Genomic DNA, 137,889 nt, shown 5'->3' with positions numbered 1-137,889 from the left:
TAGGACCTCTTAAAATGCAACTACTTGTGTACAGTTTGGCCCTTGCAGCTTGATGCATGCTACACATACCAAAAACCAGACTGTGAAATTCAGATGTGAAATTCAAACTGGCCATAGCATCTAAAAGACAAACACCAACAAAAATACAAAAAATATGGTTACCAATAAAACCTTATAACCTATTAAAACTCAAGGTAATGTTACCCTCAGCTGTTCTTGAAGGTAGATACCAAAAAATTCCAATCGAGATCTGGCTATGCCCCTGTGGATCCGGCTATGTAGAGACTGTGTCACACGTACTCTTGTCCTGCCCCCTATATAAAGACCTGGGAGATGAGACCACCACGCCACTCCTATCTGCCATCCCTGGCCGCTCTTGTGAAGCCAAATTGTTTTCACTTCTAGCCGACCAGAACAGCTCGATAACAGAGAAGGTTGCCAGATTTATCGAGAGAGCAATGAGATTGAGAGCTGCTATCCAGACTGTTCAAAATCCTGAAGTCTCCATGTTTTCTTGGCCCCTTCCAGGTGGAAGGCTTAAATCTTCAGGTGAGTGAGAGTGTTGAAGGTTAAAAAAAACCCTGTTCTTCCTGGATCTTGCCAATTAGACACAGGAGCCAGAGGAGAGAGAGAGAGTCCAGCAATTTTATTACTTTGCGCAAAGTAAGATTCAGTGGGATATTTCGCAAAAACTGAACCCCTAAGTGTTGTCCACTTGGACTTCTTATAGGGTTTTGTTTGTTGTTGTTCAGTCATTCAGTCGTGTCCAACTCTTTGTGACCCCATGGACCAGAGCACGCCAGGCACCCCTACACACACACACACACACACACACACACACAAAATACCTATAAAATCCAATCAGAAGCCCCCAGACATCTGCAGAGGGTAGCTGGCAAAAAACAAACCATTGGATACAACTTTCTGCAATGTTCACGTCTGCACCTGGATGTGTTAGCTTTTCAAAGGCCTCTTGCTTTTTACTAAAAAATGCCTGCATGGATAAAGTTCTGAAGCCTACATACTAAGGGCGAGTTGTCCTTGGTTTGGGCTGGCACGGCCAGTTTTACTCCCAAAAGTTTACTCTCAGAAGTTCACTCCCAAATGCCTCCACCAAGTGTCTCCAGCAACTACTGTAAGCAGGAACTGGACTATGTGTCTTTTATGAACAAAAGGGAGTATTTGTGAGCCAAGGTTTTTTAACAAAACCCCAGTGCCTCATTCAAAAGGAGCTCTTACAGACCCCCAGATCTCCAGTCCCCCTAGTGCCTCAAGAGGACCTTTAAAAAAAAAAATCAGAATTCTTAAGAAGACACTGCCTGCAGCTTGCAAACTTCAGACTAACTGGAACTGGCTGCAAATCATAACATAGACATTGGAGATTTGTGGGGTCAGGGTGGGATCCTGCCATCCTCCACTCTCCTCTCCCAGTTGCCCTCTGTCTCCAGGGCTTGCTCCTGTGAAAACACCAGGGCTACAGGAATAAGATACTGTGTTTGTGGGTTCTTGGGTGTTTTGAAAGCAAGTGTTCTGTTGCTATCCTCCTGCCACAAATACTACAAACTGCTGGCCTCTGTTTTTAAAACCAAGCATATTCACAGGACAACCTCTGCTTACTTCTCTGTTCTCTGTGTGGTTGGAACAACAGTGACTCCTTGTGGAAATGCTCAGCAGTTAATAGGATTTTTAGATTTTTCTGCATGCATATTGTGCTGACTTTCAAGTACAGTGGAACCACGGTTGTCGAACGCTTCGGAGGCCGAACAATTCGGAACCTGAACGCTGACAACCTGAAAGCAAATGCTTCCATTTTCGAATGATTTTTGGAAACCAAACGGCTCCCGGGGTGCATTTTTCGTCCCCCCCCCATGGACTTTGCAGCCAGCCCATTGATCCTCGGTTTTTGAACTTTTCGATAGCCGAACGGTCTTCCGGAATGGATTAAGCTTGAAAACTGAGGTTCCACTGTATTAACGGGAGCCGAACTAAAACGTAAGCATTGTAAACACACTGGGCTTTTGCTCCACTGCAGGTGGATTGTTGCAGAAGTGAATGTGTGTTGAGCTTTAGTCCATTACATTGTATTTTCATTCTTTTATGTTAGACAGAATCATAGAACTGTGAAGTTGGATGGGACCACAAGGGTCATCTAGTAGTCCAACCCCATGTAATGCAGGAATCTTTTGCCCACAGATGGAGAGCACTGAGCATTTGTTAGGCAGCCTATGTGCTCTGTTTGAGTGTTTAAGGAATTCCTATGCATTCCAACAACACCAGAGCTGCCTTCTAGTTTTTATGTTATGAGTAGGGCAGATTTATGCACAAAAACCTATTTCTAGTCATCGTGGATCATTTTTAATTTTTTTTGAAAATTATTTTTTATTGGTTTTACAAAGTAAAAATAACCACAAATGAGTACAAACGTACCTATATAAATAGATCCTCTGAATCTCGAGACTTCCCCCCATTCCCTCCATGGGGTCTCATTTTTAGAATCTACAACTGCATATTCATACGTACTCCAATTTTTATATCAAACCATATTATCCATAATAATTTTTATACTACAAGTGAGTCAAAATCCTGCTCTTGTTTGCACCTGCTTACAATGGTCTCCTAGGTAACTTATAAATTTTTCCCATTCTTTTGTAAAGTTTTTTATCCTCTTGGTTTCTGAGTTTTCCAGTCAGCTCTGCCATCTCGGCATATTACATCAGCTTTGTCTTATTTCCAACTCTGGGTTAGTAGCATCTGGGCGGCTGTTGTTCCATACATAAAGAGTCTTTTCTGCTCCTTTGGTATGTCGTTACCTGTAATTCCTAATAGAAAAGCTTCTGGTTTCTTAACAAATGTTACTTTAAACATTTTTTTTTCAATTCATTATATATCATCTCCCAGAAAGCTGTTATTACCTTACAGGTCCACCACATATGATCGTGGATCATTCTTGGGCCAATTTGCTTTTGCTGTATTTACCTTGCAGCATCTATTGCATGTTACGCTAGAAGTAAGCTACCATAAAAATTTTTTTAAAACCACTGACAGATTTTCGCTCATTTCTACCCAGCTACCAGCAGCAGACTTAACAGTTGACTTTCAGCTATCGTCATAACCCACCCTTTAACTTTGAATAATTGAATGTAAAATAATTCCTGGCACCATGCTCACATTGGAAGCAAGAACAATATCCATGTCTTTCTATAGATTTTATGTCCAGGGATAACTGCATCGTACTAAACATAATTTGTTGCTTCTGTGACCTTCTTTGTATATTTTAATTCAGGAATTGCCATTGTGGTGTAGTGGTATAGTGGTTAAGAGCGGTAGACTCGTTATCTGGGGAACCGGGTTCGTGTCTCCGCTCCTCCACATGCAGCTGCTGGGTCACCTTGGGCTAGTCACACTTCTTTGAAGTCTCTCAGCCCCACTCACCTCACAGAGTGTTTGTTGTGGGGGAGGAAGGGAAAGGAGAATGTTAGCCGCTTTGAGACTCCTTCGGGTAGTGAAAAGCAGGATATCAAATCCAAACTCTTTTTCTTGTTGTTTCATTTAACTTTTTCTTTTAGCCTAGGCTTGGCTCAAACTAGCTTGGTTAATAACAAAGGTGATCCGCAATCAATTTGTGTGCTCCTCCAGATTGGTGTTCTGTCGTAGGTAGTGTATGCTGAATCATGTCCCAGACACAATAATAGTGAATTAGTGGGGGATGTAATCTGTTTTATTAACTGTTCTGCAATGCTTCCCAAATGCTGGCACATTATTGCTCCCCAGAGGGACTGTAGTGCAAGAAAAGTGGAACAACCCACCCGCTCTTGAACCTTGTGGTATGAAAAGCAATGGGATTTCAGCGGGAAGTTGCAGAATATGCACTGATTGGAACGACCGCTCTCCACATCAAACAAAGGGTGCCCTTTGAGTGCAGCACCCCCGATCCTACATGACTCCCGGCAGAGCGCTCCTGGACCACCTCCCCAAGTCGTGAACCTTGAGGTTCCTGCCAAACCTCAGTTCAAATAACCAATTGCGACTGAGGAGGCGGAGCCAGGGGAGCAGACCAGGGTAGGGTAGGGTCCTCTCCTTAAAAATAAAAAGGGGAGGAGCCTACCTGGGAGTTCTCAGTTGGCTCCAGAACTTCACCTGCCCTAACCTCCCTTCATTTAGGCCTTTTATTACAAGTTAACTTCTTTACAGGTATGCGGGCGCTGATGCGGTCTTACGATGATTGCTGTTAAGGGACCGGGAAGGAATTTTCCCTGCATTGGTAGGTTTCGCCTTCCCTGTAGCAAAACGTCACAACTTTGGCGGTTTTAGGCCTTGGGTGGAATCCTTTAGTTTATCTTCCCTAAATTGGGGGGGGGCGTGAAGCAGTGACACACGCCTGTTAGGGTGCCGACAAGTTGGCATGCTGAAGAGCAGCAGTCAGAGTCAGAGAAAGCCGAGGTCAAACAGTCCGGGTCAGAAGCCAGCCGAAGTCAGGCAGTCGCACAGGGGTCAGGAGTAGCCAAAGTCGGTTCAAGCCAGAAGTCAGGAAGCCGAGGTCACGAACACAAGAACCAGGAACAGGACAACCAAGAACAACCATGCGCTCTAGCACAGCAGTTGCAGGTGCTGGTGAAGGGAGCAGCCGGCCTTCCTTAAGTAGCCGGCCCGTAATCTGCCTCTAATTGTTCCCTACGTCTTTCAGCTCTACGCTCTACAGCTGAGAAGGGAGGAGGGGAGGGCCCCCGCCGGTTTCTCTCCTCACAAGGGCCTGATTCTGGCTTGACTTCCTCCTCCTGTTCTGGTCTTTCCCCCTCTCCATCTGATTCTTCCTCTTCTGAAGGTGCCACCACCAGTCTTCTCCAGGTATGAACTCCTCCATTTCCCCAGATTCTTCCGTGGGTGCAGCCTCACCGGGGGGGCCTTGCCACCACTCCTCCTCCTCGTTTGGCACAACCCTGACAACGCCCCCCCCCTGTGGCGGCGACCCCAGGGTTCCCCATTAAAGGGGTTGTGTTGAAGGGAGTCACTGACCATACGCTGAAAGGTTGTCAGTGCATTCCCCTGTGTTGCTGTGAAATGGGGGCGGGGGTGGGCTCTCTGCTTAAACATACATCTTCCAAGGCCAGGCCAATCCCCAGACAGATTGGTTAACCCTGATGTGCCCTGGATCCCTGACCGGGGACTGGGAGGGATAAACGCCTAATAATGCTTAAGCCAAGTTATTCCTTCATCTGACAGTTTAATAAAGTTGTGGCCAATTTTAATCCCATAACACGTTGTCACTAGTCATTATTCCACCTGGGTGTCGCCTGGGGCCAGGGGGATCTCTGCCTGGGCACACAAATGGATCACCCTAAAACTTTTGCAGGCCTAAGTATAGTCATACCTCTAGATACGATCGCTATGTGTTGCGTTCGTCATGGGATACGAACACGCCGAACCCGGAAGTACCGGAACGGGTTACTTCCAGGTTGGGCGGTTTGCGCATGCGCAAAAGTGTCGCATCGCACCGCGCACATGCACGGGTGTGGCGCTTCAGGTTGCGCGCTGCTCACGTTGCGAATGGGGCTCCGGAACGGATCCCGTTCGCAACCAGAGGTATGACTGTAGTATTGAAAGCAGGATTATATGGGGCTGTGCTTATGGCACGAATGAGCACAAATCATCACGAAAGTGCCATAAAAAGGACATTTGGAGAGGGGGATTATCAGAGCCTTGTGGCACTCTTAAGGATGAACAAACTTGAGAAAAGGTGATGCAGCTCTCTTATCCTTTGGCAAGATCCCAGAACTTTAAATGGATTACCCCGACGCATGCAATCGTAAAAAGCGTTTTTGTCAGTCCTGTTTCTGTGAGCAATCGCCTCACACCATCCACGTAACCTGCCACTTGCCATGTATTGCTTTAACATGTTTATAAGCAATGATGTTATATCTGGAGCGTTTCCTAAAACCTGACATTTAAAAACTGCCTACAAGTTGTAGAATGAGATATGCCTGCCAAGACAAGAGTCACTTGGGTCACCTCTTGGAGCTGTTTGCTCAAATGTTAGTCATCCCAAGGCTATTTGTAATACACATCCGTAGAGAATGGTGTGATCTTCCCAGTTTGGCTCCTGTACACCCACTTACTCTCCAAACTGGAGAGTGTCCCAGTGTCTGGGCACAACACTGGAAGGACAAACTGTTTTTAACCCCCACCCCTTTCTTATTCTGATTCAAACTTCACCAAATCTGGTGCAAACACTGTACCAAATCCTGAAACCTAAGATAATGCAGCTATAGAAGAATTAATTTACAGCCATTCTTCTGCTTAAACAGTTGGGTGTGCAGAAAGTAAATCTAGGCCAAAGAACTCCACCCTTTTACAAAACAGAAGAATGAGCTGTGAGTTAAATATTTTAACGAAACATAAAAATGCTCCACAGATGTGGAATCAGTGGGCGGAGCTTGAAACTTTATAATGTATTGTTGATTAGGCACAACTCTCCTCATTTGATAAAACGCGACGATGACAAATAAAATTTGAAATGTTCGAAAACCAAAGCGCAGCTTCTGAATGGTACAGGGGCCCCGGAAACAGTAGCCGACAGCTGCATCAGACGTTCGGCTTCCGAAAAACGTTCGAAAACCGGAACACTTACTTCCGGGTTTTTGGCATTTATGAAGCAAGGCGTTTGAGTACCAAGGCATTTGAGAACCAAAGTACCACTGTAACAGCAAAACCTTAGTTAGCATCTGATACAATCCTTTATGTATAAGGGCCCAAGGCTTGACAAGGCTTTAAAACAGGGATGAAGAATTGATGGATATGATCTGACTCCAATTCACATCTGCCCAGCCAGCATAACCAATAGCCAGAGATTCTGAGAGCACCATCTGGATGGCTCTCTATCCCTGATTTAAAGTCTTAAATATGTTGTTCCTGTCAGGTATTTTAAGTAGAGACGCATGTGCTTGAATTGCTCAACAACAGGGGTTGTTTTCATTGAACAATCTCAAAATGTCACCTGAAGTGAGACTTTAATGCTAACTTAATTGGCTCAAATGAAGCCTCGTTAGCTGATGAAAAGAAATTTATCCGTTTAATATTCCCACTTCATCGTTCTGGAGAGCAGGCGACGCTTCGCTTTCTTCGAACATCATAAAACCTAATTGGAAACATGCATTCTGCGAGAAATCTTTTAAATGTGCTTCAAATAATGTGTACGGCTTTGATTTGAGAATGGTCTTGGCAGCAACTGGCTTGCCGCAGATTGAACCACATGCTGAGGAAACGGTTCCTTCCTTGGTGGCCTTCAGTGTGTGCAGAGAAGCTGGATCTAATTATTTGATTTGCTTATTGGCTGCTCTCCCACCCAAATAGCACCACAAAAGTGGCTTGCAACAAAATAGTTGAGGCTCCAATCCTGTACCAATCCTTTACCCACTTAACCAGGGAGTAAGGAAGGGGGGAATTTAACAGTCAGGGCCAGTCCTATCACTAGGCAGAATGAGGGAGCTGCCTCAGGTGGCAGATCCTGCGGGGTAGCGGTAAAAGTGTTGGACGGCAGAACTGGATGTGTTGCATGGTCTGTCTTGGGTCTGCTAAGTTAACTTGCTGTCAGGAGGACAATATCCCATCAGCAGTGTTGGTAAGATTCCTGAGACCCCCGAGGAAGGCATTTTGTCATTTACCTCAAGCATAAATAATATACTGGGCCATCTTGGTTCACAGTCTGAGCGTCTCAACTGAGTAAACCCTATCCCATTGAACCACCATCTGCACTTCTAAGACCTTAGCGAACAGGCAAGGTCATGTGGAAGAAGGCAGTCCTTTAAATATGCTGGTCCCAAATGGCTTAGAGGTTTAAAGATAAAAAACATAATAATAAAAGAAGAGTTTGGATTTGATATCCCGCTTTATCACTACCCGAAAGAGTCTCAAAGCGGCTAACATTCTCCTTTCCGTTCCTCCCCCTCAACAAACACTCTGTGAGGTGAGTGGGGCTGAGAGACTTCAAAGAAGTGTGACTGGCCCAAGGTCACCCAGCAGCTGCTTGTGGAGGAGCGGAGAAGCGAACCCGGTTCACCAGATTACTAGTCTACCGCTCTTAACCACTACACCACACTATTATTTCTACCCCGCCCATCTGGCTGGGTTTCCCCAGCCACACTGGGCGGCTTTCAACAGAACATTAAAAACAGGAAAAAAAACACCAATGCTTAAAAACTTCACTAAACAGGGCTGCCTTCAGATGTCTTCTAGCAGTCAGGTAGTTGTTTATTTCCTTGACATCTGGAGGGAGGGCGTTCCACAGGGCGGGCGCCACCATTGAGAAGGCCCCGTGCCTGCTTCCCTGTAACCTCATTAACATAGACCTAGGAGCTGCTTCAAGACGGTTACCAGAGCCAGTGCTGAGCAGATGGGATTCATTTGTTTCTGATAATTGCCGCCTTCACAATTTTAAATAAAGCCGGGATTCCAGACATCAAAGCAAATACCACAGAATTCTGGACTGGGCTCAGACATCGCTCACAAAGGACCAGCACTATCTCTCCGTTGTTATGTCTTTTCTTTGCCTGTGTTGCTTTTGGAAATGGAGACAGAAGCTTCTGAGGGGCCTCTCCAGATGTTCATTTTATGGTGCGTTCCCGATTATTTGTGCTGATAAAAGAATTAGCGTGGTTGTACGCAATCTTGCTTTCAGTATTGTTTGCACCTGTTAACGTTTCGGGAAGGACCTACTGCTCTGTTTCCAGTCGACGCATGTCCCTGCTGAAATCCTGTAACTTCTTATACCATAAATGTTCTGGAGTTTTTTTGTCCCACTTTTGTCATACTATATAGCACAAGGGTGCCCTTCCAGATGGCAATAACGTGACAGTGTCAGAGGAGCACCACAGAACAATTAATAAAGCTGAATGATGTGTAGATGGCCGGAGGGACTTTCTGACAGACTGCCTTGGAAGGTGATGGACTCTCCTTCATTGGAGAGAAATGCAAAACAGAAAGAGAAAAGGGTGTTCACAAGAGTAGGTTGCTGGGAAAATATTATGATAGATTACAGAAGCATAGTTGCTGATAAGGAGAGGCTCCCCATCACAGACCTCCAAGTAGTTTAATACAAGCACAAATGCTCTCAAGTTTTCCCATGTACTTTTAAATTTCAGAACTCACCCTATTAATAAAAAGGAAAAAAAAAGTTATAAAAATAGCAAATCTTCAAGTATGTTTACTTGAAATCTAGGCCAGCCTTGAGTTTTTGGAGTCAAAGAGGTTGATGGTAAAACAATATTTTACAGCCCGTATTTTTAGGGTGTATTGAAGTGAAGTGGAATATTTTCCACAGTTCGCTGGGTGGAAATTGCTTTGGTGGTTGTTCAGATGGGGCTCATATACTTTGTCTCCAAATATTTTTCTTGCACAATTCTAAATGTGCTTTAGTTTGCTCCCAGAGCTGTCGTCATCGCTATGGTACAAGTTACTAGAGAGAGGGCCTTTGCCAAGTTACATAACTGACATATGTAAGCACAAATTTTCAGCAACAGATTCACGAACAGTGATTTATAAATCAATGACTTTTGGCACAACAGATTCTGTGATGTATATATAGACAGCTCATACATTTTTTTTTAAAAAAAACCATTTGCTAAAATAGATCTGGATTTTTGTGAAATCCCAATGTGTAAAGGAAAATTAAACAAATTTGACCACATTTGTGCATTATTATTATTATTATTTTGCATGCACGTTTTGTAAATTCATGACCTAGACAGTTCAAGAAGGATACTGACAAGCTGGAACGTGTCCAGAAGAGGGCAACCAAAATGGTCAAAGGCCTGGAAACGATGCCTTATGAGGAACGGCTTAGGGAGCTGGGTATGTTTAGCCTGGAGAAGAGAAGGTTAAGGGGTGATATGATAGCCATGTTCAAATATATAAAAGGATGTCATATAGAGGAGGGTGAAAGGTTGTTTTCTGCTGCTCCAGAGAAGCGGACACGGGGCAATGGATTCAAACTACAAGAAAGAAGATTCCACCTAAACATTAGGAAGAACTTCCTGACAGTGAGAGCTGTTCGGCAGTGGAATTTGCTACCAAGGAGTGTGGTGGAGTCTCCTTCTTTGGAGGTCTTTAAGCAGAGGCTTGACAGCCATCTGTCAGGAATGCTTTGATGGTGTTTCCTGCTTGGCAGGGGGTTGGACTGGATGGCCCTTGTGGTCTCTTCCAACTCTATGATTCTATGATTCTTCCTCCTTACTGGTGATCCCAATCTAAGTTACACTGACATCCAGCTGGAACCAATGGAAAATTATTTAACTGAGGGGTTGCCAGTCTGGTGCCCAGAAGCACCATGGCATTCAGTGTATCTGAAGAAGTGTGCATGCACACGAAAGCTCATACCAAGAACAAACTTAGTTGGTCTCTAAGGTGCTACTATTAGGAATTATTTATTTTATTTTGTATTGACTATGACAGACCAACACGGCTACCTACCTGTAACATGGCATCTGTGAGTGCTTTCAGTGGTGCCCTTGAACAGGTGCCTCACACTTAGCTTTCATTAAAAAATTAAAAAGTCTCTAGAAAGAAAATTATGGGGCAAAATGTACAGGTACCTTCAAAGTGATTTCTGTGAAATGAAAGTGAATGTGGTGTGGATACTTTATCCTGCAGCTTTAAGACAGCTGCAGTGGGTATTCTGTGCCACAATCAGGACCAGCCGGGCACAGCTGACTTATCAGAACAAGCATAAACTTGTTGGAGGCATCGCTCTCATTTTCATAACAGCCCTTTTGTGATGGGGGCCCCCTGAACTCTGTCAAAATATGTAAATACCGGTAGCGTCTAGGATGCTGTGAGAAAGTAAAATGGAATAGCGCAAAAATGGAAACAAGAAGAAACACCGAAAAAGGAAGAATGGACAGTGAAACTAATGGAGTATGCGGAATTGGACAAAATGACGGGAAGAATCCGAGAACAGCGGGACCAGAAATTCATCAAAGACTGGAATAAATTTACGAATTATTTGAAAGATGACGGTATTCAATTAAATACGTTAATAGGACTGCAGGAAGCTTTTTTAGATTGAGGAAGAAATATTGTTGTAAATGTGAATTATATAGTGATTAAGTTGAACATGACGGCTTAAAGCAATGATAGATTTAAGAAGTATAGATTAAAACGATAGAGGTTTGAAAACCATATGGAGGGTTTGAGGGAAGTCATGGCCTTAAAAGGCCAAAATGTTAAAAGAATGGAATTAAATGTGAATATTTTTTTCCCTATTTTGTATATGTATATAAAACTAATAAAAAATGATTATATATATATATATATAAAAGGAGAAAGTAAAATGGAAAAAGGTTGTTACCTAAATGTGAAAGCAAGCTTAGTGGGTTTAAATCAGGGTTTTCAACCTTTTCGGGTCCACGGCTCCATTGACCAACTATATTCTTTCCGCAGCACCCCTGTGGGGCCCAGGAGCCCAGTAATGGCACCCCTTGCCTGCAGAGCCAGCAATCTCACGCCCTTTTTCAAACACCCTCCCTTGTGGGGTGTTCCCTCAGCCTCCTCTCCTCTCCCCGGGAGTCCCCTGGTCTCTGAGCTGCCCCCCTCTGCCCCGAAGAGAGGTGCCTCCTCACACTGCCCCACAGGGGCCTGGGAAGCACCCCCTGGCCAGCCCCAGAGGCACCATTTGCCTGGGGAGCTTGTAGCCAGGGCTGCTGCAACAAACAGCCACACAAGCCTTTGGGAGGCAGTGTAAGGACGTTCAGTGGTTGCTCATGAGTAAAGCGCCAGACGCAGAACTTCTCAAAACTAAGTTCTTTATTGTGCACAGCTATATACAGTGGAGCAAAAGATCAAACGTCCATCTCATCCCTCTGCAGAGTCCAGGAATGACCCCTTCCTGTTCTTTGTCCAGCAAAAGAGGCGCGGGATTCTGAACCCCCGCCTCCCCCTGCCGCGTCCTTCCTGCCTGCGCCCTCGGAGCGTGGGAACCTGACCCCGTTCCCAGCCATCCCCTCGGTGCTGAGGCTCTGCGATCCTCTCAGAGCCCCTGCAGAGCCTTCCTGCCTCTGACTCCCCCTCCCCACTGGAGGAATGGTTGCTTCCGGTTGGGGAGGGGGAGGACGAGCTAGTAAACAGCTTAGGGGGTTCCCTATATTGCAGACGCTCCTGCGACTCTCCCAACCGTGGGGAGGGGGGTTTCCTGACAGGCAGAGACTCAAGAGGGGATCGGAGGGAGGGAAGTTTTTAATGATTAATGCTTTATTATGTTTTTCTGTGTGTTGGAAGCCACCTCGAGTGGCTGGGGCAGGGTACAAATATACTACTACTGTACTACTAATACCTTTTGAAATTCCTTCCTTATATTTTCAGCCAATTGTGCCCAGAAAGAAGTTACTGTAGCTTAGAGAGAGAAAGAGACAGAGAGAGCACACTTTGCCCCATCAACATATGCAAGATGTTTTTTTTTTAAAATAAAAAAATTTATCTTTATTTTTCTGCACAACAGAGTGAAAGCTCTCGATAGCACCTCCCCACCCCCTTCCTCTTTACACCAGCATTGTCCAGTATTATAACTTGGGCTGAGACAACTCTACTGAACTCTTATTTCAGGGGAACAAAAGGTGTGCAGTGGATTTATTTGGGTTCATTTGGCCATAAGGAGCTATAACGTTTAACGAAAGTCAGCTGTGCTAAAGCACTTTCGGTTTGGCACCCCTCCCCCAAAAGATGATAATAAGGACAATTCTGCAAAAGCTGCTGGTTTAATTTGGTGCAATCAGCAGGAAGGGAAAAGGGTCGGCAGGAAGAGTACATGCAACGAACAACTAATGAGTCTTAAGGATCGTATTATTTTGGCAAAGTTGAAATGCTGCTCGACTAATGAAGTCGCCCTATTAGGCTTCGGATGTAAAAATACAGATATCTATAACTCATGCCTCAGCGAGAAAAACATAGCTGCTACTGAGCGGAATGTAGGTTTTAGCCAATTTAAATGCGGCACAGATGTAATTCGTTCTGCCAAGCCAAGTGTTTATCTGCCAAGAGTATATGAGGGTATGTATGAGTTGCATATTTCTTTGCAGCTCTGTTCCCGGGGCCAAGTGGAACGCCTCGACCTCCTCTTCCACAGCAGGAGTCCCACCGTTAAACTATCATGAACTGGCACACATATGGCAGCTTATCTCTGCACCTCTTGTCAAACCACTTGCCGGTGGCAACCCCCGACAACGTGGCACAGTTTTCCAGTTTCCCACCGTCGGGCTGAGTGGTGATCTCCGTTTCCCAGTTCTTGAAGCCAATGCCAGTACTTGTCATGTCCACCCATCTCCCTTCGGCGGCCATATCGTTGATGCCGAGCCAGATTTCCGACAGAGCCCCGATGCTCTTTCTCATGTAGTCGTACAGGGCGTCGTTTTCATCTCCCGTCTGAGGAGTGCTGAGGGTGCCGCCTTGAGAGATGCAGTCTTCGCTGGCTTCGTGATAGGTCTTGGCGTTGGGGAAAGCCAGGAAACACTTCAGGTTGACCTTGGTGCCTTTCAGACAAACTAGGGAGAGACAAAAAGGGGAGGAGATGGTGCGGGGAGACAGTGCAGTCAGAAAAGGAACCATGTGCTTTGGTGTACAATACAGTGGTGACTTTGGACGCGGGTGGCGCTGTGGGTTAAACCACAGAGCCTAGGGCTTGCTGATCAGAAGGTCGGTGGTTCGAATCCCCGCGACGGGACGAGCTCCCGTTGCTCGGTCCCTGCTCCTGCCCACCTAATAGTTCGAAAGCACGTCAAAGTGCAAGTAGATAAATAGGTACCGCTCTGGCGGGAAGGTAAACGGCATTTCCGTGCGTTGCTCTGGTTCGCCAGAAGCGGCTTTGTCATGCTGGCCACATGACCCGGAAGCTGTACGCTGGCTTCCTTGGCCATTAACGCGAGATGAGCGCCGCAACCCCAGAGTCGGACACGACTGGACCTAATGGTCAGGGGTCCCTTTACCTTTACAGTGGTACCTTGGTTCCTGAACGGCTTAGATCCCGGACAAATCAGCTCCCCAAAATTGCAAACCTGGAAGTAAGCGTTCCAGTTTGCAAACTTTTTTGGAAGCTGAACGTCTGTTTTGGCTGTCGGCATTGTTTCTGGGGCCAATAAACCAACCAGAAGCCACGCCTTGGTTTGCAAACGTTTTTGGAAGTCGAATGGACTTCCAGAATGGATTGAGTTTGGGAACCAAGGTACCACTGTACTATCTCTGTTCAATGTATCTGCAAGGAATGCATTTATTGCCCTTTGCATTAGAGCAGGGTTTCCCAAACTTGGGTCTCCAGCTGTTTTTGAACTACAATTCCCATCATCCCAGTCTTGCTTGCTAGGGTTGATGGTGGTTGTAGTCCAAAAACAACCAAATTTGAGAAACACTGCATTAGACTTAAAAAAGGATGCTGTTATATAGTCTTGGTGGCCACTCCCAGTCACCAGTCTAGCTCCACATTCTGGATTAGTTGCAGTTTCTGAGTCACCTTCAAAGGTAGCCCCACGTAGAGCGCATTGCAGTAGTCCAAGCGGGAGATAACTAGAGCATGCACCACTTTGGCAAGACAGTCTGCGGGCAGGTAGGGTCTCAGCCTGTGTACCAGATGGAGCTAGTGGACAATGTGGAACATTTGAGCCTGCTCCCTGGTCAACAAAGAATGGAGGACACAGCATATCACAGATGTTTAGAGCACTGATTGAGAGGAAATGCAATGCAAGCTGCAAAACTGTCTTCAGCTGTTTGCATATGTTGCTTCGAACAATGCTGTTCACTTTGCTCCTAGAGCGAGGAGAATAACATTAAGCATTTGTCTACAAAAGCTCTTGTGGTTTTTCCCACGCTTGCAAGCTGGTTTCGGAGCTTGGGTGCCTGACCGGCAGAGGCTGACATTAGGGAAGGGGACAGGCAGAGTCTTTTAAAATGCTGGAGTGATTTTGTTTTCTAACCACTCTCCCTTTTCATCTCTGCAACCAGGCCGGGGTGTGAGGATGCAGCAACAACAGAACAAATCAGTACCTCTGAGCTTTAGCATAATGGGAAACTAGATAGTGCAAACTATGGTGGTTTGTATCATAGTTTAAAATCCGGATTTATTGATCCCAAACAAAGTATGGTTACTGAACAGTTCATGTTAATGTACTGGAAATACAAAAAAGCCACATTTTAGCTAACACACCACGGCTTAATGTTATGTCATAAATAGCCTTATTTCACAAAGTGAGGGTGTGGCGGAATAATGCCTGCTGATGGTTCAGGTTCATCAGGGGTTAACCTATCACTCCCATGTTAGGTAGGTGTTCCCTGGGAGGCGGAGCTAGTTGGCATTCTAAAAGGAGGGGGAACAACTGTTGAAAGGCAGTTGCGGGTTTGGCAGTTGGGGGTGGAGGGTTAGAGAGAGAAAAGGAGAGGTTAGGCTTTGGGCAATGGGAGGAAAGGTCATTACCATTGCTAAAGGGATGCAGGAAATATTATAACAAAGCTGAATTACATGAGAAGAAGATTTGTACCAGTAATAACCCGAGACATCCATGTTTTCTAGTTACCTAATAAAGTTAAATGTGCTTAAACGTTGACTGTGGCAGCGTATCAGTACCTTAAGAGGTGTGACTAAGAGGAGAGCACAAAGCTTTCCTGTGGAAGAGGAAACTGTTTGCTTATTCTCCTGTCATACAGAGGGCCGGACAGTGAAGCCAAGTGTGCCACTTATTTGCCTAAAGGGAAGGCAAACTGCAGTAGTTGGGAACCCTGGTAGGGAGATCCCATAGGTGGCAAAAAGGTTTTCAACCGTAGGGCCCTGAGGTACCCCAGAGACAATTCCCTATGAACACTGAAGGATTCATCCTAGTTATCAGTGAAACCTAGGGAGAGTCTCTGTTTGGGGAAGTATTGAAGGGGAGGGAATAGGATCAGAGGGCATTTTGTGGCGCATAAAGAATTATGGCCATTGGGTTTTGTACCTGTTTGAAGTGCTTGCTTTTCTTTTAGCAGAGTCACCTCCTGGGAGATATTCTCTAACTGCTCCTTCAGGTCTTCAAACATTTTGAGGCTTACAGCATCTGCAGAGCAAACGAAGAGATTGATGATCATGTCTGCCTACACGGAATGAATGCAATCACATCTATGAATGGAACCAGAACTTCCTCCCTCACTGGCAAAATAACAAAGAGTACACTCAACAAAGAAGAAAGAAGCGTATTATGCAGCGTTTGTTATAAAGACAGAGTTTGCAATAGATGGAATCGGCAATTCATAACGGGCCCATGGAGTAAAATGTCCCACCTCTTTGCTGTGTAACACTTCAATGGAAGTTGGTTAGAAATTGGTATTCCTAGCAACTTTTCAACATTCCCTACTCCTTCTTTCCTTTCCTACTACTTTATACGCTTTCCCTCTTTTATATCAATATGTTTTATATTTGTAGCACAATGCCCTCATCTCAATATGCTGTTTCAATAATCCGGGTGGCGCTGTGGTCTAAACCAGTGAGCCTCTTGGGCTTGAGGATCAGAAGGTTGGCGGTTTGAATCCCCGCGTTGGGGTGAGCTCCCGTTGCTCTGTCCCAGCTCCTGCCAACCTAGCAGTTCGAAAGCACACCAGTGCAAGTAGATAAATAGGTAACGCTGCGGCGGAAAGGGAAACGGCATTTCCGTGCGCTCTGGCTTCCGCCACGATGTTCTGTTGTGCCAGAAGCAATTTAGTCATACTGGCCACAGGACCCGGAAAGCTGTCTGTGGACAAACGCCGGCTCCCTCGGCCTGAAAGTGAGATGAGCGCCGCAACCCCATAGTCACCTTTGACTGGACTTAACTGTCCAGGGGTCCTTTACCTTTTGTTTTTAACCTTCAATAATGCTACATTATGTTGGGTTTTTTTGTTGGCATCCGCCTGTGCCTCCAGGGGTGAAGTCAAAGTGCTGGAAAATTACAGCACCTGCTTCAGAGGCAGAGACCAGAAATTTGTAACTGCTGCGTCCTGCGTAGTTTTTACTGCGTTATCAGCACTGAAGTGACCTCCCTGGGGCGCAAGCCTGGGCAGTGTGTTTGGAGATCCTGGGCTGTCCGATAATCAGACCTCTTGGACTCACTGATGTGGACCAAAGGAAAGCAGAGTGATACGTTTTGGCGCCAGCTTGGCTGCAGGAGTTGTCAAAGGGAGGCATAGAAGATGCCATCCAACTGTCTTAGAGACTCCACTGCAGATTTGTGTAGGGTTTACTCCTTAGCATTTTCTTCTCCGGGTATGTTTTGTTCAATTAAGGCAGCGGGTATGTTTTGTTCAATTAAGTACAGTGGTACCTCGGCTTTCGAACGTAATCCATCCTGGAAGTCCGTTCAAGTTCCAAAAACTGAAAGCGGAAGCCTCAAAACGGAAACTGAGATTCCTGCAATGTAGGGGTTTGGACTAGATGACCCTCGGGGAGCCCTTCAGACTCTACCATTCTATGATTCCATGAATGCGACTTGATCCTCTTCTTTCTTGTGGTTCTTCACTTTTAACCTGGACTTGGACCAGAAAGCTTTTCAAAACAGAAGACTACCCTCTGCATAGCAGGTCACGTGCCCCCTCTATTTAGCAATGCGATTTGCACAAATTGTGCACAAGCTTGTTTAAACACGCACTGGTTGTGATCTGAGGGCTCTGCCACAAAACCAGAAAAAAAAATCTGCCTAGATCTCTTCCAATCTGCCATGCAATATTGCAAAATCCAATTTAGATGACTGTCATATACAGTTTCCTGCCCACCTAGCAGTTCGAAAGCACGTCAAAGTGCAAGTAGATAAATAGGGACCGCTCCAGCGGGAAGGTAAACGGTGTTTCCGTGTGCTGCTCTGGTTAGCCAGAAGCGGCTTAGTCATGCTGGCCACATGACCCGGAAGCTGTCTGCGGACAAACGCCGGCTCCCTCGGCCTATAGAGCGAGATGAGCGCCGCAACCCCAGAGTCGGACACGACTGGACCTGATGGTCAGGGGTCCCTTTACCTTTACCTTTACCATATACAGTTATACCTGGAAGCAGCCCAGAGTGGCTGGGGCAACCCAGTTAGATGGGCAGGGTACAAATATTATCATTATCATTATTAAGTATTATTATTATTATTATTATTATTATTATTATTATTATTATTATTATTATTATTTAAAAAATAAAATATTCTTTCCAGTAGCACCTTAGAGACCAACTAAGTTTGTTCTTGGTATGAGCTTTCGTGTGCATGCACACTTCTTCAGATATTATTATAATATCAGTGGTTCCCAACTAGTGGTCCCGAGGACCCCAGGGGGTCTACATAACCCACCCGGGGGGGGGGTGTCCGTGGCACCATTTACATAACAAAAAGTACCATAGATATATTGAAATTTTCAAAAGTAGGGGGCCCATGGCTTGGCTTTTGAAAAACAGGGGGTCTGTCCAAAAAAAGGTTATTTATGTATGCCACTACTGCAGCCCGTGTTTTGCTAGCCCCAAAATGGAAAACGAGCCCCAACTAAATAAGAATGGCAACTTAAACTGATGGAATACGCTACAGCTTGCAGATTTAACATATAGAATATGAGAACAAAGAAGATTGGATAATGTTTACTGAATATATGTGTACATTTGAAAACGCTGGTAGCGTTAAGATAAATTCAACAGTGTAAATAAGTTTTGATGGATGTAACAATGGATTGCCAAATGGTTTAGTTCATGTAAAACATGCAGGGATGTATGGTATGCAAATAAACCGCGGAAAGAGAAGAAGGGAAGTCATTGATTTAAGGTTGTTTGAATGAATATTTTGAAATGTGAGTTAGATATATTTAATAAAAATTATAGTAAAAAAGAAAAAGAAAAACAGGGGGCCTGCTAATTGGAAACCACTGGGCTAGATAGCGTGGGTTAAGGGGAAAGGGGTGATAATAAGTGTTACTGTTTCTTGACCTTTTAATAAACCCTGTTCGGAGAGTCATTTCAACACAGGAAAGGATGAAGTTAGATAGCAGGGCACAATGACACCCATTTACACGTGCAGCTTTTGCTAAACTGTAAACTCATAGCCCATCTAAACTGTAAACTCATAGCCCAGATGGTACTCATGGTCCCAACACCTCCTGGCAAATAGAAGGGGAAGAAATGGAGGCAGTGAGAGATTTCACTTTCTTGGGTTCCACGATCACTGCAGATGCTGACAGCAGTCATGAAATTAGAAGACGCCTGCTTCTTGGGAGAAAAGCAATGACAAACCTAGACAGCATCTTAAAAAGCAAAGACATCACCTTGCCGACAAAGGTCCGTATAGTTAAAGCTATGGTTTTCCCAGTAGTAATGTACGGAAGTGAGAGCTGGACCATCAAGAAGGCTGATCGCCGAAGAATTGATGCTTTTGAATTATGGTGCTGGAGGAGACTCTTGAGAGTCCCATGGACTGCAAGAAGATCAAACCTATCCATTCTTAAAGAAATCAGCCCTGAGTGCTCACTAGAAGGACAGATCCTGAAGTTGAGACTCCAGTACTTTGGTCACCTCATGAGAAGAGAAGACTCCCTGGAAAAGACCCTGATGTTGGGAAAGATGGAGGGCACAAGGAGAAGGGGACGACAGAGGATGAGATGGTTGGACAGTGTTCTCGAAGCGACTAGCATGAGTTTGGCCAAACTGCGAGAGGCAGTGAAGGATAGGCGTGCCTGGTGTGCTCTGGTCCATGGGGTCTCGAAGAGTCGGACACGACTGAACGACTGAACAACAACAACAACAACAAACTCATAGCAGGAGAAACACTGTTGAATGCCTGTGTGTGTGTGTGTGTGTGTGTGTATCTATCTATCTATCTGGGGAGCTCTTTGGAAATTCCTCCTTCTGGTTCTCTTACCTTTCTCTGGCTTTTTCTTGGGTCTGATGTTCTGCTGAGTTGTCAATTGTACCACAGAAAAGAGGCACATCAGAAGGCAAACTCCTCGGAGCTCCATCGTTCTCCGGCTGCTGTTCTCAAAGGGAGCGGAGGAGCTGAAGTGAATTTGAGCTGCCCTGAGTCAAGCTTCTTAACATGGGCTTTAACCAAAAATGTCTGGCCAAGAAATAAGTTCCAGATTATTCGGTAAGCAACGCAGTGACTGGAGCTTATTTTACAGATTGTTGGGAGAGATCCAGTATCCTCAGAGCTTTCGGACTCTCCCATAAACAGAGAGGGGAGTAGAATAGGATGGGTTTTTTGTTTTGTTTTTTAGGTCTTGTACAAATTTGCAGATGAAATAACTTAATAATGAAAATGTTCATTTCCAATGGATTTATTCGGGCTCCGAAAGTGCGCAGCCAACTTTTTTTCCTGAACGAATCTGTGCCTAACAGACAAGGTTGCCAACTTTTCAGTCTGCCATGCTGCTGGTTTTCAGTCACGAACTTGGATGACTTTCAAAGAAGATTAGACAAATTCATGGAGGGCAAAGCTATCAGTGGCTACTAGTCATGATGGCTACGCCTCGTCTCCACAGTTGGAGGCAGGAATGTTTCCAAATATTAGTTTCTGGAAACCGCAGGAGAGAGGGCTCAGGTCCATATTTTTGGCCACTATGAGAACAAAGATGCTGGACTAGATGGGACATTGGCCCAATCTAGCAAACTCTTCTTACATTCTTAGGTGCTTTTAATATCACCTGGGCTATACAGAAATTTGGAGACACATTAGCAGTGTTCAGCTTCACGTAGTGCAAAGTTTCACCTGCTGATGAAAGGCACAACAGGAAGCTGAGCCACGTTTTTTTCTGGTAAGCTGGTAAGCCTACTAATGGTTGAATTGGAAATTCAAACGGTGTAAAGTAAAAAATAAGTAAAGGACCCCTGGATGGTTAAGTCCAGTCAGAGGAGTTTGCCTTCTGGTGTGGCTTTTAGGCCAAGGGAGCTGGCATTTGTCCACAGACAGCTTTCCAGGTCTTGTGGCCAGCATGACTAAACCACTTCTGGCGCAATGGAATAGTGATGGAAGCCAGAGCACACAGAAACGCCATTTACATTCCTGCAACAGCAGTACCTATTTATCTACTTGCACTGGCGTGCTTTTGAACTGCTAGGTTGACACCCCATCACAGGGATTTGAACCGCCAACCTTCTGATTGGCAAGCCCAAGAGAGTCAGTGGTTTAGACCACAGTGCCACCCGCTGGAGGTTTTTAAATAGAGGTTGGATGGTCATCTGTCATAGATGCTGTAGTTGAGATTCCTGCACCGCAGGGGGTGGACTAGATGACCATTGGGGTCCCTTCTAGCTCTACAATTCTATAAGCAACATTTGTCACAATGCATTTTAATGGCCAATGTATTCCTACAGCAATTTATAGGAACCAATGCACTCCAATGGCCACGTAGTGGCATTCTTTTTAGCAGGTCCCGAGTTCGAACTGCTCACACTTCCGCATCCCAGGGAGCTCTGCAGATGCAGCCAGCAGGAAAGAAAGCACAGAGTTGTCCCTAACACTGCAGTGAATGGACACAGATCTCCATGTGCAAAATGGAACGGAGGGATGATGAATGGCTGGACATTTGAGGTCATGGAGAAAGACAGATATTAACACACAGCTGGAAGAAAAAACCAACAGTGACATCACTAACAATTCTGGGAATACAGTGGAACCTCGGTTTTCGAGCATCTTGGAAGCCGAATGATTTGGAACCCAAAGGGCAAAAACCCGGAAGTACCAGTAACTGAACAGCTTCCAAGGCATGGTTCTCCATTTTTTCAATGGATTTTGCTGACCGCCCCACTGACCCTCAGTTTTCGTAAGTCGAATGGTCTTCCGGAATGGATTGCGTTCAAAAACCGAGGTTCCATTGTAGTTCTAGGAAACAAGCAGGTATTGCAAAGTGGTTCAGTAGATGAGCACTAAAGGATTACTGTTGGAAGAAAGGAAAAGAAACTGCAGAAAAGAAATAGAAGCAAGTTACGAGACTGGTCTTTTCAATTCCCATTTTGGACACAGCCAGATTCCACGTCTGCAACAAATAAACACTGTAACTTTGGTTGATTAGGAATTGCAATTCTTAAGGGCTGCATTATTATGAAGTTTAAATCTTACCTTTTAAAATGGAGATTCTATCCATGCTCAATAGCTGGTTTATATATACAGGGATGATATCAAACTGAAAGCTTTAAACTTATGCTTACCTGCATTTATATGTAGGAAGTAACATGTGAACCAGAAGCAAGCACTTACCTGGTTATAAAAGATTGCCCAAATCTGAATATTAATCTCTTGGCGACCTGAAATGCTAACTCAGTTACATTTAATTAGGTACAACTTGTCTCCTGCCTCCCATGCTAGATTTGAACATGCAGGGATCTGGTGGCACTGCCGTTTGTGTAAACCAGCCTTGAATTGCGATACGTATTTCAATCAATAAAATTTATTCGACCATCTGTCAGTACACAAATATGTATTTCAAAGGTTCATAGTTCAGCTGGGAGTTATGATGGCCCTATAGGAGGAAAATTCTAAGGATTGGTTCGTGTTACCCTCCTAATGGGGGGAAATGAACTGAAAGAGCTTGGAATATGTGATTTGGGACACACTAACTAGCTACCTTGCAAAATGAGCAAAAATGAGCAAGAACAAAGATTTTGAAAGAATAAACAACCAACTGCTGCTCTTGAACAATATTTCAGGTTTTTTTTTAATGTGGTGTTGATCTGCATTTCAGCTCCCACTGTTTTGGTTTAGAAGAATGCTTCTACAGCTTACACAAAAAAAATATTTTACAATTTCTTATACTCTCTTAAGCTCCGAGGAGTTGTTGAAATCCTTGGTTTATTCCACGAGGCTTTTAGAGCAAAAGCAATCAAATGTTTCTGGGACAAACACCGAGCTCTTTGCTCCACATATGTTTCCTTTTATTGCTCCACTGGACACATGACAATGAAAACGTGGCGATAAATGCGCAGCAACACATGGAAATTTCCACCAGCCATAATGGCAACAGCTGCCATGGCAAAAGCCTGTTCCAAGAATCAGACAGGAATTCCGGTTGGGTGTGCAGGCTATTGCCTGTCTGGAGCAACGTCTTCATGTATTTTTGTGCCAGGGAGTGCATCTTGCCAACGAAGTGGGCATACTTCTCCTGGCAGTGCGGAACAGGCAGTTCACCTCGGAGCCATTTAGCTTTGAGTGCCGTTCTTTAAACCGGAGCACGGATCATTCTGGTGTCTTTTCCTGGGCCTGTGAGTCCCCTCTCCCATGCGTCATCACACCTTTGTGATTTATCAGTTATTTTGAGGCAGGAGCAAACTGGTTTTTTGCCGTTAACAAACCCACACTGGATCATTGTATTGTGGCGGTCCAATCGGCAGAGAAATGTATTAATCTAAGCAGAGGGGAACCGTTTACAATGTTTATTGACTTGAAAGAGGCTTTTGATTCCGTTTCAAGAAAGATACAGGATTAAACTAGGATAGACATCTACGGACAAAAGTTTTCTTATTCGTGACATGTACACTCAAACAACTACAGTCATACCTAAGGTTGCATTTGCTGCAGGTTGCGTTTGTCATGGGATACGAATGCGCCAAACCCGGAAGTAGTGGAAAGGGTTACTTTCGGGGTTCGGCACTGTGCGCAGGTTCAGAAGCGCCGAATCGTGCCACACACATGCGCAGATACGGCGCTTCAGGTTGTGGACCTTTCAGGTTGCGAATGGGGCTCTGGAATGGATCCCGTTCACAACCAGAGATACCACTGTATTCAAGTCCACTGAGGTCAGCAGGGACAACTGTCACATGAAGATAATCACAAAAGGGGTGTCAAACAGGAATGTATTTTAACCCCGTACTTACTGCATTTCTGAATGATTTTGTTTCATCACTGCCAATGGTAGGCCACTCTCCAAAGCTGTGATCATATGTAACGATGACTTTCTCTAAATCATGGGGAATTAGGCACTAAAGGGGAATACTTTGCAAAGGGCTAAATAATTTAAGTAGCATGAGCTCCATTTTCAATATAACCTTAAAAGGAAACTTGAACCTGTAAACTACAGTTCATCTGCAGTTGTTTGTTGCTATTGTACTCCAAGTGAGCACAGTAGCCTTCTAGTTCTCAGGGTATTTAAAAGACGTTCTAATTCTGCTCTGGAAAAAACTCAGGCACTTTTCTTGTGTCATATCCAGTGTTGAATATGCAGCCATCTGTTTGAAAGCCAGAGCATGAGTTCAGACACTAACATTTTGGTTGTGTCTTCATTGCTCTGCATCAATATCCATTTTTTATATAATATTTTTGTTTTTGTTGAAAATTTAATAAACAACAACCACAAACTAAGAAAATTATACACAACATCAAATCCATGAAAGGGGATTCTCCGAATCCCGCAACACTCCCTACCCTTCCAGTTCCTTAAATTCCCTTTTCAACTGCATGTCATTTCTACTCCAAATTATTTTTTCTACCTCAAATTTCCTAAATGAATTCTAAAATTACAAGTGTTCTTAAAATCCTGACAATGTATTAACCTGTTTACAATACTTTTGCAAATTTCCCCCATTCTTTTTAAAATTTCTTGTCATCTTGATTTCTGAGCTTTCCAGTTAGTTTCGCCATTTCAGCACAGTCCATTAACTTGGTTTGCCAATCTTCTTTGGTCAAGACTGCTTCCTCTTACCATCTTCCTCCATCAGTATCTGCATCAATATCTAGCCTGGTACATCTTATGCCACAACAACCACGACAGCACCGACTTCAGCAGGTGTAGTGAGCTAAGAACCATGCAGATAATCAGTTTCGGCATCTTGAGTGGCCCTCGATCAGAGGTGGGGAAATTCTGGCCTGAGACACCTCCCCCATTTGCCTTCTCCCCAATTTGGGCAAGCCATGCCAACCTGCCCTACACTTGTGGTCAGGTACGACGTTAACTGAGAGGCTGGTAAAGATGGAGCTGGGATCAAAGGTTTAGCCCGATTGTCAAGAGCTTGGGAAGCACTGCTGAAAAGGTTCCCCACCCCGACCAAGATGGATGGGGCAAGGCAGAGATGGAGAACCTCAGGCTTGGGGGTTAAGTTTCTATCTAGCCCACAGGACTCTCCCCAGGTCACACTCTCAATGGCCTGCTAGGTGTTTTGGCCAGGCTAGAATGGGCCCTTGAACTCTGACGTTGCTGCTTACTTCCCTGGGTGGAAGATAGCAAAAAGGACATCTAAATGCGTGAAGAAGCATTAGTTGCTCTGCCCCCTTCTCTTTCTGGTCCTTCCCGCTGTCAGCATTTGGTCCTGTGAGAAGCAAAAGCAACCCCTGGAAAAAGTTTCCTCTAGCCCCCTAGGGTAAGTGAATACAACCATTTTACAATCCATTGCTTGCTTTTACATTTCTATCAAGGCGTAGATTAAAAGGTAAAGGTAAAGGGACCCCTGACCATTAGGTCCAGTCGTGTCCGACTCTGGGCACTCATCTCACGTTACTGGCCGAGGGAGCCGGCGTACAGCTTCCAGGTCATGTGGCCAGCATGACTAAGCCGCTTCTGGTGAACCAGAGCAGCGCACGGAAACGCCGGAGTGGTACCTATTTATCTACTTGCACTCTGACATGCTTTCGAACTGCTAGGTTGGCAGGAGCTGGGACCGAGCAACGGGAACTCACCCCGTCGACCTTCTGATCTGCAAGCCCTAGGCTCAGTGGTTTAACCCACAGCGCCACCCGCGTCCCTAGGCATATATTAGGGCTGGGCAACATCTGGTTTTCAGCACCAGATAATCATTGCAATATGCCAATTTATCACAATATCCGAAATAAGGATGGAGCTATGCAGAGGCACTGACTAGCTTCACATTTCCCCCCACATTGTGATTTTTGAATTGCGCGCACGCATACACACATACACAATTCACAATATATTGCCAGGTCAAAAATTATGAAACCGGTATCACAATGTGGACTTCAAATTGGTTTTGGATGATATAGCGACATATCACTCGGCCCTAGTGTTGAGCAAATCTTTGAATTTTGCCACAAATGCCCATTGAAAAAAGAGCTGAAATGACAAGTGTGTGAGAGGAAACCACCTTTATTTAACAAATATATAGCCAACTTTGTAAAAAAGAAAAAAATCTGAACAACTAGCAAACAAACATCCCCAGTCCTTGACAGATGTTCAATGTAACAATGAGGCTCACCCCAAGAATCCAACTTTTTTCCGTGTTGGTCCGAGACTTTCTTCTTTATCCAAGGCAGATTGCAAAGAGGTGTGCAACAACTTGCCCACCCTCTTTCCAGTCTGAAATGCAAATGAAAAGACAAAAACCAATGCGTGGCAGGAGAACATAACTGTAAAAAAAGAAGAATCCACAGAGAAGCTTCTTTCTTTTGTGGAAATGTTTTTCCTAAAAAATTAATCCCTACCTCTCTGCTTTTCTCTTTGTTTTGGTGTGGGCGGGTGTAGAGATTTGGGGTTTGGAGGATCTCAGCATCACCAGTTTTTTCTACTGCGAAGTGGGTATTTTGTGGTGCCCAAGACAACTTCTCAGATTTCCAAATATGTCCCCAGACACCCCCCCAAAAAAGTTGGAGATCTCTGTCTAGCTGATGAAAAATTCCACTTGCTAACAACCCATTGGAGTTTTGAGTTATAGACTTGCACATTCCCCCTAGACCTTAGCGTCTAGCCTTTCAGACCAGAAGAAGCTCTGGTGCTAGCATTCTCTCTCTCCCCCTGCAGATTTCGACAACAGCAGTAAATCAGAAGGGTTAGCATGAAATACTCTAGCCTCCCACTGGAAGCAAAAAATGTTCTCCCTAACAGCATTTTAGCTTTCTTGATACCTGCAAAGATTATAAGGAAGATGCAGAAAATATTGCTAGAGTTCATGGAGTAAAAACAAAGCCCAACAATTATGCCAATGCTGTATGTCTTGGAATGGAAATAAAAGAATTTAACCTTTTGAATCTCTTGAATATCTTAAGAGGGAGGTAGTGTAAGCCATAGACATAAAAGTAATGGAACACGGAACAAAGACATGACTACAATAAGTATGATATAGATTTGAAAACTATAGACAAACAATGTGTACTATAAACCAACCCAACCTGGATCGTAATTTGCTCTACTTTCCCAAAGCTTTCTTGTATCTGTCGTTTTGTGGGCTGTATGGAATTATTGTCTGCCTCAAGGCTGGCAAACATAACGGAATTCATGACTCAGGGTCAATGTTAGTGCATTTAAGAATGCTAAGGGGGAGTTATGAAACTGTTACAAATCATGGTCCCCAGCATTTTTCTTCACATCTTGCTTGCACCAGCAAAAATATCCATTCCATTTCCTACAAAAAGACTCTGATCCCCATTTCAGATGAGTATGCAACACGATATATAAAAATATCTATCTAAACATCATTAACTGTAATAACTAAATGCTTTTGATTGATACAAAAAATGCTCAACAACTGTGGTCAATCCAATGGGTAGATCGCTGCCAGTTTTTTTTTTTAAATAGTGGGAGTAGATCGCAGTCTCCGGAAGTTGGACAGCCCTGATATAAACTGTATTTCAGCTGTCTTTCGAGAGCAGCTTATATTTGGAGAAGTTAGATTTTTAAAACCAAAATAGGTCGATAGCTCAACCTTTATGCTGCACAGTGGCACCTTGGTTCTCAAAGGCCTTGGTACCTGAACAACTTGGAACTCAAATGCTGTAAACCCGGGAATAAGTGATCTGGTTTGTGAACTGTTTTCGGAAGTTGAATATGCTCTGTTCTGAATGTTGCACTTCCATTTTGAGTGCCACACTTCCATGTTTTGAGTGTCACGCTGAGGTCTGTCTGTTTTTGCTATTTATTTTGTGTTCTTGTGGTGTTTTTTGTTGTTGTTGTGACACTGTGGAACCCAGTTCAACTATTGATTGATTGATTGAGTGTGTGACTGCAGTACACTGTTTATTGCTTTCATTTAATGGATCCATGGTCTCGTTAGATAGTAAAATTCATGTTAAATTGCTGTTTTAGGGGTTGTTTTTAAAAGTCTGCAACGGATTAATCCATTTTGCATTACTTTCTATGGGAAAGCGTGCCTTGGTTTTGGAATGGACTTCAGGAACACATTAAGTTTGAGAACCAAGGTACCACTGTAATTAATAACATGCTCAAAAATCCCACTATGGCTTGATTTACAACAACCTGACCACAGCTTACCTCCATCATCTCAAATATGCTTTCTGGATCAAGGCTCCCCCTTCCCACTTTCTTCATACAGGTTAGGACACCTTGACTGGTCACAGAAATGAGGAGGCTAGCCAGAGAACACGCTTCCTCCTGAAGTGTGGCATCCACTACATGCCTATAGCCAATCTGGAAAAGCAACGACAAACAAACGTAAGCTGCAATCCTATACAGTCAAACCTCGGTTCCCGAACGGCTCCGTTTTGAAACGTTTCAGCTCCCAAATGCAGAAAACCCAGAAGTAAATGCTCCAGTTTTTGAACGTTTTTCGGAAGCCGAAAAGCTTGCAGGGAGTTTTCTTTTCTCTTCTCTCCACTGACTTTGCCAACTGCCCTTTCATCCAGTCTTCTGGAACGGATTACGTTTGACAACCAAGGTTTGACTTTACAGTTCTCTGCGAGTAAGGCAGGTGAACACAGTGGGACTTACTTCCAAGTAAACATAGGGCTTGTCAGCATTATTTAGCTGTTAATCCATTCCCCACTCCCCTCATTAAAATTAGACCAGAGTAATCTACACCCTCATGTAATTGAATTTGTATATGCAGAGCAACTCTGTATTTCCTGTTCATATCTCTAGGCACTCCCTTTTGTGTTTATTCCTTCCTTCTAATCTGTTGATTCTATTACACCAATTAAGTACAAAGTGTGCAAAGAGCTGCACCTTTGAGTGTTTAAAAAAAAAAAAATCCCCACCCGAGAAGTGTGCGAAAACACAGGCAGGTGATTGCAAATTCCCTTGTGCATGTTTTTTTTGTGCAAATCCAAGGGCTAAAAAAGAAAAAAAGAAATATAAAAGGCTAAGTTCTTCACACAACCTTACTAGCACCCTGGAAAAGAAATGAAAGCAACTGAAAATTATTTGCACCAGTGCTTTTTCCCTAGAAAAATAGGTGCCGGTACTCACTATGAAGTTGTTAAGTAAGTGCAACACTTTTTAACAACAACAAAAAAGAATTGCCAGTACTGCGTAGTTTTTAGTACCCCCTGGAAAAAAACCACTGCCGAGCACAGCCTTTTCAGATTGCGGCCCAATATATCTGGTTTACAGATTTTGTATGTGGTTTGCTTGTGCAATTTTCTGGTTTTGTGCAAATCTGAGGGAGGAAAGTTAGAACAATACTGAGAAATAACATGGGGAAGGAATTCTAGAACCGCAGCATTTTAATCTAGAATTCTAATACAATTAATTCACCAAAAGACCAAGCCAAGATGAAGAGATGCCCTTGCAAGCGAATGTTTTCTGTAAACGTAACGTTTTCAAACAGCAAACCCTTTTTCCATACGTGTCAAAATAGCTTCTCTAATCACTGGTATAGAATAGTCAACCATGTTGTTAAAGGTGTTGAATGGACAGAGTTCCATTTCTAAGCAGAGAAAGTGTAGTAGTAGTAGTAGTAATAATAATAATAATAATAATAATAATAATAATAATAATACCAATACCACTACATATACACACAAACAAAATACCTAATATCTTCCATACTGGAAACTCAAGAACCCAGAAAGACATATTGAAATAATCTGATGGTTTCCATGGCAGTGTCCACAATAAAAATGGCAGGTCCACCTTTTGTATTAGAACTTTTCTATCAAAACAAGCCCATAGGAGATAAGCTCAGAATTGTCAGTGACTTACTTTGCTTAGTGTGACAATACAAGGTACATTGTCTACATTAAGTCGAATACAGTCAAAAGGATCATCAGAAAGTTCAATTTCCCGTCCACCTTCATCCTCCAAAACACGTACTTTGGGTATTCTAAAGAAAGCAGGCGATGTCAAATTAAGATGTCATTTCTGCACATATTGCCACATGGAATCACTCCAATTCCTTTTCATATGCTGATATTAATTTCCAAAGATAGATCCTATTAGCTTTCATACTCCAGAAGAGCATCTCAGCCAACACCACAAACAATTTTAGTTTGCGGAAGGGACATAGCTCAGTGATGGAGCATCTTTTAAAGAGGTACAGCTTTTTAATCTGGCAACACACCATATTTATCATTTTAAAAGGATAGCATTGTGATTGTAGTTAGTGCAGAAATGGCAATTATCTTTGTTGTCGTTGGTCAGTAAGCAGTTTAAACAATAAAAATAGGAAGAGACTCAATTCATTTTCCCAATAGGGAGGTTTTCTACAAAATGTGCGTTCTTTTCCTTATCTGAACTTTTAAAAAAATGGAATTTGTATCAGCAAATGATTTAGAGCAGCTTCCCATCTGTAAAAAAAGAAAAGGCACATTCCCAGTATAATACGGTTCATTCCATTCAAAAGCTGAGGTCATTTAAAATAAACAGCCGAAAAATGTTTTGGACTGCTTTTCAAAGCAGCTGTGCCAAAGTGTTATGTGGGTTTTATATAATACAGTGAGAAACAAAACACAAGGCAAGATGTTTTCAACTAGGCTGTTTGGCAAAGTTAGGAAGCCTGATGGAGTTACAGCAGCCCTGAGATCTTATGAAGAAGGGCAGTATATATATATATAAATCAAACAAACAAACAAACAAACACTAAAGGATGAGGAACACTGGAGAATTTTCCTCACCCCCTTCCTTTGGGCTGAGCAATTATATATTGATATACAAGTGAAACTCGAAAAATTAGAATATTGTGGAAAGGTTCATTTCTTTCAGTAATTCAACTTAAAAGGTGAAACTAGTATATGAGATAGACTCATGACATGCAAAGCGAGATCTGTCAAGCCTTTGTTCGTTATAATTGTGATGATTATGGCGTACAGCTGATGAGAACCCCAAATTAACAATTTCAACTGAATGAAACGGCATCTGTGATTGTCTCTATTTGCCACTGTCTGTACTTTCTGCATTTTATGTCCTTCTAATCTCAGTTTACACACACACACACAGACACACACACACACACCATGCATATATAAATACAACTGAGGATTACATTAGATGCGTCTGATGAAGTGGACTCTAGTCTGCAAAAGCTTATACCGTAATAAATTTGTTAACTTGTTATGGTGCCACAACACATCGTTGTGGCTGCAACAGAGACCTCTGCATTTTCCTCCGCTATGCGTGCCTTACCTGGTATTAAACAGTGCTGCCTTCACTGCAACAGAGATGGCATCAAACAAGTTTCCACCACACTCCAGTAACTGAAATGTTAAAAGAAGATGTGTGTTTTACATGAATAACCCATTCAGTTATATCAATCCTAGAACCTACAAGTGATAATCTGATTGTGGCAGATAGGCTTGTTCTTATCTTGACTTTTTAAATCAAGATACAGTCCTGAATGAGCAAAGGCTGACAATGAGGTTTAGGGTTGTGATAGCGTTTAAACTACCTCCTCTGACTTTGAGACAGAAACAATCTCATCAGAATTCAACCCGTCAACGGCCCGAGGAATTCTCTGAATATCTAGTTTCGATTAAGCTGAAGTATGTTTTACTTACCAGGACATCGACGTAAAGCACCCAGCAGTGCTCTCGGGGAGCAATGCAAAGCAACTTCAAGTCAATGCTGCTCTCGTTGTTAAAAATTCTGTAGAGGGTATTTGCTATTTCAGTGCCAAGCTCCTCTCCGCCGCGGCCCTCAAATTCAGGAGTGGCATTGGCTGAGCTGAAAGGAAGAAAATAAAAGCAGTTTTCACCTTTCAGGGATCTATGGATCAGCACAGGACATTAAATACCGCCCTTTCCCTATTAATAAGATTTAATAAACCAAAATAATAAAGGGGACAGAGAGATCTATAGATTATCTGAAACAGGCAACAACATAGCTTGGTATCTCAGCTCCAGTTCTTTAGTTACAGTCTAACTACTGTGGTTTGATGGAAGTTAAGAACAATTGCTTTCTTCCATCTTCAGGTTAAGAATAAGAAACAGAAAAGAAAGTTGCATGGCTAACAATAAACCCTGTTAAACATAACAGCGGGAGAGAACAGATGAACTAACAGGAAGACTGGCATATTTTTAATTGGCCTCTCCTGTCCTGGGTATTTCTCTACTGAAAGAGTCTCGTTGCCTTCAACAAGTGTCAGCTGTGATGGGCTCTAATCTTCTAAAAAATGCACACACAATTTCAAAAATGTAAGGCAAAAACCAGCCTAATTAGAAGCTATTCCAGCAGAAGAATCAATATTACACTGCGCAGCGTACTAGAAGCCTACAGCTTTCAAGGTTGCCCATCCTACTGTATTTCCTCCCGTCTCCTATCTGGATTTAGAAGCTCTCAGGTCCACAACAGGTAGAAGAGGTTGCAAGGACCAGCTCCACTTTTCCTCCTCTCTGTAAGGAGACAAGGCAACAGCCCCTAACCATTGCTTGGCATCAATTTGAGTCTAAGTCAGGAAGAGTTATTGGGCTATTGTTTCGTTCTTGTTTTTGTTACGTATTTTGTGTTTTTGTCTTGTGTTTTTATGCCGCAAACCACCCTGAGATCTTTAGATGAAGGGCAGTATACAAATTTAACAACAAAACAAAACAAAAGAGAGTCACAAGCCATTGCACCAGGAGAGGCGCTGCACCAACACTCTATGAAGGAGGGTTCGAGTGCCTCTGGAGAAACAATCATAGCAGTCTTCACCACTGGAGGATCTTAGTAAAAGTTTAAGCTAAACAAGGAAATGTATGCTTGCCTATCTGCAGTTAGAAAAATAAAATTAAGTACTTGTACATTGCCCTAATATTTCACGATATGCTGCCTGACTACTCATAAGAATAGTTACACACTGCCATATCATGAAATAATGGGGCAATGTACAACAAGAAAACGCACAACACAATTAAAAACGGTGATGTACAAAGTAACAATAGAGGTGACTGTTAAATCAAAACATCTTAAATAGCTACATGGGCCTAATGGAATAAAAATGTCTTGCTGATAGTGCACAACTTCACCTTGTCGAGCCTCACATCCCAAGCTACACATTTACCAGCAACATTACTGTTTCATTGTAGTTTATGCATCTCATTTTGCATGGCAGCCAGTATACCCCTTCCTAAGCATAGTCGGTTTGCACATCATGGTAAACCATAGATAATGGCTGTGTGCAGGGTTTATCTCTCCCCTACCCAGGGAGGTGAGGAGAGAGGGAGGAATGTGAGGGGAGGAGAGGGGCAATCATTCCATTTGGAAACCGGCAATGCTTGTGCTGATGGAACATTTGTAATAGCGTGATGCTGAATCCCACCCTCTGAACGTGGAGATAAGATTGTTTCAAATTTGGTCCTCCTCTTAGCAGAAGCTGGTGCAACCCCCCCACCCCCATGATCCCTGGCTTAGTGTCCAAACTGGGGACATTTTTTTGTTCAATCAAGCCGTTGTTGGTAAGCCAATGACAAACATGGTTTGTTTGGAGACAGAACCTAGGGATCATGGTCTGTTGCTCCTACTCAAGCTAGGATAGAAACTAAAGGAGGAGAAATCTTCTCATTCACAGCAAAACATTTGTTGTTGTTGTTTAGTCATGTCCGACTCTTCGTGACCCCATGGACCAGAGCACGCCAGGCACTCCTGTCTTCCACTGCCTCCCGCAGTTTGGTCAAACTCATATTAGTAGCTTCGAGAACACTGTCCAACCATCTCATCCTCTGTCGTCCCCTTCTCCTTGTGCCCTCCATCTTTCCCAACATCAGGATCTTTTCCAGGGAGTCTTCTCTTCTCATGAGGTGGCCAAAGTATTGGAGCCTCAGCTTCAGGATCTGTCCTTCCAGTGAGCACTCAGGGCTGATTTCCTTCAGAATGGATAGGTTTGATCTTCTTGCCATCCATGGGACTCTCAAGCGTCTCCTCCAGCACCATAATTCAAAAGCATCAATTCTTTGGTGATCAGCCTTCTTTATGGTCCAGCTCTCACTTCCATACATCACTACGACGTGGAAACACCAATCATAGCAAACCTTTAAGGGCAGGAGAAGCTGGTGTGATAGGGACATGGAGGCAACTTCATAACAGCAGCATCACTGCCACTGCCAGGACAATGTGGGGCAGGACTATGTGGGTACACTGGTGGATCCAATCCACTGCTCCTGTTTGCTGTGCAGCCCCTGCTTCACTACTGTACTGCTTCTATAGTAAGGAACAGCGCTCCTACTGTTGGGAGGGCAGCATATAACTCTCAGTGCTCCCATTAAAGTGGGCCCCTTAGGCATTTATCTTGTCAGCTTTCCTACAGTACACGTTAGTGTTTCTCAAATTCGGGTCTCCAGCTGTTGTCGGACTACAACTCCCATCATCTCTGGCCACTGGTCCAGCAACTGCTGGAGACCCAAGTTTGAGAAATGCTGGCATATATAGCTGAATGTCAGGTACAGGTACTATTTTTCATAATATAGAAAATAGGCAGGATCTTCGCAAAGCATTTATCTCATATGGATTCTTTATGAGTCAGGCCACAAGCAATTAGTCAGAAACGGAACATTTCTTAATGGTATACTTACAAAGGATCCTTAAAGGTTTCCTAGGGAGAAGCAGCTTATATAAAAAATTAACTACGACAATTATCTAATTTACCTGCACTATGCAATTTAGCCTCCAAGCAGACTTGATTTTTAAATTGTGGCAAAGTTTTCATAGCCAATTTATATGAATATCTAATCACACAGTCATCTCTAGCGCACTCAGGGTGAATTTTAAGTTATGTTTAATTAAAGGGCAGATTCACAGTTCTCATAGCAACACCTTGAAGTTGCCTCTTTGAACTTTGGCGTTTTAGAACTTTATTGTAGGATAACATTCCAATTAGAAAGCCAAGTAATATGCTACTCTGTGTCTGTTGCTGCTTCTGTCCATATCACCTTGTGCTAAATAGACAGAAGCGTCCCCATTATAGACTTACATTTGCCCCCCCAAACCCACAATAGAATTTGTTGTTGTTGTGTTTTTTTTAAAAAAAACTTTATAGGCACAATCCTGCTCTGTATATGCATAAAAGCAGGATGCAGAGGCTTGGTGCAAGGATGGATCAGCCTTCCTCTCCAAATCACAATGATTAAAAGCCAGATACAGTCGTATCTTGGTTTTAGAAACTGGGCATGCACATCTATCTTATGTATCAGTGCCTGGTCAAGGTTTTGTGCGTGCAGGTTTAAGAAATCCAGAAAACGATTTCATCCCACCCCGTACCCCAAGATTTAGGAAAATTATGTTAATTAGACCTAAATCAAGTTAGTATCAACCTAGCATGTGTTTGCCATGCTCTTCATAACTGGTTGCCCGCTCTCCTGGCACAGAGCCATGGCACAGATCCCCAGGGTGACTCTTAAACATGCAACCACAAGCAAGAGTGCCAACCTTGTTACTCATCTCAACAATGCGTATCAACATACACATTAAAAATTCTAGTGGAAGACTCTGCTCCCCAATTTTATCTTGTACTATCTCAGAAAGTGCAGGAGGGACCAGGGCAGCAATTCAAAATGAGTTAATGATTTGACAACCCTTTAAAATGGAGAGGAGGAATTGTCAAAATGCTCCAGGTGTTCAAAAATGTTCAGTTAGCACCATCTAGCGGCAGGCCAATAATGTGCCAGAGATTGAAACCCCACTATCTCTAATTGTGGCAGAGAAGGCTCTACAGTTGCTTTGAGCATGCAGTTTTAAAAAAATGAAGTTTTTGAGCTATTTTAAAGGAAATACGGACATTTTAACTGATTTTCGGAAATTCCACCCAGACACTATTTCCCTGGTCCTGAATGGGGTAACTGTGCCCCTGAAGGACCAAGTGCGCAGTCTGGGAGTCATTTTGGACTCACAACTGTCCATGGAGGCGCAGGTCAATTCTGTGTCCAGGGCAGCTGTTTACCAGCTCCATCTGGTACGCAGACTGTCTCGCCAGAGTGGTGCATGCTCTAGTTATCTCCTGCTTGGACTACTGCAATGCACTCTACGTGGGGCTACCATTGACAGTGACCCGGAAACTCCAACTAATCCAGAATGCAGCAGTGAGACTGTGGACTGGGAGTTGCTGCTGGACCATATAACACCGGTCCTGAAAGACCTACATTGGCTCCCAGTATGTTTCCAAGCACAATTCAAAGTGTTGGTGCTGACCTTTCAAGCCCTAAACGGCCTCGTCCCAGTATACCTGAATAACAACAACAACAACAAGCAGCTTTGCAAAGTGGTGTTACTGGGATGGGGCAAGGGTAGAGTTTGGCCAACCATTGATTCACTGGCCCAGCTTCCAGAAAGGGACCTGATATGCGAGTCATCTCCTGTGCCAGCCTAGATCTGGCATAGCAAAAAGAAAGAAAAAATATGACTCCTTTCAGGCTTGGTCTATAGGATCTGGCATGTCTGCAGAAGAAATGCTGCTCTGAATCTCACTGGCTCCTCTGCCCAGGGCTTATTAAAATGTTTTGACTGCATGTACCATCCTTGGCAGTATCTTGCTAACTACCAATGTCACCTTGAGAAATGCAAATTGCAGCAGAGAACTGAATGCAGTGTTCAGTACTCTGGCGAAGGAGGCAAGGTCATGACGGTGAAGGAAACTAATGAGGTACCACCATCACCAGCAGCAGGGGAAAGGAATTTACAAAAAGGAATAGCCTACAGAGATCTGGTGAGGACTAGAAGGTTCTGTGTGTCCATTCTGGGAAAGGGTGGGACGCTGGCCATGAGCAGAAAGAAGTAAAGAAATGAACTTCAAAATGCAAAAGATGGGGAAGAAAAAGGCAAAAAGGCAGTCAAATTAATGATTCGTTATCTGGGATTCTGAAATCCTGAAAAAAGCAAACACAGAGCATATAGTCCTGCAACTAGCATCACTTTAAGGTTGCTGGCATTTAGTCATATAGAAGACCACTCTGTGGCCCAGTTTGCACTAACCAATCAACAAAGAATTCCAAGTAGCCTTCATTTGGTCTATCCAACTTCGGTGCTCCCATTTCTGCCTTGACTCCGACCAGGATGTCTGTGTGCCCCTGTTAAAATAACAGCACTCTGCTACAGATGTTTTCCAAGTCTTATGATCTTACTAGCACACCTCCCTTTACTTTCTGTGTTGGCTAGTACTACCCAGTATTTCTCCTTAAAAAAATAAAAAGCCTTGAAAACACAATGGCAAACCTTTGAAGCACCTTAAAAGCACTGAAAGGGCCAACCAACTTAACACGACAATCTGATGGAGACTACTGTAGACACGCACTGCTAATAAACAGCATTAAGTCTGATAGACTGTGAGAATAACATTGTGAGTATTTCTTGTTCACAGTGCTTTCTTTCTAGAAAAACAGGTGCTGGCACTCATCATAAAGTTGTTATAGTAAGTGCCACACTTTTTAACAACAAAAAGTGGTGCAGCTACTGCGTACCCTTGAATACCCTGTAAAAAAGTACTGGTTGTTATAATCCAATCGCTTTTCTGATAATTTACTTATTCAGTCCTTTTTCCTGCAAATCTGTCTCCTCCACCCCCTCCCTTTTGATCCCTGCTTCTCACACCATTGCTTATTTTGTCTTCCTTCACTCACCCTTGCCTTTAGGTTTCCTGTTGCTTGGTTACAAGACATTTTGGGTCTTCCTCTCACTGAGCTTCCCACCCCCTTAGTTTCATTCTGTGTTCAACATTCAGCCAACAATTGCCACGTTTCCTCCAACACCAAACAGTCCCCAAGCCAACGTCCTTTTCTCATTCATACTAACCATTCATTTTCCATAATGCATGTCATCTTTCTATTCCTTAAACACTACTGGGTGTTTAAGAACACAATTTTGCCAACTCAGTACGAACTGGGGAGTAATGGGCCACTACAACAGAATTAATACTCTTGCAACTGGTTCTCCTTTCTATTTATGTTCTACCTGTACATATTAATGTGACACATCTCTCTCCTGCACTATAAATGAACAATACATTTCCTGTGCCACAAAAACGTATGCCACTATAAATGAGTTACTTTTTCAGGTGCCAGCAGACTGTTCTAGCTAGGGCAGGGCAGACCCAAGCTATGTTTTAGCATTGTGCAGACTGAGCTTGAATGAAAACTACGCAATATAATTAGCAATGTACAGTAGTCCCCACAAGGCGTACTTACAAGTTTTACTCTGGCAGACCCACTTGTATTAGATACTACATCTGTTTCCACTTCAGTACATCTGTAATCTTCACAACCACGGCCATCCACTCGAAGATCCTCCTGAAACAGACATTTATCACAATGTGTTACCTAATACCATTGATTGATCACACAAATAAATGTTGCTGAGAGAAGCAGACGAATGCATATTATTCATGAGCTTGTAATTATAAGTGAATGCTCTCTCTCTCTCTCTCATTGTTATTAAATTTTCCAATGTACATTTCAAAGTATTCATTTAAACAACCTTAAATCAATGACTTCCCTTCTTCTCTTTCCATAATTCATTTTGCATACCATACATCCCTGCATATTTTACATGAACTAAACCATTCAGTAATCCAATGTTACAGCCATTGAAACTTATTTACACTGTTGAATTTATCTTAATGCTACCAGCATTTTTAAATAAACACAATTTTCACCCATATATTCAGTAAACATTTTCCGATCATCTGTGAATGTACGTTCTTCTTGTTCTCTTATTCTATAAGTTAAATCTGCGAGCTGCGCGTGTTCCATCAGTTTAAGTTGCCATTCTTCTTTGGTTGGGACCTCGCTCGTTTTCCATTTTGGGGCTAACAAAACATGGGCTGCAGTAGTAGCATACATAATTATGCTACTACCCAGGGAAGTTTGCCTGGTGCCTTCACTATACACCTTTAAGCGCCAGGCAAAAAAGTTCCCTTTCAACCAGGCCTTTGCCTGACTTGATCTACGTCCCATACCCTTTTTAAAAATGCTGGCTCTTTTTTGGGGGGTGGGTGGGGGTTATTGGTTTTGTTTTGATTTTATGTATTTGATATTTTATGTGAACTGCTCTGAGACCTTCGGGTATAGGGTGGTATAGAAATTAAATAACAACAACAACAACAACAATATTTGACACCTGGGAATCTCCCTCTGAATTATCCCCAACAAAAAGGACTCTGGTGAAAGGTACTTCTAAACAATTTCCCCCCAATTCATTATACAGTGGACGCTCGGGTTGCGAACGCGTTCCGTGTGGGATGCGCGTTCGCAACCCGCAACTTCCATAACCTGCAGCGCCGTGTCTGCGCACCCGCGGGTTGTGATTCGCCACTTCTGCGCATGCACAAAGCGCAATTTAGTGCTTTTGCGCATGCGCGGACCGCCGAACCCGGAAGTAACCGATTCCGGTACTTCCGGGTTTGGTGCGTTCTTATCCCGTGACGAACGCAACCCGCAGCGAATGCAACCCGAGGTATGACTGTATATCATATAATCAAATCCACCCTGGCTGGAAGAAAAATCCACATCTGGCAACCAATGCGCAACTTTGGTTTATGATAGTACATGGGTAGAAGAGTCTAAAAAGCCCGAGACACAAATTTTCACAGCTCTCTTGTGGCCATTTACCAGAAACAATGTATTTAGCATTAACTACGAAGTGTATACTTGATTCTGATGAAACAAAGCCTCCTGGGGCAAAAGGCAGTGTGGTGCAGCAGTTAGAGCAGAGGTGCACAGCCTGTTGCCCTCCAGATGTTGTTGGACTACACCTCCCATCATCCCTGATCACTGGCTATGATGATGGGAAGTGTCAGACTAGGACCCTGGTTTGAATCCCCACTCAGCCAGGAAGCTCACTGGGTGACCTGGAGCCAGTCACTGAACCCCAGTCTAACGTAGCTCACAGTAGTAAGGTTCCAATCTTTGTTCTGGCAAAATACAGATGAGGTGGTTGAATTTTTTTTCAGCTGGTGCTGAAGCGACTTCAAAGCTATCCAATACAATCCATTGAGCCTAACAGGATGGCCCTTCTGGAATTTGTCACAAACAAACACACAAATTTGTAAATCTGTCTGTGATTTGCTACCCAGAGCTTAAATACAGGACCTTTCACGCACCCTTAGAGACATGTGTATTTGGAGAGAGAAAGGAAAAAAAAGATTTGAAATAATAGGACAAACTGCACTCCGTATTAATCAGGACGGAGCGTTTTTCATTGAAACACGGGACAATCCTGTATTATACAGGGCAGGTGGCAGCCCAGCCTCACAGGGTCGTTGTGGGGATTGAAACACCGCCCCCCCACTTGAGCCCCATGGAGAAACAGGTGGGCTATAAATGCAACACATAAAATAATAATAATTAATAATAATAATAATTAGTAACTGGGACAATTCTGTACAGGGCAGGTGGCAGCCCAGCCTCACAGGGTCCTTGTGAAGAATTGAATGAGGAGGGGGAAGAACCATCCCCCCTTGAGCCCCATGGAGAATACAGGTGGGCTATAAATGCAAATAATAATAATAATAATAATCATAATAATAATAAATAAGTAACAGGCCCCAGACAGGCCTGCAGCACCGCCTCAGTTACCTGGACGCCGTGCATGACGTACACTTTCTCCGCCTCGCTCAGCGCCACCGACGCCATGGCGAGGACACCCTCACGCGCATGCTCCGCCCTCCGAACGCCGCGCGCCCGGGAGTTACCGTCAGCAAAAAGGCGCCCACTCCCGTCCTACCCACTTCTGCGGCGTTGTATGATGACGCCCTCGCTCCCCCTCCACCTCGGTTTTCTGACCGCGCAGGCACAGGCGTACTCGCGCCTTTCCCGCCGAGCGGCTGGGCTTTCGCGCAAGCGCGTTGCGGATGCCCGGAATTTTAAAAGTGAGCGGTTGTGGTTTTTTCCGTGACAGGTCAGTTCGCTGGTGTTTACTCTCGAGTAAATGCAGGCGAGCCTGTGAATGGCCTCACAGTGGCTACAGCGCCTCGGCTGTTGTCGGACTACAACTCCCATCATCCCTCAGCGCTAATCCTGCTAGCTAGGGATGATGGGAGTTGTAGTCCCAACAATGGCTGGGGACCCAAATTTGAGAAACAACTGCGAGTTTAATGCCCGGTTTTAAGTTCTCCAGAAATCCTATGCCAGCCAAGGGAATGGATTCAGAGCAAAGACAAGAAATTTCAGCCTGCCCTTAGCAATACAGTGGTACCTTGGTTCTCAGACTTAATCCGTTCTGGAAGTTCAATCCAATACCAAACCGTTCCAAAACCAAGGTGCACTTTTCCATAGAAAGTAATGCAAAATGGATCAATCTGTTCCAGACTTTTAAAAACAACCTCTAAAACAGCAATTTAACATTAATTTTACTATCTAACGAGACCGTTGATCCATAAAATGAAAGCAACCATCAATGTACAGTACTATAAAATACATGGGACAGTATTGAAGATGATAAAAATGAAAAACTTTTTTTCCCTTACCTGTTTGGATGGGGGGCTTTTATCCATTTCTGCAGTCACATCAATCAGCAGCTGAACTGGGTTCCACACAGTCACAAAAATTAACCAAAAAAGCCGCAAAAATGCAAAATAAATAGCAAAAACAAAATCGCCAAATACAGTGGTGCCTTGGTTCTCAAACTTAATTCCTTCCCAACTTCTGAAACGTTCAAAAACCAAGCTGCGGCTTCCGATTGGTGCGGGCGCCCCGGAAACAATAGCCAACAGCTGCATCGGACCTTCAGCTTCTGAAAAATGTTCGAAAACCGGAACATTTTGTGTTGTCATTCTTTTCCTGTCCTGAACCGCCCTGGGATCCTTGGGTGATCAGTTTAAGAAATAATAATAAATGCCTCTTTTTCTCCCAGGCCTTTTAGCTGATTGGGCATTCTGTGGCCTTTTAAATGCATTTGTGCAGTTTATTATTGGTTCATTGTTATTATTATTGGTTTATTTTTCTTTTGTGTGGTTTATTATTGGATGATTGGTTTATTAATATTATTGGATTATTGTTGTTGTTGTTCAGTCGTTCAGTCGTGTCCGACTCTTCGTGACCCCATGGACCAGAGTACGCCAGGCACGCCTATCCTTCACTGCCTCTCGCAGTTTGGCCAAACTCATGTTAGTAGCTTCAAGAACACTGTCCAACCATCTCGTCCTCTGTCGTCCCCTTCTCCTTGTGCCCTCCATCTTTCCCAACATCAGGGTCTTTTCTAGGGATTCTTCTCTTCTCATGAGGTGGCCAAAGTACTGGAGCCTCAACTTCAGGATCTGTCCTTCTAGTGAGTACTCAGGGCTGATTTCTTTGAGAATGGATAGGTTTGATCTTCTTGCAGTCCACGGGACTCTCAAGAGTCTCCTCCAGCACCATAATTCAAAAGCATCAATTCTACGGCGATCAGCCTTCTTGATGGTCCAGCTCTCACTTCTGTACATTACTACTGGGAAAACCATAGCTTTAACTATACGGACTTTTGTCGGCAAGGTGATGTCTTTGCTTTTTAAGATGCTGTCTAGGTTTGTCATTGCTTTTCTCCCAAGAAGCAGGCGTCTTCTGATTTCGTGACTGCTGTCACCATCTGCAGTGATCATGGAACCCAAGAAAGTGAAATCTCTCACTGCCTCCATTTCTTCCCCTTCTATTTGCCAGGAGGTGATGGGACCAGTGGCCATGATCTTAGTTTTTTTGATGTTGAGCTTCAGACCATATTTTGCGCTCTCTTCTTTCACCCTCATTAAAAGGTTCTTCAATTCTTCCTCACTTTCTGCCATCAAGGTAGTATCATCAGCATATCTGAGGTTGTTGATATTTTTTCCGGCAATCTTAATTCCGGTTGGGGATTCATCCAGTCCAGCCTTTCGCATGATGTATTCTGCATATAAGTTAAATAAGCAGGGAGACAATATACAGCCTTGTCGTACTCCTTTCCCAATTTTGAACCAATCAGTTGTTCCATATCCAGTTCTAACTGTAGCTTCTTGTCCCACATAGAGATTTCTCAGGAGGCAAATGAGGTGATCCGGCACTCCCATTTCTTTAAGAACTTGCCATAGTTTGCTGTGGTCGACACAGTCAAATGCTTTTGCATAATCAATGAAGCAGAAGTAGATGTTTTTCTGGAACTCTCTGGCTTTCTCCATAATCCAGCGCATGTTTGCAATTTGGTCTCTGGTTCCTCTGCCCCTTCGAAATCCAGCTTGCACTTCTGGGAGTTCTCGGTCCACATACTGCTTAAGCCTGCCTTGTAGAATTTTAAGCATAACCTTGCTAGCGTGTGAAATGAGTGCAATTGTGCGGTAATTGGAGCATTCTTTGGCACTGCCCTTCTTTGGGATTGGGATGTAGACTGATCTTCTCCAATCCTCTGGCCACTGCTGAGTTTTCCAAACTTGCTGGCATATTGAGTGCAGCACCTTAACAGCATCCTCTTTTAAAATTTTAAATAGTTCAGCTGGAATATCATCACTTCCACTGGCCTTGTTGTTAGCAAGGCTTTCTAAGGCCCATTTGACTTCACTCTCCAGGATGTCTGGCTCAAGGTCAGCAACCACATTTCCTGGGGTGTATGAGACCTCCATATCTTTCTGGTATAATTCCTCTGTGTATTCTTGCCACCTCTTCTTGATGTCTTCTGCTTCTGTTAGGTCCTTTCCACTTTTGTCCTTAATTGTGGTAATCTTTGTACGAAATGTTCCTTTCATATCTCCAATTTTCTTGAATAAATCTCTGGTTTTTCCCATTCTGTTATTTTCCTCTATTTCTTTGCATTGCTCGTTTAGAAAGGCCCTCTTGTCTCTCCTTGCTATTCTTTGGAAATCTGCATTCAATTTCCTGTATCTTTCACGATCTCCTTCGCATTTTGCTTGTCTTCTCTCCCCCGCTATTTGTAAGGCCTCATTGGTCAGCCACTTTGCTTTCTTGCATTTCTTTTTCATTGGGATGGTTTTCGTTGCTGTCTCCTGTATAATGTTACGAGCCTCCATCCACAGTTCTTCAGGTACTCTATCCACCAAATCTAAATCCTTGAACCTGTTCTTCACTTCAACTGTGTATTCATAAGGAATTTGATTTAGATTGTATCTTACTGGCCCAGTGGTTTTTCCTACTTTCTTCAGTTTAAGCTGGAATTTTGCTATAAGAAGCTGATGATCTGAGCCACAGTCAGCTCCAGGTCTTGTTTTTGCTGAGTGTATAGAGCTTCTCCATCTTTGGCTGCAGAGAATATAATCAATCTGATTTCGATGTTGCCCATCTGGTGATGTCCATGTGTAGAGTCGTCTCTTGTGTTGTTGGAAAAGAGTGTTTGTGATGACCAGCTTGTTCTCTTGACAGAACTCTATTAGCCTTTGCCCTGCTTCATTTTGATCTCCAAGGCCAAACTTGCCAGTTGTTCCTTTTATCTCTTGACTTCCTACTTTAGCATTCCAATCCCCTATAATGAGAAGAACATCCTTCTTTGGTGTCATTTCTATAAGGTGTTGTAAGTCTTCATAGAATTGATCAATTTCGGTTTCTTCAGCACTGGTAGTTGGTGCATAAACTTGGATTACTGTGATGTTAAAAGGACTGCCTTGGATTCGTATCGAGATCATTCTATCATTTTTGAAGTTGCATCCCAGTACAGCTTTCGCCACTCTTTTGTTGACTATGAGGGCCACTCCATTTCTTTTACGGGATTCCTGCCCACAGTAGTAGATATGATAGTCATCCGAACTGAATTCGCCCATTCCTGTCCATTTTAGTTCACTGATGCCTAGGATGTCAATGTTTATTCTTGCCATCTCATTTTTGACCACATCCAGCTTACCAAGGTTCATGGTTCTTACATTCCAGGTTCCTATGCAATACTTTTCTTTACAGCATTGGACTTTCCTTTCGCTTCCAGGCATATCCGCAACTGAGCGTCCTTTCGGCTTTGGCCCAGCCACTTCATCAGCTCTGGATCTACTTGTACTTGTCCTCCGCTCTTCCCCAGTAGCAAGTTGGACGCCTTCCGACCTGAGGGGCTCATCTTCCAGCGTCATATCTTTTATATGCCTGTTGTCTTTGTCCATGGAGTTTTCTTGGCAGGGATACTGGAGCGGCTTGCCAGTTCCTTCTCCAGGTGGATCACGTTTGGTCCAAACTCTCCGCTATGACCTGTCCATCTTGACCTGTCCATAGCTTGCCTGAGTAATTCAAGCCCCTTCGCCACGACAAGGCAGTGATCCATGAAGGGGATTGGATTATTATTATTGGTTTATTTTTATTAGGTATTTTGTTTTGCCATTGTTATTTTTCTATGGTGAACCGCCCTGGGCTCTTCTGGCGAAGGGTGGTATACCAATTTTAACAAATAACAATGAAGCAGCAAAACGTTTCTCTGTAACCAGACCTTGGGCTAAATAATAATAATAATAATAACAATAACTTATACCCCGCACATCTGGCTGGGGCTCCCGGCCCCCAGCCACTCTGGGCGGCTTCCAACAGGATATTAAACCTCCTACGGCCTTTTCAATGTGTTTCTGGGGAGTGTGTGAGTTTCTCGCTGGTTTTTGCTCTTATTCCGTTTTTTGTGTCTTTTCCCCCCCTGCCCTGAGATCTTCGGGCGAAGGGCGGGAACTGAAAAAAAAAAAGGCGGCGCTCGGAGCAGCCCGGAACGTTTGACCAGCGCACAACGCCGGGCTGGCGAAGGCACGCCGCCTCTCTGGCAAGAGGAGGAAGCGGATGGGGGGAGGGCGTGGCCTCTTTTGGCAAGAGGAGGAATCGAATGGGGGGAGGGCGTGGCCTCTCTGGCAAGAGGAGGAAGCGGATGGGGCGAGGGCGTGGCCTCTGCGCTGCTCACTTCCTGGTTCCTTCTCCTCCCCCGCCCGCCCCCGGGAGCGTGAATGTAGCGCGCTGGGGGTGAGGAAGGTGTAGAGGCGCGCGCTTGCCGGGGCGTCGCGAGCAGCCTTCCGCCGCTGGCGGGGCGGATGGAACGTCTGGCTGGACGCTGGAAGGTTGACCCGGGAGGCGCGAGCGGCGGCGGCGGCGGCGTGTTGCTTCATCCCCAGTCCTGGTAGGTTGAAGGGAGGAGAGTCTGGAGACCCCGGTGGCGAGGGAGGGGGATTCCCGGGGCGGGGTGGGGTGGGGGGAAAATAAGAATTGGCAGGACCCGGGTGGTTGGCAGCCGTGGGCTGCTTTGCAGCAAAGCAAATGCACGCAATGTGTGGGTGCGCGTGTTGGGGAGCGCGTGCACGTGTGAATGTGGCTCAGGAAGCCGGGGGCAGTTCCTGGGATGCTGCTTCCTACAAGGTGATTCGAGTGTCACACGAAGGGACCTCGTGGGCCATGTAGCCCAACCCCTTGCAAAGGCAGGAATCATTTGGCCAATGTGGGGCTCGAACCCACGACCCTGAAAACCCCTGGGGGCTACCGTGCCAAGTATATACTGTACAAAACCACAAAATACATAATAAAAACAAAAGCAACAACCCAATAACCCCCCCCAAACCCCACATTTTAAAAGGGCAAAGGATTTTAATGTGAACCTACCTAATAGAAACTTTTTGAATCATTATGTCGTCGTCCCCCAGCCCTATGTGTAGAATAGTAGAGTTAATAATCATCACCAGTACTTTTTTCTGGGGGGCACAGGGGGATGCATACCCCTAAACATTTTGTGAATCTTGATACTTTTGTCCATTTGCTGTATTTGTTTTTCCCAATTTGAACTATAAAATTGTGTTTTTCTTGAGTCAAAATGAGAGTACCCCTAAACATTTTTTAAGAAAAAAAAAGCAGGGGCCCTAAACATTTTGTGAATCTAAGTTTGGCTTCATTGAGGGGCAGTATTTCAATATGAGTAGGAAAAGGAGAGTATACCCCTAAACATTTTTAAGAAAAAAGCACTGATAATAATAATAATAATTTATTACATACCCCGTCCATCTGGCTGGGTTTCCCCTGAAGGGGCCTGAGGGTCATCCATCTCAGCCCCCTGCAATGCAGGAGGCCTGTGCAGGGGATCAAACCCATGACCTTGGCGTTCTCAGCCACCTGAGCTAACCAGTTGGATTGTATTTGTTTTGGATGAAGTTTAAAGGAGAAAGGGTTTGGATGAGACGTTTGAACCGCAGGCTGCTGGGCTGCGTTTGCTGGACTACCTTGCTTACAATAATAATAATAATAGCAGTAAGAATAATTTTATTATTTATACCCCGCCCATCAGGCTGGGTTGCCCCAGCCACTCTGAGCAGCTTCCAACACATATAAAAGCGGAATAAAACACAAGAGTTACATTCTTAGGAAAAATACGGAACTACTCTGTTTACTTTGCTAATTTCTGTTAGCAGAAGTTCTCCTTTACCTACTTGGTGATCCTGGTGGAACTATGCTATCATACAAATCTACCTTCTATCTGTGTTGTGTAGTTGGTGAAGCACAGGAATTTGGGAAGACGTTGGGTCAAACAGGATTCGCAATTAGCAAGGCGCGTTTTGCACCTAAAGATTCTCCAATTGCGACCACCTCCAAAAGTCTGGGTGCCTTTGTGCATGGCTGACAGTCAAGGATTACTGAAATGTATGTGCTTTGAAGCCTCCAAGTTAAGGATAGACAATATGTTAAGGAGTTTAACAATAAAGAGTAGAGTGTTTTGAAAACTCAAGTACGGTACCAATATTTTTATTGTAAACACGAAATTAAACATGTATCAACAATTTCTGGAAAAAAGTGATATTAACAATGTGTCACTTATGTGAATTGCGTAGTATTTCATGCTTATTAAAATAATAAATAAAAAGTGTTGCCAATTCTTCCTGCCCCTGGTGGTGACTAGACAGTCAGTTTTGGCACCTACAACCCAGGTCCCAGAAACCATTTGGCTCCTAGCTTTTCTTTCCCGGGTTCTAACACTTGGGTCAAATATCTGCTTATCTATGAAGTTCTCTTTTTTTAATATTTTCATTTTTAAAACACTATTCTTATAAATTCACATCATTTTCAATTTCTGCACTTCTGAGATTACTTAGACCCCTCAGACTTCCTCCCCACCCCCGGTTTCCCAATTTTCCCTTATTTATTTATTTGCATCTAATTACATTTTCCCAATCCATATTATCTGCTTTTTTTGCCTTAAGTCATATTACAAGTGCTACAACAATCCAGCTAATGTTTTTAAGTATACACAGCGGTCCTTAAGATATTCTGTAAACTTTTTCCACTCTTGACTAAATTTCCTGTCCTCTTGGTGCCTGTCACCTCACGGTCATCTTTGCCATTTCGGCATAGTCCATCATCTTGGTTACCCACTTTTCTTTAATTGGGACTTTCTATCTATGAAGTTCTCTTGAGTGATGTTGGAACTGGTTGTTATCTCTCAGCCTGTCTTGCAGGGCAACTGCGGGGATGATGGGCGGACTCATATGTGCCTCCCTGAGATCCTTGTTCAAAGGGCAGAAGGAAAACATAAGAAACAATATTAGACCTTTAAATTCATCATAGGGAAGTGTAATGATCAACATTAAGTATTGCGGTGATGCTGGAACTGAAAAAAGCTAAGCCTGAACTCACTGGAAGAGGAATTACATGTATGCATACACACATGATGAATTCTGTGGGACAAAAAGGACGTTTCTATGAGACAAGAGCTCCAATCTCGACACTCCCTTATTGCGTAGAGGAGTGTTGCAACATTACTCGATCTCTGGAAAGAAGAAGCTTTCTCTTCATGTACTAAGCCTATGAAGTTGCTCTCTTATTTTTGAGGACCTGGGCAAATACTTATAATGGTCGGGTCTAATTTTACTGCTGCAGTAAATTCCAGAAGATAAAAGTTAAACACGGCATATTTTCCTGATAATCGGGTGGCAACATGTTGCTTGAAGGGTAAATTTGTTAAATATATTCTGGATGGTGAGATTTTTGTGTCCTCAAAGGTTTGCCTGGTAAATGAATGCATGGACCTGGTAAAAGATTCCTCCTGTGTAGGTTGTTGTTAAACTTTATTTTTAAACTGGTGGTGTTCGAGATGGATGGAAGCCTTCAATAACTCAAGCAATGTTTGCAGTGCTCGGCAGTGCTTTTCTTTTATAAAGCTAGGGTCAGTATTCAGATCTTGATTTGTAAACAGTTAATTGTAATCAGTAACCTAAATTCTAAGAGGAATGTAGAAGTTTGTCGCTGTAACCAGCAGTTCTTTGTTAAATGTACTCTGCCTTGAATGATTTTCCTTTAGCGTTCTTCAGTATCCCCACAAAAGGTGGGGACGCTACTCTTCAGCCTGAACAGTTAAATAGAAAGTTTCAGGAAGTTTTAGTTTCATCTCTCGTATTAATTTGCAATTTTCAAGCTACGTAAGTTAGTTTACTGCGGTGTTTTTCAAAAGGAGGCAATTGCATAAATTCGCAATAGGAGTACATTTTTAGTGGTGAAATGCTTATTTTCCCATTAAGTTTAGCGATATATATCTGTGACTTTTCTTACTTGTACAGAGCATAGCTGTCAACCCTCCCTGCTGTTTCCCAATGCTATAATAAGGGAATTTCCCGCAAAAAAGGAAAAAGTTGACAGCTCTGGTACAGAGCTACCGTATTTTATTCTTTGTTACAGCCTGTTCATGCTATCTAGACTGTGGGTAGCCTTTAGTTACAGGACTTAAAATCTCCCTTTGTGTGGGATAGTAAGTAACTTTATTCTGATCATCTGTTTGCTCTTTTACATGAATGTTATTTCTTATCTGAGGTTGCAGTCCTATGATAACACATTCTTAACCTGGGAGCAACTCTCGTTGTACTTGAATTTGCTTTTCAGGAGGCCATGCCTAGGATTGTGCTGCTAAGAAGCTACAGTATTCATTTTATACAGACGTTCTGTCATTCTCCTCTAAGGTGTATTCCTGTTTTTAGTCAATTGGTTAATGGCATGAATGCAAAGAGAGAGAAGTGATCCATAACAGCGATAGCAGAACCATTGCATCTGCATAATCTGGCTGGGTGTAACTTGGATCACACACAAATTAAAGTACAAACAAAATAGGAAATTCTTTCCAGTAGCACCTTAGAGACCAACTGAGTTTGTTCTTGGTATGAGCTTTCGTGTGCATGCACACTTCTTCAGATAGTATCTGAAGAAGTATCTGAAGAAGTGTGCATGCACACGAAAGCTCATACCAAGAACAAACTCAGTTGGTCTCTAAGGTGCTACTCGAAAGAATTTCCTATTTTGTTTCGACTATGGCAGACCAACACGGCTACCCACCTGTAACTGAAATTAAAGTACAGTAAAAGCACGTCTGCCCTGAATTGTGATACGATACCTGTATCATCTTTGCAAATTCTGCTAACTAGTAGTTCCAAAAAACGTTCAGTCGACTGGTTCCGGCAGCTCCAGCGGTAATCAGTTTCGTATCTTGATCATGGATAGATTTGAAGCATGTTTGGGCACAGAAGAGCAGCTACGCAGAATCTTAACATATTTTGAGCCATAAATTTCCCTCGATTTGCCGACTAGAAGCAAATTTTATGTCCGAGACATGTTGTCTAATGTCACATATCACTTCCCTGCAGTGCTCTTCACATCTGTTAGCCACAATAACCGTATCTGAAGGAACTTTTTATGTGCTGTAGTTAGTGGGTGAGGCCAAGCTCACTAGCCTGTCCTGCTTCACAGGGATGTTGTGAGGCTGCCTCGAATTCTCAGTGGGAAAGGTAGGATCTAGGATGCAAGTGGAACAAACAAACGTATGGGATTTAAAACAATGCAAAATAAGGTTGAGAGCTCATTTTGTTCCAGGCTTTGCGTGGTAGCGAAGTTCTAAATGCTCCCTATAGTATTGCACAAATACACTTGTACACAGATACACTGGTTTTCGTGTTGTGGCGCAGAGCTGGCCAAGGGGAAAGACCGCCGTCTTGACAGACTCTCAGGCTCCTTTGGTACTTGTTCTTAGGCTTTACAATGGCTTCACAGAGCAGTTTCACAGGATAGTTACTGTGTGAAGCCACAGCGTATGAATTAATAGATTTTAGTATCTTAAGGCTAGGGTAAGCGTTAAATGAGATGAGTACGACGAGTAAATTGCTTTTTCATTTGGCTGTACACTGTGTTTGCATAGGAGTAGCTAGGCGGTATTTTGTTATCCCCATTATCTTTAATTTCACTCCGTTAAAGCAATTTCTGCTTGCAGGAATGTGTTTACTGCCTTTTCAGCCCAGTTACGGCAATCGGATGAAATAGGACGTTGCTTATGATCCCTCGTGTAGTAAGCAATCAGTAGGTTTCTGGAGTAACACAGTGGTTCCTTCTGACGCTACAGGTGAATATAGTAGCTTTTCTGAAAGATAGTCACCAGTCCTGTATGTGGAATAACCTAATATGCAAAGAAACACACAGGGTGAGACTTCGCATAAAAAGTAGCAGTGGTAGGAATTCGCCAGGCATGTTTTGCGACTGGCGCGGGTCCAATTTCGACCACGTGGAGATCTCTGGATGCCAGGTTGCCGACTGACATCTCCTTCTGGCCGGCACCTCGCATCTTTCTTCAGCAGGTCAGCAGAAGAGCTTACTTACTGCATTTACCGTATATTCCACCTTTTTCTCCAAGGAGTACATAGTTCACTCCACTCCTCAGTTAATACCTACAAAAACCCTGCGAGGTAGGTTAAGAGACGGCGACTGGAGAAACGTCACCCTCAGCTTCACGGCTGAGTGGGGATTTGAACCCTGATCTCCCAGGTCCTAGTCCGACACTCTAACCACTACACCACACTCAGGGGCGTAGTAAGGGGGGCGGGGGGCCCCCGGTAGCGCCCTGGGTATGGGGTGACACTCGGGGCGGGGCCCCGCCTCCCGCAATCCCCGCCTCCAGCCAGCGGCGAAAAAAGCCGCTGAAAGAGGGGGCTTTCCCCTGCGGCCGCGGGAAATGGAGAGGGGCGGGCCAGCGAGTAGGGGTGTCACCCCGCTCGCCGGCCCAACCCCTCTCCATGCCCCGGGACGGCTCTGCTTAGGGAGCACAGCAGCAGAAAAACCCGCTGCGCTCCCTGAGCGGAGCCCGTGGGGAAAGGAGAGGGGCGGGCCAGCTGGCCCGGGCGGAGGCGTCGTTCCGTGCGCATGCGTCATGACGTCATGCGCATGGAGCGACGCCCCGCCCCCATGGGTGCCACTTGGCTTGCCACCCCCGGCAGCCCAGCGGCTAGCTACGCCCCTGACCACACTGGCTTCCTGCAGCACTTTTGCTATGGGGCATCTCTGTAAATTAAGTAGGTGAATAAACACGGGGAAAGCAAAATGGCACTTAGAGAAGGATCTGAAGTATTTTCCTTGAAGTTTGAGTTTCGTTTATTCTGGGCTGTTTTTAATGTGTTGTAAACCACTTTGAGTTTTTTCTTTAAAAAATAAAGCAGTATAGAAATGAAAACATCATTATTATTATTATCGTCATCGTCATCATCATCAAGGCAGCGCCTAGACATTCCGTTGTGGCACCTGGAACCTAGGTTTAAGGTACCATTTGGTGGATTAGCTTATATATCTGAATTTCTAACACTGATTAGTAAGCAAGATTCAGTAAAAGCAGCAAAGCAGTATATGATTTTTAGGTAGGGAAATTTGCAAAGAATTGGGGTAGGAGTGGGGGTGGCGGTGAGGTATGAACAAAGATAAACCGGCAGTTGATGATAAAGGAATACTCAGCAATACAATGCATTTTGTACCAATGGAAATCTACATACACCTGTACCTTGGCAGTCAAACAGAATCCGACCTGGAATTCCGTTCGACTTCCAAAATGTTTGGAAACCAAAGCGCGGCTTCTGATTGGCTGCAGGAAGCTCCTGCAACCAAATCAGAGGCCCCATTGGACGTTTGGGTTCCAAAGAAGGTTTCCAAACCGGAACACTCACTTCTGGGTTTGCAACGTTCGGGAGCCAAAACGGTCGAGTTGCAAGGCGTTCGGGATTCAAGGTACTACGACTGTGTGTGGACATGGTCTCAGAACACTTGATCGATATTTTGGACATCGCCTTAAACTCACACAGTGTTTCAAACCTTGGTCAGCAGATTCTGCAGAAGAGTTGAGAATTCAAGGAGCCAGGATAGAGGGCACCTTTGCGATTCTTCCTGCACCCTCTGATCAACCTCAGATGGACGGTGAATAGAGGGGATTTCATTACAGGAGATAACTTATCTCTGGTCTTCTCCGCAACTCTGGACAATGCAAGCTTTATTACCTCGCTTTGCTATGACTGATTAAGAGATGCACCAGTGGCTAGATGTTATACCCTGCTGCATCTGTTTCCAATTGTTTGGGGAAACGGGGTTTTCTGTTTCTGATAAATCCAGGAGCACAGGGAGAATATATCCTCCTCCTATGTTTTTAAACTGCTCATTTTGATCAATTTATTATCTCCTGCTTGGACTACTGCAGGCATGTCCAAAGTCTGTTTTGGGGGCCTAATTGGGGCCCCCAAAAGTTGAACAACTTAAATCCTAAAAAGAGTTTGGTCGGCCCTCACGCATATTCACTTCATCAAATCTGGCCCTCTTTGAAAAAATGTTTGGGCACCTCTGGACTACTGCAATGCGCTCTACGTGGGGCTACCTTTGAAACTGCAACTAATCCAGAATGTGGTAGCCAGACTGGTGACTGGGAGCAGCCGCCAAGACCATATAACACTGGTCCTGAAAGACCTACATTGACTTGTATAGCTGAAGGAGCATCACCCCCCATCGTTCATGAGGTCCATCTCCCGAGGGCCTTCTGGTGGTTCCCTCGTTGCGACAAGCGAAGTTACAGGGAACCAGGCAGAGAGCCTTCTCGGTGGTGGCACCTACCCTGTGGAACGCCCTTCCATCAGATGTCAAGGAAATAAAAAACTACCTGACTTTTAGAAGACACCTGAGGGAAGTTTTTAATGTTTGATGTTTTACTGTGTTTTTAATATTCTGTTGGCAGCCGCCCAGAGTGGCTGGGGAAACCCAGCCAGATAGGTGGGGTATGTAGGTATGTATGTAGAAATAATAATAATTCTTAATGATAGTTGAGTTTACATATATTATACTGATTCTCCAACGCCACACATGGAATACATAGCGGTCTTTCCCGCATGGCAGCTTTCCTGCCACTCTGTGTGAAGAAAAATACATAATTCCAAACCCTTTCGTTTAATACTTAACCCCAACTACAGGGTGTAGGTTATTAACCTAGGAGATAACCGTTTGCATTGGTGATCCCAAGGGCTAATATTTAATTCTACCCTCCTACTCAAGAAGTACAGCTTTCCAAACGCCTTGTGAAAAAATGGGTACGTTCTGCAACTTGCTCCTGCGAGGGATTATTCTGTCGCTGCCTTGTGTGCTTCTAGGACATGACTGAATGCATTTCAGAGGCATTACGAGTCTGTTTCCTGTTGCTTTTTGTGTTGTTGTTGCTGTGTAACTGCGTCTTTTGAAGTAATAAAACTCAAACCCTGTACTATAAAAATGCTGCACTCATGCATCTAGCTGCACAACTATCTGAATGTGCCTGAAATGCCAGAATCATTGTGGTGCAGAAGAGCTTAACATTAAGTTGTTATACAGTGCAGAAACCAATGTATTTGGGTGGCAGGTTTTTGTTTTTTTTAAAAGAAAATTGGTCCCCATCCTTATGCTGTTAATCTCTCCACTTCCTTCGAAGTTTTATTTGGTCCAAATGAGGAGAAGTAGTGCTTGTGCAGTGGAAATCAGTTTTCTACAGCTTGTCGCATCATAACCACATTTCCTCCTCCCGGTCTGCAGATTAGAAAATTAAACTTGGAGGCTAAATAGAATAAAGCTTGACTTTGAAGTCCAAAATTTTTTAAACTTTTTTTTTAAGGGTTGTTACTTTTAAATATAGTGCTTCTGTTTGCATGCTTCCTTCAGAAATACTGTATATCTATTTTATTTTTTATTTTTTACCCCAAGCTTGTTGCTACATAACGACAATCACGATGTTAAATTCTGCCTCTTTAGAGTATTGGCTTGGGAGTAGATTTACATGCTCAGATGTTGGCTCTAGGTCCATCTGATTTATGAAGATAATCAGATCTGTTCAGATAGAACAGCAGTATTCATGTGGGCGAATAGAAAAAAAATAAACGAACTGTAGCATCTTCCTTGTGTGAGTTTTCTCAGGCAACAAGTGTTCCATCAAATGCATGATTATAGAAGTAACTTTTACAGACATAAATTATGACTATTAGTTTTGTTCATTACAGGTGATGTCTTAGACTCTTTATTATTTTTAATTTTTTTATTTACCGGTAATCGGTTTTTCGATGGCAAATATCAACCGCAAAAGACACATACAACAATACAACGAAAACCATCGTAGCAATAATAACACAATTTGACAATTCAGATTTGAATACACTGATATACCCATGACTACACCTTTTTTTAAAAATAAGAATTTATTAAATTTTAACAATAAAAAACACACAAAATACAACAAACACCACAAAAAAGATTACAAAAAATAAAAAAATCCTACAAACAAACACTTATTTAACTATCCTTATCCTATTTATAAACATTATTTTGGGACCTCCTCACATCCTCTCTTCTGCATTCATTTCTAATCTTCTTTAGTAACTTTATAACATTATAAAATCTTCTTTCTCACCTAATCTTAATCATTATAAACATTAATCAACATTTAACTCTATTTTTAATCCTGGTAAAAATCAACATAACATAATTTTAACTACTTCTTATATCCTATCTTAATCTAACTTCTGGCATTACTGAAGCCTTAAATGTCCTCTGATTCCAATTTCAAATGTCTATCTGTTCACATCATTTCAAATAATTTTAAATTTCTTCCACCTCTTACACCGTTTTTTCCCTCTGGTCTCGGAGTTTCGTGGTCAGCTCTCCCCCCCCCCTTTGAATAATCTTTACCCCATACCTTTCCTAACCATTCTAACATGACTGCACCTTTTTGAACAATATTTTCCCACCTCTCTCTCCTCCCCCTACTTCCCATTAATCTGTTTTGCATTCCTTTCTATGGGGAAGCGCGCCTTGGTTTTGGAACGGACTTCCGGAACGGATTAAGTTTGAGAACCAAGGTACCAATGTACTAGTTGTTGGAGCTTGAATACAAAGGAAAGTTGTCTATCCTCTGACTGGCCACTGTGAGAAACTTGATGCTAGACTAGATGTTCAGATACAGTGGAATTGCTGTTACGCCTAAAAACACACACAGAGAGACACATTTGAGCTATTGGCACCGTTCACAAACTCTTGGTAGATCACAGAGTTTGGGGCGTTTCTTAAATGTAAACGAAGGCACCTGCCTCAACTTGAGGTATATTTATGGGGAAGTTGGCTCTGCCAGGCTCTCTCTCTCTCTCAAGTGCTTGGAATAATTAGTTGTACCAACAAATAATAAGCTGCTATTACACTTGTATCTCGTTTTATGGTGGTTTCCCATTCCGTTTTGCACAATTCGGAGGTGAAGGGAGTATCCTGGCAGCCTCACGGTTCACCTGCCAGCCGCAGGCACCTGGAAATCCCACGAAGACGAGCAGGTTGGCAAGAAGAGAGATGAATCTGTATTAGCCATGTTAGAAGCAAAGCCCTTTCCTCTGCAGCCAGCCCAGAAATGGAGCAGATTTGCAGAATATTGCTCTGTTGCTTCACCACTAATCCACTTGGTAGAAGACTTTTTCATGTTGACTGTAGAGGAGGAAGACAGGTTCCCTTTCTCCATATTCGGCATGGAAACACAGGCTGCTAACCCCTTGGTGGGCTAGAGAATTTTTTTGCAGGCTAGTTAACTTCTTTTGGCTTATTCACAAGCTTTGATTCATGCTCTGGGGATGCTCTCAGGACCTAGATCCAAGGAGGATAAAGCTTTTTACCAAAACACTTGCCCGGGAGAGTAGGGTTCAGTGTGCAATATAGGAGCAACAAAGCCAAAGACAAGCACAGAAAATTACTTTAGTTCCCAAATGTGATCGGAAGGAGGGCCCAAGACATTACGGAGAACAGCAACACCTGACAAAAGATAGACATAATATACAGTGGCGGAGGAAGCCTCTCCGCCTCCCGGGGCGGTGGAGCGGAGGCACCCCCCAGGGGCAGGGCGTCACGATGCATGTGTTGTGATGTCACGATGCACGTCGGCTGCACTACGCATTCCCGGAATTTCTGGGCATGTGTAGTGCAGCTGGGCCGGTGCTGCTGCTGCTGTGGTGAGCCGGTGAGCAAGTGGCGGGTCGTGGGGCTGCCCCGGCCGTGCTGCTTTATGGACGGGGCAGCCCCACGACCTGCCGCTTGGTCGCCACGGGAGCAGCAATGCATGCGTAGTGCATTCAGGACAGCGCTGTTGCTCCCGCGGCGACCGAGCGGCAGGTCATGGGGCTGCCCTGGCCGTCCGTAAAGAAGCACAGACAGGGTGCCGGGCGGCGGAGGAGTGGCGGGAGGGGCCGGAGAGTGTCACCCCCCCTCCCCTGGAACCTGGGGCGACCCGCCCCCTACATCCCGCCCTTCCTACGCCATTGATAATATATTACGTACAAGGACAGGGAGAAACATCATGGACAGAATAATTGCCACACACAACAACAAAGAGAGAGTTTGAATACTTCACTGCTAGGACTAGAAATCATTTAAGGTGTTAACGCAAATGGAAGTCGTTAAAATTGCAGCTGCGGTATAAGGGTTTGTGATTCTGACTGGAGTGTAATGGAAATTTGTAAGATTTTAGAACGCAGAAATAGACTAAATCACCAAACCATCAATTCTACCAGCTAAATTGGGTAGGCAACCTAAGGCCCATGGATGGTCCAGGAATCAGCGGGTTTTACTTGAGTAGAATGTGTCCTTTTATTTAAAATGCATCTCTGGGTTATTTGTGGGGCCTGCCTGGTGTTTTTTACATGATTAGAATGTGTGCTTTTATTTAAAATGCATCTCTGGGTTATTTGTGGGGCATAGGAATTCGTTCATTCCCCACCCCCCCAAAAAAATATAGTCCGGACCACCACATGGTCTGAAAAAGGTTGCTGACCCCTATATAATTTGCCTTTTGAATGATTAGCATTATTAATAGTATTATAATTTGGCATTGTTGTAATGAGGCTTTTATTGGATTCTTGTAATTGAAAACTAATAAAAAATATTTTTTTTAAAAAAACCAAAACAAAACGTGATCGAGAAACAATCTAACCTCAGTATTTCACCAAGGAGCAAAAGACTTACGTTGTTTCTAGCAACTGGAAAGTTCAAGAGGGAGGCTTAAATTTTTTTAAAATTTTTTTTTATTAAAGAAGTTCATAGAGTTCTTTCTACAGATCATTCGTGTTCGATGTGAGCCACCAATATTATAGGCAGTATAAAGTTGAGGAAGAAGAGAGGTGAGGAAGTAAACTTCCATTCTTCTACATAGCGTACAGTATATGTAAGGTTTTGTGTCAGTATTGCTTGGGTAATCAGAAGCTGTGTAAGCTGCGTTGGATATTTGGCTTCCAAAAGAACATTCGCAAACTGGAACACCCACTTCTGGGGTTTGCGGCGTTCGGGAGCCAAAAGGTCCGAGTTCCAAGGTGTTCGGGATCCAAGGTACGGCTGTACATTCTTACTGCCTAAGTCACACCTCCTGGCCCTGAAGGCATGCCAGGGATTGCTTACTCACAAGCAGACATCTTACTCATTGACCCAGATGACCCATCAAGTGGAACCTCGGCACATAAGACATGTTTTTGACATGTTTGATGTCTGGTTTGTCCTCTGAGGACTCAGCGTCTGATCCCAGGTCAAGGCGACATATGGCATCCAGTATGAATTCAAGTACAGTGGCACCTTGGTTCTCAAACGCCTTGGTACTCAAACAACTTGGAACCCAAACACTGCAAACCCAGAAGTAAGTGTTCCGGTTTGCGAACTTTTTCGGAAGCTGAACGTGCTCCGTTTTGAGTGTTACTCTTCCGTTTTGACTGCCACACTTCTGTTTTGAGTGTTACGCTGAGGTTTGTCTGTTTTTGCTATTTATTTTGCATTTTTGTTTTTGCAGCTTTTTTGTTTTGTTTTTGTAACCACGTGGAACCCAGTTCAGCTACTGATTGATGGATTGTGTGACTGCAGTACATTGTTTATTGCTTTCATTTTATGGATCAGTGGTCTCGTTAGATAGTAAAATTCATGTTAAATTCATGTTTTAGGGGTTGGTTTTAAAAGACTGGAAAGGATTGATCCGTTTTGCATTACTTTCTATGGGAAAGCGCGCCTTGGTTTTGGAACGCTTTGCTTTTGGAACGGACTTCCGGAATAGATTAAGTTTGAGAACCAAGGTACCACTGTACCATATAAGTGAGCACAGTTTATACCAAGCACCCTGTTCTGGGCTGCTACGCATTTTACAGCAAAAACGAGTCCCTATATTTATGCCATAGATTTTCTGCAATTGGTTTTGAATTTTTTTTAAGGATCTGAACAATCTTGTACGTGGGAGTCACGTTTGCTCAATGCCTCTTGAGTAAATTTTATTTTCAGAAAAATGTTCTTTAAATTTTACAGAAAAGACACGATCGTTTCATAGTGGAGGTACAGGAATCCCATCTTTTTCTGTACCATATGAAGCATTTCTTAATTCCAAGCAGATTATTATTTTATAGCTATTGTACATAAAAAATTTAAAAACTGAACGTATAAAAAGCCATTTAAAAATAAAATAAAAGACCAACTAGCACAGAGGGGGAAAACTGTGTACATGAAAATGGGGGAGCTTGTGTCTCTTAACACAGCATTGATCTCGGAGTCAGTAAAAGCAAATTTCAACTAGCCGTTCATAAAAAGCAGGTGGAAGGGTTCTTTATTTATTTATTTATTTGCATGGGCCATCCTGTGTGTGTTTGCAGCAGAAAAATAAAACAGATTTTCCTATAGACAAGCTGATGTTTACCCACTGAGTCTGTTCTAAAATGAAGCGAAGAAACAGGAGGTTGGAGTAGACACTGTTAATTAAGCTATAAATATCTAGGCTGCTTGGGGAGGACTCAAGCTACAAAGCAGTGAATGGGAAAGTAGGTGAGCATCTTTGGGAATGTGAAAAATCAAAGAGGGAGAGACTTCTGCATCTTCCGGGCTTGAGCTGGCAATGGGACTGGCCCTGATACTTTGGAGAGCTGCCACTAACTAAGAATAGGCAATATTCTTAGTTTAATCTAAGGTGCTTTTGTGCATTCATTCTTGAAGATGGAACTAAGTAGGGGTCAAGTTACCTGTCACATTACCCGCATGGTTAGTAGCCACATCAGGAGGTTTAAATTTTTTAAAACCTAGATGTGTCGATATCCCAATTTTCATTCGGCCCGCAGCACACCAGGTCCCTTCCCAGCCACGATCCCAACTAAAATCACCCCCTCCTTTCCCACTGCAGTTAATCTTTTTAAAAAATCTCTTAACAGTATAGCCGGTTGAAGACTTATTCTGTGGCACTGCATATCAGACGAAGGGTTCTGTGATTATCCTATACCTGGCGTTCTGGGAAAAGGAAGTGACTGCAATAGAAAGCAGAAACCCTAAATACACAAAACAAAAAAGAGAGCGAGATGACCCTCCGTTGGATATTAAAGGAGATATATATTTGCTATGTTAACTAATACCCTTTGCAAGCACGCGCTGCTGTTTGTGAACTTGTTATTTGCTTGGCAGGGGGTTGGACTGGATGGCCCTTGGGCCATTCCATTGTCACGGGTGGGACACATGGACCATGTTTTTTGGTATTCACACATGTGTAACAATGTAAATATACATAAAAATTAACAACCAAAATTTAAACTATGTTCTTAATAAGATACTGAACATTTCACTAATTTTTTATTATTTTTATAGATATTTTTGACAATTTTTTTAAATGTTAAAGTATTGTCACGGGTGGGACAAAAAAAGGACACGGAGCTTGAGATAAGTTTGATTTATGGAAAAACTCTGAGTTGGGAGGTGAATCAATGATAAACTCAGCATATCTGTTTAAATCAATGTTTATTGGTTACAACTATGCAATCAGAAATTACGTTTAAGAAATTTAACGATACAAAATTAAGGGGGAAATGCTGTCACGGGTGGGACAATCATCAGAAAACTTTTAACTTGAACACTTCTGTGAAGACCACTTGGGTGGACTTTTGAAAAGAAGGTCCATAAACTAAACTTTTGTCTTTAGCTTTAAAAAAATGGTTAGACTGCACGTTTGGAATCTTCCCCTTGTGGTCTCTTCCAACTCTTACGATTCTACTCTTGGCTGAATCACCCAGTTCGGCGATGCAGAGATTCTGGATCCTAGTTTAAAGCATGCAGTCGGTCTCAGAAAGCTTAAGCACGCATGCTACTGGCAAAACTGACTTATTTAAAAGCAAGTTGTCTTCACCTTCAAGCCGGCCGACTATTCTGGCACCTGTGTGCGCGCACCTATGTTATGTCAACAAAGGCACTGTTGTTGAATGCTAACAGTTGCAGGAAAGCAAATACCTTGGAGAACATTTAGATAGTTTTTGTATCTTCTCAGGAATGGCCAGCTTCTCCCCAGCCAAGATGTGGAGGATCAAAGGCTCTTTGGTGATGGTATCCTTATCAGACCCAGACGTTTGATGCCCACTTCTCCCCATCCCACAGCCAAAGGCCCTAGTTGGCCCTGTATCCTGGTTGCTAGGTAACCCTTTACATTCAGTTTTGTACTATATTTTGGAGGCTGGATGTTTGTGGTTAATTGGTAGTGGCTTTTAGCGATATTAAAATGTATTATTAATATTTTTTAAGACATGGGAGCAGGTTCCAGGCTTGCAGCCATTACCTGCTGAGCCTTGAATTAACTCGCTTTTACTCAATGTAATTGAAAAAGCAAGGTTTATACAGTAACCAGGAATGTTTGTCTTTCTTCTGGCATTCCACACAGGTGGTTGTTGTTTTTTTTAAGCTGGTGGTTTGTACAGTTGTACCTCAGCTTACGTATCCCTCCGGCTACGTTAACTTCAGGATATGTAAGCGACAAACCCGGAAGTATATTTACGGGTTTTTGCCATTTGCAGAAGCGGTCCCTCCGGTTGTGGAGGAAACCTCGGGATCCAACCAGAGCTAGATCCTGCTCCAGTAGATTTGATGGAGAGAGTCCCATAGCCATAATTCTCAGTTGCAGTGCCTTAGCCCATGGGCTTACTATGGAAAATTTTATACACTTCTCTCATAGCCTGCACTTACAGTAAGTCCAAATGTTGTAACCTTTCCTCGTAGGGGAGTTGTTCCAGCCCCGTTTGGGCTACCCTTTTCCGAAACTTTCCAGCTTTTACAACATCCATTTTGAGATGCGGCAACCAGAACTGAACGCAATATTCAGAGCACAGTCACACCATGAATATTGGCAGTTTTACTTTCAATCTAATGATCCCTAACTTGGCTGCCATTCACTTGGTCGACATCTTCATCAAGCGATCTGCCACAACTCCCAAGATACTTTCCCTGGCTACTTCATATGCCAGAAGCGTCTAGGACTCTAGGTGAAGTCATGTGTTATTTGCCCTAGTGAATATCGCTTTGCACTCTCTGATTATCATGCCTGTTCACCCAGTTTGGAGAGATCCTTTTTGGATTAAACCACCCAGAACTGTCAGCAAACCAAGCCATCCCATTCCTAACCCCATATGCCAATCATTTAAAAACAAGTTTTAAAGCCCCAGCCCCAATACAGATCCGTGGGAACCCTTACTTCCTTTGAGAGAACTGCCATTTCCCCCCCTACTCTCGGCTTCTAATTCATTAACTAGTTACTGCAGGCATCCCAAAACCAAGGCCCGGGGGCCGGATGCAGCCCAATCGCCTTCTAAATCCAGCCCGCGCACGGTCTGGGAATCAGCCTGTTTTTACATTACTAGAATATGTCCTTTTATTTAAAATGCATCTCTGGGTTATTTGTGGGGCCTGCCTGGTGTTTTTACATGATTAGAATGTGTGTTTTTATTTAAAATGCATCTCTGGGTTATTTGTGGGGCATAGGAATTCGTTCATTCCCCCCCCAAAAAAAATATAGTCTGGCCCCCCACAAGGTCTGAGGGACAGTGGACCAGCCCCCTGCTGAAAAGGTTTGCTGACCCCTGAGTTACTGCATCACCCCTATTGACACTCTCAAAGTACTCTGAAAGGACAAGACTTACCGGTAACTCTGTGTAAGCCATGCTGTTTCTTCTCCTGCAGGACATTTTCTATATGCTTGCTGATTATATCTTTAATAATGCTTTCCACCAGTTTCCCTGGAACTAACATCAATCTAATGCCTATAATAATTTCCTGGATTCCACTTCTAAAACTTGGTGTTATGCCACTGGTTTTTGGTTCTTGCCAGTCTTCATGGCGAATTACATATTTTTGTTAGAAAATGAGCCATTTCACATTTGCAAGGATGTCATCAGGAACTGTTGATTTGTTGGTTTTTAACTTGTCAGCGAGGCCTGGAATTCTGTCTCGATCGCCACTATTTCACTCATTCCTCATGAGAAAATTAGGCATGGGGATCTCACTGTCAACTTTCTCAGTCGGGGAATGATTTGTCGGATCTAAAGGGACGGTTACAGACTGTTCGTTCTTCTCCCAAGACCTCTGCTGATTTTCTTTTCTCTTCCGCTTAAAGAAGTCTTTGCTCTTTGTGAATGTAATATTTGATTATAGGCAGCTCTGCCCTTCAGCTGCATTATCTTGATGTTACTCATTCTCACAACAGCTCCGCCTAAGGTGTTACATAACTAATACTGCAGTATTATAAAAGTGGAGGAACGGGAATGAGTTCCAGTGATTTGCTCAAACCACAAAGTGCTTCTTGCTTTAAGAAATGGTGCTCCCAGAAGGCCGCCCTTGTATTTTGACACCATAATGTGAGACAGTTGATAATCCGTAACTGGATCGGAGAATGACTACGGCACTGTAAGGCTAAAAGCAGACTAGAGTTTGAAACAGTGGTTTGAAGACGCTTCTCTTACACACACCTACGGCCTTTTCCCCTGTGTTGAATCTGGTCAAACAGGTTGGGTTAGGTTTTCAGGGGGGCGGGAACCCCAGTTCCCTTCATTGGCTTTGCAATTTCCCAGATGTTCTTGAAGTGTAGCTCACAGCCAACATGGTCGGTGGTAGGGGGTTATGGGTGTTTTGGTCAAGCAACACCCGGAGAAGCCAAGGTTGGGGAAGGCTACTTTAGAGTAATCTGGATTCCCCGGAGGCTTGGTGGCTATAGCTGAGAGGATGGAGCAGGATGGATTTGATTTAAATCACTAGTTGGTAAGTCTTGATTTAAATCATTTTGGGGGGGATAAGGCGGTATATTAAATAAATTCAATAAATAACAACAACCACAACCTTTTGTTTTTAAAATGAGCCCCCTCCCACAATGAATCTCCCTTTAATAGAGTTCCCTCACGAGAATTGCACGACCTAGAGGTGATCCCCTTTGACGAAGTTCATGAGACAAAGGACCGTTGTTTATTTTTAATCTTTTTTCCCAGATCCAAGAATGGACATTATAGCCTATGATGATTACTCCAATCCACCGCTGCAGAGATATTGAGAGGAAACCGGAATACCTTCAACCGGACCAGTGCGTTCCACCTCCCAGCCGCGGTTCCTCGGGAACAATGTGGTTTATCCGTGATGGCTGCGGTATTGCCTGTGCGGTCGTCACTTGGTTCCTGGTCCTCTATGCCGACTTTGTGGTCATTCTCGTAATGCTGCTTCCCTCCAGAGACTATATTTACAGCGTGATCAACGCCATAGTTTTCAACACATTGGCATTCCTGGCTCTCGCTTCGCACATGAGAGCTATGGTAACAGATCCAGTAAGTTTCCTCTCGGAATATGTTAACCAGCTGCTAGCTAGTTCTCTTGTTCTTTTGAGGGTGATTTAGGGACTAAATCAGGCATCCCCAAACTCTGCCTTCCACGTGTTTTGGGACTACAATTCCCATCATCCCTGACCACTGTTAGCTAGGGATGATGGGAGTTGTAGTCCCAAAACATCTTGAGGGCCGAGTTTGGGGGTGCCTGGACTAAATATTCTAGAACCTGTTGAACACACACAAACACGATACAGTGGTTCTCGAACGGCTTAGTTGACAAACAAATCGGCTCCTGAACGCAGAAACCCTGGAAGTAAGTGTTCCGGTTTTTGAACATTTTTCGGAAGCCGAATGTCCGACGTGGCTTCCACTTGAGTGCAGGCAATCAGAAGCCGTGCCTTGGTTTTTGAACAGTTTTGGGAGTCGAACGGACTTGCGGAATGGATTAAGTTTGAGAACCAAGGTTCCACTGTATTGATAAAGCGTCTGGGTTTCTATCAACCTGCCCCCATGGGTGGGAAGAACTTGATTTATTTGAAGCGTTGTCCCTTTTTATGCATTTTTGTGGGGGTGGGGCAGATTATAATACCGGAGTCTTGATTAAATGAAACTGTGGAGTGGCAATAAGGCATCGTTTGAATAAGATATGAAGGAGGATGGAGAAGAAGTCGATCCCTTTCTTTCTCTTCAGTAGTACGTGCAATGTTGCTGACATGTCGTGGCATGAAAAGCTGGGAAAAGCCTGTCTTGCATTCCTGTTTCTTTGGGAAAGTTCCACCGCGACTAAACTCTATTCTGAATAAAAGCATTTGCTGCCTCCTTTCATGTTAGCACTGGTTAGTGGCTGTTGAAGGACTCCCAAGTTTTATCCAAGCGTATTTTAACTGTGGTCCTGTCTAAAGTGCTGTTTCAAGCTTTCAGCTCTTTAGAGGGCTGCGAGATTGAAATTCCGTTGAAAAAGCAGCTTTCCCCTTTGCGTGTAATTCTTGACTTATGTTCCTATCTGGATCATTGCCCAAATGTTATCTATGGGCTTCAGCTTGCAAATTGGTAACAGATGACATAGATGGGAATCTCCCAGTCTCGCAAAATGGGCGGATCTGTTTCCATTTGTCTAACCTTTCATTTGGAGTTATAGCCGAGCTTGAAAGAGGCATACAAATCCATGGCCTCCCCTCTAACCCTGTATTGTTTCACATTTCAAATGAACAGGACTTCCATTAACTATAGCTTCCCATTACACTTGAACAGGGAAACTGTGGCTGATCGCTTCGGAATAAGTCAGAAGAAGAAGCCATGGTTTGAAGTTTTCTTAGTATCTTGCCTTGCTCTGAAGTCGTTAACCAGAGTTGCTCAGTTTGGACATACAGTGGTACCCTGGTTCTCAAACTTAATCCGTTCTGGAAGTCCGTTCCAAAACCAAAGCATTCTAAAACCAAGGCGCGCTTTCCCATAGAAAGTAATGCAAAATGAATCAATCCGTTCCAGACTTTCTAAAAACAACCCCTAAAACATAAATTTAACATGAATTTTACTATCTAACGAGACCACTGATCCATAAAATGAAAGCAGTAAACAATGTACTACAGTCACACAATCCATCCATCGGTAGCTGAACTGGGTTCCACACAGCCACAAAAACAAAACAAAAAAGGGCCGCAAAAACAAAAATGCAAAATAAATAGCAAAAACAGACAGACCTCAGTGTAACACCCAAAACAGAAGCGTGGCACTCAAATCAGAAGCGTAACACTCAAAACGGAGCACGTTCAGCTTCCGAAAATAGTTCGCAAACCGGAACGCTTACTTCCGGGTTTGTAGTGTTTGGGTTCCAAGTTGTTTGAGTACCAAGGTGCCACTGTAATGGGAAACTATAGTTAATAGTGGAAGAGTTCCAGGCTGGCTGTGGCAACCCTTGAGGGGAGAGTGAAGGGCCTGTGTTTTTTTAATTTTTCAAAACGTTTGCACTGGTGTTGAATACCTTTCCAACAAAACTCTGTTAATGTACCTAGGAGAGCGAAGTTGTAACTTACCCTGTATATTCAGCGATTCTGTGATGGGGCCTATTGAGTTTTTTTTCCTGACAGTGACAGAAAGCACACCGAAACCCTTATATTTTCTTTTGCAGGGTGCAGTGCCCAAAGGCAACGCCACAAAAGAGTTCATAGAAAGTTTGCAGCTGAAGCCGGGGCAAGTAGTTTACAAGTGTCCAAAATGCTGTAGCATCAAACCCGACAGAGCACATCACTGCAGGTACGGGCACATTCTTTCGTTTATGGTTTACTTATGGTGACGAGCTGGATGGCTTGATGCATTACATCTGCAGTAATCCAGTATACAGCAGGTTTTACCTGTCATTATTGTGATGTGAGCACGTTTCCATGTTTCATTTGCACCTTGGCTGCATTTCGGCTCTTGTTTTTTTTATTTATATTATTTATTTATTCCATGTCAAGTGGTGGTTTTCCTCCATCAGCTGGGTGAAGTTGTTCACCTAAAATAATGTGACCTCAAGCTTTTGGCCAAGTGGAAATAGTTCTGTTGCAATCTGGTATCAGGAGAAAACATGGGTCTTTGAAGTGGGTGTAATTCCACTTCGATTTATAAACAGTTGTACCTTGGAAGTCGGACGGAATCCGTTCTAGAAGTCAGTTTGACTTCCAAAACGTTCAAAAACCAAAGTGCGGCTTCTGATTGGCTGCAGGAATCTCCCGCAGCCAATCAGAAGCCGTGGAAGCCCCATCGGATGTTCGGCTTCTGAAAGTAGTTCGCAAACCAGAACAGTGACTTCTGCGTTTGCGACATTCAGGAGCCAAAACGTTCAAGAACTAAGCTGTTCGAAAACCAAGGTACGACTGTGTATATTTTTAAAGTTTTCTGTTTTACAATTTAAAATACTCATTTTACATCCTTAAGGTATCAATGACTTCCCTTCTTCTCTGTCCATGGTTCATTTTACATATCATAAATCCCTGCATACTTTACAAAAACTATAGCATTCAGTATTCCATTTTGCATTCATCAAAACTTGTTTACACTGTTGAATTTATCTTGATGCTGCCATTGTTTTCAGCTGTACGCAATTATTTCCCATATATTCAGTAAAAGTTTTCCAATCTTCTTTAAACGTACGTTCTTCTTGTTCTCTTTCAACTTTGGGGTTTTCATCAGCTGTGCACCACAATCATCACAATTATAACAAATAAATGTTTGACATATCTCACTTTGCATGTCATGAGTCTATCTCATATATTAAACTCCAGTAGCAAATGAAAACAATTGCTTACATAAATGGACTTTTCCATGATATTCTAATTTTTCGAGTTTCACCTGTATTATCAAAAACCAGTTTGAAGTCCATATAGTGATATTGGTTTTATAATTTTTGACCCGGCTATATATATTCTAATTTTTCAAGTTTCATCTGTATATGTTAAGTCTGCAAGTTGGGCATATTCTGTCAGCTTAAGTTGCCAGTGTGGTGTAGTGGTTAAGAGCGGTAGACTCGTAATCTGGTGAACCAGGTTTGCGTCTCCGCTCCTCCACATGCAGCTGCTGGGTGACCTTGGGCTAGTCACGCTTCTCTGAAGTCTCTCAGCCCCACTCACCTCACGTGAGCCGCTTTGAGACTCCTTCGGGTAGTGATAAAGTGGGATATCAAATTCAAACTCTTCTTCTTCTTCTTCTTCTTCTTCTTCTTCTTCTTCTTCTTCTTCTTCTTCTTTAGTTGGGACCTCGCTCATTTTCTATTTTTGGGCTAACAAACCACGGCCCGCAGTAGTAGCATACATAAATAACCTTTTTTGACACCTGGGGATTTCAGTCTGAATTATCCCCGACAGAAAGGACTCTGGGGTTTTTGGGGGGGAAGGTACTTTTAAACATTTTCCCCTTCACTTCATTATGGATCATTTCCTAATACTCATTTACCCTTTTACAAGTCCACAAGGATTTACGGTGTGCATTCGATTTACGGTGTGTGTTCCTCATTTAGTGTTTGCAAGAGGTGTATACGGAAAATGGATCACCACTGCCCATGGGTTAACAACTGCGTAGGAGAGAACAACCAGAAGTACTTTGTACTGTTTACAGTAAGTAGTTCATTGTGTGGATTTTTCCTGGAATTCATAAAGGGGCCTTGAAACGTCAAGTGGGACTTCTGTGGTTATCGGCTGAAATAATTACACTGCAATTCTTATGGGAAAGTAATGGGTTGTTAACACTGCAAAATGTCCGGGGCAAAGTAGTTTAAAAGGATAAAGCAAGCAGGCAAAGGTATCCATTACTACCCATTTATAGCATCCCATCTTGGATTGGATCAGATTTCACAGTGGTGGGCAACATACATACATATATGTATATTTATGTACGTGTGTGTGTGCGCACAGACACACACACACACACACACACAGTCACACTCTTATGTGAAAAAGAAGGTATATCCTCTTTGAATTCTGTGATTTTACATATCAGGGCATAATAACAATAATCCATTCCTTAGCAGGTCTTAAAATTAGGAAAATACATCCTCGGATGAAAAACAGCGCATGACATATTACACCGTGTCATAATTTGTTTAACAAAAAATTAAGCCAAAATGGAAAAGCCACGTGTTAAAAAATTAAAAAAATTGTCCAGTAGCACCTTAGAGACCAACTAAATTTGTTCTGGGTATAAGCTTTTGTGTATCTGAAGAAGTGTGCATGCCCATGAAAGCTTATACCCAGAACAAACTTAGTTGGTCTCTAAGGTGCTACTGGAAATTTTTTTAATTTAAGTTTTTATTTATTTCGAATGCGTCAGACCAACACGGCTACCTACCTGAATTAAAAAAACTTCAGTACACCTTATGATTAAATAGCTTGTAGAACCACCTTTAGCAGCAATAACTCGAATTAATGGTTTTCTGTATGTCTTTGTATCAGTCTCTCACATCGTTGTGGAGGAATTTTGGCTGATGTTAGAACCTGGGATGGAAAAGCTAGGAGCCAAATGGCTTTTGGGACCTGGGTTGTGGGTGCCAAAAAATGTCTAGTCGCCACTGGTGTGTGTGTGTGTGTGTGTGTGGGCAACACTTTTATTTATTATTTTGATGAGCATGAACTAATATGCAATTCACATAAGAGACACATTGTTAACACCACATTTTTTAGCATAAATTGTTAATACATGCTTATTTTGGTGTTTACAATAAAAACATTGGTAGCGTACTTGAGTTTTCAAAACACTCTACTCTTTATTGTTAAACTCCTTAACATATTGTCTATCCTTAACATATACTTCAAGGCTTCAGGCGCAAAAAATGGCACCCAGACTTTTTGAAGTGCTCAAAAATGGAGAATCTTTAGGTGCAAAATGCGCCTGGCGCCATGCTATTTTCGAACCGTGATTTTGGCCCACTCTTCTTTACAACGCGCTCTATGTGGGGCTACATTTGAAGGTGACTCAGAAACTGCAATTAATCCAGAATGCGGCAGCTAGACTGGTGACTGGGAGTGGCCGCCGAGACCATATAACACCAGTCCTGAAAGACCTCCATTGGCTCCCAGTACCTGTATGTAGCCGAGCACAATTCAAAGCGTTGGTGCTGACCTTTCAAGCACTAAATGGCCTCGGCCCAGTATACCTGAAGGAGCGTCTCCACCTCCCATCTTTCAGCCCAGACACTGAGGTCCAGCATTGAGGGCCTTCTGGCGGTTCCCTCACTGCAAGAAGTGAGGTTACAGGGAACCAGGCAGAGGGCCTTCTCGGTGGTGGCGCCCGCCCTGTGCAATGCCCTCTCCTCAGATGTCAAGGAAATAAACAACTATCTGACTTTTAGAAGACATCTGAAGGCAGCCCTGTTTAGGGACGTTTTTAATGTTTGAAGTTTTATCATGTTTTTAATATTCTGTTGGGAGCCGCCCAGAGTGGCTGGGGAAACCCAGCTAGGTGGGCGGGGTTATATATATATATATATATATATATATATATATATATATATATATATATATATATATATGAGACACTAAATTAAATATTTTATTACAACGAACAAGAGGGCATACTTTCTTTTTCCCATGACACACACACACTGCTTTTTTCTAAAAAATAAATAAAAATGTTTAGGGGTACTCTTATTTTGACTCAAGAAAATCACCATTTTATAGTTCAAATTGGGGAAAATAAGTACAGTAAATGGACAAAAGTACAAAGATTCACAAAATGTTTAGGGGTATGCGTACCCCTGCACCCCCCCCCAGAAGAAAAGCACTATATGTATATAATAATCTAAAACAAAACAACTACCTTGACTTTTTTTTTATAAAAAAGAAACATTGGAAGGCAGGCTGAAGAATCATACAAATAAAAACACCTGGGTAAATTAAAAAATATATATACTAATCTGACACCAAAAAAGTGTAAAGCAGGTGTCAAGCTATAAATAAGGCATTCCAAAGTGTGTGCAGTACCGCTAAGAGTTCTCTCTCCTTCCTAAGTGGCACTTGGGCTGCTTTTAAGCACTTCTGTGTTGAAGTTTGCATGCTGATTTGAGTTTTAAGAGAGAGGTTTGTGGCTTGTCGCAGCCTTGCATTCGGCAGCAGGGGAGACTAGGTTGCCTTTGGTCCTTTATAAGCAGGGTGGATAAAAATCAATGATTGTCTTTTTAAGAAAATAAAAATAAAATCAGATTTTTAAAAATTGAAATCATTTTTTTTAAATTTAAATTGGATTTTTAAAATAAAATGCTTCTGGCTGAAAAATCTTTCTAAAGATGGTTTTCTATTTAAGTTACATTATAGCCTAGGCATAGGCAAACTCGGCCCTCCAGATGTTTGGGGACTACAACTCCCATGATCCCTAGCTAACAGGGATGATGGGAATTTTAGTCCCAAAACATCTGGAGGGCCAAGTTTGCCTATGCCTGTTATAGTCCAAAGGCTGTTCATCAGGAAATAAGGTTTTGTTTTATGTTTGTTCACGTGTGCTAAAGTTCAATTTAAGTTTTCTTTTAAATTGTTTAACCACATCAGTTAACAAACGTGGATACATATGCTATAATGTTATTGTTTTAGTTAAATAAATTGGTATTAAGGAAGTGATTCTTTTTTCTCCTTCCAATAAAGTACAGCAGAAAAGTTGTCCAAATATAAACAGTTAACTGTTTCATAATTTCATAATTATTGGTCTGTGTATTTCTAATAGTATACCCAAATCAGTAATTTTTGATATACTGTAACTGTAAAAACTACAGTACTCTGAAAAAAAATATTATTCCAAAAATGATACCTTCATCTGGTTGTAAATATTAAGATTATACCAGCAAGAATGAGTCTTTCTGTAAAAAAAAAAAAAAGAGAGAGAGATTTAAATCAAGTCTTTCTTCTATAGATTAATTTGCTCGCTTGATAAACAATCATATTTCAAAAGGGTTTGACCTGCCTTTGGGGGGGGGGAACCCCTGCTATTATTGCATGGAAGAATACATCCCCTCTTACTTTTGCCGTTATCTCACAGTTCAGTATTGTTAGAGAAGAATAGACCTCTTGTTCAGTCAGGTATTTTTCCACTGGATATAGCTAGGCTATATTCTTTGGCTGAAGTAATTTAGGGGATAAGGTTGAAGATAAGGCGATCTCTATAAGCATGTGAGCTTTTATATATAATTATCTGTCCTGTCTTTGATTTCGGCTTTGGCTTAAATCCGGCATACAAACTTGGAGCATGCAGAAATGCGCCTTGAAGTCTCTGTGTCTTCATAGTTCAAAATCCTATTGTGTTTCAGATGTATATAGCACTTATTTCCCTGCATGCCCTGATCATGGTTGGATTTCACTTCCTGTATTGCTTTGAAGAAGACTGGACAAGTGAGTATTGTTATAAAAATTCTGTAACTGGGTCCGTCTCCAGCTTCTGATTGGTGCAGGTGCCCCCGGAAACAATATCCGACAGCCACATCGGATGTTCAGCTTACGAAAAATGTTCAAAAACTGGAACACTTACTTCTGGGTTTTTGGCGTTTGAGAACCAAGATACCATTGTACTTGATTGGAAGAGGAATCCAGATGCTATGAATTTGGGTAGTCTTTAGGGTGCCACAATACTTTTTTGTTCATGTTGCAAGAGATGCAACACAGCTACTTCCCTTAAAAATGTCTTCAGATCAATAAAACTAACACTTGCCTAAATTTAATTTATACAAGAACCTTCTAGGAAGTGTATAAATTGTGCGCTCTATATTTGTTTTGCTTAAGTTCCTGCAAAGAGCTGCATGATGAAACTATGTCTCCGACTGCCAGCTTTCTGCTCATATAACAAACAGAAACACACTTTTGCTACTGAGATTTCACCATGCTTTTGTTCATTCAAACAATCGGAACAAAAGAGCCAGAAGCATTTATTTTTAAGGATCTGGAAGCTGAGGTTTTGACAGAGCTGAATTTCCAATTCTGCACTTGATTAAAATGCAAACGGCTTTGATTATTCCTAAAACTACTATTTACATAGGCTTTTAAGACTCAGTTCTGTTCTTAACTATTCTAATTGCAGGCTTTTATGATGGTTTTAAAAAATGATAATTCTCTAGTCTATTGTGTTGTGTATTGCATTATTTCTTACTTGTAAGCCACTCTGAATTCAGTGGAATCTCGGAAGCAGGGCACCTTTGAACTCGTACGTTTCGGCTCCCACACGATAGAAAACCAGAAGTGATTGTTCCGATTTTTGGAAGCCGAATGTCGGGCACGGCTTCCGATCGGCTGCAGGACATTCCTGCAGCCAATCAGAAGCCACATCTTTGTTTTTGAACTGTATAGAATTTGAAAACCGAGGTACAACTGTACAGATAATTCCCATTTCACACGAGTGTTCCGTTGCAGACCCCCACGCACTTAAATCTGCCCCGCCCTGTTCCGTCCCTTTTCATGACATCTTTATGATGTCATAAAGGCTACTTCCTGGTCCGGCGCTGTCATTCGGATGCACCTAAACAGGGAGTTGCCTGTACTGTAACAACATCCATTGGCTCCTGCTTCTGCCTGGAATACCGTATCACGCTTTGTTTTTGCAGAGTGCAGTTCTTTCTCTCCACCAACGACTGTGATCCTTCTTATCCTCTTGTGCTTTGAGGCTCTCCTCTTCCTAATCTTCACGTCTGTAATGTTTGGAACGCAGGTACACTCCATCTGCACTGATGAAACGGTGAGTACTTCCTGATCTCTTGCTCCCACCCCCAATTCTGCACAGCACATGAATTTGCTTTATTATATTGGATGAATGCCGCTTTTAAGAAAAATGCTTTTCTCACTTTGAGGGGCGTGTTCCCCAGGCAGGCAGGCATGTGTAAAAGTATTTTGTGAATGGTAATCGGAATCGCCTTGCAGTTTTCTTTCACTCCACCAAATAGACTAGAATCTCACACAACAGTCTGGTATCTTAACGGCTTCTGCAATTCCAAGTTCCCAGTTTTCACTGGGTTGTACTCAGAGTAAACCCATTGACATTAATAAACATGACTTAACTATATCAGTGGGTCTACACTAAGCAGAACTTTGTTGGGTACAACCTGTTGTCTTTTATTGTTCACACCTCGATGAAGTAACATGCAAAGATGATATGAGATACATGGTAGAAAGCCGTTTTTAGTCATGTGTAGCTTGAATGGGGCCTGCAGAGGAGCTGTATCCTAAAATAACAATCTTTACCGCCCAGTTAGGTGGGAAACGTGCAAATTGTTAAGACTATATTTAGTTGGACCATAGTGTGTTTGATTAAAGTTGGTGTCTTGGGTCTCTGCCTTCTGCCCCTTTCAAAGGAGAATTGTTATAGTATTGAGCTTCGCTTGGCACACCTGAAGGAAACCTGTAGACTCAGCATCCTTTCACAACTTTTGTGTCACAGGACGGATGTTTCTGTGTTGCGACACGGCTGCCGGGGTGCTGTGCGCATGGTAATTTGCCCCTCTTCCTTGGCTCCTCCCTAGTAGGATGTTCTTTTTTTGTGAATTGACAGCTGTAAATAGACGCCACTCTGACCCAACACAGTCATTTTTGTCTTCTGCTTGTTTTCCCTCATAAATCAGAGGCGAAGGCCTGTTTGTTTCCTTTGTTGATATCCATTATCAACGCTGTGGTCTAACCACTGAGCCTCTTGGAGTTGCCGATCGGAAGGTCGGCAGTTTGAATCCACACAATGGGGTGAGCTCCCGTTGCTCTGTCCCAGCTCCTGCCAACCTAGCAGTCCGAAAGCAAGCCAGTGCAAGTAGATAAATAGGTACCGCTGCGGCGGGAAGGTAAATGGCGTTTCTGCGCGCTCTGGTTTCTGTTACAGTTTTCCGTTGTGCCAGAAGCTGTTTATTCCTGCTGGCCACATGACCCGGGAAGCTGTCTGCGGACAAATGCTGGCTCCCTCGGCCTGAAAGCTAGCTGAGCAACGCAACCCCATAGTCGCTTTTGGCTGGACTTAACCATCCAGGGCTCCTTTACCGTTACCTAATATAAAAAGGTTGTCATGCAGCCATGCTTGGCAACGTAGTAGTATCTTTAAAAAAGCATTTCTGCGAGCAACTTCTGCAAAGGGCCTATCCTACATATGATGAACTAATGTTTAACTATCCATTGCTATGTGTGGGAAGGAAACAGCTTTGAACCAATGAGGTCATATATACTTGAAAGTGCATACATGGAGTCAGAACCTGTAGTGTCACTACTTACCGGTAATCTCCCCCCTCACACACCCTACCAGGTGAACATGTCTAAGTTCAGCTGCCTAAACTTACATGTCGTGCTATCCTAAGCAGCCTTAGGTAAAGGTAAAGGGACCCCTGACCATTAGGTCCAGTCGTGTCCGACTCTGGGGTTGCGGCGCTAATCTCACGTTACCTGCCAAGGGAGCCGGCATACAGCATTCAGGTCATGTGGCCAGCATGACTAAGCTGCTTCTGGCGAACCAGAGCAGTGCACGGAAACACTGTTTACCTTCCCACTGGAGCGGTACCTATTTATCTACTTGCACTTTGACATGCTTTCGAACTGCTAGGTAGGCAGGAGCAGGGACCGAGCAACAGGAGCTCACCCCGTCGCAGGGATTCGAACCTCCGACCTTCTGATCAGCAAGCCCGAGGCTCTGTGGTTTAACCCACAGCGTGCATATTTCACTTTGTTATGTGGGGTTTGCTCCCTAGTAAGCATGCTTAGGACTGCAGCCCCAGGCTGCAGAGGGATTTGCTTAAGCATAAACCTTCCAAGAATTCTATGCCCACTTTCAGGTTAACCGCATTGCTCATTACCCATGTTTTCTTGGGAGCTGAAAGTAAGTTGAATGCCAAAGCAGAAAGGGTTAAAAATGAATTATCTTCAAAGAAGAAACTGTTCTATACAGTCCTACCTTGGTTTTTGGACAGCTTAGCTCTTGGACGTTTTGGCTCCCGAAGTGAGTGTTCCGCTTTGTGAACTATTTTTGGAAGCCAAACGCCTGACGGAGCTCCTGTGGCGTCCAGTTTGCTGCAGGAGCTTCCTGCAGCCAATCAGAAGCCGCACTTTGGTTTCTGAATGTTTTGGAAGTCGAACGGACTTCCGGAACGGATTCCGTTCGACTTCCAAGGTACGACTGTACTGGTTATTTACCTAGTCACTGCTTCTAATGTCACTCACATTTGTTGTCGCTACGAAATTTTAATTTATTTATATACCACTTGGCTCTAAGTGGTTTACAAGGATACAGTAAAAAAGGTAAAAATCAGTTAATACTGCAAAATTAAACTTCAATTAAAATGTCTGCTGGAATATAAAAGTCTTCAGTAGGTGCCAGAAGCTCAGCATCGATAACAGAACAGCAGGCAAAACTCCAGCAGCAGCGGGCAGAAGTTAAAACACAACAAAACGATTCTGTATAAAAATGATAAATTACTAACTGATCACAGCAAGCAGAAGGCTAAGAGCTCCACAGTTCTAAAAGGTATTAAATGACTCGAGCAAAACAAAGTTGGTCACTGGTACCAAAGAGACGTCAGATTCAGTAGCCGGTCAGTTTCCCTGGAGAAGGCATTGCAAAGCCATGATGCCATAGCAGAGAAGGCCTCACCTCATGTGTGTGTGTAGGGGGAATGACACGGAGAAGCACATTGGGGTGGGGGGAAGAGATCTTCATACCTGGAAAGGTCCATGCAGAAGGCAGTCCATAAGGTACTCGGGCCCTAAGCCACTTGCATCTAGAAAAGTTACAACTCGCGTTTTGAATATACCGGTAGATGTTCATATATGTGGTTCAGCTTTAGAATGGCTTAAAATAAATCTTGACAAATTGCTGTCGACGCGCACGTACACACACACACACACACAGTCGTACCTTGGTTTTTGAACACCTTGTGACTCAAATGTTTTGGCTCCCGAATGGCACAGTCCCGGAAGTGAGTGTTCCGGTTTGAGAAATTTTTTGGGAAGCCGAACGTCCGACGTGGCTTCGGATTGCGTGCAGGAAGCTCCCACAGCCAATCAGAAGCCACACCTTGGTTTTCAAACGTTTTCGGAAGTCAAACGGACTTCCGAAACGGATTCTGTTCAAGAACCAAGGTTTTTTTTTTTTTTGCCTGCCCCAAGCATCACTTTGCACTTACTTGAATATCGTTTTGCCGTTTTGTTGCCCATCACCTAGAGATGCTCCAAAAGTTCTCCATTCTGCCTTAGATTCCACCACCCTTAGTGCATCCTGCCAAACTTCGTTAAAAGCTCAGGTTAGGCTTCCAGGCATGATGGAAAACCATACTTTACCTTCACAAGCATCAAGGCAAAGCCAGGATTTCAAACTGTGGCCTAATCCTGCTTTGCGTAAACCACAGTTTACTAAGCTTGCTGCAAGCAGAAGCTTCTGAATCCCTCTGTTTGACTGCCAAAGGAGAGGAGGGTGTGTGCAGGCCCCAGGTTTAACAGTAAATCATGTTTTGCTGTTACAACTGAATGTATTCAGTAGCTACTGGTTCACACACCTGTTGAGACTCAAAGAATTCTCAAAATATTGTTAAGGCAGAAGTTACCTTTCCAGAAGCCGTGCTGCTTCATTCTCAGCGAGGCTTATTCTGCGATACGCTTCATAATTTTATCTTACCTGGCTCAGAAATTAGGCTGATGAGGCTGTCGTTACCCCCATTTTGCCTCCGAATCTCTCCCTTTAAAAAAAAAGTGTTATATTCATTGGTGATGAGGTTACTTTTGTAAGTAGAATATTTAGATGAGCAGCTTTCCATTTGCATATGAATGTCATCCAGACCCAGGGACCGTTAGTTGAAACACATTGCCTTTCTCGGTTTGACTTCTCGGATGTGTCAGATGTTGGCATCTCTCTGACATCTTCTGCAGTGTAAGCAGATGAAAATAATCCACCTGTCGCCAGGTCCTCCTTCAGATGACCCTTTTATATATTATCCAGAGGTCCTACCATCTCCCTGACTGGTGGTTCTGCCTATGAACATTTTAAAGAAAAACATTTTAAAGAAATATTTAGCTGTGTCTGTGCCTCCAGCAATTTGCTCCTCACATCTCTTCTTACTATGCCATAACGATTTCTGCATTTTGCCAGAGTAGTTTCTGTCTCGCCAACCGCCCGTTGACTTCAGTTTAGCAAGAGTTCTGTTTTATTTATTGGTATTTATTCATACCAATTCTGATTTATTTATTAATTAATACAACTTTCTGTACTGCCTTTGACTCCAGGAAGCGCCACAAAAAGACACCAGAGAGTACTAATCTTCTCCCCCAAATCATAAAACATCTATAAAAACCTTTCAGTAAAATATGAATATAAACTACAGGATTCAGGCTGCTAAAAACTGGCATTAATGACCTGGAAAAGCCTGAGCAAATAAGTTTTTGAAGCATTCCAGAAACACCCATCAGTTGATGCCTGCCTAAATTGGAGTTTATGTTCTGTTGGATCATTTTTTTAAATAGCGGCTATAAAGCAATGTTTGGGCTTCCCAACTCAACCTCCTTTTTAACTAATCTCCACCCCACCCCCCTTTTTGAGGAATGGCTGCTTCTGCAAATGCATTTGACTGTGGGGGACTTTCTAGGCAATTATCTTCTGGTGTGTATATGATGAATTTGATACTGTTTTAGTTGCTCTTCAAGTGGCTTGAAATTGCGAGTTGCTCAGATGAGATCTATTCACTGCTGAGCATTTAAATCAAGGGTCACCTTCTCTCTCCTTGGCTTGCATGGCTATTTTTAGGCACAGTCATTTTTGTGTGTGTGTTAAATATTTAGAAATATAGGAATATTTTCTTTGCCACAGAGTGTACACTTAACCACCATGACACGTTTTCTGCATAATTAACAGCTGTTATCACATGATCTCTTCTGGCTATACCCAAGATTTCAATATATTTCCAGCTCCCCATTTTGATAAATGTGACAACTGTAGTTCCCCTGTGTTTGGCCTGGTATTGTGAGTGCCCCCCCCCCCCAGCTTCCTTTGGCTCTGTGACTTGGTTCTCCCTAGAGTTTCTCATTTCATTGCACTCTGTTCTTCCTACCTTTCTAAATGTCAGTGTGAAAAATGGGGCCTCAAATCTTTGACATGGCATAGAGTGGCACCTTGGTTCTCAAACTTAATCCGTTCCGGAAATCCGTTCCAAAACCAAAGCGTTCCAAAAGCAAGGTGCGCTTTCCCCTAGAAAGTAATGCAAAACGGATTAATCCGTTCCAGACTTTTAGAAACAACCCCTAAAACAGCAATTTAACATGAATTTTACTACTGTATCTAACGAGACCATGGATCCGTAAAATGAAAGCAATAAGCAATGTACTGCAGTCACACAATCAATCAGTAGCTGAACTGGTTTCCACACAGTCACAAAAACAAAACAAAGAAGTCTCAAAAACGCAAAATAAATATCAAAAACAGATAGACCTCAGCGTGGTGCTCATATTGGAAGCATAACCCTCAAACCGGAAGCGTAACACTCAAAACGGAAGCATGGGACTCAAAAGGGAGCACGTTTGGCTTCCGGAAAAAATTCGCAAACTGGAACACTTTGCAGTATTTGGGTTCCAAGTAGTTTGAGTACCAAGGCATTTGAGAACCAAGGTACCACTGCATTTTGGAAAACCGGTTCATTTCCCAGTGTTCAACTCTACACTTTGTGCCGGTGTTATTTCACATTTGGAGTCGTGATTGCAAACGCAAACAACTGGCGTGCTATCAGAAGTGTCTCAGTTTGTTCTCCCATTAACCGTTCCTAAACTAATTGGGTACTACCATTTTTCACTTTGATATATGCTCAGTCTTTATCCTGCAACTCTTTTCCCCTGCTGACACAGCCTGTAGCTTCCTAGTCAGAAGATTCAGTGGGGCTTGAAAAGCGGGCATTTCTTGAACTTCCTTGTGGAGAACTTGGAAGTTGCTGGAGGGATTAACCATTTGCGCAAACCTTTTTTGACTGCCGTATCCAATGCTTTTATTTGGAGAGTTCCTAAAACTTCCGTAACAGTTATGTGACTCCCTCTTTGTTCGTAAATTTGCTGCTGGTTTGTGTACGTTCTTTTTCCGTCCTTTTGCAAACTCACCAAGTGGGGAATGTTCAGGGAATTGGTTGTTTTCCTGCTCCAGCCATTTGATAAAAGGGTAGGCGAGAGGGACCCTTCTTCCCCGAAACCAGAACTACCAAGTTAAGTTCCTGACTGAAAATGTCATGTTTCTGTTTTCAGGGAATAGAACAGTTGAAAAAAGAAGAGAGAAGATGGGCTAAAAAAACAAAATGGATGAACATGAAAGCAGTATTTGGCCACCCGTTCTCTATAGTTTGGCTTAGCCCATTTGCTACTCCCGATCAAGGAAAAGCAGACCCGTATCAGTATGTGGTCTAAGAATCCATGAACAGCATTTCCACTAAAACACAAAACCACATTTACAGCACTACTGTTATTCTACATGAATGTTTCAAATGAATTTTTTTTAAAGAAAAAAAACACGCCTATTAAATGGCTGACGATGGCAGAGAAAAGACAAAAAAAAAGAGCCCTGTAGTCTAAAAACAACTAAAAAGAGAATTTTTCGGTAATTCTTTGTCTCTGGTGGCTAAAGCTTTTTTTCTTTTCTTTTTTTAACCTGTTAACTTTATGGGTCTGTTTTGGTTTCCTGTCTGCTTTCTGTATGACGTAACTAATGGAAAAGGGGGTGTGAGTCTGTGCCAACAGTGCCATCTTGTTACGTAACAAATTATGGACTTTGGGGTGGCAGCTGACACTTTCGGTGGGCTGTGGGGTCTCTCCGTGTTGTGATACTCCCTTCTACCCCCACCCTGTACTTTTTAAGCCTCACTAAGAACCGAAGGATGGAAAAAACAAAAGTCTGAGCCTGTCAAAGGGTCCGTTAATAACAAAATTGCCTAGCTTTTAATGTCTCAAACATACTGCCGACATTACCGTACTTTGGAAAGCTACAGAAAGGATTCCATCTCTGCCCCGCCCCCTTTTTTATTTTTTGGTTCCATCCTCTCCCTGGTTCCTGGGTTAAACAGCGGAAGGTCTTTGTCGGCGTGTGTGGGTTTCGATGCCTTATAATTGGAGGAGGGAGAAATCTTTATTTCAATGTATAGAATAGCAAGATGGTGTCTGTCCTTGTTTTTCGAAAATAAGAATAAACAGTGTTCATATGGTATGTAGGCTTGCCGGTCCAAATGAAAAACTAAGCACAGAATGTTTCTGTAGATGCGTTGTCTTTTTTTAAAATAAATATTGCCACCTTTTTATATCTCTGTAAATGTTTGTTCTCCTTTATATTTATACATATTATATATTTTACATTGGGGAGATGTCGAGTGTTAAAAGGATCATGCATGCCTTCTGTCATGGCTTTGTGGACATACTCTGTATGTAGTAAGATCTGGGAAACGGGCACTTGAGTAGAGGGCATTCTGTATAAAACAAAAGCCAGTAGAATAACTAGATTACATCCGGAATGACTTGAGTCTGTAATATTTTTATTTTTATTTTTTGGTATTTCAACAGGGATTTTATTGTATATTTTGGATCCAAAAAGCTACTGATTAGAGCCATCACAGTAAAACTGCAAATAAGCTATGCTCCTGAATTAATTCTTTTGACTGAATCAAAGCCGGGGTGGGAATCAGTGAAGGAGGCTAAGATCTGTCTCGTTTCAAAAAACTATGTAAATGCTGCATCTTTTCAATTCTGTCAATGCTTCCATATGGGAAACAAATGCAATAAACCTTTTCTGAACACTGTTCCTGTGCCTTTTTATGATGTTGTTGCTGCTGCTGTTGTTGCTGTTAAACATCTTTGAATAACCACTTGCACCCAAGGAGGTGCAAGGAGGAAGAAAGCTGAGTACCAGAATTTGGGTTTAGATCATGTCATTAAAAAAAATATATGTTTAAAATCAACCGTATACCAACTACTCATTTAAATTAGTTTCCACTGATTTGGTTCAGTGAGTAAGCAGATATTTCTGTAACAAAATCCGTTTCGCTGCTCAACAGTTGGGTGTAGGAGTGTCTCTGTTGCTATAGGAATGCACACAGTGGATTGGCCCATCTCTCTGTGTGCTTAAAGTAGAGCAATTTATTCGGATGAAAGATGCCTTTAGCAATTGCATGCTTTTTAATGGTTAGGAAAGGAAGGGATATTTTTCTTTCATAAGATAGCTCCTTTCTGCATTGAGCCTGAGGCCTTTTTTGGTGGCCCTCGGCAACATTGAAGAAAAAACATCTTAAAAAAAAAAATTGGTGTCTTGCCCAATTAGTGTATAATACATTGTTTTTCTCTCAGTAGAGATAAATATCTCACAATAGTTTTTCAAGCTCCTTTCAGCTGCTCCTTCCCTTTTTATTTATGCTTGGACACTGTAAGCAGGGAAAGGGGGAAAATCTTCATGAGTCTTCACACCCCTAACTAGAAAATTACTATTTATGCTGTTATTAGCAGGTGGTTAGTTAGCAGTGTCCCTAGTTCTGTGGTTTTTAACTGTCGGTGATGAATAAACCCTAAACTTTTCTCTTCTGCAGGGCATAGAGCGGCTTAAAAAACAGGAGCCGACGTGGGAAAAAGTCAGCGGCTGGGAAGGGATGAAACTGGCTTTCGGGGGTAATCTTTCACCGAGGTGGTTCAATCCTTTTTCAGACCTGAGTTGCAAGAAGGCTCCTCCAGCCGGCACGGCGACAGTGGCTCCGTCCGAGATGGCGGTCCAGGAAGCTTTCGAGCAGCTTTCTCCTCAAGAGGTGGTTGTGGGTGTGCTAGACGAATGATGTGTCCTTGCAGATCTCCATATGCTTCTGTAACTTGAGCACTTGAGCCTTAGCTTTTTAAGAGACTGTGACGCATGAAACCATTGATGCTTCCCTGTTCCTTCAGCCAAGGGCCTCACTTGACATTCCTGCAATGATGACCTACTGATGGCGATGAGGATCTTAACCAAGTTTCCGTAACTCAAAAAACACGTAACGGGCTGTCCAAAGTTGACCATGCCTAAAAAATACGCAATAACGAAAGCTTAGCTTAACTCTTACTTACCCGTCGGATCTGGTGGTGAGCTCTCGTGAAAGACTGGCCGAGAAAATGGATTCAAGGACAAAAATCTGAGCCCAGTATTGGACTCTTGGGAGACCAATGAAACCACATTATTCCCGCTCACACCATTGAACATATGTAAGTGGATTCCTCAGGAAGTATTAATGTGCTATAAATGGTTGGGTTTTGCCACATTTCTTGTGGCGAAATAACTATAAAGATTAGGTGTAACAGCTCCCCCATCAAAAAAAAACACACACCAGCATTAGTACAGCTAAGCTGTAGATACGTACCGGTAGTATGTGAAAACTACATTTTGGGTGTCGGTCTTTTGTGGTTTGGAATCTGGCATTAGACCATTTACAGTTTACCTTTGGGTAACGTAAATTTCGGGTTGCGGATGCAGCAAACCCGGAAGTGTATACTTCCAGGTGTCACTGCTCGTGCATGCGCAGAAGCAGCACCTCTAGATGCAGACTTTTCGGGGTACATACGGACCCGCGGAATGAATTAAGTTCATATCCAGAGGGTCTGCTGTGCTTACAGATGCCCCATTGATCTACATTTATTTCAAAGAGTAATTTGCAGCACAGAGATTCTCTGGCTCTGAAAGAGAACTATTGCAATTGTGGTTCTGGCCCGGTGTAGAAGCTTGAAGGCCAAAGAACATCTTTTTTGTCAAGTGTGTTTGTGAGGCCTGGTTTATCATAGTAACTTGGCTGATCGCTTTGAATGGCAGAGCCTTGAGTGAATGTTCTCGTGTATCTCAAAAGGGTTAACTTTCAGTGTTAAGGATACTGAGCATCTCTAACAAAAACAGAGAAGGGTTACTTTGCAGCCGTAGGGCCTAGTGAGTGGTCTGGGAACAACCGCTGCTGCAGAATTATTGAAGCTGGACTCAGGGGCGCCGCTGGGGAGGGGCGGTGGGGGCGGTACGCCCCCAGTGACAGGGTGAGCAGCGGCGGGTGGGGGTGACAAGCAGCGGCCCCTCCCGCCACTCCCACGCGCCGCCGCTCCCTCCGTCACCCCGGGAGCAGCAGCACACGGATGGGGTGCTTCCGCCGCTTTTTTTGGCGGGGGGGTCGACCAGCGAGGGGGGGTGTCAAACTTGTCACCCCCTCCTTGCTGGCCACCACCCCCCGCCGAAAAAACCACCGGGGGGGGCGGGGAAAGCCTGGAAAGGAAGCAGAGCAGGCGCGTTTAAGCGCCGCTCTGCTTCTTTTTCCCCTTTCCGCCGCTTTTTGGGCGGGGGGGGGGCCCGACCAGCGGGAGGGTGTCACGCTTGTCACCCCCTCCTCGCTGGTCACCCCCCCCCGCCGAAAAAAACCGCGGGGGGGGGGGCGGGGAAAGCCTGGAAAGGAAGCAGAGCAGCCGCGTTTAAGCGCCGCTCTGCTTCTTTTCCAGGCTTTCCGCCCGCTTTTTTTCGGCGGGGGGGGGCCGACCAGCGAGAGGGTGTCACGCTTGTCACCCCCTCCTCGCTGGTCACCCCCCGCCGAAAAAAACCGCGGGGGGGGGGCGGGGAAAGCCTGGAAAGGAAGCAGAGCAGGCGCGTTTAAGCGCCGCTCTGCTTCTTTTTCCCCTTTCCGCCGCTTTTTTCGGGGGGGGGGGTCGACCAGCAGGGGTGTGTGTCACGCTTGTCACCCCCTCCTCGCTTGTCACCACCCCCCCGCCGAAAAAAAAGCCTTGGAAAGGGGGAAATCCCCCCTTTCTGCATACACGTGCGTCGTGCCCCTCCCCCAGGGGGGGTGCCTCTGCGCTGCCGCCGCCCCCAGCAGCGCAGAGGCTAGCGACGCCACTGGCTGGACCCCCATGTAAGAGAAGATACATGTAATGCATCATTTCTAAGAACAATAATGTGTCTGGAAAAGAGATGAATGGCTTCTTCGATCTTCCCTTTTAATACCAGGTGCTATAAAAAATAATCTACCAAGGGGATGTTTGCGTTTGACGCTGCTTATCAGTTGGGAAAGCCCATTTAGCACCTTATCTGTTGTCTTTTTGTAAAAATAGAGGGAACAGGGAGAGCTCTATGATGGATGAGCTCAGTATAGCTAGGATCTAAACAACAACAACAGCCTGTGTTCTTTTCTCTGTGCTTTGGGGTTTTGTGTTGCTTTTAAGTGTCAGCTCCCACCACCTATTAGGGCAGGCATAGGCAGCCTCGGCCCACCAGATGTTTTGGGACTACAATTCCCATCATCCCTGACCACTGGTCCCGTTAGCTAGGGATCATGGGAGTTGTAGTCCCAAAACATCTGGCGGGCCGAGGTTGCCTATGCCTGTATTAGGGCATAGCGAACCACTTTTTGAAACTGAAGGGTGTTTCTAAAGCAGCTTATGAGGAGGAGAACGTACTGATCAAAGGAGCTGTGTGACATTTAAAGAAAAGGGGGGGGGGAATCTATCCAGGAGTAGCTCTTTGGATCCTAGCCTATTACAGTGGTACCTTGGTTCTCGAACGGCTTGGCTCCCGAACACCGCAAACCCAGAAGTAAGTGTTCGAGTTTGCAAACGTTTTTCAGAAGCTGAACGTCCTGCAGCCAGTCGGAAGCCGCGCCTTGGTTTTTGAATGGTTTCAGGAGTTGAATGGACTCCCGGAACGGATTATGTTCGAGAACCAATGTATTAGGACTTAAAGCTTTATAGATAACAAAATATAATTGAAATATAGCTCATTTCAAAATGGGAAGCTAATTTTCAGGTATCAAAAAGGGAACTGAAAAGCTCTGAGAGATTCCCACCGTTTTGGGACTAGGGGGATTGAAGTTAAGCTAGGGCTATTTCGTAACTTGGAGCATGTTTATGTGTGTAACTTTTTAAACTCCTGCTCATTCCTCCCCGGTCCTTTTTGCCTGTACTCTTCCCCCCACCCCTTACAGGACATGAGTAGGGGTCTGTGATGCTGTCAAACCACTGGTCCATTTAGCCCATATTGTCAAATCTGAGTGGCAGGGACTCTCCCAAGATTTCAGGCAGAGGTCTTGCTTATCACCTGGTCTTTTTTAAACTAGCCAAGCCAGGGATTGAACCTGGGGTTTTCTGCATGCAAGGCATGTGTTCTGCTGCTGAGCTATGGCTCTTTCTCCATTGCAGTTGAGAGAGTTAGGCAGACAAAGGGGAAGGAAAATATAGGAGCAGTTATACCTTCGCTCCCTTCGAAGGTCGATGCACGCTGTCCAAGTTACAACTTTCCAACCTTCAGTTAAATACCTGCTTGATTCTAAAGCAGTATATCATTTTAAAGGGATAATGGAGCTATATAATTGGAGGAAGAGAGGCATTGTGGTTTTAGAAATGGAAATGGATATATATATATATATATATATATTAAAATGGCAGCTGTCAAAATATTTTGAATTCCACAATACATAGTATGTGAGTTCCTAATTCAAACCTGAGGACTCAATGAAGAAAAGAAACACAGACTGCCATGTGTCTATTAAGTGTGTGGAATTCTATTCCGGCGGGATTTAGTAAGCATAAAAGCACCGGCCAAACAGAATGGACAGATCTGCAATTATTCTTGGCAATCTCTCCTGCGACATGGCAAAATTTTCAACTCTCCTCCTGGCTTTGTGTCTGGGAGTTGCATTAAAAAAAAGTCTCTTGAACTGGAATAAGACAAGGAATTATTTGAGACTGCGGACAGGCTACGTATTCGTACCTGCCCATGTTTGACGGCTGAAGTGTCAAATAAATACGGGAACATAGCAACTTGCTACTCAACGGTGATCCTAGCTCATATTTGCCGGTTGTCTTAGAGGGACCATCGCAATCCATATTTTTCTATGAGGAACCTCTCCACTGATATCAGTAGAGCACCCGTTGGCATAAGTGCCTATCAAAAATTCTAATTTTATTGCCCTAATAAATATTCCTGAGCGTGGGGAATAAATAGGAAAATACAGAGTTAATGTGTGGCCTTGAATATGAATTCCCGCCCATGAATATTTCAGGAAATGCTAATTACTCAAATTCTTTAGTTCGCCATTTGTGTGGGAAAACATGCCTTTTCGAAATGGACCTATGTCGTGCCTTTGCTGGCAGGATTGGGGTTTTCGTGTTTTTTTGCATTCCAAAGTACTAGTGTTAAATCGTATTGCAATGTTCGGCTGCAGTGCTAAGGGGCCTACAGTGAGAACTGCCTAACAATTGGCAGATTTCTGCTTTGACGCTGCCTGTGTAAGGTGAATGAAGCAAGAGACAGGCTCCCAAGGGATTCCACTCACGCAAATTACGCACAATTTCTCCTTCCCGTGGTCGCCAGGGGATAGCAAGAGAGCCCTTTTCTGTGAAGGGAGCTCGGTTGTGTTCTCTGAACAGAAGTTAAAACCCAAGCCATTGAGGTCTTGTGACATTCAGTAGTTTTTGACAGAGAGGTGCTGTTATGCCTACCTGTCCTGTTGGCACAGGGGTGCCAACTTGGATGAAATATAGTCGTAGAATGCCTTGGTACTCAGACATTTTGGCTCCCGAACGCCACAAACCCAGAAGTGACTGTTCCAGTTTGCGAACTGCTTTTGGAAGCCGAACTTCCGGCGGGGCTTCCGATTGGCTGCAGGAGCTTCCTGCAGCCAATCGGAAGCTGTGCTTTGGTTTTGGAAGTCGAACTGATTCCATTTGACTTCCAATGTGTGACTGTATTGGGGGGCCCCAGGTAAGCCCCACCCTGCGCAACCCATCACAAGACTCACTGCATGCACACCATTTGAATGGCAACGTCCATCAACTTTGGAGGGGCTCAGCCGCCTCAAATATTTTATTGGGGGTGGGGGTTGAAGGGACCTTGGCCCATAGGAGTTGGCTACTGTGGTTATAGACCCTCTAGCAATGGCTTTCCGTTCTTCCCTTTCCATCCTTTTTGAAAAATTAAAAACAGGAAAAATCGAGGAATTTGGGATTCAATATTTTAGCAGGAGCTATCTCCCTTACACTGAATAAAAGTGCCTTGCTCGGGTCCCCAGGCCATTTTATAAAGCTTTACGGTTTTACAGAATACCAAGGTTAATTGACCAAAGCTTCTAATCTTGCCTTCCCCATTTCCGAACCCAAATGAATTCTGGACACTGTTCTGTTCATTTGCCGGAGAGACTTTTAGGCTTGAGCCCAAGAAGGTACTTCACACCAAATAGCCTCTTTGATCTGAGATCCAGTGTTTACATTTCTAGGTGCATTACCACCTACTGTGAATAGCTCAGTTGAAGCCAACAGAATATCCTGCCTTAAGCGGAGTATCTTGAAGTATTTGCACAAGCAGGACCTTAGCTGCGTTAAGCTCATCATGTGCTGCAATATTGTGCAACCAATGACCCCAGTGTTTGCTTGAAACCAGAAGTACATCTTAAATAAGAAATGCATCTGTTCTGGAAGCTAAAGGTGCCTTAGTTTCAAAGGCTTTAAATAAATGATGGGCTGGAAGCCAGCATTCAAGAAAATATTCTTTTATTTCCACAAGCAGACTGCACCAGCCTAGTCTATGCAACGAAAGAGTGTGTACATTTTACAAATCTCGCGTGTTCTATTTTTTGCTCTTTGTACCTCGTTTTCTGACTTCGTCTGTGTAACAGTACTTATTAAAAAATCAATATTTTCATCTCACACCTGCTGTTTTGTCTTTCGTTGCTGGTGGTTGTGATGATCTTTCCCCTCCCCCCTCTGTATTTTGGGGCTCAGTTTATAGTTTGCTCTCACGTTCGTAATATACTGCAATCAGGCCTACAAACGATGTGAAGTAAGAAAATGGCAGAAGTAGCCACAACCTCCAAAAAGAGTAAGACGTCACAAGGATTGCCGACATTACACAAAGCTCAGAAGTGCATGCGAAAGGAAAACGCAGGCAACTCTTTCCTAGAGTCATTTCTAACCCACTCCAGATTTCACAGATCATGCTTTTAGTTGCCATAAGCTGCTAAATGGCCACACATGCAAGAACAGATTTGAATAATCTCTATTAAATTCCCATTAGCTAGAATCAAAACAGCTTAAGCCACTTTAAACTCCCTTAATATTGCATTTATGTCTCTCACTAGCCTATCTTTGGGCACATAATCAAGACTTCAGGCAGCGTCAACAAGGCTCATTCATTGCACACACCGCCACTGACACTGCCTGATGGCGTTTTGGAATGACATCTACTCTGTGATTGAAATAACCTTTTCCACAGTTATTCCTTTCAGCTGGGTGGAGTTCAGTTTGGCCACGATCTTCTTCAGCCCGGCCCTCCTTGGCGCGCACACAATTTTCGATTTAAAGATTCCACCCGGCGCTATGTCCCTGCAAAGGATAAAATAAAATGACAAAGAGTCACGTGTAATAGCTCTTTGTGTGCTAGATTCCTTGGGGGGAGCGTATCCACAATCAAAAGCCCACGCGAAGGAGCTCCTACACAAGTAGGATTGCCCTTTTGGTGCTCTCCTTGAATCAGGAGAGGAATGAAGAGGGAAAATGCCTAGAAGTGGCTTCATGAATTGCCATACTTACAAGGCAACGCTGGGCTTAGGTGGCAATGAGATGGGCAAAACTGATTGAGGGCTCCATTTCATGCTACGTGGCAACCACAACATGGTGCGCATGAATTGTGTGAGATATTTGTAGATATGTGAATCTATCAAACTGGGTATCTTCCAGTCCAGGAGACGACGAATGAGAGATGTTGCAGAGATGTCCCTCTGCATCAGGTCCATCATTTACTTTAAAGTTATACAGGGCTTGGGATGGGGCACCTTAACGAATGCCAACTCCTACACCACCCTTTGGAAGCCCATCTTTGGGTGCTCTAAGTTTAGAGATGGGGCAGCTTTGACTGGGGAAGAAGACATTCTTGGGTGAGGAGCTGGATCTGGGAAACTTTCCTTCGGGAGACTGATATGTTCTTGTATGTGCGCACTAGGCAAAGGCCTTCATATTTTCCCAAGCCTTTTTTAAATAAACCTTTGCTGCTTTTTATATGCCATATTATCTGTTTGTGGTGTTTTATTGATTTTTAAAATTATGTTATTGTTACTTTGCCAACTGCCTCGGAAATACAGTGGTGCCTCTGGTTACGTACTTAATTCGTTCCGGAGGTCCGTTCTTAACCTGAAACTGTTCGTAACCTGAAGCACCACTTTAGCTAATGGGGCCTCCCACTGCCTCTGCGCCGCCAGAGCACAATTTCTGTTCTTATCCTGAAGCAAAGTTCTTAACCTGAAGCGTTATTTCTGGGTTAGCGGAGTATGTAACCTGAAGCGTATGTAACCCGAGGTACCATTGTATTCATACTGAAGGTCTGTGCGCAACTCAATAAACAAATAACCAACAGTCTGACTAGTCTTGGAGAAAGGATGCTAGACAAGTCCAACATGGCACTTCTTAGTGGTCCCATCTGGTTCGTTAAAGGTAAAGGAACCCTGGATGGTTAAGTCCAGCCAAAGGTGACTATGGGGTTGTGGCACTCATCTCGCTTTCAGGCCGAGGGAGCTGGTGTTTGTCCCCAGACAGCTTTCCAGGTCATGTGGCCAGCATGACTAAACTGCTTCTGGCGCAACGGAACACCATGACGGAAACCAGAGTGCATGGAAACGCCGTTTACCTTCGCGCCACAGCGGTACCTATTTATAGACTTGCACTGGCATGCCTTCAAACTGCTAGGTTGGCAGGAGCTGGGACAAAGCAATGGGAGCTCACCCTGCTGCGTGGATTTGAACTGCCAACCTTCTGATCGGCAAGCCGAAGGGGCTCAGTGGTTTAGACCACAGCGCCACCCGCATCCCTTTTGAAGGGCTGTATGCAACTCAAACAAATAATCAACAGTCTGACTAGTCTTGGAGAGATGATGGTCCAATCTCCTGTTCTCACAGGGACCATCCAGAATGCTTGTGGGAAGCCTGAAAGCAGGGCCTGAGCATGACAGCACTCTTCCCTCCTGCAATTCCCGAGAGGCATACTGCCTCTGATGGAGACAGAACATAGGCATCATGTTGATAGCCTTGTCCTCCATGCATTTGAGTAATCCCATGAGCGACTACTGCAATAGAAGCGGGGAAAGAACTCTTACAATTTGAAGTTCCAGACTGAACTTCTCCTTTAAGATCCAGGGTAGGAGGTCAGAGAAACAGTGCCAGCAAAATAGTGCACAGCACGTAGCCCCCCCTTTTAGCTACATACACCTTACCCTTGATCAAATGTTTCCATCGTAAAGATGCCAAGGCCTTCTACGTGCAGTTTGCAGTTTTCCAAGGGAATGCACAGTGTGTTCTTGAAAATAAACGCACAGGTAAAATCCTGGTTGATCTTTGCAGTGTCTGCCATCTGCAAAACAAAGAAGAACGGATTCGAGGTGAAGAAAGGGAAGTGCATGCAACCCACGTTCATATAACAACAATAGGAAGGTTATGATTGTGGATGTTCACCATCCACACACAGCTGCTGAAGGCACGACGTTGCGAGGCAAGGGAGCTGGGTTAGGGGGTAGGAGAAAAATCGCAGGGAGTTCAAACCATCCCCTTGCTTGTGTTATAAGAATTTTTTAGGTCTCAAATCTAGAATAAATATTCATAAATGCACACATATGTAAATGTGTGTGTCTGAAGTAGTAATCATTTCCTTAATAACAATTTATTTAACTAAAATAATAACATTATAGCATATGTATCCATGTTTGGTAACTGATGTGGTTAAACCTTTATTAAAACAAAAAACAAAACAAAAGAACAGCACCTAAGACTTAGTTTTAGCACACATGGAAAACTTTAAACAAATCCTTATTTCCTGATGAATAGCCTTTGGACTATAATGTAACTTAAATAGAAAACTATCTTTAGAAATATTTTTCCTCCAAAAGCATTTTCTTTTAAAATCCAATTTAAATTTAAAAAAAACCTCGATTATTATTTTTAAAAAACCGACATAAATTTTTAAAAATCTGATTAAAAAAATAATAATCATTGATTTTTATCCACCCTGGCTCCAACGCACTTCCTCTGAGCCTAATTCCTGCCCCATCTCAACAGATGAGGTAAGTGGAGTCCTAAGGCAGCAGTGTTTGCCCTTTTAACTAATATATATAATTCAGTGGAGCCCCTTCTCCATTCCCCTATTTATTTTATTTATTTCTCTTTCCAGCTCATCTGCTCTCGGGTTTTACATAAACTCACCACCTTGCACCGAGCTAATAGTATTTAACTTCTTACCTCCACTTTCAGAGGTGGATACTTGAAGGTTAAAGACAACTCTTCCGTGAGCTTCTCGTTCGTTTCTTGAACCTCGGCAATAACGTTGAGTTTGACCAGAAGTTCATCTTCTGTTCTCATCAGTGCTTTTAGGTAAGCATCAGCTGCTATTTTCAGAGGGACTGAATTAACTGCACCAACAGAAAGAAGAAGAATCCCAAACCGGAATTAAGATTGCTGGAAAAAATATCAACAACCTCAGATATGCTGATGATACTACCTTGATGGCAGAAAGTGAGGAGGAATTAAAGAACCTTTTAATGAGGGTGAAAGAGGAGAGCGCAAAATATGGTCTGAAGCTCAACATCAAAAAAACTAAGATCATGGCCACTGGTCCCATCACCTCCTGGCAAATAGAAGGGGAAGAAATGGAAGCAGTGAGAGATTTCACTTTTTTGGGTTCCACGATCACTGCAGATGGTGACAGCAGTCACGAAATTAGAAGACGCCTGCTTCTTGGGAGGAAAGCAATGACAAACCTAGACAGCATCTTAAAAAGCAAGGACATCACCTTGCCGACAAAGGTCCGTATAGTTAAAGCTATGGTTTTCCCAGTAGTAATGTACGGAAGTGAGAGCTGGACCATCAAGAAGGTTGATCGCCGAAGAATTGATGCTTTTGAATTATGGTGCTGGAGGAGACTCTTGAGAGTCCCATGGACTGCAAGAAGATCAAACCTATCCATTCTCAAAGAAATCAGCCCTGAGTGCTCACTGGAAGGATAGATCCTGAAGTTGAGGCTCCAGTACTTTGGCCACCTCATGAGAAGGGAAGACTCCCTAGAAAAGACCCTGATGTTGGGAAAGATGGAGGGCACAAGGAGAAGGGGACGACAGAGGCCGAGATGGTTGGACAGTGTTCTCGAAGCTACTAACATGAGTTTGGCCAAACTGCGAGAGGCAGTGGAGGATAGGCGTGCCTGGCGTGCTCTGGTCCATGGGGTCACGAAGAGTCGGACACGACTGAATGACTGAACAACAACAACAACAACAGAAAGAAGAGACAGCTAGGAAGAGCAACGATGCAGAAGAAGGAAGAACACAGGTCTTGCATATGAGATGATGTTATCGAGTCATAGTTATAGAACTTTTAGAGGTGGAAGGGACCACAAGGGTCATCTAGTCCAATCCCCCTGCAATGCAGGCATCTTTTTGCCCAACGTGGATCTCAAACCCATTTTCAGAGTCATAAAAAAATAAAATCAGCATCAAAGTTTCCTTCTTTGAGTTGAGCCCACCCTCCAAAGCTGGATGATTGATGCTCCAGGCTAGCCAATAGAGTTTGCCAGCAGGCCCATCTAGCCATCTTACCAGTGGCTCTAAGAGGAAATGTTTCCTGAGGCAGTAGCCTCAGCCCCTTCAAAGCTAAGAATTTGTTGCTATCTGTCCCCACCTTTTTTTTTACGTTTTGACTCTGTTTCTACATTTATCATCCTCCTGGCAGGCAGAAACTCAGCAGGCATTTCCTTTCAGTACAGTTGGATTGTTTGCAGTTAGTGATAGCTTCCATTGGATCATTGTAACAGTCGTACCTCGGAAGTCGAACGGAATCCGTTCCGGAAGTCTGTTTGACTTCTGAAACATTCGGAAACCAAAGTGCGGCTTCTGATTGGCTGCAGGAAGCTTCTTCAGCCAGTTGGAAGCTGCGGAAGCCACGTCGGAAGTTCAGGTTCCAAAAAACGTTTGCAAACTGGAACAGTCACTTCCGGGTTTGCAGTGTTTGGGAGCCAAAATGTTTGACTCGCAAGGCATTTGGGAGCCGAGGTACGACTGTTAATGGATTGCTTTGCAGTCATTTCTGCACCAGGTAAAGTAATATTTAGCTTCCCAATTCCACACACACATACCCCGACCTGTCCTTTTATTTTGCCTGACCTGTCCTTTATTTTGTCCAAATGTGGCAACCCTATTCCTCAATGCCTCCCGCTTCCAACTGGAAAGCACTACAAATAAACCAGTGAGAGAGTGAAAGACCTGGAGAGAGAAGGGATTTAGCTACAGTGGTAGAGCCTTGACTGCAGAAGAACCCAGGCACATTCTCTGGCATGTTCAGAACCCTGCCTGAAACCCTGCAGGGCCACTGCAAGTAGGTGTGGACATAACTGAGCTAGATATAAAAGGTAAAGGACCCCTGGACGGTTAAGTCCAGCCAAAGTCGACTATGCAGTTGCGGCGCTCATATCGCTTTCAGGCCGAGGGAGCCGGTGTTTGTCCACAGACAGCTTTCCGGGTCATGTGGACAGCGTGACTAAACTGCTTCTGGCGCAACGGAACACTGTGACGGAAACCAGAGCGCACGGAAACGCCATTTACCTTCCCACCGCAGCGGCATCTGTTTATCTACTTGCGCTGGTGTGCTTTCGAACTGCTAGGTTGGCAGGAGCTGGGACAGAGCAACGGGAACTCACTCAGTCGCAGGGATTCAAACCGCCAACCTTTCGATCGGCAAGCCCAAGAGGCTCAGTGGTTTGGACCACAGCGCCACCTGCGTCCCTTTTGAGCTAGATATACCAATGGTCTGACTCGGCATAAGACAGTTCTCAATGTTCTAACTCTGCAAAAGGGGGAATTGAGCTCTGTACATTGCTCAAAACAGCTGTGTTACCAGTAGGGAGACAAAGTTTGAGGCTCTCCTCCTGTAGGAAAGTGGGCAGCGATCGTGGTATCAAAAAGCATGTGGTTTAGAACAGCCGTTTTCAGGTATACACACCTGCCTTGTCTTTTGTTTGGACAGTCTGTTTGATGGTGGCAAGGCTGGCCTCCACTTTCCCAGTATACGATTCTAACTGGCAAGATGCTGCAAGGTTGACCGTCCAGGCACCTGCAGACTCGTTCGTTATAATAAGGTTCAACTCAATCGGCTGCCCCGGCCACAATTCTTTCTCCCCTTCCATTCCAAGTTTCAGGTTAGCCTTGAGGGGTTCGGGGGCAGGTGTCACTTCACAGATTCCCAGATTGTTAGACTGCAGATAGGAACAAGCTGTCTCCACAGCTTTCCTTTCCTCGGGACTCTCTGCAAAAACAAGAAAGCGGGGAAACAATTGACGCTGGAATCATTGGAAACATTTTCCGTTGTAAGCTGCATGGCATGGCCAGAGCAAAAATACCCATTGTTTTTATTTTGGTCAAATATAAAGAACATGTTAGGCCAGGCTCTCTCTCTCAGGGTGAAAACATGCCACCCAAAATCTCTAACCAAAGGATTTTATGAATGGATAATTTCTGACTAAGAACACTTCAAACGCTACCTGTTAGCCAGGTTTCTGTCAAGCGTAGAGGGTGGCAAACTCAAATTAGCTATCTGACAAGCATGGCTGAGAGATATATGGGTTTCTAAACATGTTTGCCTCATTAATCCATTACATTTTAGGTACCTGTATACACTTTGCAAATCTGAAGGTTCTGTTTTGTTTGTTTAAGGCAATAAATGCCACCCATTTCTGAGATTGAGATTGAATCCTGACGAGACAGAAGTACTGTTTTTGAGGGACAGGGGACTGGCAGGTGTGGAGGACTCCTTGGTCCTCAGTGGGGTAACTGTGCCCCTGAAGGACCAGGTGCGCAGCCTGGGAGTCATTTTGGACTCACAACTGTCCATGGAGGCGCAGGTCAATTCTGTGTCCAGGGCAGCTGTCTACCAGCTCCATCTGGTACGCAGGCTACCTTTGAAGGTAGAATTAATCCAGAATGCGGCAGCTAGACTGCTGACTGGGAGTGGCTGCCGGGACCATATAACACCAGTCCTGAAAGACCTACATTGGCTCCCAGTACGTTTCCAAGCACAAATCAACGTGTTGGTGCTGACATTTAAAGTCCTAAATGGCCTCGGCCCAGTATACCTGAAGGAGCGTCTCCACCCCCATCGTTCAGCCTGGACACTGAGGTCCAGCGCTGAGGGCCTTCTGGTGGTTCCCTCCCTGCGAGAAGTGAGGTTACAGGGAACCAAGCAGAGGGCCTTCTCAGTAGTGGCGCCCACCCTGTGGAATGCCCTCCCATCAGATGTCAAAAAAATAAAATAAACAACTATCTGACTTTTAGAATATATCTGTATCAGGAAATTTTTAATGTTTGGTGTTTTATTGTGTTTTTGATATTCTGTTGGGAGCCGCCCAGAGTGGCTGGGGAAACCCAGCCTGATGAGTGGGGTATAAATATTTTATTTATTTATTTATTTATTTATTTATTTATTTATTTATTTAAATTAATTAATTAATTAATTAATTACTACTACTACTACTACCCAAGAAGCCTCCATCTGAAATTGCTAGTCGGTGTGGAAAATAATAATTTCCTCCCCTGACAGAAAATACTTCGTGTTTTGGTCACCTTCAGGAAATTTGTATTGGGCTGTGATGTCTTCACGAGTGTCCTTCCCAACAGCTTTGGTGCTGATGCTCTTCCCTATCACTTTGGTCTCTTCACGCAGCTTGGTGTATGTTTCCTTGCCATCCACATTCTTTACGAGCCAAAAGACTCTGTCTGCATTCACTTCAGCAAACACAAATTTGGAGTCGTAGGGAAGATAGACTTCTCCCTTTCTGATTGCATTTACTGGAGTGGGGCCACACTGGTAAATCCCTGTAAAAAAAACAACAACAACACACAACCAACGTCAGCTGTTTTACTATTTGTATGTTCACCCAGAATTCAACGGCAGCTAAATAATAGCAATAACTAATCTAAAATTGCAGCTCCTGGTGTGCAATGTTTTCAATTAACCCTCACTTTCATTTGTAGGTCTTTGTCGCCTGCGGTTTTGCGTGTCTATGAAAATACTTTGATCATGTCAGAAAGTCCATAGAAGTTGTCTGTTCTAAGATTATACCGAGCTGGGTCTCTGCGTGGTAAAAAAGGTGGATATTAGAATATGTTGCGGGGGCACGGGGACCACATTTTCATAATTCACATGACCAAAAAAAAACTTCTTGCATGGAATCATATGGTGTATTGCAGTGATGGCGAACCCGTGGCACGCGTGCCACAGCTGGCACGCAGAGCTCTCTCTGCTGGCACGCCAGGGGCGGGGAAATGGCGCCGCCGCGCTGCTCTGCTCATGCGTCCTGCCAGCGCAGGCGCAGCAGCAGACAGCAGCAATTTCCCTCCTTGGCGCCTGTCCCAGTGGTGTTTGGCTGCTGCTGCTGCGGAGGATTCGACGCGAGGCGACGACGACGAGGAGGTAACAGCAGCGGGGGCTGGGCCAGGGGCGGCGGGCGGCGGGTGAGGGGAAAGCCCTCCTTTTGAGCGCTGCGAGCGGGGGGGGGGGGAGCCGCGCGGCTTCGCTCTTCCCTCTCGCGCCTCCCTGCCTCCCTCCCTCCATCCGCACCCGGCCGTCTCTCTCTCTCTCTCTCTCTCTCTCTCTCTCTCTCTCTCTCTCTCTCTCTGTTGCCCCTCCCTTCGCCCCTTCTCGCCCTTTTTCTCTCCCCTCACTACTCATATTCCCTTCCTTTTGCGCTGCTGGTCTCCTTCAGCCTCCTCCTGATTCTCGTTCGCTTTCTGTCCCTTTCCCTTCCTCCTTTCCTGCTCCTCTTTGCGTCCTTTCCATTTCTTCCACCCCAGCCCCAGATATATTTCCTTCAGCCTTCTCCACTCCACTTTTCTTTTCTTTTCTCCCCTCCGCATTGCATATTCTCCTGATGGGATGTGGGTTTGCATTGTAAAAACATCTCTTCTTGCTGGGGGCAAAAGGGATATTTATGAAGGACACAGCAGGCATGGAGAGGCAATTTAACCATTTCCTCCCATGCTGCAGCCCTAAGGACTGTTGCTCTTCTGAGGTCAATTCCTAATTTGCTTTGGAGAGAGCCTCCCGTGTTAGCATTTGCATTTCCTACCAATGCAAATAGCAATTTCAAAGGGGTGGTTTTCATAAGGACCACAACAGGTGTGGCCCTGATTATTATCAACTGCCCCAATTGATGCTATTTGCATTTAAAACAATAACAGCAAGCCAGCACACTGGATGCAAAGACACATTTAACATCACATCTTGCTTGCCCCTAGAAATGCTTGTAAGGAAAAAGAAAAAGAAAACCTTTTGGAGCAGCACTATAATCTCTATCTGTTACTGCTATTCAGAGACTGTGCATAAGATGAGTTATTTCCACTATGCTAACACATATATCTGCCTGACCAGCAGCTTAATTTTAGCACATATTCTGTTAAAGTGATCCATTTATTTATTCGATATAAAAATTCTGTCAATGTTCTACTTCTGCCTGTGTCTCCATCTGTTCACGAAGATCCACAAATACCATTTGGACACAATTTCAGATGCAGTGTTCAGAACTGGGCTCTATCAGTACTTGACATCCTGATCATATGCATATTGTTTCAGTCTGAATCAAAGTTGAAATAGTAACAAACTATCTAAATATCACCTCCTGGCAAATAGAAGGGGAAGAAATGGAGGCAATGAGAGATTTTACTTTCTTGGGCTCCATGATCACTGCAGATGGTGACAGCAGTCACGAAATTAAAAGACGCCTGCTTCTTGGGAGAAAAGCAATGACAAACCTAGATAGCATCTTAAAAAGCAGAGACATCACCTTGCCGACAAAGGTCCGTATACTTAAAGCTATAGTTTTCCCAGTAGTGATGTATGGAAGGGGGAGCTGGACCATAAAGAAGACTGATCGCCAAAGAATTGATGCTTTTGGATTATGGTGCTGGAGGAGACTCTTGAGAGTCCCATGGACTGCAAGAAGATCAAACCTATCCATTCTTAAAGAAATCAGCCCTGAGTGCTCACTAGAAGGACAGATCCTGAAGTTGAGGCTCCAGTACTTTGGCCACCTCATGAGAAGAGAAGACTCCCTAGAAAAGACCCTGATGTTGGGAAAGATGGAGGGCACAAGGAGAAGGGGACGACAGAGGATGAGATGGTTGGACAGTGTTCTCGAAGCTACTAACATGAGTTTGGCCAAACTACGAGAGGCAGTGAAGGATAGGCGTGCCTGGCGTGCTCTGGTCCATGGGGTCACGAAGAGTTGGACACGACTGAACGACTGAACAACAACAACAAGGCTTGTTCCATACAATGTCAGTCTGGCATATAATCATTATTACAAGTTGAGTATCCCTTTGTCTAAAATACATGCACATGTAGAGTTTATGGTTTTTTTTCAATAAAAAACTGTAACATTGAAAACTTTGTTATTGTGTTTTACTTTTACTTTTAAGACTGCAAATGTTTGGACAACTGTAGGAGTTTTTTTCTAACTAAAAACCTCGATATTCAGGTTTAATTGCAGTGTTGGCACTTTGAAATAAAAAAGTTGGTTTTCCACTGCAGTTTGGGCACTCGGGCTCAAAAAGGTTCGCCATCACTGGTGTATTGGGTTGTGAATTCAATTCTGACAAATCCCGAATTCTGAGGCAAACTGGGTGACTTTGGAGAAATTCAGGAGTCTTCCAAGATGAATCAAATGCACTTCAAGGCGTCTGCAACTCACTAAATCTGCTAGCTAAACTTCAGGGCCGCCTTGAAACTGCAGCAGTCCAAAGAACTCAAGACTGTTTCTTTAAAATTGTTACATATCCCCAAGCTCTCCATATACAGTGGTACCTTGGTTTACAAAACTTAATCCGTTCCGGAAGTCCGTTCTTAAACCAAAGCCATTCTTAAACCGAGGCACACTTTCCCTAATGAAGCCTCCCCCTGCCGGTGCCCTTCCACCGTTCGGCTTCCAGTGTTCTGGTTTGTGAAAGTTTTTCGGAATGCCGAACGACTGATGCGGCAGACAAGAAGCTTCCGACTGCAGGAGCCAGTCAGAAGCCACGCCCTGGAAATCGAACATTTCGAAAGTGGAACATCCTTCTGGAACAGATTATGTTGCATTTCTGTCTGAAGTACCACTGTATTCATTTATTTAAATCATTCCTTTCAAGATGAAAATACATTTTGAAGAATCATGGCAAATTATTCAAAGTATAACGCTTGTGCTTCAATGGTACAGAATGTGGGGACCATTGCAGAAGAACTGATTTAACCCATTTTAAAAATATAGCCAAGTTTTAAAATTTTAATTTGCCTTTGCCCGCGTGTCTTCTTTCAAGTCTCACCTTGGCTCTTTTCCTGAGGGGTGGCATCGATCGCCTGCCAACCGTCAAAGCCCTTCGGTAAGTCCGGCCTTTTCATCCAGACATCGTTCCATACATGGAAGTTCCTGTATTCAGTCAGGTTTCAGAATTAAAATCAAAAATTATCGTCAGCTGTACTTTCATGATCAAACAGGCATTAGAATTAGACGGTATAGGAAGACATAAATAGTAACTGGCCGTCGATTTAACAACTCAGTGTAATCTGCAGAGAATGCTAGCTGATGAATTTCTAGGCATCTCAATATATGAAATTAGACCAGGGGTCAGCAAACTTTTTCAGCAGGGGGCCGGTCCACTGTCCCTCAGACCTTGTGGGGGGCCGGATTATATTTTGGAAAAAATATATATGAAGGAATTCTTATGCCCCACAAATAACGCAGAGATGCATTTTAAATAAAAGGACACATTCTACTCATGTAAAAACACACTGATTCCCGGACTGTCCGCGGGCTGGATTTAGAAGGCAATTGGGCCGCATCCGGCCCCCAGGCATTAGTTTGGGGACCCCTGAACTAGACCAAGGATGGGGTGGAGAGGATCATATTAAATGCAATAAGCGTTAGGCTCTCAACTTCCTCCTTACAACCATTTCCCCCCTATGAGTGGGAATCTCAGAAAGGTAGTAATCTGTAGCGATGATTACCAAATTGAGTCTGTTGTTAGATTCTCCATTTTCCCTCCGTTTTCATTCAAGTAAATGTCAACTTTAAGATTTTCCTCTGTGTCGTGAGCTGAAGCAAAATTGGTCACGCTCCTGGCTGGAATCCCCAGGCTGCGCATAACTGAAATACAGAGAAGAATGTCGGCTCCAGATCCAGTCGGCTCCCTTCAGCCACACTCACCACCCATTAGAGTTCAGAATTTAATCAGGGGGAATTTTTTCCAAGGGATAAGAACGGGCTCTGTTCCCAGAAGGAGATATGAGGTTGGGCTGGAATAGGAGGGCAAATGGTGCAGTTGTACAACAGTTTTAGAAGATCTTCAAACTGAATAATATAAGGAAAGCCCTGTAGGATCAGACCAAATGTCCATCTAGTTGGGGAATCTCCAACCTGATGTCTGCAGGCACCATGGCACTCACAAAGGTCTTCCTTGCTGCTATTGGCCACTGGGGAGGGAGTTGGCAAGAGTGGCTTCCCTGCTTGTTTAGTGGCCCATCTTATTTCCTTGCTTGTTGCCCACCGGGTCTGTGGAGCTGGCAGCAGGCACCACCATGAAGGGAAGGACAGGGAGAGATGTGTGTGTATTTGAGTGAGAAGCAGAGATGCTTGTGTGTCTCTGACATGTGCGTGTGCAGCAAGTGAGTCTGTGTGCAAGAGAGATAGCAGCGTATATTTTTCCTGGTTCAAGGGAATGATCCCCTTTGAGTGGGGCAGTGGGACTTAGCTGACTTCTCACAGAAAGCATGAGATAGTCCTTGGGGTAATGGAACACTAAATGCCGTTCCCCTCACGGCAGCCATGTTGTGACACAACCTGGCAGCCATTTTGTGATTGGCACCAACAGCACTTCCTCAAAATTTGAAATGTGCCCACTGGGGTCCAAAAGGTGGGCGACTCCTGACCTAGTGCAACACCCCATTTCCAAGATATTAGTGGGAAGACTGCAACCTTGGTTTGAGGGAAACAGCCCCACTCTCTTATTTTCCAGCTTCTCGTATTCTATCCATCAAAAGCAGGCTGCTCCCGAAAGATGAAGGATTTTGTCAGTTGAATTCCCTCCAAGATGCATGCCTCACCTGTGGTAAGCACTCCAGAGAAAACCCAGCACTGACCATACAAGACACTTTTTTTGGTTCTGTAATACTGCTGCAAAATGGGGACACTTCCTGTCCAGGCTAGAGGCGGTGTACCGCCAGTATATTTCCCAGACCAGCTTGCAAACACCACTCCACGATCATCCTCGGAGTTAACCTAAAAAACAAACGAAGATAGCAGAACCATACAGCGAAACCCCTAAATGACTTTGTATTCCTGAAGGAGCGTATCCACCCCCATCGTTCAGCCTCCGAGGGCCTTCTGGCGGTTCCCTTACTGCTAGAAGTGAGATTACAGGGAAACATGCAGAGGGCCTTCTCGGTGGTGGCGCCCGCCCTGTGGAACGCCCTCCCATCAGATGTCAAAGAAATAAACAACTATCTGACTTTTAGAAGACATCAGAAGTTTTTTTTTAATGTTTTATGTTGTGTTTTTATTTGCTGGAAGCCGCGCAGAGAAATTGATATACAATGAATTGGGGGGGGGGGATGTTTAAAATAACATTTGTCCAAAAAACAACAACCCAGAAGCTTTTCTACTAGGAATTACAGGTTCTGACATTCCAAAAGACTGTTTATGTATGTGACAACAACTGCAAGGATACTACTAGCCCAAAGATGGAAAGAACCAACAGTCCAGACTAGGGAAGAATGACAAGCCAAACTGCGGGACTATGCTGAAATGTCAAAACTGACTGGGAGACTCAGGAATCAAGAAGATAACGACTTTAAAAACGAACGGGGGGAATTCATAACTTACTTAGGAGACCATTGTAAACAAATAAAAACGTTAGCTGGACTCTAAAAAATAACTTGTAAAGAAACAAAAAGACATGGATAATTTAGATAGATGAAATCTGTGGAGAACGTAAATGATATTTAGCTTTAGAAAAATTATTTTAAGGACCCATGCAGGGGGACGCGGGGGAAGTCACGAGATTCAGAGATTCTCATCTATGGATATGTTAAGAGTTTTTTTCTTTTTATTATTTTAAATTTGTTCTTGTGGAAACTAATAACATACATACATACATAGATACATATGTAAGCAGGGGTGGCCAACTCCCAAGAGACTGCAATCTACTCACAGAGTTAAAAACTGGCAGTGATCTACCCCTTATTTTGGGGTTCAGGTCAAAGTTGTTGAGCTTTTCTTAGGAGGGGAAGCCATGTTTCTTTGGGGTTCAGGTCAAAATTGTTGAGCTTTTTTGAGGTGAGCCAATGATCTACCAGTGATCTACCAACGATCTACCTGTTGGACGTGCCTGTATTAAAGGAAGCCATGCAGAGTGGCTGGGGTAAACCAGTCAGATGGGCGAGATATAAGTTTTTTATTATTAATTACCGGAAATTAAATTTCTACTACTGAGCTATGGCTCTTCCCCAAGCATCTGGAAGGCCACACACTCCCTATCTCTCTGTATTATGCTATGGCCACGATAGGTGTACAGGGCATGATCCGAAGGTATTTGTCCTTCCCCATTTCTTGTCCTAACCGCAAAGAATCCCATCTTGAGTTAAAATATACATTTAAGGACTTACCAATGCTGACATGGCCCTGGAGATGATCACAGGATCTTTCTTCGCCTTTGGTTTGAGCTGGCTTTTGTCCAGAAGGTACATGCAACAATCCAAAACATCTTCCTCAAACTGTTTTGAGACAGAAAGCAAAGTCTTACATTTAAGTTGTGCACCGCAGGAAACACCCTTTCCTTCAATTAACACGGAATAAAACTGCTGCTGAGATGTCAATACGTCATACGCAAACTTCAGATGAATTCAATGCTTGAAAAATGTGTGGTGTTGACACGCAGAAGGAAAAATGGGACTGTCTCTGAGATCATTGCCACTGTTTGGCAGTGAACGATATTTAATAAGCGGGCCTGGCAGACGACCACAGTGCCTGGGGACAGACAGACAGGTCGTGCATCCATAGCAGTGACCAGAGGAGAAATGATGCCATGTTGCATCTGTAGCTGTTAAACCAGATGCTTTCATCTGCCCCAGCTGCAACAAAACATGTCTCTCCTGTATCGGTCTCTATAACCACAACAGGTGCTATAACTCTCCAACGGTTTGACTTCACCCCCAAAGGTAGGTTGCCATTTTGGGGGGGCTGGGGTGGGGTGGGCTCTTATTGGATTTTTTAAGCATTAAAAAATAGTAATTGCCTGGATATTTTGTAGATTAACCGAAAATCTGCCGGGGCACCGTTCTGACATCTTAAGGCAGCCCTGTTTAGGGAAGCTTTTAATTTCTGATGAATTATGCCTTAAACTTATGCCTTAATGTCTGATGAATTATGCCTTAAACTTATGCCTTAATGTCTGATGAATTATTGTATTTTAATATTGTGTTGAAAGCCGCCCAGAGTGGCTGGGGAGGCACAGCCAGATGGGCAGGGTAGAAATAATAAATTGTTGTTGTTATATTATATTATTATTATTATTATTATTATTATTATTATTATTATTATTTTATTATTTGCAGCCCAATTCCTGGGAAAACGCAGATATATGGCAGCCCTACACAAAGGCATACTCCTCCATTGTCTCGAGGCAAACAGATGCCTACATAAAGTATTTGAGACACACAACAACATCTTTGAATATATATAGGGGTCTTTTTTTCCATGCACAAAATATAGCAGTGCATCACACTAATTCCGTCTCTAAAGGCTTTTGAAAAGCCTGCTGAGAATTGTTGGGTGTATGTCAATATGCTACTGCCCTCTACTGGTAGGAATAGAATCTGTTTAAATGAAAGTTTCCAGAGTTGCAGAGTTGCAAAGGGGACCCCAAAGGTCATCTAGTCCAACCCCTGCAATTCAGTAATCTCAACATGCGGTCCCCCCCATCCAACTGACATGGTATTGTGTAGATGTGGTAGAAAAGCAGACACTGGTGAGTGTCAAGAGGCCAAAGCCTATTGTTTATCCTCAACACATCCTCTATTGTCCCCATTGGTGGGGAATAATCATAATAATAATAATAATAATAATAATAATAATAATAATAATAATAATAATAATAATAATAATTGCTGCTGTTCTGTCAACAATGCCAAAGCGTAATTTCTCTGGGCTGCATACAAAATCGTAAGTTGCTCAGGGGGTCAGGGGATGCTGATCAAATGTTGGGAGGAAAAACAGAAAACGGTTTGGTGGGATTGGAATGGAATATCCTGAAAAGGAGGCGTGGCTGGATGTCTGCAACACTGAGCAAGAGCACTCCAAAATGCTGTTTTGTTGCTAATAGAGGACTTAGGTTTTTGAGTGCCTGGGGCCACCCTAAAAATATGGTACAGTCAAACCTAGGTTCCCAAACGCCTCCATTTTGAAACATTTTGGCTCCCAAACGCTGAAAACCTGGAAGTAACTGTTCCGGTTTTTGAATGACTTTTGGAAGCCGAACGTGCTACGAGGCTTCCATTTTGTGTTTCCTTATTATATTGAGCCTTCTGCTTTCAGTTGTCAAACATTTCGGAAGTCAAACGGTCTTCCAGAACAGATTACATGCAACAACCAAGGTTTGACTGTAATGATTTCTACATAACATGAGGGACAGCCTAGGCACATAGAAGATTAGAAGCTTTACATTATTTTTTAAAAACTCCAAGTACTTGTGAGCTTCCAGGATGTACTGATTGGAGATGGAGTTTGCCTGTCCGAACCCCATAATAGTATACAATACGTATTGTGGAGGAGAAATTAGGGTGCGGAGGATGTATACCATGAGTTTTAAAAACCTCTCTTCTCACTCTGCAACACAGGAACGATTCGAAAGGAAGGAAAGGAGAAGGGAATATTTCCCCAATTACCAGGAATGTCAATTCTATGGGGCTGGAGCCTCTATAGCCCCCCGCCCCATGTCCATTGGGATGTGGCTCAGCCCCCAATCCCAATATTGAGGGGGCGGAGGAGGCCTGGCAGGAAGTCGCCCTGGGACTTGGCGCACAAATGTCTGCCTCTCCTGATGCGACAGCCATGCACAGCCTCCCCCTCCCCCAATGTTGGGCGCAACTTGGCGCCTGTGCCACATAGCGGTATGGTCCTCACAGTTACTGAGATGGCAGCCTCAGACCTGAGCCCTCCAGCACCCTGTGGAACACCCTCCCATCACTGGCGGAGGGAGGGGGGAAGCGCACCACCCCCGGCACCACAATCCAGGTGGGGTGCCATCGCAGCTGCCCCCCCCACACTGGGCGCCACGCCCCCCAGGACACGCACGCTCCAGCCTGCTCTCCACCTCCAGTGCCAGAGCATGAAGCTTTGCCACTGCATCCCATCAGATGCTAAGGATGCAGTGGTAGAAGACATCTGAAGGCAGCCCTGTATAGAAGATGATGATGAAGAAGAAGAAGAAGAAGAAGAAGAAGAAGAAGAAGAAGAAGAAGAAGAAGAATTTGGATTTGATATTCCACTTTATCACTACCCAAAGGAGTCTCAAAGCGGCTAACATTCTGCTTTCCCTTCCCCCCCCCCCCACAACAAACACTCTGGGAGGTGAGTGGGGCTGAGAGACTTCAGAGAAGTGTGACTGGCCCAAGGTCACCCAGCAGCTGCATGTGGAGGAGTGGAGACGCAAACCCGGTTCCCCAGATTACAGTTGTACCTCATGTTGCGTTTGCTGAGGGTTGTGAATGGCGCGGGTTACAAACGCGGGAAACCCGGAAGTGTTTACTTCCAGGTTTCACCATGCACACATGCGCAGAAGCGCAATATCACCACTCGGGTTACAGACTTTTCAAGGTGCAAATGGCACCCCGGAACGGATCAGGTACGTAACCTGAGGTACCAATGTACGAGTCTACTGCTCTTAACCACTGCACCACATAGGGAAGTTTTAATGTTTGATGTTTTATCGCATTATTATTATTATTATTATTATTATTATTATTATTATTATTATTATTAGGAGCCACCCAGAGTGGCTGCAGAAACCCAGCCAGATGGGTGGGGCATAATTAATTAGTTAATTAATTAATAATAGAAGATGCCCAAGGTCAGGTCAGCCTACCTAGCCTGAAAGGATTCATTCCGATTGACACCAGGATTGCAGGCATATACCTATCCAATGTGCATGCAACTGAAAATTTTAGTGCAACAAGTGAAGATGTCCTATCGCCCTCCCCATGCCCCTGCTCCTGAAATTCCTCTCCTCCCACCTCAAAAAACAAACAACCCCAGGCCTAAACAGGATTCCAAGGCGTCTGTTTGTGGTTGCTGGAACCTCAGACAGAAACTGCAACTTTCTTACATCCAGGCAGAAAGAGAGAAACATGCGAGTCTTTACCTGCCCAAAATTCCAAGGTCTTCCACGTATCATTTTTGTCGATCCAACGTAGAGATAGCCGGTGTCATTGAGCACGTACTCGGCTCTTTCTGCATCACCAGGCATGAAGACAGAATCCGCTATAGAAAATATGTGAGTGTGTTAATTCTTTTTTTCAGGAAGTCTGGGGAGAAACTGGGCAAACGACATACTTGCAGCTTTCAGGCAGTTAAGAAACTGGTGGATAGACAGATAAGACCACTGATGGGCTCAAAACTATCAATTTGCATTCTGGCTTTCCAGTCCCAGCTATGGATCCCACCCACATAAACAAAATGGCCTGCTATATATATTCCTTCTTCTCATTATCAAGTATTTTCATTGCTTTTTTTCTGGGGATACTTCAGGGGTATGCAGTACCAACACTTTTTTCCAGATGAAAAGCACTGGTTAAAAGTGTGGCACTTACTGTAACAACTTCATGATAAGTACTGGCACATTTTTTTCTAGAATAAAAAAGGTAAAGGACCCCTGGATGGTTAAGTCCAGTCAAAGGCGACTATGGGGTTGCGGTGCTCATCTCACTTTCAGGCCGAGGGAGCCGGCGTTTGTCCACAGACAGCTTTCCGGGTCATGTGGCCAATATGACTAAACCATTTCTGGGACAACGGAAAACCATGACAGAAACCAGAGCACACGCCATTTTCTCTCCTGCCGCAGTGGTACCTATTTATCTACTTGCACTGGTGTGCTTTCGAACTGCTAGGTTGGCAGGAGCTGGGACAGAGCAACATGAGCTTACCCCTTTGCATGGATTCGAACTGCCGACCTTCGGATCGGCAAGCCCAAGAGGCTCAGTGAATAAACCTCTTCTTGAATCAGATATACAATCTGACTCTTTTCTCTCTTTTTTTCTTTCCTCCCTCCCCCCTTTTGTGCCCTTAACTTAGCTGGTTTTATTTTTAACTTTTAGAAGTCCTCTATCTTGGACTGACAAAGACATAGATGGAGAGATGACAGGGGGGATGATGAGGAGCTCAGTGTGGGAGACAGAGAAAAAAGGACATAGCCGTCAACTTTTCCTTTTTCTTGCGAGGAATCCTATTCAGAATAAGGGAATTTCCCTCAAAAAAAGGGAAAAGTTGACAGCGATGAAAAAGGATCTCCCAGGGTGGGAGGCTGGAGGAAGAAACAGAAGTTCCCAGATGAGAGCTGGGAAAGGTCTACTTTTCTGTATATGGATAAATGATATTGTGATAGAGAGTTAGGTATTTAGTTGGTTGGTTAGTTATTCTTTCTTTCTTTCTTTCTTTCTTTCTTTCATCCCTTGCCTCTTTATTTTTTAGTTTTTTATATTTCTTTCTCTTGTATTGGCTTTTCTGTACCTTTCACCCTTTTTTAAAGATCTGTTTGGCTTTTATTGTACCTCACGTTGAAAACTTTCAATAAAAGCATTTACCAAAAAAAGAAAAGGAAAAAAAGAATCTGCCTCTGCTGGATTCACTCCATCCATGATTCGGGGAGAGGCTGCCTAACTCACTACTGTGTGCACACAAGGGACATTGCTTTTCTCCAGAAACAGCTCCCATCTGGGCAAAAGCTGAGCCTTAGTTTGACCAGGGCTTTTTTCCCCAGCCGGAACTCTCTGGAACTCAGTTCCGGCCCCTCCTCAGGTGGGCACCATTGGCATTATAACAGTTCATGGTGAATTCTGGCACCTCTTTTTCTAGAAAAAACAGCACTGAGTTTGAGAGTGGATGAATGGGAGCATGCACAGCAGAAAGAGGGAGAAATATTGTTGCTTTGCAGAACTACTTCTGCCAACTACAGGCAGGTAGCCATGTTGGTCTGCCATAGTCAAAACAAAATTAAAAAATTAAAAATTCCTTCCAGTAGCACCTTAGGGACCAACTAAGTTTGTTCTTGGTATGAAGTGTGCATGCACACAAAAGCTCATACCAAGAACAAACTTAGTTGGTCTCTAAGGTGCTACTGGAAGGAATTTTTTTTATTTTTTATTTTGTTCTGCCAACTGTTGTGCATGCTGAAAGCATGACCCTTTTGTGGCGGTTTAACCTGAAGTACATTTGGCTGCGAAGCAGACAGACAATAAAACAGATCAGATCCACAGTAGCAACTATTCCATTTATACTCGCCCCCTATGACTGGCTCTGTTCATTCACCAGCACAATATTTTCAAAACACATTATTGGAACACAGCAGTTGTTATCCACTCACCCCAAGAGAACGCCAAATAAAATGCTTGTGTCCACAGCATTCAAAGCAGATGAATGCTGGGAACTGTAGTTAATGGTTCTATGAATGGTGGCTCTGTGAGGGGGAAAACTACAACTCCCAAGATTCTATGAGAGACATCATGTGTTTTAAATGTCCCACAAGCAGGTTTTTATGGGCATTTTTTCAGTGTGTTGAAATGTATCCCTGCTTACTGGTACGTTTTAACTGGGTTGCAATAATTATACTGTGAGCAGCGACAGAAGGAAGTTTCATAACCTGATGACCTCATTAAAAAATTATACTCCTCATAGAATCACTGCAAAACCAGCTTTCATTGCATTTATGAGGAAAAGAGCTAAACAAGAGGCACATTTTTTAAAATTACTCATACTATAGCAATACAGTATGAATTAAATCTCATTAGGTCACATGAATTACCTTCGCACCAGGGATTGAACAAAATGTAGACAAATTTTTTATCAGGAGTGTAAACGCTAGGTCCCGTGATCACATTTAGAAGATATTTTCCAATAATTGCATCTGCTGGACTGGTTACAACTATGCGGCACTAAGAAAAACACAATAACATCATAGGGCTATAATAGTGTACATGACAATTAGGCATCCCCATTATTCCGTTTAAATGTGAACAAACCCTAGTCCAGATGGTCTGGTGTCTTAGTTATTAAACAACCAGCTTCCAGAAAACACGGAAAAAGCAAAACTAACATCAAACACACCTGCCCAATTTATTTATTTCATAAAATTTACACACCAATTGATTGTAAAAAAAAAAAATACCTCAAAGCGGTTTACAAAAAGATTAGAGAGAGAAGAAACTCTTTTATTGAACCATGAAGGGTATAGCAAATAAGTCTTGACCTGAAATGACATCCACCCTGAAGAGCAATTTAAACCCCCTTCTTTGTGGTAGCCATAAAATGTAAATGGCCATTTCAGTCTAGGCTACCCCAAACATATGTACCTCCTTCCCATTTGTTTGACAAATCTTGGCATTCCAGGACTGATCTGTCTGTCCTGCTCTTGCATTCATGGATAGAAGAGTCCCATTGGATTGCATTGGTTTTTCACCTGGAGGGAGACAAATTCACAAATAAAACAGTCCCAGGAGGTAAGCAGTACATTGTATTCACAATCTCTTTACCCCACAATTTGGCATCTGATGTAGAATCACAAAACCCTCGATTAAACGAAGAGTTCCTGTTTCTAATCCTTAGAAAAGATAAAAGCTTGGCAGCGTGTGTTGTTCTTTCTGTACTCAAGGAGTAGCGTGGCTTCAAAGATTCAAAGATTATGATATTGCTACATTGCTAAAGCCAAGCAAATCTCAATGTGATCAGTGCCTGGAAGAGATTTACCGGTAGTTGAGATTCCCGCATTGGAGTAGAACAGTGTTTTTCAACCACTGTTCCGCGGCACACTAGTGTGCCGCGAGATGTTGCCTGGTGTGCCGTGGGAAAATTACTTTATATATAGTCAATATAGGCACAGAGTTAATTTTTTTAACATTTTCTAATGGTGGTGTGCCTCGTGATTTTTTTCATGAAACAAGTGTGCCTTTGCCCAAAAAAGGTTGAAAAACACTGGAGTAGAAGACCCTTGGGATCTCTTCCAACTCTACGATTCTATGGTAGTCTACCTGGAAGGTCCCAGATACTACCTGGGATATCAGTGGAATAATAAACAACATCATGCATCTGTAGCTCTGGTTCCCCTCTTCAGTTCCATTCCTCTTCTCAACACATATAAAAATATCCGCATTGGAAGCCATTCAGAAAACCCAACAAATACTTTCAATTTTTATTGAACTTGCCCACCGTGTCTGCCTGACCGATAGCAGATTGTGGCATCTCTGAAGGACAAACATCCGCTGTATTCCTAGACACCCTGGGATGAATCAAGTCACGTTTTGCTTGCTTACCAATGCTGAGCTGCAGTGTGATGTTGTCATTGTTGCTCAGCTCCCTGCTTAAAGTCAGCTTCAACTCAAAAGGCTGCCCACGTCTCACAATCAGGCTGCCGTTGTTGTAGTCGCCAGTGTGATGGAGGCGGGTATTCTGCTCTCGGAGGAAATCGATTCCAGTAACCTTCAGCGGATCCCCTGGGAAGGATGGCAAAGAAGGTAATAAATAATAATAATAATAATAATAATAATAATAATAATAATAATAATAATAATAATAATAATAATAATATGGTGATATATTTATACCCGAGCCACTCAGGGAGGCTTCCAACAAAATATTAAAATTACAATAAAACACCAAGATTAAAAGTTTCCCTATGCAGGGCTGCCTTCAGATGTCTTCTAAAAGTCGGATAGTTGTTTATCTCCTTGACATCTGATGGGAGGGCGTTCCACAGGGAGGGCGCCGCCACTGAGGAGGCCCTCTGCCTGGTTCCCTGTCACCTCACTTCTTGCAGTGAGGGAACCGCCAGAAGGCCCTCGGAGCTGGACATCAGGCTGAATGATGCGGGTGGAGACGCTCCTTCAGGTATACTGGGCCGAGGCCATTTAGGGCAATGGTTTTCATGTTTGTCTGTGTATTAGGGGAGGCTGGCGTCTCATTCAGCTTGGTGGTTTCTGAAGTTTAAAGGCAATGTTAACGCTACAACATACCGGTATATAAGCTTACAAAAGGTAAAAGTCAAAACAAAATAAAAAATTTAAAAATCCTTCCCGTAGCACCTTAGAGACCAACTAAGTTTGTTCTCGGTATGAGCTTTCGTGTGCATGCACACTTCTTCAGATACACTGAAATAGAAGTCACCAGACCCTTATATATAGTGAGAGGGTGAGGAGGGGTATTACTTAGAAGGGTGGTGGGAATGGCGCAACGGAACACAGTGATGGAAACCAGAGCGCACAGAAACACCATTTACCTTCCCACCACAGCAGTACCTCTTTATCTACTTGCACTGGTGTGCTTTCGAACTGCTAGGTTGGCAGGAGCTGGGACAGACCAACGGGAGCTCACCCTGTTGCGGGGATTCGAACCGCCAACCTTCTTATCGGCAAGCCCAAGAGGCTCAGTGCCATCTGCTCCTATAAGCTTACACGAAGGATATGGGGCTGACAGAAGATTCAGCCTGCTGTATACTGGGGAGGATCCCATGCCATCTTTGTGCTTACACCTAACAGGCGATGTCATTTTAGGTCTGCCCAAACTTGCATTTTGATTCCCCAAGGAGCTGGTTGCAGAGCTGGCCACGGAAAGTCAATGCAAAAGTACCATGGCCTTATAATTATTTCTGGATGATCAATTTACTGCTTCTTAGAGTTGTACCTGTCCAGCACACTTAATATGTGTACAGAGAAGGAGGGAGTGGCGTCAGCAAACTTTATTTTTTAAATTACTTTTGCATTGGTGTGATGACAGATGGGCTAACTATGTCTCCCTGCCGTACGGTTACTAAAAGGTACAGGCACACCTTTGCAGTCAAATGTTGACCATTCTAACTTTGAAAGGCCACCTCTTCCCTCCCATTAATAAATCTCTCAATCTGACCTTGAGTTGACTGTGAGCTAGAAACATTATTTTTTCACAGTGGGGCTTGAAAAGGTGGATTTGTTGTAGGAGTTATGTAAATCCCTCAAACTTGCATGGTTATACCTGCATTGGAGGGGGTTGGACTAGACAACCCTTGGGTTCCCCCCTCCAACTTTACAATTCTATGATTCTATGGCTTAGTTGTTAGAGATGACTGCCAGTGAATATGGCTTGGCCGTGTAAGTTTTGTGGTGAGTTTAGCTTCTCCTTGGGCCAGAAGTCAGCAATTTATCCTAATCACAAGCCTTGCAAGCAAGAGGTTGCCTTTACAGAGCTGGTTTCTGCCACATTGGGACTCCCCACCCAAGAATATAATGTACAGTGGTACCTTGGTTCTCAAATGTCTTGGTACTCAAACACCTTGGTTCTCAAACGCTGAAAACCCAGAAGTAAAGTGTTCCGGTTTTCGAATGCTTTTCGGAAGCCGAACGTCTGATGCGGCTGTTGGCTATTGTTTCCGGGGTGCCTGCACCAATCAGAAGCTGTGCCTTGGTTTTCGAACATTTAGGAAGGGACTTCCAGAGCCGACTAAGCTTTTGTTTTTGCTATTTATTTTGCGTTTTTGTTTTTAAGGCTTTTTCGGTTCATTTGCTTTTGTGACTGTGTGGAACCCAGTTCAGCTACTGACTATCATCAGTGCAGGTAAGAAAAAAAAAAACAATTTTAATTTTTATCATCTATAATACAGTCTTATTTATTTTATAGTACAGTACATTAATTATTGGGACGCGGGTGGCGCTGTGGGTTAAACCACAGAGCCTAGGGCTTGCTGATCAGAAGGTCAGCGGTTCGAATCCCCGCGACGGGGTGAGCTCCCGTTGCTTGGTCCCAGCTCCTGCCCACCTAGCAGTTCGAAAGCACATCAAAAGTGCAAATAGATAAATAGGTACTGCTCCAGCGGGAAGGTAAACGGCGTTTCCATGCGCTGCTCTGGTTCACCAGAAGCGGCTTAGTCATGCTGGCCACATGACCTGGAAGCTGTACGCCAGTTCCCTCGGCCAGTAAGGCGAGCTGAGCGCTGCAACCCCTGAGTCGGACACGACTGGACCGAATGGTCAGGGGTCCCTTTACCTTTACATTGATTATTGTTTTCATTTTATGGATCAATGGTCTCATTAGATAGTAAAATTCATGTTAAATTGCTGTTTTAGGGGTTGTTTTTAAAAGTCTAGAACAGATTAATCTGTTTTGCATTACTTTCTATGGGAAAGCGTGCCTTGGTTTTGGAACGCTTTGGTTTTGGAACGGACTTCCAGAATGTATTAAGTTTGAGAACCAAGGTACCACTGTGTGTCAAAAGCAGCAAAATGAAACTGTGCCAATCAGTAATTTGCAATCCCACCAAATACCGGTAGCTGGTAACAGATAAGAATCCCAGCAAACTGAATTTCAATCCACCATGCTAGTTTACAAGGATGTGCTTTGTTTCGACTTAAATTTAAACATTTATTTACTTTAACAAGATTAATATACTAGCAGGTCAACAAAACCTCTGAACAGTTTACACAAAGTATACATTATATCAGTGCTTATTTCTGGGGGTACGCAGGGGTACTCATAAGCCTAGACATTTTGTGAATCTTTGTACTTTTGTCCATTTACTGCATTTATTTCCCCCGATTTGAACTATAAAATGGTGATTTTGTTGAGTCAAAATGAGAGCACCCCTAAACATTTTTTTTAGGAAAAAAGCACTGCATTAAATTACCAATAAAACCAGATGATAGAAAAAAGTTAAACCCCCCAATAAATATAAATAAAATTAGCAGTTTTCAAAAATGTGCACTGTAAAACAGAATTACCTATTAAAACACCTCTCAAAGTTACATTTCTTGGCCGTATTTATTACAAGCTTGGGTAGAATCTTAGGTTCTACTTTAACATAGTGGATCAAGGGAGAGAATGTATGATTTGCCTGTGTCACTCAATGGAAAACAGAATATAAATCTTTCATTCTGCTTCAGATGACATTTATTAACACTAGCAGAAAGTTTAAGTGTGCTTTCCATTTTGATGGGCAGAGGCTGACTAGCTGTCTTTAGCAGGAGAAACCAACAGGAGTAGGTTTTAGCAATGCAATGAACGAATGAATGAATCTTTATTTGCATCAGCCACCAGCCATAGCAATAAAACAAACAAAATGTGGCATACAGAAGATAAAGGTAAAAAGTCAACTATATAAAATACATTTTGGGGGTTTGGATCAATAGTCAAATAATGGAGTTTATTCTAATTGCCCCGGCTAAAAGCCTTGCAACCTTTGCTGTCACCTGTTTATCTTGATCTGCCAAGAGAAAGGACACTAACAGTGGTTGGGGAACCCGGAATGGACAATAACAGAGAGGTGATAACCTCACTCCTCTTTATAAAGAGTGCAAGCCAGAAGGGACATGCACCACTGATTTGGTACTGCCATATCCACAGGGACATATTTTTTTTGGAATCGTCCCTCAACTACAGCCAAAGGCAGGCAGTATATTCAATCTTGCAAGAGTAAAAGCATTCCTATATTTTGGAATTATTAAGTTACGCAGATAGGGTACCAGAGAGTCAAGATGACTAGGTGGGAAATAGTCATACCATGGGCAAAATTCCCTTATTGTGGCCAGATTGTTCTGTCACTCGATATCATATAGTCGCTGTCTAATTAAATCGCTTGCTTTACTAAAACCCAGTGCGAGTAGCTGTTGTGGTGATAAACAACAAGAGTGAAGTTTTTGGTAGACAATTATAGTCCAGGTGCTCTTAGCAATGCAACGTTCTTGGCCATTTGAAAGAAAATGGGTGAGTACACACATCTCAGCAAATGAGCAACCGGTAAGGTAAAGGTAAAGGGACCCCTGACCATTAGATCCAGTTGTGTCCGACTCTGGGGTTGCGGCGCTCATCTCGCGTTACTGGCCGAGGGAGCCGGCGTACAGCTTCCGGGTCATGTGGCCAGCATGACTAAGCCGCTTCTGGTGAACCAGAGCAGCACATGGAAACGCCGTTTACCTTCCCACCGGAGCGGTACCTATTGATCTACTTGCACTTTGACGTGCTTTTGAACTGCTAGGTGGGCAGGAGAGCAACAGATAGCCCTAGCCTATTTCATGGATAGGCAAAAGACACCTGCCAGGTAAGTGTTAGACTACAACTTCCATCAGCCAGAACCAGCAAGGCCAATTGTTTGGGATGATGGGAGTTGTAGTCCAACATCATCTTTGGCTCCTGTTCTGAACCACTTTGGCTCCTGTTCTGAAACAGCTCATCCTCTGCCATTTTCTACCGAGAATCCTCCTCTCTTCCTCACACCGTTGGACAAATTTTTTTGACCCAGAACACCCCAGATTTCGGTTGCCTCTGCTGGAAGAAATGCTACTTCCACTTACGCCAGCATAGCAAGTGTGGCAAAGATCGGGCTGCCAATTTGGTGCCCCCCCTCTTTTCTTTGCATATAGAAGGAAGTTGCTTAGCTTATGTGTGATATCACCTTTATACCGTATTGGCCCGAATATAAGTCGCATCTTTAAAATTCAAGGGGGGAAGGGGGGGAAAAGACAATAACCGAATATACGCCGCTCCCTTAAAATTCCACAGGCACTCACACCCGTTCCGTTTTACTGTAGGTCTGTTTCAGCAGTGATATCGTAAACGCCCATTTTTGTAAGGTTGTGAATTTAAGCTGCACTTTAACGTTTCACGGTTGGAATTTTTTTTTGGGGGGGGGAAAGTGAGGCTTATATTCAGGCCAATATGGTAATATCACCACAGCTGAAGGAAAGCAGGAAATAATAAAGGTGCCCCAGAAATATCCTCTGATCAAATGCCTACCGCAATTGTTTGCTCATTACAAAGTGGAGAAGTTCCTTTTAAAGGAAATAAAAAGGGAATTAGTAAAGGCTTTCTTCTCTGTTAAGCAAACAAGAACAGGAAACAAGGGGGTAATAATTTGGCAGGGTGGGGAATGTGTACAAGAGGAATTTATTCTCTGTGGCTAGCCATGCATGATCTGCTCCTCAAAAGCTGCGTACACTGTCAACACCAGGCAATTGTTTCCTACGTCAATGGATGCTTAGCTTGCATTCTCCATGGGCAGATTTCAGATGTGCTTTTGAGCCTCTCTTCATCTTTTGATGTGCGTATGTGAAAGACAGGTTACTTATACACTAGCCCTTCTCTCTGGAATTGCCGCAACCGGCTCTTAAACCTTTTACAGAGAATCCACACAATGTCATTGCCACATTTATACAGTAGTGTGTTCTGTGCCCCCCCTCCAATTCCCCCCTCCAAAAAACCCTGATTTTATTGTTTGCAATAAAACACAACAGTAGTTGAAAGCATGTACAGGAAAGCACTACTGCAGTTTCAAAGAGCAATTGTGCCTTTAATTAAATGTTTCCTGTTTGCTTTTCCTCTTTTTCTCCTTGGCATACATACTCATAAAACCATTAAAAAACTATTAGTCATGCTGATAAGAAAACAGGACCTTTACTTGGCCAAACTGCGAGAGGCAGTGAAGGATAGGCGTGCCTGGCGTACTCTGGTCCATGGGGTCACGAAGAGTCGGACACGACTGAACGACTGAACAACAACAACAATATACATGAATGTTGGGGTACGCATAACCCTAAACATTTTGTGAACCTAAGTTTGGCCTCATTGAAGGACAGTATTTCAATATGAATAGGAAAAGGAGAGTATACTTAAACATTTATTTATTTTTTTAAGAAAAAAGCACTGCATGAAACTCACAGGATTTTTAATGGGCCTGTTAGTTCTTTTAGAGTATATAGCATACGGACAAAAACTTGAAGGGAATTATACCCATGTTATCTGAAGATCAAAGAGCAGCATTCTAACATTTATTAAACAATTATAGGGGCTGGCTGCAAATCTCAGGGGCTGGGTGCCCATAAACCACAGCAGTAAACTCATAAAACCATTTAATTGCAGGTTGTGTTACCTAGGGCTATCAGATAGAAGTGAAGAGGAAGAAATCAATTCGAGGGGAACTAAACATCCCTTATGTACTTACCAGCTGCTTGGCTCATGGTTTCTCCTGGGCTTTGCTTCTGTAAAAATTTGCACAGGCAGGAGCGGCCGGTCCCACGTTTTTTCTGACTGGGCTGAAGGAAGCTGCCTCCTATTTATCAGATTCTTTGAGGTGTTAGAATGCACATTGCAAGGGGGCGGGGCTTGGGAAGAGGAAATTGAAATGCAAGGACAACTTTAAAAGTTTGCAACGAGCATGAAAGCATCCTAAGTAGCCGAGGAGACATGTGCCAATTAACGCTCTGACAGGTGGCTTACCTGTGAAATCAAGTGAAAGTCACTCACATGCCTTGCTTTTTCATTCACAATTTGGACGAAATGCCCGCATAGCTGTCAACTTTTCCCCTTTCTCGCGAGGAATCCTATTCGGAATAAGGGAATTTCCCTTTAAAAAAAGGGAAAAGTTGACAGCTGTGCGAAATGGACTGTATCAAAATGGCCATCAGAAGAACTTTGCTCCTTAAGGGAGCGTTGTTTATCTCATTAAGTCAACTGTTTGGTCGAGTTATTGGTTTAATCAACTGCTCTGGTCATGGATTTTAGTGGCGTCAGGATCAAGGACTTGCTAAAACTCTTGTCATCCTCATCTGTAGCCAGTTGAGGCTGAAAGCAGAGGAAACCTGCAGAGATATTTATTTAAGGTTGGCATTTTCAAATACAGACTATTTTATTCATTTACTAGCTGACCCGGCCATGCGTTGCTGTGGATTTTAATGGTTTTTTAAATGATTGTATTGATTTAGTTTGCGGGACCTCCCTGTTTTCAATTACCCTATTTTCGGCCCCCCCTTTCAATTACCAGTTTGTGATATTGCAAATGGCCGACGGAGCTCTGCCAGGGAGAAGCTGTATTAGCTGCAGTACCAGGTATGACATCAAATTGTGGAGCCAAGGTCTAGCTTTTGTACCTGCAGTACCAATATAGCCGTCACTAGAGGGCGCTGTTTTTCTGGTGATGTCTAATGCGTGCGCCAATTTTTTTTGTCTTTATTCTATATTTTAGGCATGACAGATGTTTTTTTTTTTATGATGCCAGATACTTCCTTGATGGTCATGTTACGCTTTGTACTAATTTGATGCGCTTTGGTCCAGCAGTTACGGAGAACATTGGTGTCCGCCGCACACACAATGGGAACATATCTATATATATCTATATATATATAGATTAAGTTTGTTAGTTGCCTTGTCTTGCCCACGGCAAACCAAAGTGACTTACAACCAAACAAATGCCCCGCAAATAGATACTTTAAAACCAGGGGGTGGCAGGTATAAAAGCTCATACCAAGAACAAACTTAGTTGGTCTCTAAGGTCCTACTGGAATGAATTTTTTATTTTGTTTTGACTATGGCAGACCAACACGGCTACCCACCTGTAACTAGAAAATATTTGTTAAGGGCAGATTGTTGGTGAATTAACATTATTCCTTTGGTTTCCCAGAGCAATTTTGTTTTGACTATGGCAGACCAACTCAGCTACCTACCTGCAAATACAAATGTGTGAGAGTCTGGAGATGGTTGGAGGATGGATGGCGGCTAACAGAATGAGGTTGTATCCTGACAAGACAGAAGTACTGTTTTTGGCAGACAGGGGGTGGGCAGATGTGGGGGACTCCCTGGTCCTGAATGGGGTAACTATGCCCCTGAAGGACCAGGTGCGCAGCCTGGGAGTCATTTTGGACTCACAACTGTCCATGGAAGCGAAGGTCAGTTCTGGGTCCAGGGCAGCTGTCTACCAGCTCCACCTGGTACGCTGGCTGAGACCCTTCTTGCCAGAGTGGTACATGCGCTGGTTATCTCCCGCTCGGACTACTGCAATGCGCTCTATGTTAATGTTATTTTAAGGAAGTGTTTGGTAAAAGGGAAGCCTTCGTTCATAGCATTTGCCATTTCTGATCTTTAAAAGGGTAAAGAAGAAGAAAAACAACTGATAAGTTGATGGTTTATAATTTCACCCCTGACTTTCAAAGGACTATTGCTGAAAAAGTGTTTTATTGCCCATTTCAACCTAGAGAGTTTTTATTATATAAAATTAGTTAGCTGTTTCTTTACACTGTGGAGATTGCAGAAACAGTCGCCACCTTTTTCCCTCAACCAGTCAACACCTAAAGCAAATAATAATGTTTCAGCGGTCATAACTTGTGGACTGCTGAGTACAGCAAATATTGATTGGGTGTAAACATATCTAAAACCCATAATTGTCCAAGAGAAGAAGAAAAAGTATTGACCTAAGACCTCTCCACCTTTGGTATATGACTCCACAAAGTGGCTGGTTTGTGAAGCCTCAAGGCTAGGATTTCCAAGGCCAGCTCTTCGGAAACAATTAAGTTCCCACTCCTGGTATGTATATAGGTTTATTTTAAGGTATATAGACATAGCATATAGGTAGCACATTTTCTGTATCTGAAGAAGTGTGCATGCACACGAAAGCTCATACCAAGAACAAACTTAGTTGGTCTCTAAGGTGCTACTGGAAGGAATTTTTTATTTTATTTTGACATTTTCTGTGATACAAGTTGGTATAGATAGCTGGTTCTAACATGGCTTCCCCCACCATCACACACAGTTAAAAGTGGTAATTAGTAAGAAAAAAAGAACAAAAAGGTAAAGGTAAAGGACCCCTGGACGGTTAAGTCCCGTGCAAGACTCTGGGGTTGCGGCGCTCATCTCACTTTCAGGCCGAGGGAGCCGGCGTTTGTCCGCAGACAGCTTTCCGGGTCATGTAGTCAGCATGACTAAATCGCTTCTGGCACAAAGGGACACCATGACGGAAACTAGAGCGCAAAGAAGAAGAGGAGGAGGAGCAGTTTGGATTTGATATCCCGCTTTATCACTACCCGAAGGAGTCTCAAAGCGGCTAACATTCTCCTTTCTCTTCCTCCCCCACAACAAACACTCTGTGAGGTGAGTGGGGCTGAGAGACTTCAAAGAAGTGTGACTAGCCCAAGGTCACCCAGTAGCTGCATGTGGAGGAGCGGAGACGCGGACCCGGTTCCCCAGATTACAAATCTACCGCTCTTAACCACTACACCATGCTGGCTCTACCTTCCCGTCACAGCGGTATCTGTTTATCTACCTGCACTGCTGTGCTTTTGAACTGCTAGGTTGGCAGGAGCTGGGACTGAGCAACGGGAGCTCACCCCGTGGCGGGGATTTGATCAGCAATCCCAAGAGGCTCTGTGGTTTAGACTACAGCACCACCTGCGTCCCTTAGATACAATTAGATACAAATGTTGATTGGGATTGCTAGTTTGGGTAACTACATCTGCCAAACCTATCGACAGTTAGTGGTATTAATTCTTTTAATTTGAGCATCCTAGGGGAAAGCATGGATAACCTACGGCCCTTCAGCAGGCTGGTGGTAATGAAAGTTGAAACCTAACAACTAAGTTGTGTCTCCCTTTTTCTAGGAGAAATGTTAAAATTCCCACCCTCCTTTCACCGTAGGTTTGTACTGTGAGAATTGGGAATATGAGAGATGTGCTCCCTCTCACAATTGCTGCATTATGGGACAGACAGTTTTAAGAAACCTGGGAATCCAAATAGTTTTTTCTAAGCCTCAGTGGAGGAAATTCACCCAGGAAAACCTATTTCTGCCATTTGCTGCAATTTTCAACTCCCCCCCCCCCCGCTTAAGAGTACTGTCGTTGGAAGACTGTCGTTTTCTATACGCTCGTTTGGCAACGAGCTACCTCAAGCTAAGTAGAACTTACTTCAGAGTAAATGAGTTTTATCAGAAGTCAACTTCTGCGAAAGAAGTGGTATGAAAATTGCAAAAAGAGGGGTGCGTTGATCACCTCTTTTTATCATCATCAGCTGGGGAAATTTATGAGGCCATGCATTTTGTTTCCTTGTGCAAATGTGATTTCAAGATTAATCTCGAGGCATAGCCGAGTTGGCTTTGGCATTCCTGGAATAGATGCACTTAAGGATTTATTTGTTTTAGATATATTGTGCTAAGGCCCTGCCTATCTACATGCTCAGTAAAACTTCCATTCTGCCAGTGGGAAAAGCTGTATTATATAGCACCTCACCTTTGCAATCGGTTTCGCGTATTTGGTATGTCCAATGGGCATTATTTTATATGTAAAATCCAGGCTAGAGCTCCAAAATATCTCCTGAATGCTCAATCCTTTTGCAAGGGGAAGGTACTACACTTCATAATTGATTTGTCTTTAAAAATTTTTAAAAATAAAATAAATATGGACTATGGCTGTTGAACACTTCCATCATTCAAAAAGATCTAGTCTCTAGTAGGGATGGGCGAGAGATTTGTTCAGTTCACATTTTAATACAAACCTGCCTAATTTGAACTTCCAAAATGAATGTGTGAACAGAGATGCTGCCACCTCACAAAAGTGACCCAAAGCAACTTACAACACAATATTAACTCTAAAAACAATCACAACAAAACAAAACGTCTATTCAAATAAAAGGCAGATGCTTATAGAACCTGCCTCACTCAGAGTGACCACAAGTACCTGAAACCCTTCAAAGTAAGGGCCAAAAGCCCAGGGGGGGGGGGAAACCCTCCCACAGAAGATGACATGCAAAATTGCTTTCTAAAATGACGGGCTGTTTGCAAATACATGCATATTAGGCAAAACTGGGAATAAAAAGGGGTATACTGGAAAAAATGTGCAAGAAGAGGTATAAGAATTTTTATGCAGACCGTTTCTAAATATTAAAAACTGATGCAGAAACGGCGAGAGCTAAATTGAAGATAGGCAAAATAGAAAGCAAAAATGTAAGATTTATCCATCCCTAGTCTCTAGGGTGTAGCACAACCCTCCTTCCCAATGCCTGTTTTAAAACTCTGGTTTATTTTTGTATAACCTGAACCAAACTTGAAATGGACCATCCTTTTTTATTTTATCTTTTAAAAAACAATTTTTTATTTCCCAATACAAAATTATATTAAAAAAATCAAATGCATATCCATATACAGAGACTCCTCCGAATCTTAGGACTTTCCCCCACCCTCTCCCTGGAGCCCCATTTTAAATATTTAAAAGGGCATCTTCTTCCAAACTCTAGCTATTATGTCGATCCATATTTTCCATGGAAATTGTTACACTACAAGTGAAATCAAAATCCTGCCAATGTTTCCACCTGCTTACAGGGATCTCTTAAACAACTTATACATTTCCCCCATTCTTTTATAAAGTTTTTGCCCTCTTGGTTCCAGAGTTTTCCACTCAGCTTTGCCATTTCGGCATAATCCATCAGCTTGGTTTGCCATTCCTCTCTGGTAGGGGCCTTGTCTTCTTTCCCTCTCTGGGCTAGTAACATCCGGGCGGCTGTTGTTCCATACTTAAAAAAAAAAAAATTCTGCTCATTTGGGATGCCAGTACCTGTAATTCCTAATAAAAAAAGCTTCTGGTGTTTTTTTAAACCAAAGTTATTTTAAACATTTTTTCCAATTCATTATACATCATCTCCCAGAAAGCTTTTACCACCTTACAGGACCACCACATATGATAAAAGTACCTTCTTTTTCTTTACATTTCCAGCAGGTATTTGTACTTGTCCTATACATTTTTGCCAGCTTGGTAGGAGTCAAATACCACCGGGTACATCATTTTCATGTAATTCTATTTCCAAGTACAACAGGATGTGAATTTCAGGTCATCCTGAAACAATGGGAACTTCACTGGGTAGCAATGGTGAGGATGCCACTAGTGTACAAAGGTTTACATTTGGGAACCTGCAGAGACTGTGGTCTGGCATGCCTGGAAGAATGCATCACAAACTGGACTTTCTGGTTTATCTTTCACGCAAGAATTCACTGCCAGAAAAAAAAGAGAGGGGTGATTTTGGGTCTCAGAGGAGAAAAGGATTCCAGTGTCTCCATCGGCTGCATGAGTGCAAGACAAAAGGCAATGCTAGGTGCTTGTGGCAGCCTAAGGATTAAGGCTTTTGTCAGTACAAATGCCATTTTTAAATAGACCGGTTCTCCATTATAGACTTGACACAATAGCCCCCAGGACTGCCTGCAAAGTACATATGGCAAGAGAGGTCTTGTATGGGGAGCATATCTCAATTGATAGCGCATGGGACTCTTATTAAATCTCAGGGTCGTAGGTTCCAGCGCCACATAGGGCAAAAGATTCCTGCAAGGGCTGGCAGGCTAAGGATGCATTCAGAGCAATATTTTTTTTAAAAAAATTATAAGACAAATTGTTGTCGTTTAGTTGTTTAGTCATGTCCGATTCTTTGTGACCCCATGGACCAGAGCACGTCAGCAACGCATACAACAGTATAAACCAGCAATACATGAAACAGTATCATGGTGGACGGTGAAAACATCATAGAGTCACAAAATCCTGAACAGATCACCCACACTGAATCAAATAAATTGTCAATACCATCCTTCAACAAAATGGTTTACAAGCTACAGGTAAATGCAGCCTTATCTTCTTCTTTTCCATTAAAATGCTGGCGTTCCTAAACAGCATTTATTTTACCTCAGCAAATATCTGTTTCACTTTTCCATCAAATAAATGCCCAAGGCTTTCAACAATATAATTATCAGTGGTTTGACAACATATGAGAACTGCTTATAATGGTCAAAATATCTATGGAAATATTACAGGGGGAAATGGTTCTAATGGCTGATAAATGCTGACTCAAAAACAATGATGCCCTATTAAAACTCTCTCCTGTGTGATTTTTCACGCACAACCTGTTACACTTTCAACGGATTTGATCTCTAGTGACTCTGAAGAGAGAATATTTGATGGTTACACTTGTAATGGGTACAATGTGATGTTTGTTCATGTATTCTGCTCTCTCTTGTAATGGAAAAGTCTTCAAACTAATACATTAATTAACCCCCATGACGTTTTAGAAAACAAAAAAACCAGAAGCAGTGTTGTATTTTCAAACAATACATTGTGTTTTTCTTCCCACAGAGAGTTAGAAGGCCAAATAAAAATATGTGTCTCTCCATTTCTCTTTCTCTCTCTCCATGCTGTCAAAATCTTGCCAACAATTCTTTCATCGTCTATATTCTTCCAAGACAAGCAAAAGCCTGAATAGCTTTGTGAGAGAATCAGGAACTGAAAAGGAGGTGCTCTTTTGTCACCCACGGAAGGTGACAAGTGGCACAAGCCCAACTCCCGACTTTGCCTTTCATAGGTCACCTTTACACTTTTGTCAGAGATGAAGGAGTCTTGCCAACCGCGAAAAGCCCAGGAGCTCTTACCGGTAAGGCTTCTAGCTGTGGGACTGGCGCAGAAAGGAGCTTGGTTGAAAAATGATGTTCCAATTTGCTGAGATTGCCCAAACGTATTTAAAATGTCAAATAACGGATGGGCTGCCAAGGTGTAAACGGCTAGATTGGGGTGATGGAGCAGCAGAGTCTCTTCTCCAAAATCACCGAAGCATCTGTGTTACTTCAACCTTTCTTATATTCTTACATCCTAAACACATTTATTTGAAAGGAAGCTCCACCGATTTCAGCGGAATTTACTTTTTTGATATATTTGCAAGCAGGATAGGCAGAGAGGAAAAAGACAAGAACTGTACTAAACAGGTCATAGCTCAATTGGGAACAAGTCAGGTTGCCAGTTGCACAGGCCGTCAAGCTAGTTAGCAGGAAAGACAGATGTGGTGGTCTGGATGGCGCTGTGGTCTAAATTTGGGTTCAAATTCAGCCTGATCAGGGTGTGATTACATTTGAACAAACGAAGGTCTGGGGCTGAGGAGACAAAAAAAAAGGTGGGCTAACATTTGCTATGGGATTATACCAAGCAATGTTTCCAGAAGCATCAATCCATGTGTTTTCAAGTTTGGTTCTAGTCACAGGTAGGTAGCCATGTTGGTCTGCCATAATCAAAACAAAATTAAAAATTCCTTCCAGTAGCACCTTAGAGACCAACTAAGTTAGTTCTTGGTATGAGCTTTAGTGTGTATGCACACTTCTTCAGATACACTGAAATAGACTTCTTCAGATACACTGAAATAAGACTTCTATTTCAGTGTATCTGAAGAAGTGTGCATGCACACGAAAGCTCATACCAAGAACAAACTTAGCTGGTCTCTAAGGTGCCACTGGAAGGATTTTGTTTGTTTGTTTGTTTCAAGTGTGGTTCTGTCATTGTAAGTCTATTTGTTGTTGTTCAGTCGTTCAGTCATGTCCGACTCTTCGTGACCCCATGGACCAGAGCACGCCAGGCACCCCTATTCCTCACTGCCTCCCGCAGTTTGGCCAAACTCATGCCAGTCGCTTCGAGAACACTGTCCAACCCTCTCATCCTCTGTCGTCCCCTTCTCCTTGTGCCCTCCATCTTTCCCAACATCAGGGTCTTTTCCAGGGAGTCTTCTCTTCTCATGTAAGTCTATTACGTATAGTTAAAAGAAAGACTAGGTATAAAACACATACACAATTTGTGAAGTGGGAGAGGCAAGCAAATGTAGAATTAGTGTGAATGGGTGTGTGTCCCCATCTGAACTTTTACTGTAGATCACGACATGAGTACGGCCTGGCCTAACTCAATATGAGTAAAGATCCCCATTATGAACTTTCCTTGAACCTAGTGCCAGCCTTATCTCAAACCTGTCCTGGAAGGCATCAAGGAGACATATTGAGCTCCTAACACCTTTGTGTAAAGATCAGCACATGCAATCTAGTTACCAGCCAAATTTAATCAACGCCTCCTGTAAAAGACTGGTCCCCACCTAGATAAATAGCAAGATTAAGTTTAAGACAGTAAACAAACAAGGATAACCAGTTTAGTCATTTAGGTCACTAGGATTATATTCTTTCACCTTTTAATTAAGCAGAATAAACAAAACGGGAAACAGGCAGGTAACTCTAGGAGTAGACAACAGAACAATAGAAATATTGAAATTATAAGAATTGCTCATCACAATTTAAATCACTAGTCAGTAAGACTTGATTTAAATCATATATTTTTTTTACAGAAAGACTCATTCTTGCTGGTATAATCTTAATATTTACAACCAGAGGAAGGTTTCATTTTTGGAAAAATACATTTTCAGAGTAGTTTTTACAGTTATATCAAAAATTACTGATTTGGTCAAACTATTAAAAATAAAAATACATAGACTAATAATAATAATAATAATAATAATAATTTATTTGTACCCTGCCCATCTGGCTGGGTGTCCCCAGCCACTCTAAGCAGCTTCCAACAAATATTAAAATACATTAGAATATCACAGATTAAAAACTTCCCCAAACAGGGCTGCCTTCAGGTAGATAATTATGAAACTACTGTGAGGTTTAATAAGTTAACTGTTTATATTTGGACTACTTTTCTGCTGTGCTTTATCAGAAAGTACATTTAAACAATGTACTTAGAAAAACAATCATTTCCTTAGTAACAATTCAAACAATTTATTTAACTAAAACAATAACATAATAGCATATGTGTCCATGTTTCTTAACTGACGTGGTTAAACTTTTTTTAAAAAAACGACAACAACACAAAACAAAACTGAGTTTTAGAACACATGAAAAACTTAAAACAAATCCTTATTTCCTCATGAATAGCCTTTGGACTATAATGTAACTTAAATAGAAAACTATATTTAGAAATGATTTTCTTCCAAAAGCTTTTTATTTTAAATATCTGATGAAAAAACAAACTGATTTAAATAAAAAAATTCCATTTTTTAAAAAAATAATAATTAAAAAAAACACAACCCATTGATTTTTATCCACCTTGGCTCTGGGCCGTACCCATCATCTAGCTCTGTGGCAACTGTCCTTATTTACCAAATGCCCAATGTCTCTCCTCAAAGACCCTCCTCCTTTGCTGCCCCTTGTCACTGTAGTCTTTGCAGTCAGCTCAAAATCCGTCCCCGTGAAGAAAAGTGAGAGGTAACATCACCAGGCTAGGCAAGGCAAGCCGGAAGGCCCGAGTGGTGGTTGTTTTTAACCCACATGCGAGTTTTCATCTCGTCTTTTCCTTCTTTTCCTCTGCCAAGCGTGGTGTCGTGTGGAGCAGCAAAAGTCCGAGGAGGGTTAAGGATATCCCTATCCACCACAACAGGGCATGAGTCTCGCCAAAGAGCAAACTGCCAAGAAAAGCCTGAAAAGAAAAGAAAAGAAAAGAAGGAGGCTGTCGCCCTGGACTCCTTCGGAAGGAAGACCAGCAGATAGACGTAGTAATAATAACAACAAATTTGGCCCATTGGCTGGATGTTCCCTACCAGCTGAATACAGTGGTACCTTGGTTCTCAAACTTAATCCGCTCCGGAAGTCCATTCCAAAACCAAAGCGTTCCAAAACCAAGGCGCGCTTTCCAGTAGAAAGTAATGCAAAATGGGATTAATCCGTTCCAGACTTTTAAAAAACAACCCTTACAGCAGCAATTTAACATGAATTTTACTATCCAGCGAGGCCATGGATCCATAAAATGAAAGCAATAAACGATGTACTGCAGGTCACACAATCCATCAATCAATCAGTAGCTGAACTGGGTTCCACCCAGTCACAGAAACAAAACGAAGAGAGCCGCAAAAACGCAAAACAAATAGCAAAAACAGACAGACGTCAGTGTAACACTCAAAACGGAGCACGTTCGGCTTCTGGGAAAAGTTTGCCAACCAGAACACTTACTTCCGGGTTTGCAGGGTTTGGGTTTCAAGTTGTTTGAGTACCAAGGTGTCTGAGAACCAAGGTACCACTGTTATGTTGAAATCGGAGAAAAATAGGTGCTTTAATCCCAAAAATTTACATTGCATTTACATATGAACGTTTCGTTTTCCTTCTTAGGAACAAAGAGCTTCTTCTTAAAGAATCCCTCTGCTAGAGGGCCTTGCTCATCTCACACACCTCGCAAGCACCTATTAAAGGGGTTCCAGAAAGCGAGTTCTTGAACTAAGGATTTTACAAGAAGACACTATTAAATTAGGACTCATCAGAGGTTCGGTTAAAAGCAACTCTGAAAGGTGGCACTGAGCGAAGTTGCCATCCTGGATCCATGTAAGTGCTCAGAGGCATTTTTTAAAAGTAAGGAAAACCACTAAAAATACCATTTCCTCCTCCAGCAGCAACGCCTCACTCTTTTGTGCTGGTTTAACGTATTATATTATTAGCAGCACTGGGGTTCAATTCTTAAATTTCACTGCGCAGCTCTTTTCTCCTAGCCTGATTTATGTTACATAAGTAGAGAAGGGAGCACAGTACCCAAGAACAGAAAAAAGTGTATAGGAATTTCCTGCCAATTCCTCATCTCACTCAAAAACTGGTCTTCCAAAAAGTATCACGCAAATGTACTTTGTTAATTCAAGAAAATATTTAATTTAAAAAATTAATTTTTTTTAAAAAATGCAGTCAGGACATGCTTTGACCGATCACACTGGTTGCCCCTAAGACGTCACTTGTACTTACGGAAGAGATGAAGTTAGACGCTGTTGAGGTCAAAGTTGCTGTAGCCGAGGAGGAGGAATATCTCAAGGCTTTGGCAAAGAAAGTCCACATGACTGCGTTGCATGCAAGCACGAGGCCGCCGCATACAATGCGAAGCATCACGGGCAACTGTGGAACAATTGGGGAGGGACATTTTAACTGCACTGCATTTTCCGCCAATTTCGTGAGATGCGAGATCTGAGAGAATTGCATTGTCAAAACAGGGAGCGCTGCGGAGGCAGAAAACATGTTCTGGATCCGCTGTGCCAATCAGTGCTGTCAAGTATCCCGTTTCCCCCGGGATTCTCCCTTATTTCAAGCAGTTTCCCGCTGCTCTCCCTTATTTTTTATTTCCCTTAAATTTCCCGTTTTTAATGGAAGCAGCTCCTCCCCTGCTGGCCAGGGACTGGGTGGGAAGACCTCGCCTACATGGAGAGAAAAGTCTCAGCCCTCAAAGCAAGTGGGAGCCGTTTCCCATGCTTACAGGGGGGTGTATTCCTCCCCCTGCATCAGCCCCTATCCGCTGCCACCGAGCCCCTCAGCCGGCCAATAGGGTTAGCTGGCGGGCGGAGCCTGGCTGCCTTTGAGCAGGTGCTGCTTCCTGTCCTGTTTTGATGGGATCAGACAAGAAGATTGCGCGGAGCACATGGCTGCCTTCCTCTTTGCTCCGCTCCGAGCCGAGCCCGCTTGGAGTTTACATTGCTGCTCCACCCACTTTTGCTTCTGGCTCCGCCCACCACTGACATGTGACTGTCCCCGGGATAGGTGAGACTGCTGATCCCTTATTTTCAAATCCGAAACTTGACAGCTATGGTGCCAATGCCGACAGAGCAATTTCCATTCCTTGTTTTCAGTCAATCAAATCTTTATTATGGCCGTAGACCAGCAATGAGTAGGGTGGGGTACAGTCATTTTGGAAAGCTAAAAATTATTAAAACAGAAGGTACATAAAAAACACTAAGAATCTAAAAGAAGGGTTAGGAGCATTAAACAGATGTGGAAGAGCATAAAAGTTTAGCATATAAAGGACTATAGGTATCAATTTACAGCTCACTCTGATATGAGTGTGCATTAATTCTAATTTGTGGCACTGGTCAATTCTTCGTCTTGTATGAAGTTTGTATGAATGAATGTTTATTTGCGTCAGCCGTCGGCTATAGCAATAAAACAACAATACGATATACAAAGAATAGAAATAAAAAGTCAATTGTATAAAATACATTTTAGGGTTTTGAACCAATAGTCAAATAGTGCACCTTATTCTGATTGCCCCAGCTAAAAACCTTGCAAACTTTGCTGTCACCTGCTCCTCTTGATCTGCCAGGAGAAAGGACACCGTGGCAGCCGTTGGGCGACCCGGAATGGACAATAAAAGAGGGGTGATGATCTCATCCCTCAAGTCTTTATACAGAAAACGAGAGAAAGGGACAAACGAACGAAGGAGAACTGCAGAAGAGGCCAACAAAATAGTAGCCGTATATCTTCCTCCATACAATTTAGGATCACAGAAGCAATGGCTAGAGTTTGGGGGAAAAGAAGGGATATGTCCTTATGGTCTCTAGGAGCCAGAGCTACAAAGTCAACTTCTATAGTCTACCCTTCTGGAAGAACAAACTGTTATAAAAGTTAGGTTCAACCCCAGAAGGGAGTCCACGAACCCGGGGGAGAGCCTTAGTAGGGCTCCCCTCCTCTCAGGAGCACTTATGAATAAATAGAGACGATACAAAATCTCCCAAAGCAAGGCGATAGCCCTTTATTAGAAACTGCTGCAGCAGCAGGGTGTCTTGCAAGCAAAAGACCTCCAACAAAGGCGCGCAAGCTCCTATATAGACTTTTGAAATTGCTCCCCTCCAGCTCAAGACCACCCCTCCATACATTAGAATTACATCACAAATTGGGAGGGTCTGGTAGCAGTGATCTGAGTATCTTGGACCCTGCCCCCATGTCTCCTCTTGCCCTCCACCAAAAACCTATCAAGTGAAACAAAAGATATTTACATTTCCCTATATCCCAGCCAAGTTAATCACACCCTTTTGTCTGACACTCAGATATAAGGATGCCAGAGATTATCACTCAGACAGAGGGCTGCTGAGTAGCTGGAGGGGCAACCCCCCCCCCTTTGTTCCTGAGACAAAGAAATACTTGGTCAGTTGGGAGTCAAAATGGAGTGAGGCCTGTCTTCCTGTGCTGTTTTTCAGACATGTGGCCTTATTTGTTTTGGTACATTAATAACAATTATTATTATATAAATAAAACACCTTAAAATTCTTACAACAAAACTCACAGCCGTGCGTGATGGCATAAATTTCAGAAGGTACAGACAGACACTGGTCAACTTTATTCAGATTGTTATGATGCACCTAACAGAGCCTTGTTTTTAACCACTCATTTGGTCACCGCTGGAGACCAGGAATTCCCTCCAGGTAAGTGACTGAGCTGCCCAAGCAAGGACAAAGTGCTCCGTGTTGCTAGCTCCATCGGCTTCGGTCCTGTGGAGGAAATGGCTTCACTTCTTCTGCAACAGCTACAGAAACAAGCTTGCTTGGGCAGGGGGGAGAATCAACAGCTTTTTACACACAAGTATAAAGAAAGCAAAATGGGTCAGTAGAAACAAGACCACTCTGGCACCAGTTTAGATCTTCGTTGGTGTATTATACATAATTACCTATGTGTCCCATATTTCCTCATAGTTAGATAAAGCCAAGTTCTGGTCTAGATTCACTCTGGTTCAGAAGCCAGTGATATAAACTTCTCAGAGCGGAATACTGTACTGAAAGATTATGGATGAGCCTGTCAAGGGTTTTAAATGTGAGGAGACATCTCCCAATTCAAGCATTCTTTAGCAGGATCTTTCTTCCAGTTGTTCAGGAAACAGCTTAGCCAAATGAGAAAAAAAAACCCTGCCTCGCCAACTGACTAAGCATTTCTCAACTAAATTGAGCATTCCAAGGAGCCCTTCTTCAAACAAACTCTGATTGGCAAGATCCGAAGTATTTACTCTGAGCGAAGTCCGATTGCGCTTGGCAAATAATCTTTCTTATTAGCAAATAGCTTTTGCAACTTCAGGTTAGATTTGCATGCTTACTGCCCTGTTGCGGGGGACAGAGATATCCATACGCATGCCGCAAGGACACAGAGCAAATTGATTCAAACAGATCCACAAACGCAGAGGGAAAGCAGCTTACACAGGAAGCACTGGACACATGTCAAGGGCACTTTCCAGGCAATGCAACTCTTTGTCAACTCTTTATTGACAAAGATAACACTTACAGTCGCTTCTACAGCTCTGGGTTCCTACACACACCAATCTAGTGACTAGGTAGATATTCCCAGGTCTGTATTCTATGGACCAGTTGCAGCAACAGGAGACCACTCTCCCTCTACCAGTTTATGTACCTTCCCCTGATAGGCTGCATACATGCAGCCAGAGACTGTGCCTGTGTGGCAGCTTCCACCGCTCATCGCTTTTCAGCCCCCTTCTGGTTCTAGGACACAGTGGTGCAGCAGAGGGTGGGGAAAACACTTCCGTTTATCTCGCCTGCCTCTCCCTGCAGCTCTGAAGCTTCTCCCACCTCTGATTCTTGCCTCCCGGCCAGTGCAATTCCCTACAAGCCACTGCCCCTCTCCCCGGTGTGCTCACTGTCAGCATCCTGCCAGTTCATGGCTACACAGCATCTTCGGCTGGCCCAAGGGAGAGGAGGACAGGGCTCTGCACCTTTAAGAGGCGTGAGGAAGAGAGATAGCTTGTCGTGCAATTCCCTCTTCCACACCACTATTTTAAGGTGCAGGATCCCTACTCTGGCCACCATAATATAAATGCGTTATCAGTCCGGACTGGCAGGTTAACAGTTCCATCATCCCTCGGTCCGCAGTAACCTGGGCGGATAATTGTGGTATTTCAGGTGAAGTTGTTTGAATTGGTTCAGAGGAGTATGCCTCCACTCTTGAACTCGGGGCTGACTGTGTCTCGCCCGTCATGCAGCCGGACTCCTCGTGAGTAGCACTAGAGACTAGAGCAGCAAAACTGTTTGCAGTAGGAAAGTTGCTACAAATCTCTGCCAGGTCATTGTTGGACAAAAAAATCACTGATTTTCATCTGTTTCTTGGCAGTGTCCATGGCCTCACTGGAATGCTGCCTAATGCGCTTCTTCCCCCTCATGTCAGCACAATCGAAGAGGGGGAGAGGATCCCTCAATCCACAGAGTCAGATCAGGGCAAGCCGCATTAATTAATGGGCGTAGTTCTCTTTAACAACTCACTCATTAGCAGTCTTTATCTGTAACTTTGACTTGCTGATTTATAGGAGTAGTAAAACCATAAAACAATAAAAACAATTCTAAAACGCCGTTAAGGCTCTTAAAAACGTTGAAAAGAACATAAAAATGAAAAAAAGTTTAAAAGAACTTAAAAAAAGGAGATAAGCATTACCGAATGCAAGTAGAGGCTGCTCTTCACGTCGCCATCTTGCTTACATCCTTTGATATTTTATATTTATATAAATGCAAACACACAGGGGAATATGATTGTATATCCACCTTCATGGATGGTAATGTGAAGGCAGCCCTGCTTATGGATTTTTTTAATGTTGGGTGCTTTATCGCTTTATTATAATTATTATAATTATTATTATTATCACAGTCATACCTCAAGTTGCGTATGCTCCGTGTTGCGTACGTTCAACTTACGGACCTCCGTGACCCGGAAGTCCTCCCTGGAGCGTGCGCAACGCGCGGGTGCGCAAAAGCATTCTGTGCATGCACAGAAGCGCAAAAACGCGTGAACTTCCGGGGTTTTTTTGGGGGGGGCGTTCGTGTTAAGCACGCCTGTGTTATGGGGTACCACTGTATTCTGTTGCGAGCTACCCAGAGTGGCTGGGAAAACCCAGTCAGATGGCTGGGATATAAATAATAATGATGATGATGATAATAATAATAATAATTTATTTATAGCCCGCCCATTTGGCTGGGTTTCCCCAGCCACTCTGGGTGGCTCCCAACAAAATATTAAACAGAATAAATCTTCAAACATTGAAAACTTCCCTAAACAGGGCTGCCTTCAGATATCTTCTCAAAGCCAATAAATGATATGATGATTATTATGATTATTATGGACTTGCAGTGTGACCCAATCTCTGCTTCAGGCATTTCCCTCTGCATCTTTGGGTCCCAAGTGTGTCTGTCAAGGATGAAACTCCATGGGCAAATGACCCTGAAAATCTCCGCGAATGTGTACAGGGACATGCGGTTTCTGTTGTTAATGCAAATCCTGCCTTCGTGGGTATGCCCTACACAACAGGCAGCTTACATAAGGTGGACCTGACAGAATACCAGAAGGAAAAGAAAAGGGTGCGGGCGGGAGAATCAAGCACAGAATGGGCACAAATAAATGGTCCTTTGAATAAACAGAGAACAGAAAGGCGTTGATTCACCATGGGGATTAACTGGCCTCTGCCACACCTTTGGGTGCCTTCAGTTACCTGGGGGCCACCCAGGCAGGCTTTTGTGTTGGACCTTAAAAGATGAATGGGGAAGCAATCCATTTCCCACTGTGTGCCAAGAGAGGAGGGGGAAAAATATTCCAGGAGGCTCTAAGGACAAACTATATGTTACACAGGTGGTCTATGGCTGGATCTCCCAATGGGTGCATTTCTAAGGAAATGCAGGCAACAAAATTGTATTCCTGGGGTATTTCACCCTCTCCCACGTATTGATTTTCTGATTTGCCCTCCTCCACACTTACTGTTTGCCCCATGCTTTTAGTTATAATTTTTTTAAGAACAGCATTTAAACCATCTGAGAAGCTGAAGACAGAGTGCTGCTTCCTGCTTCTCCAACTACAGGGCAAACATACCCTGTAGGAGGAGGGCAATTCTGTGCCGGAAGGAAGAAAGAAGTTGGTGGCCCACGGTGGCTGCATTTCATCTATTCATTTTTTAAAGAAAAGATCGCGAGACCCACCCAACTTTACTTTGATCCTTAAAATTACCTTTGCAGGTAAGCTGCACTGTGGGAGCTGGAGTCCCATGAAAAGCTCAGGGCAATGCAGCCCGAGCTGTAGCTCCTCCTTCCAGCACCAACCATCAGGAAGCTGGCTGCCTGGCTGGGGAGAAGCCACAGAATGGGGGCCTCACAATCCTCAGGTTTCTTATGGCATCTGCAAAGCAGGGATACCATTTCCCACACGCTGTGTTTGAGTGCCCTTAGCAGAAGACACTACAGTTCTTATTTTTGAAAGCTGGAGTTGACTTTACCAGTGGCACTTTGGTAATATGGTGCTCTGAGCAAGGACCTTTGCCACTCCCCCTAGATATTTCTTATTTTCACAATAGTTCCTTTTGGTAACAGTTCCTTTTTTAATGGATCTTCTCAATATTATTATTATTATTATCGTTGTTGTTGTTGTTGTTACTATGTGCCCTGTCAGAAAGGTGCCCTATTTGGGGGAACCAACCACCCACAGCTCCCTAAATTCGGGGCTGACTTTACAGCAAGGTTCCCCATCTCTGATCAAGTTGCAATCCTACAAGAACCTCAGTATTGCGATCATTCACCCTACTGCAGTTGGAGAGCGAGAACTCGAGAGCCACCTCACGGCAAAGGTGAGATTCGCACATGAGATTTCCCAACGCACAGCTCAGCCTCTGAAGCCCCAATGCGATGCTTTTGTTTCACTGAAAAGCCACGACTGCCCTCTGCCTTAGAAAATTGCCTCCCGCCAGGAAATTTAATTCCTAAGGCACCCCAAACCGACTGGCAATTCTGGCGCGCGCAAAGCAACGTGTTTATAAAGACGTCTCCAAAACTTTGCCGTGTTTCTTTTAAATCTCTGCTTTCTCCAATGTAAAACCGTGTGTGTGATCCGCGATCAGGGTAGCGATCAAGCCCAGAGACACTAAAAGCACAGCGTAGGTTCTGACGCACGGATGAAAACTGATGCGCTTTCGGAGGGTCGCTTGGAGATGCCTCCCAGCTGTTTTTACGCGTGTCGCTGCATCCATCCATTAATTCCCCCCCCCGTCTCTTCCGGGACAAACGGGCCACAAACCTCTCCCCAGCTGCCCAAATGTAGCACTGCGCCCCGATCCTGCCCTCGGGAGGGAGTAGAGCCCGCTTCTTACCCAGGAGCAGGCACCAGAGGCCGCCTCCTCGCCTCCGACGACCGCGGCGCAGGCTCCCCGCAGGTAATCCGCCCCCAGGGCCAGCTTAGCGGAGCAGGCGGCCAGCGCCCCCAACAGACCGGCCCCGGCGGCGAAGGCAGCCCCCCAGCCGGCTGGCATGGCGACTCCGAGGCTCCAAACACACGTGCGCAAGGGGACGCCCACCACGTGGCTCCCAGACACGCTCTTCCGGGTTGGGTCAGCTCACGTGACAGCCCTGCTCCGCCCTCTTTTAAAAACTGGCTGGGATCGAAGGCAGTGTACCGGCAACATACCACTTTATTTTTAAGGGGGGGGGGGAATCCCAAAGGATGCTCTTTACCCTCCGTGCCCCGCCCAGCATGCGCAGAGAGAGGGAGAAAGTGGAAGATGTATATACTGAGGAGAAACAAGGGGGAGGGCAGAGAAGAACACACGCACAAAAATTAATAATGGAAAAGGAGCCCAGGTAAAAAACTACACCCCCTAAGCAAGAACACTACTAGCTACCAACTAGTAGTAAGGAAGTTGAAAAGAAGGGGGGAAGTGAATAAAATAGAAGAAAACCTGTGTGATTAGTGGGATCTGAAAAAGGTACCTGCTGCATTCAACAAAGGGACAAGAACAGAAGCAGGCTTAGAGTTATGAGCGGATAGCTATGCAAATGGATTAAAAAGAACAGAGGGATGAGAAGAGGATTGAAAAAGAGCAATGGAGCAGATACACCAGGAAGATTTCGACATATGTATGCAACAGGAGCGGAAAACCTAATTATTTAAAAAATGTTTAATCAATTTGGATTCATTTGTTAAAATTTGGAAAACTAATAAAAATTAAATACAAAAAAGGAAAGAAAAAAGAAACAAGTTATTATCCAGGTCAATTTCTGCAGAGCCAACTTAGGTAATTTCAGAAC

The 137,889-nt window shown here is 43.5% G+C and overlaps 5 protein-coding genes across 7 annotated transcripts; 1 reads left to right on the top strand and 4 right to left on the bottom strand.

Annotated features, from left to right (window-relative positions):
- Positions 1 to 13,054: 13,054 nt before the first annotated feature.
- On the bottom strand, positions 13,055 to 20,123 carry CLEC3B (C-type lectin domain family 3 member B). The gene is made up of 3 exons (XM_033166105.1): positions 19,848 to 20,123; positions 15,957 to 16,055; positions 13,055 to 13,523 (listed from the first exon to the last, which is right to left on the bottom strand). The coding sequence occupies exons 1-3, from the start codon at positions 19,942 to 19,944 to the stop codon at positions 13,123 to 13,125; spliced, it is 597 nt and encodes a 198-aa protein (XP_033021996.1). The 5' UTR covers positions 19,945 to 20,123; the 3' UTR covers positions 13,055 to 13,122.
- A 5,874-nt stretch (positions 20,124 to 25,997) lies between these two features.
- EXOSC7 (exosome component 7) lies at positions 25,998 to 40,689 on the bottom strand. Its single transcript, XM_033165648.1, has 8 exons — positions 40,566 to 40,689; positions 38,178 to 38,279; positions 36,970 to 37,064; positions 31,590 to 31,755; positions 31,219 to 31,289; positions 29,800 to 29,920; positions 28,132 to 28,287; positions 25,998 to 26,223 (listed from the first exon to the last, which is right to left on the bottom strand). Exons 1-8 carry the CDS (start codon positions 40,620 to 40,622, stop codon positions 26,119 to 26,121), a joined length of 873 nt encoding a protein of 290 aa, XP_033021539.1. The 5' UTR covers positions 40,623 to 40,689; the 3' UTR covers positions 25,998 to 26,118.
- Positions 40,690 to 45,807: 5,118 nt separating this feature from the next.
- ZDHHC3 (zinc finger DHHC-type palmitoyltransferase 3) lies at positions 45,808 to 83,030 on the top strand. Of its 3 annotated transcripts, none has more exons than XM_033165146.1 (8): positions 45,808 to 46,014; positions 61,471 to 61,614; positions 64,448 to 64,777; positions 66,906 to 67,030; positions 68,772 to 68,868; positions 72,543 to 72,624; positions 73,827 to 73,957; positions 82,776 to 83,030. In XM_033165146.1, exons 3-8 carry the CDS (start codon positions 64,472 to 64,474, stop codon positions 83,013 to 83,015), a joined length of 981 nt encoding a protein of 326 aa, XP_033021037.1. In that variant the 5' UTR covers positions 45,808 to 46,014; positions 61,471 to 61,614; positions 64,448 to 64,471; the 3' UTR covers positions 83,016 to 83,030. The 3 variants fall into 3 exon arrangements, with proteins under 3 accessions (XP_033021037.1, XP_033021038.1, XP_033021040.1); XM_033165149.1 differs by lacking the exon at positions 82,776 to 83,030 and adding an exon at positions 80,458 to 81,995 and having other exon boundaries at positions 45,811 to 46,014; XM_033165147.1 differs by lacking the exon at positions 61,471 to 61,614.
- A 5,930-nt stretch (positions 83,031 to 88,960) lies between these two features.
- On the bottom strand, positions 88,961 to 118,613 carry TGM4 (transglutaminase 4). Its single transcript, XM_033165145.1, has 14 exons — positions 118,442 to 118,613; positions 111,795 to 111,974; positions 110,838 to 110,944; positions 110,291 to 110,420; positions 107,636 to 107,754; positions 103,884 to 103,991; positions 102,324 to 102,498; positions 101,229 to 101,367; positions 100,547 to 100,650; positions 96,812 to 97,063; positions 95,196 to 95,498; positions 92,448 to 92,617; positions 91,430 to 91,566; positions 88,961 to 89,550 (listed from the first exon to the last, which is right to left on the bottom strand). The coding sequence occupies exons 1-14, from the start codon at positions 118,455 to 118,457 to the stop codon at positions 89,409 to 89,411; spliced, it is 2,082 nt and encodes a 693-aa protein (XP_033021036.1). The 5' UTR covers positions 118,458 to 118,613; the 3' UTR covers positions 88,961 to 89,408.
- A 9,555-nt stretch (positions 118,614 to 128,168) lies between these two features.
- On the bottom strand, positions 128,169 to 137,179 carry TMEM42 (transmembrane protein 42). Its single transcript, XM_033165470.1, has 3 exons — positions 136,956 to 137,179; positions 129,821 to 129,967; positions 128,169 to 128,516 (listed from the first exon to the last, which is right to left on the bottom strand). Exons 1-3 carry the CDS (start codon positions 137,112 to 137,114, stop codon positions 128,379 to 128,381), a joined length of 444 nt encoding a protein of 147 aa, XP_033021361.1. The 5' UTR covers positions 137,115 to 137,179; the 3' UTR covers positions 128,169 to 128,378.
- Positions 137,180 to 137,889: the final 710 nt, after the last annotated feature.

The sequence above is a fragment of the Lacerta agilis genome, chromosome 12 (genome assembly GCF_009819535.1).
Source record: "Lacerta agilis isolate rLacAgi1 chromosome 12, rLacAgi1.pri, whole genome shotgun sequence".
In the NCBI taxonomy this organism is placed as follows: Eukaryota; Metazoa; Chordata; class Lepidosauria; order Squamata; family Lacertidae; genus Lacerta; species Lacerta agilis.
Note: the sequence above shows the minus strand (reverse complement) of the source record. Positions and strands in the feature narration are given on the sequence as shown.

What these genes read in the sequence shown, in the direction of transcription:
- EXOSC7 (XM_033165648.1), bottom strand. Translation starts at nt 40,622, where the DNA reads ATGGCGTCGGTGGCGCTGAGCGAGGCGGAGAAAGTGTACGTCATGCAC. An exon ending in TTGGAATTCTTTGTTGATTG is followed by an intron (nt 31,756 to 36,969) that starts GTTAGTGCAAAC and finishes TCTTCCTTTCAG; the next exon opens with CTCAGCCAATGCCACTCCTG. An exon ending in GCATATTTGAGATGATGGAG is followed by an intron (nt 26,224 to 28,131) that starts GTAAGCTGTGGT and finishes TTTGCATTTCAG; the next exon opens with ACTGGAAAGAGGGTGGGCAA.
- ZDHHC3 (XM_033165147.1), top strand. Translation starts at nt 64,472, where the DNA reads ATGATGATTACTCCAATCCACCGCTGCAGAGATATTGAGAGGAAACCG. An exon ending in GACAGAGCACATCACTGCAG is followed by an intron (nt 67,031 to 68,771) that starts GTACGGGCACAT and finishes TTCCTCATTTAG; the next exon opens with TGTTTGCAAGAGGTGTATAC. An exon ending in CTTTGAAGAAGACTGGACAA is followed by an intron (nt 72,625 to 73,826) that starts GTGAGTATTGTT and finishes TTGTTTTTGCAG; the next exon opens with AGTGCAGTTCTTTCTCTCCA.
- TMEM42 (XM_033165470.1), bottom strand. Translation starts at nt 137,114, where the DNA reads ATGCCAGCCGGCTGGGGGGCTGCCTTCGCCGCCGGGGCCGGTCTGTTG. An exon ending in CCTCTGGTGCCTGCTCCTGG is followed by an intron (nt 129,968 to 136,955) that starts GTAAGAAGCGGG and finishes ATTGTTCCACAG; the next exon opens with TTGCCCGTGATGCTTCGCAT. An exon ending in CGTCTAACTTCATCTCTTCC is followed by an intron (nt 128,517 to 129,820) that starts GTAAGTACAAGT and finishes TTTTCTTTTCAG; the next exon opens with GCTTTTCTTGGCAGTTTGCT.
- CLEC3B (XM_033166105.1), bottom strand. Translation starts at nt 19,944, where the DNA reads ATGGAGCTCCGAGGAGTTTGCCTTCTGATGTGCCTCTTTTCTGTGGTA. An exon ending in CAAGAAAAAGCCAGAGAAAG is followed by an intron (nt 16,056 to 19,847) that starts GTAAGAGAACCA and finishes TTTGCTCTGCAG; the next exon opens with ATGCTGTAAGCCTCAAAATG. An exon ending in AAAGCAAGCACTTCAAACAG is followed by an intron (nt 13,524 to 15,956) that starts GTACAAAACCCA and finishes GTCTCTCCCTAG; the next exon opens with TTTGTCTGAAAGGCACCAAG.
- TGM4 (XM_033165145.1), bottom strand. An exon ending in CCCTCAGGAAAAGAGCCAAG is followed by an intron (nt 97,064 to 100,546) that starts GTGAGACTTGAA and finishes TTTTTTTTACAG; the next exon opens with GGATTTACCAGTGTGGCCCC. An exon ending in CCAAACAAAAGACAAGGCAG is followed by an intron (nt 92,618 to 95,195) that starts GTGTGTATACCT and finishes CTGTTGGTGCAG; the next exon opens with TTAATTCAGTCCCTCTGAAA.